At 38.0% G+C, this 144,179-nt stretch overlaps 4 protein-coding genes across 7 annotated transcripts in view; 3 read left to right on the forward strand and 1 right to left on the reverse strand.

The window, feature by feature from the left end:
* The first annotated feature begins 431 nt into the window (after positions 1–431).
* On the forward strand, positions 432–5,238 carry ptgr1.2 (prostaglandin reductase 1, tandem duplicate 2). The gene is made up of 8 exons (XM_053499894.1): positions 432–614; positions 707–752; positions 2,158–2,217; positions 2,371–2,553; positions 2,656–2,929; positions 3,346–3,451; positions 3,960–4,078; positions 5,038–5,238. Exons 1-8 carry the CDS (start codon positions 509–511, stop codon positions 5,146–5,148), a joined length of 1,005 nt encoding a protein of 334 aa, XP_053355869.1. The 5' UTR covers positions 432–508; the 3' UTR covers positions 5,149–5,238.
* A 2,291-nt stretch (positions 5,239–7,529) lies between these two features.
* txn (thioredoxin) lies at positions 7,530–11,172 on the forward strand. Its single transcript, XM_053499931.1, has 5 exons — positions 7,530–7,669; positions 8,209–8,313; positions 8,652–8,717; positions 10,695–10,760; positions 10,907–11,172. The coding sequence occupies exons 1-5, from the start codon at positions 7,646–7,648 to the stop codon at positions 10,967–10,969; spliced, it is 324 nt and encodes a 107-aa protein (XP_053355906.1). The 5' UTR covers positions 7,530–7,645; the 3' UTR covers positions 10,970–11,172.
* A 3,999-nt stretch (positions 11,173–15,171) lies between these two features.
* Positions 15,172–109,098, reverse strand: svep1 (sushi, von Willebrand factor type A, EGF and pentraxin domain containing 1). 4 transcript variants are annotated; one of them, XM_053499722.1, is made up of 47 exons: positions 108,126–109,095; positions 88,954–89,209; positions 87,507–87,683; positions 69,297–69,455; positions 68,837–69,016; positions 62,452–62,631; positions 58,009–58,203; positions 57,068–57,186; positions 55,110–55,239; positions 54,794–54,901; positions 52,721–52,852; positions 52,028–52,219; positions 51,764–51,885; positions 51,553–51,658; positions 50,647–50,838; positions 50,306–50,539; positions 49,350–49,511; positions 48,984–49,145; positions 48,640–48,801; positions 47,954–48,042; positions 47,575–47,671; positions 45,132–45,245; positions 44,708–44,821; positions 44,127–44,328; positions 43,827–43,984; positions 43,183–43,384; positions 42,825–43,000; positions 42,204–42,328; positions 40,766–40,889; positions 40,230–40,400; positions 39,521–39,694; positions 37,069–37,188; positions 36,304–36,388; positions 35,970–36,161; positions 35,690–35,857; positions 34,896–35,568; positions 32,033–34,752; positions 31,689–31,917; positions 31,409–31,564; positions 29,459–29,522; positions 28,654–28,827; positions 28,384–28,560; positions 26,239–26,427; positions 22,379–22,474; positions 20,696–20,791; positions 16,560–16,653; positions 15,172–15,478 (listed from the first exon to the last, which is right to left on the reverse strand). In XM_053499722.1, exons 1-47 carry the CDS (start codon positions 108,600–108,602, stop codon positions 15,451–15,453), a joined length of 10,452 nt encoding a protein of 3,483 aa, XP_053355697.1. In that variant the 5' UTR covers positions 108,603–109,095; the 3' UTR covers positions 15,172–15,450. The 4 variants fall into 4 exon arrangements, with proteins under 4 accessions (XP_053355697.1, XP_053355705.1, XP_053355720.1 ...); XM_053499730.1 differs by lacking the exon at positions 87,507–87,683; XM_053499745.1 differs by lacking the exons at positions 87,507–87,683; positions 108,126–109,095 and having other exon boundaries at positions 62,460–62,631; positions 88,954–89,062.
* Positions 109,099–136,514: 27,416 nt separating this feature from the next.
* slc7a8a (solute carrier family 7 member 8a) overlaps positions 136,515–144,179 on the forward strand; it is an 18,148-nt gene continuing 10,483 nt past the window's right edge. Inside the window, exon 1 of the mRNA XM_053499788.1 lies at positions 136,515–137,291. Within this exon, the coding sequence (XP_053355763.1) occupies positions 137,147–137,291 (145 nt within the window). The 5' untranslated portion in view covers positions 136,515–137,146. The remainder of the gene's footprint in view (positions 137,292–144,179) is intronic.

The following is a 144,179-nucleotide window of genomic DNA, read 5'->3' on the forward strand; positions in this document are numbered from 1 at the left end:
ATTTTAGAGGTTGCAGCCCAAGATCAATTCAGGACAGATGAACTCTTTACTCATAATCTGCTGAATACCTGTGATTAATGCTTTAAATATTTTCACCACTGTGGAAAAGACATATCTGTCAAACAGATAAACGAGCTGAAGTCACAGCTCCCTTGCAGAAGTACAATGCCATTTAATCATGCACTGGTTTGTGTTTTGCAGCCATGTAGCCAAACCCTGATCCGATCTTTTTCAATAAATAAATGATGTAAGTTAAGCCAGCTTTGCACGAGCATGAGCTGCTTTTCTTCACTAAGCCACTGTTTACATACTGCATACCTTATGTTTTTATGCCTTACTCCACTATTGGTGTAAAAATCCGCTCTTGATGGGTGGAGTGTTCGGATATAAAGTAGGGTGTTGCAGTGTTTGTATAGTAAGTAACCCAGTTAGTGGGTTGGTATTCAGATAAAAAGGAGCAATTGTACAGAAGACGCTTCAGCAGGAAAGTTCTCACTGCAGTGGAAACATGGTTAAAGCTAAGGTCTGGACACTTCGTAAGCATTTTGTCGGCTTTCCAAAGGAAAGTGACTTTGAGCTTAAAGAGGAGACACTGCCTGAGCTTCAAGCTGGAGGTAACTTTTAATTTCACATAAAACACCTATGAAAAACATGCATGGTATTTTTTACACATGCATGGTGCTAATTTGTGTTTGAACTGTTTCAGAGGTCCTACTGGAGGCTGTCTTTCTTAGCCTTGATCCATATATGAGGTACATTAGTTGCAGTTCATGTATATATTTTTTCATTGTCTTGTAGCAGTTGTTTAAGGATAATTATATATCATGAGGCGCCATGGTGGCTTAGTGGTTAATACTGTCGCCATGCACATTCAGGGTCTGGGTTTGATCCCTGGCTCGGGGTTTGTGCACATAGAGTTTGCATTTTCTCCCTGTGCTTGGTGGGTTTCCTCAGATGCTCCGGTTTCTCCGCACAGTCCAAAGACATGCAGATTAGGCTAACTGGCATTCCCAAATTGCCCGTAGAGCGGTTACACTACAATGGTTAATAAATACATAGTTTGACCAGAGGACCGTAAATGGATGAATGAAATGATATCATAAAGGGTGCGTGCTATTATAAAAAAAGCATTATGGGAAATTAATTATTAATCCTGGCAAGAATGAAGGCAGCACTTCACACTGGAGTTTAATACATTTCAAATTAATACATTAAGCAAACAGTTGCGGTTACATTGCGTGATTTAGTGTGACTATAGGCGTGACTGACATGTAAAAACACTACAAATATCTTATCATAATGATGGATTAAATTGCTAACTGTTAAAACATTATAAAACATGATAAAGCAGTAACTGCAGGTGTAAGCAATAGCAGGGGCAAACATGATGAAAAGTGGAAGAGCAAAAACTACATTCAATAGCCAAGATAAATGTAAAATCTATTCCAATGTCTTTCTCTTCCAGAGGTATGCTACAGTACTTATTAATACTGCAATAGTGAACATTTCCTTAAATCTGACATTTAATCTTTTTTTTCGATACACTGCAAATTGGATGCTTTATACAATATGAAGGCTTTTCTGTTATTCATCTGTACTAGTTTGGACCTGTAGAGCGTGTTGTTTTAGCATGTCTCTTTCTCTGAAAAAAAATCCGAAACAGCTTGTTTTCAAAACAGGCCAGGCGGTGGGAGTGGGCAAGATGGGAAGATGGGCGGAGATTGCAGTTGAACCAATGTCACGCCCTTATACACACTTAATGCTAAAATGTCAAGGTTTGCTAAGGAAATTTCTCTCTAATATCGTGCAGGGTCAACATTTGTTTTCTATTTTAGGGGAAAGAAAATCTGACTTGTGTGACTAAAAGTATGTGTCCTGTGCCAAAATTCTTGTCCAAATCATACTCGAGTGAACGTTACAAATGGTCACACTGAAATGCACTCAAGTGTTTATTTAAAGAAATGAACACCACTGATTGACCGGCTTGTTTTATGCATTATTATATTATTATTATTCGGGCAAGGCTGCTAAGTGTGTAAAGCTTTAAAGTGGAAAATATTGCATGTGATACGTCAGAGATTGATGTAACTACAGTATTTGCATTATGTCTCACTGTTTTGTATGCAATGTGTGTGTATTGTTTTTCTGTTACTGCAGAGGTGTGAGTTCAGTCTTAATGAAAGAAGGTGATGTAATGGTTGGAGCTCAGGTTGCAAAGTAAGACAAACACAAATGGATATTTCTGTTATGTCATACAAACAAGTGCTTAAAGGCATTTTATGTTATGTATCTTGTAATCTTGACGTCTTCTTTATATTAGGATATTTTAGAAACTGTTACATCTCCAAAACAGTGTTCTTTGCTTGCCAGGGTACTTCAAAGCAAAAATCCTTCATATCCTGTGGGCTGTTATGTGGTTGCTCCATGTGGATGGAGGACGCACAACGTGACTAATGGAAAAGCAATTTTTAGCCTTGACATGTACCGAGTTCTTTCTGACTGGCCCAAAGATGTTCCTCTTTCTTTGGCTGTTGGTTCACTAGGGATGCCTGGGTAATGGTTTTTATTATACTGTATATACTGCAACCATCTCTGAAGAAAACTTTAGATACACATTGTAATAACTGCTTTATACGTTAATTCTATATGGTTCAGTTTGACTGCCCTGTACGGTCTGGAGGAGATTCTGCAAGTGAAGCCAGGTGAAATTGTGCTGGTGAGTGCAGCAGCTGGTGCTGTGGGCACCATGGTGGGCCAGATTTGTAAGATTAAAGGCTGTAAAGTGGTGGGTTCTGCTGGGAGTGAGGAAAAAGTGGCCTACCTAAAGGACCTGGGCTTTGACTACGTTTTTAACTACAAGACCATAACATCCCTGGATGAGGCACTGAAGCAAGCTTCACCTGAAGGCTACGACTGCTACTTTGAGAATGTAAGTTTTAAACATGGAGATGATTAAGATAGTGGGATGATTATGATTTACAATTCATTTAAACATTAGTTACTATAATTCTAGTAAAACATACATGCAAAGAGGAAATAAAGTAATTGATTAAACAAAGTCTAGCAACAAGTAAAAACAATCATTAAATGATTATCTACTAACACAAGGTTAAAGTGCTTTCTTGCCATTCTGATTTGATTCACCAGAAAGGCAGGTCTTCTTTTGTGCAGAACTGAGTTGTAATTTTCTACCCCCTAGCCATCTGTCTGAATCAAAATTGTAACCACATGGTAAACTATCCAAAATATTCACTGGATAAACACTCAGGATAATTACAACAGTATGTCCCCTGTATTCCTGGTGCTTAAATGTGTTTTGGTTGGATTTTATGCGGTTCTGTCCAGGTTGGAGGTGATTTCTTCACTGCGGCTCTTAATCAGATGAGGCCTCGAGGACGCATTGCTGTGTGTGGTGCAATATCGCTGTACAACGCCACCACACCTCAGATGTGTAAGTGCTGAGGAACACTTTCTATGCCAACTAATATTACTTATGTGGATATGTGTGGCAAAAATGAGTGATTTGCAAGTTTCCACTTTGGCGGCACTGTAGTGTTAGTACTGTGGCCTCACACCTCCAGGGTCCGGGTTTGATTCCTGCCTCGGGTCTGTGTACATGGAGTTTGCATGTTCTTTCCGTGCTTGGTGGGTTTCCTCTGTGTTCTCTGGTTGCCTCCCATAGTCCAAAGGCATGCATATTAGGTTCCCCATTGCAATTGGAATTGCCCATAGTGTGTAAGTGTGTCTATGTGTGTGTCCTACGATGGATTGGCACCCTGTCCAGGGGGTACCCTGCCTTGTGCCCTAAGTCTTATATGGTCTATAACCACTAGGTGGTGCTATGATTTTATGATGTAAAGTTACCCAAAGATTTCATTAAACTGATATCTGAATCTGGCTATACTGAAATATTTTGATTAACACTGATGCTTTCTGTGTTCTCTTTAACTGCACTGCAGGTCCTTTTCCCCATATGACCATGCTGTCCAAGAGCATTAGGATAGAAGGATTCCAAGTCACTCAGTGGCCAGAGAAAGATGAGGCATCTGTCAGAAGACTGCTTACATGGCTGAAGGAGGCAAGTTAATATTAGGCCAAATTGATTGCAGTGCATTTGTTTAAGTGCTTTGAGGTTATGACTTCCCGGCAGGCTTGATTCCCGTCTCTGTGAGCATGGAGTTTGCATGTTCTCCCCGGGCTTGGTGGGTTTCCTTCAGGTACTCCGATTTCCTCCCACAGTCCTACAATCTACAAGACATGTAGGTTAGGATAATTGGCGTTCCCGAATTGCCCGTACTGTGTGACTGAGTGTGTGAGTGTGTGTATGTGTGTGCCCTGCAATGGATTGGCACCCTGCCCTAAGCCTCCTGGGATAGGCTCCAGGTCCCCGCGACCCTGAATACAGGATAAAGCGGTATAGAAGATGAGTGAGTGAGTCAGTGAGTGAGTAAGTGAGGTTAGGGCTGTAGTCAGAACAGATTTAACTGTGCTAGAGCAGATGTACTGGTAGTATCCACCCTGACTAATTACCATAAGAGCTGCAAGGTAATTACCACAAAAATAGACATTACTGGAAAAATTTCATCACAACTCTGATGATCAAGACCCGCAGACCTCTGCTCTACAGTACAGTAAGTTGTAATGATTTAAGGTGTAGACAAATGCTCACAGAAAACAAAACTCCTCTGAAAGTGATTTAATTAGAGGTTGATTACGTTTAGCGAGTGACCAAAAACAGTTGTTACTTTGTAAGGAATAAAACACTAACCAGGTGGTGTGACATGCAGCAATAGTGTGTGCACAGGCCTTCCCTTTTCCTGTTTGCTGAAGTTAATATGACAACAAAAGCAGATTGTCCTGTTACCAAGAAAGCACAAACGTCTTTGTCCTGCAGATTAAAGTTGTGGGATAGGCTTAAAGTTACAGCTTTGTCTCTGATTGTTACACTAGAAACAGCTTCCAAAAATGATCAACAGAAAGGTATATCATATTATTATTATAATAGAGTCTTTTTTTCTTTGCATGTCTGTTTTACAGGGGAAACTTAAGACCAAGGAAAATGTCACAGTAGGCTTTGAGAAGATGCCTGCTGCATTCATTCAGATGCTTAAAGGGACAGAACTGGGAAAGGCTGTTGTTAAAGTGTAATGAGTTTACTGTTTGTAATGTCACATATAGGAAATTCAGTGCATTTTCGCTGTTAACAGTTTTGAAAACGAATAAATATAAGTTTGAATATTTTTTTCCTAATGTCTTTTTTATTCAAATGTTTTCATATATAATAGCAATATGTATGTAGAGTATACTGTATGCATACAATTATTTTACTATGTTGCAGTTTATGTGGAGTTTTACATGTTGGCATGTTCTCCATCTTTCCATGTGAGTTTCCTCCCATCTCCTAAAAACATATCAATAGGATAGATACTAATAAGAAGAGTGTTCGAATTAAGTTTTAAGACGAACAAAAAAAAAGAAAAAATATTGTTGCCTGTTGTGTCCGCCACACCTCAGTACACTTACTGGCCAGGTCCGAACTGTCAGAAGACACACACACACACACACACACACACACACACACACACACACACACACACACACACACAGAGAGCATATTTAAACATTTAGCCAGGTGCTGTTTCACATGTGAGCCAAACATCAAAAGAACCAGTCTTTACCATGTCAGTCATAGACAAACCTGCAGATTGAACCTTATATGTTACCACATCAGGAAGCACAATGATGTAGATGTTTTATGGGCATAGCAACCCTAATATTATACTGTAATTCCTTACACATGTTAATGAAATTGGCCCTTATTTGAGTGTATGAGTGTGTGCAGATGTGTGTGCATTGTGTCCAGTGATAGCCTTTATTCTCATCCCAGACAATTCCCTTATCCCAGATAATTCCTGCCTCGGATCTGTTGTTCCAATGACCAATCCACCTTGGCAAGGATAAACTGCTGCCTTATTATGCATGAATGTATGAACAAAATATTTTTATGTCCATAATATAGTATCTTGGTAAAGTATTTGTATATGTCATCATCATTTAATAAAAAAAATGTGCCTTTTCTTTTTGGTTTGTTTTCAACAAAAAGAAAATATATATGTTATATATGCAGGATATTAGGCATGTATAGAAAATTATATGTAGAAAAATGACTTTAATTTGGCCATCTTTTCCTATATTTGAGACCTGTTCATGACAAAAATGGACCCATGAAATGAATGGCAAAGGAAATATCCAATCAGGGAAGCCTGTGCGGTGACGTCACTGGTCAATCCCCATCCTGGAATTTTACAGAACTGTCAAGTCATGGTGACTCGTAACAGTGGAGCGTTTCCATTTCTCTTTGTACAGAGATTGTCATGTTTAATGATATATTTTTAATCATACTGGTGTCACTAGTACATGTTAAACTATATATATATATATATATATATATATATATATATCAGTGGCGGCTGGTGAAAATTTTTCCTGGTGGGGCTGATGTGACAAAATATTTCTTTGCTTAGTCCAATATAAGAATTAAAATCAACAGTCAGACGATGATTACAATTAACAGTAATGATTTAATCTCCTCCTCAAAATCACCAGTTTCACAGATAAAGTAAATGAACAAATTTCCATTGTATAATACTTAAGAGATTCTTAAGAGAGTATCAAATACAATAATCAACATCAAAGGGTATGATCAGCTGGATCACCTTTCAAGCAAAGTTGCATCTCAAAGTGGTTCACACAAAGAAAAACAGTTTTAAAAATGCAATTTAACACAACAGTCTAAAACGGGTATATTAATAAGGATCTCACCGATCTCACCTCTCTCTGATTGGCCGCGCCTCAAAAGAAAAAAAAAACTTAAATCTCGCGGTATTTTCTGCGGCTTGGGGCAGAATTTCCAGCGCCCCAAGACCATAAAATTCTGAAAAACTGATTGGCTGCATATTTATTAATTTACCCTAGCAACAGCTACATGACTGGCTATTTGGCTGCACTCAGGGGCGCTTTTTCTCAGCGCCCCATGACAGAAACGATACAAGTCTGTCTGTGGAAATTCACTGTTGAATGAATGTCACTAGGTGGGAAATGTTGTATATGTTATTCATATCGCACGTAGGCACATACTGGTGGGTAAACCGAATTTAAAAACTTAATTTGTAAAAAATATATTTTACATTTTTAGCCCCTCTTATCAGGGAGGGCGGTGCCCCAGCGCCCCCTATGGGCCGGCCGCCACTGATATATATATATATATATATACACAGTACCCTTTAACGTCCCGTATACAGTGCATCACCACTTTCTCATATTCTTTCCTCAGTGGAACATGGGGAACATCACGACTTTTTACATCCGTTATTCAGGTCTGTGTTACACCTCTTGCGGAAAATCACGACTGTATGAGCTCAGAGGGGGGATTCCTTTTTCTGTTCCCGTAAAACCAAAACCAGGCTGGATCAAAGGGGCGGGATTTATGGCGCCATTGCCTCCCAGCTCCTGATTGGTTTGCTTGGGTCGGGGGGCGGGGTTAGAGGCACGTTTATAACTGGTATGACAGGGCAGTAGGACACAGCTCGTGTGCCTGTGGGTGTTTGTGTGTGTGTGTGCTTAGGGAACAGGAGGAAAGTTCACCATGGTTGTAGTTATCGAGAATCTGGTAAGTTTTTATTTTATTTATTTTTACATATTTGCATGTTTAGAGTGTTAGATGTTTATTACTGAAAAATTCTGGTTTATATATAGTTTATAGTTTGGTTTTAAAGCATTATTGCATATGAAGCTGGACATAACCTTATTGTTTAGTGGCCAGGAAACCTGTTGAAATACTACAGTGCAGTAATACTTTCAAACACAGCCTTAGGGCCTTTTGTACTGTACAGAACCCATATAGATTATCCTTGTAGGTGGTACTGTAAACACTTTACTACTCATTAATAGAGCAAACAATCCAATGTGTATTATACTTGACTTATTATTATTAAATAAATTACACCACGGGGGGGGGCAAGCCTGGTAATGTTAACTGCATTGCATTATACACTGCTCCAAAGTGAAGACTTTAATTGTGAAGACTGATTTGTGGGGAAACACTTAGCCAAGGCTTCATGTTTAGCAGATTGATTTTCTCGGTTAAAGCTTTTGTACTTGCTTTATAAATCCTTCACACTCATCTTTTCTGTCATTTCTCCGCCTTAGGATCACTTCCAGGCAACCCTGAAAAGTGCAGGGAATAAATTGGTGGTTGTGGACTTTACTGCCACATGGTGCGGTCCCTGCAAAATGATTGGCCCCATTTTTAAAGTGAGTACTTCTGTAGAGACACCTGCATCTGTCAGAGCATAATGTGGATTGCTCATTGACTTTCTGACTTAGGAGAGTCTCTGTGTTTGTGTTTTGTTGTTGTGGCAACCGGAAAAGAGCTGAGTGGTTTATAGGAAAGAGAGCGAGAGCGAGAGAGAGCTATATATAATATATCTTCATTTTCAAGCAATTTTAAAATATACCGTTCTATAATCTATTTCTAATCTTCTAGATTGGTCTAATGTTCAAAGCACAATACCTTTGTGACCTCAGGTCATAAGGCACAGTAACACCTTCTGTGATATTTCCTTTCAACTATTTCCTCTTTCTTTCCTAAGGCTTTGTCCGAACAGCCAGAAAATAAGGATGTGATTTTTCTGAAGGTGGATGTGGACGATGCAGCGGTAAGTCTCATGTTTGTGTCCCGTTTCTGTCTTGTGCTAACTATTTCAAAAGAATCTTTCTGTTGACTGATTTTTATTGTCTTCAGTACTTTAACCAAATCACTCAGCCTGTGCGTGTGTGTATGTGTGTGTGTGTAAACTTGTTTCCCCCTTTTGTGCGTTGTTGTATCAGAAACATGTACATACAGATACATTTCTTAATATAAAAGTTTTGCTTGTGTTGTTAAACTGTTGTGTAAAAGCGCAAAAGAAAAAGAAAAGTTTTCCCTTCTTTCTCAAACATTGCTTGTTCTAACTGTCTTAAAGTAAGGGAGAATATTACATAGCTGGGCATGCTGGTAGAGGAAATAAATAAATATTATGGGAAGTCCAGTAACATAAACTATACAGCTGACACAGCTTTATTGTTAGAGCTGTTATTATTTAAATAAATATATAAAATACCAACATGTTCAACAACAATGTGGTAAAAAGTAGTTTTAAAAAGCATGGTTGTATTTCCTCAGCCCTGGTTTAGGCAGTACAGAGAATAAAAGTTATGTTATGAGCATGTTGATGCGATGTGTCTTTTAAAGCCACAAGGTTTATTTAAAGTTAGGCTTAAGGGGTTAGATCCTAGCAATTATTCTTAATGTCTTTGTCAGTCTTGGCTTTAGCTTATTACTGTTAAAACACACACATATTCACATATAACAGGGTCACCTACTTGAGCTTCTTTAGTGTTGTGTAAAACAAAGAACTGTACAAAACCTCTGTGACGTCACCTATAGGTTTTACAAAGATCAGTTTTCTAGCTTAAATGTGGAAGCTCTGGTCATCACCGTCCTGGTAGAGGTTAACACCACCTAAACCACTGGTTAAACCATAAGTGGGCAAATGGGTGGAATAAAAGGGAACTATGCTAACTAACGTTAATTTATATGGCTATGTATTTGATTTAACGGCATTGTTCATACCCTACACGTCATCCCATTTCAACTTTTACATTTCTTGTGTTAAGTTAATCTACAATGATTACAAGTTAGCAGGTTAGCTAAAATGATGCATAGCAGACTGCTAGCTGTTTGACACCTTCAATGCAGTTCTCATTCACTGGCCACACCCCTAAGGCATAACTTCCCATCAATAGGAAATCTAGCTAATCAGATAAAACCTTTTTTCGTTTTCTTTTTTTTGTACCAGTGTATAAACATGATTATTTCTATTGTAAAATTGGACTTTTTTACATGGAGCTTTGTGGAGATTCTCACCACCATCCCCCAGAATTTAAGGAACTGCATGTTTTGGCACTTCTGGGTTGGTCTCATTTTTCAAGTCTGGAGGTTGGCCTTGGTGTTGTTATGTACATTATGGCTTCCGCGGTGGAGATATCACTCACATGATCTCCACTGTCTAATCTACTGGCACTCCAATACATTTGCATGGAGTTAAGCAAATTGTTTGCACTTTTGTATAGCAGAATAGTAGTACATTTCTCTTGCCTCCTCCCAGCCATGTTAGTATTTGTATGCAGTGTGTGCTGATAGTGAATTATTTGATACTGTGATAATGCACAGGAAATTGCCTACTGGTCAGTTGTTTCTTTTTATGGAGCTCTTTAGTATGACTCATAGTAACCCATTTTTCAGCAATAGGTGTGTCTGGAATCCAAAGCGTGCATGTCCTATTATTGATGTGTCTACACATTCAGGCTCTACTTCTAGGTCTGTTTCCACATTTGGTAAAAGCAAGCACGATTAAGAGGTTATGTAAACAGGTCAAATTACATTGTCTGTGCCACACGAAAGGAATTGAGGCTTGTTTGCATACATTTTCTGGGTGTTGAAATGCACATAGAGAGAGAGAGAGCCGTGCTGCCCAGCCTTGCAGAATGCCCAAATTAAATTAAATGATAATATTACAGACCACTCTCTGTTTGCCCAATGGTTAATGAGCATATTTCGCTTGTTTAATCAAACTTTAATTTGTCTCCACCAGGATGTATCTGCTCATTGTGAAATCCAGTGCATGCCGACATTCCACTTCTACAAAAATGAGAAAAAGGTGAATCATTAGCCCTTAGTGTGATGTTATCTCATAACTATTTTCTATGATAATTAGACTGTTTTATTATTTTTTTAAAGCGCAAGATTATTTTTATAAAAGAAAAAAGTAATGAATTACTTAATGTCATGTCATCCTGTTTACAGATTGATCATTTTTCTGGGGCCAACAAAGAGCAACTGGAACAGAAGATCCAACAACATCGATGAATGCACACACATGCACACAGCATATAGATACTAGGTTTAACTCTTTAATGTAGAAAGCTCTACTGCAACCTTATAATTAAACATAACTTTGACAGAATTCTGGACTTTTTTTTTTACTTGTTGGCCATATGGCCATATGTTGTTAAATATTTTTAAATATGATGAATTCAATAAATTTAAAGAAATGACTTAAACAACCCTAATCAGTGAAATGAAGAATGTTCCTTTGCCATATTGCTCACAATCTTAACACACACGTGCTTCCCATATACAGTAATAGTTATGTTTTCTGCTTTAATAAAAATGTGAAAAGAATAGTTTATACAGTATACATATACACTAAACAATCAGATTAAAGTTTTTACACATCGTACAGGCTCATGTACTGTATAAAGCAGCAGCACTATGGTAAACTGCCCTATAAGAAAACTGAACTAAAGACATCTCCAACCACTGTTGTGTGCTGATACTCCAGCTTTGGCTGTGCTAAGCGTCATATTAAAAATTAAAATACGGCTTTTCACATCCTTAAACAGAAACAGAGAACAGAAGAAGAAAACTTTAAAGATCTCAGGATTTGCTAGTACAAATGAGATATGATTTACAACACTAACCCCCTGAATTAGATTAATTTTATTAAAAATTTCCGGGAAATGTATATGGTGACATACAGTACAGTGCAAATGTAACTATAACTGGACTATCTTGAGCTACTATCAGTTTTGTTTCTTATGTTGGTCAGTTGTTACAGCATTTGTCAGATGCCTGGTTGATAAATGGCCCTGATGTAAACACATTTTTTTGTTCAGAACAGATGTGTAGTATTAGTTCATAGTTGTTGTGTGTTAATGTATAAATGTATATATAGACCCACCTGGAGCAATCAGGCTCACCCCAGCCTTGAATGCAGCGGCACATTTTCGTTTACATTTTGCTTATACAGAGCAACTTGCACATTTTATCTAATTTTTTTTTTTTTTTTTACATCTGAGCAAGTGAGAGTTGAGGGCCTTGCTCAAGGGCCCAACAGTGGCAATTTGAAGTGGGCAGGATTTATGTTGCCAATGCGGCTCTGTTCCAGTTCCTGATTGGTTTGTTAGAGTCAGGGGGTGGGGTTAGATGCATGCTTATAACTGGTATGACAGATGAGTATTATCTTATATGCTTATGTGGGTGACTGTTTGTGCATAGGAAACAGAACGAAAGTTCACCATGGCTGTTGTTATCAAGATTTTTGTAAGTTTTATATATATTTGCATGTTTTTTTTCAGACACTTTCAAGCTGTTCTGACATCAGTAGAAAGCATGTTGGAAGTACAGTATTGTTTTTTTATGTCCCAGTCGTTGGTTTTTCGCCTGCCATGTTAAAGGCTCGAGTTTGATTCCCAGCCAGTGCCCAAACCCCCACCACTGGATGCAATGCCGATCCCAAGCTCAGATAATATGGGAGGGTTGCATCAGGAAGGGCATCCGGCATTAAACCTGTACCAAGCTTGTATGTGCGGACTGGATGGTCTGCTGTGGCGACTCCCTGCCAGGAGCAGCCGAAATACCAACAACATAAAAAAATTCCCGCTATATGTTGGAAACAATATTATGAATAGATTTAATCATTTCATCAATATAAACTTAAAGGCTTTTTACAGGCTTTGTATTATCAGTTTGAGATTTATTGAGATCTGAAGCTAAACAGCTTTTTGTCTGCCCCAGAATATTATAGAGCCGGTTTGCACTAAAACTGTTGTTGTTGTTTTTTCAGAAAGGCTTAATCAAGACTATAATTCCAATTTGAATAGTTTCTTGCTTGCTCGTTTACTTCTAACTTTCATTACCAATAGTCATAACCAAATTATTTAATAGGCAGAGATAACACTACACCCTTTTTATTATAGTAGTTTGAAACACAGCCTCAAGACCATTATGTCCTCGTACAGTATAGCAATCATACAGTTGAGCCCTGTAGGTGGTACTATAATGTAATTGCTTTACTATTCATTAATAGAACAAGCATTCAAATGTGTTTTATACTTAAATATATACAATATTTCACCTTAGGTCCTAAGGCACAGTCACACCTCTTCCCACTTTCCTTCCTCAGGCTCTGTTTGAACAGCCAGAAAATAAGGATGTTGTTTTCTCTATAGAAGGATGTGGACGATGCAGCATGAAGTCTAAGTGTTTGTGTACAGCTACTGTCTTGTGCTTACTGCTCAAAGATCTTTCTGCTGATGGTTTTTATTGGTTGTAGTCCATAAGCTACAGTTAGTCCAAAATGCAGCCGCCAGCGTTCTCACTAGATCAAGAAAATAGATCCAAGGTCAAAGGGTACTCCTCTATGTGAAATGGCTTGTTACTAATGGAGAAGGTGAGAATGGGAGGGAGGGTCGTTAGAGAGTAGAGAGATGATAGCTGTTAGGAAGACAATAAAGAGAGATTAGAGAGAGTTGTTTACTGTAGATGTAATGACCAGAATAAGAGAAATACTTAAGTGTGACTTTCTTGGTGGACAGGTAGAGAGGTCTCTTTTCCTTGGGATAAATTAAAGGGCAGCAGGAAAAATAGGAGACAGGTTTTGTTAAAGACCTCCACCTCTGGTAAGAGAAAGATTTTTCACCTGTACATAGATGGGTTCTTTTACTCCTCTCTCGAACCATTTATCCTCTTTGTCCAAATTTCATATACAGTGGAACCTTGGAATATGAGCATAATTCGTTTCGGAAGCGGTCTCGTATTCCAAAACACTCGTAAACCAAACCAAATTTTCCCATAAGAAATAATGGAAACTCAAATTATTCATCACACAGCCCCCCCCCCCCCCAAAAAAAATATATAAAAATAATTAACACAAAATATAAAGTAAAAATAAAACAAATTAAGCTTTACTTTACCTTTTTTTTTTTTAAAAAAAAAGCAAAAATAAATCCAGACAGATAAGTATTTCCATTTGTGTGTGTGTGTGTGTGTGTGTGTGTGTGTGTGTGTGTGCGTGAATCTAAAGTCAGATCCCCTCTCCCTCTTTTAGTCTTACACAGTAACCCTTCCTCCACTCTTTCCACACACACGCGCAAACACAACGGAAACACTGTTTTTCGGAAAAATAAACAAGAAATCTCTCTACGACACTCGATTAAGCGACACACTAATCACTGCTGTAAAGTAATAATAAAACAAATTAACCTGCACTTTATCTTTGAAAAGAATTGCGACAGAGCAGTGTTTCTGTGTAGAGCAGAGAACCTCATGAAAGTGTGTCTGTGTGTCTGTGAAGGCGAAGGTAGGAGGGGTCTGTGTGTTTGTGTGTGTGTGTGTGTGTGTGTGTGTGTGAATGTGAGTGGCACGGTGTCAAATGACATGTGCGCACACAGACTACTAGTGTTGAGGGTGCTCATTGTAATGTTTCATGTTTTCACTGATGCAGACTGATGCACACTATTTAATGATGTGTCTATGCAATATCAGTCTACACAACTTCTGGATCTGTTTCTGCATTTGGGAAAAGCAAGTGCAGTTAGGAGAGGTTATACAAACAGGTTAAATGAAACACACAATGTCTGTGCTACATATAAGGAATTGTGTCTTGTTTGCCTACATTTTCTGGGTGTTGAAATGACACATTACAGAGAGAGCCGTGCTGCCAGACCTTGCGGAATGACCAAATAAGATGAACTACTCTCTGTTTGCCCAATGCTTAATGATCATATACTGTACTGCACCACTTGTTTAATCAAACTTTAATTTGTCTCCACCAGGATGTAGCTGCTGCATGTGAGATCCTGCACATGCCGACATTCCACTTCTACAAAAATGAAGAAAAAAAAAAAAGGTGAATCCCTAGCCCTTAGTGTGATGTGATCTATTAACTAATTTCTAGGATCACATCATGTTTTATTCAGTAGCACAAGATTATTTTGTAAAACATTGTTGATAATTTGCTCAGTGTCATGTCATGTCCTGTTTACAGGTTTGTGAGTTTTCTTTGGACAACAACCAGCACCTGGAAGAACTGATCATTGTGCTTAGATGAACACACACAAACAATATATATTAAGTTTTAACCTCCTGTTTTACTGCTTGCCCTAAAGGCTTATGTCGTTAAATATTTTTGAATATGATGAATTCAATAAACTCAAAGAAATGACATAAACAACCTAACCGGTGTAATGGAGTATGTTCCTTATAACACACACATGCTTCCGTTATAGTTGTGTTTTCTGCTTTAATAAAAATGTGAAAAGAATAGTTTATACACATATACACTGAACAATCACATTAAAGTTTTTACACATCGTACAGGTTCATGTATATAGCAGCAGCACTATGCTTAATACTGTTTCCATTTTCTATATGAAAAAATACAGCTTTAATTTACAAAACACTTGGAGTTTGGGAGGGAGAAATGGCTGTTTACAGATCAGAACTGAAGACATCTCCATCCACTGTTGTGTGCTGATGCTCCAGCTTTGGCTGTGCTGAGTGGCATATTAAAAATTAAAATACGGCTTCCTTTTCCTATAACACAAACAAACAGAGAACAGGAGAAGGAGATTATAAAGATCTCAGGACTTGCTAGTACAAATGAAATATACTTTACAACCCTAAATTAGATTAATTTCATTGGAATTTCCTGGGAAATGTATACATGCATGGTGACATACAGTACAGTGCGAAAGTCTTAAGCCCCCTTTCTTCATGTTTTGCTTCCAAAGCAGCAGACCTTGTATTTTTCATGTAGTCTTGAGGAATAGTTCTCCAGACGTCTTAAAGGACTTTAATTGTTCAGTCCGGTCCCTGTACCAGTTACAGAGCAATGCTTTTGTATGTTAAGCCACATTCAAACATAAAAAACTTCTAACGTAAAGCATAAACCAGTGAGAAACAGGTGCAGATGATACCATGGTCAGTCCGGTGGTTAGGATAGTGGTGATAACGGGGTTGCTGCTGAGGTTGTTAAATAAACAACCAAGTTCTAAATTTGTACCTTTAGGCACTTTGTAGCCTGTCACAGTAAAAAAAAAAAAATTGCTCCCATTTCTTTAATTCGATCTAGAACATTAAATTTCAGTTAATATGAAGAAATGAGGGGTGGCTCAAGACATTTGCACAGCACTGTACATGTTAAGATCATTTGTCTTGTTTGGTTGCATATTTGAAACTGACAGATAAGTGTTGGAAGCTACTGTCCTAACTGGTCCAGTTACATGTTCTTGATTGTCCTGATAAGCAGCTAATTTGAATGAACGTCTACACCTGTTAACTATTAAGGTTTACCCATTTAATGATCTTGACTATGTTCAAAGCGATTGTTTAGTTAGGGCATGGTGCTACATCTTATGTCATATCATGCCATGTTAACTTTTTTCTAAATAATATGTTAAACTGGGTAAAAATCCACTTTCTTTCTCTGTGAGCTACCTTTGACTACAAATTGTCTGAACAGCAAGTGATTGCCTACAGGATTTGCTAATGAAGGTGTGATGGTTCATGTTTAAAGGACGGAATTTTTAAAATTCATTTATACAAAACAGATTTGAAGTATTAGTTCGTAGTTGTTGTGTGTTAATGTACAGTATGAATATATGTATAGACTCACCTGGAGCAATCGGGGCCACCCCAGCCTTGAATGCAGCGGCACCTGTTGGGCCTGATACACCTGCCTCCATTCTGACAAGGCAATGAACACACGGCTGGGGGCACATTAAACACATGTACATTCTGATATTAAACACCAACACATCTATACTTCAATACTTAAATATTTGGTTCACATTTGATATGATTTATTGTAAACTTTTTGTGGACGTCCATAACTGTGGTCAGTGTTTGTTTAATTAGGAATATAATTCAGTTTAACTTTTAAGCGTTGAAGGGAAATCACAGAAGTCGTCAATATACAGTATTGTCATCCACCTTCAACATCAGGGCTTACAAATATGATCACCATGGACTACAATCCCCACCATTGCACTACACCCTCACATGAGCTTTAAACATGCACACCTGCTTGTAATCACTTACAGCCTTTATTAACAGACTTACATCACAAAGCCTTTTATTACACACCAGTTACTTCAGACCGCGAAATCTGATCGGACGAGAGCCATTCCATGAGTGGTGTTGTAACAATTGTTAATTATACTAACTCTTGGGTCGCAGCACAGGTGAGAGTACAGGAGGTCAGTACATTCCACAGTACTGAAAAGAGGGGAGAGCAGCTGACTGCCAAAACCCACATTTGATACCAGTCACAGAAGCACTTTCAGCAAATTAATGTTATATAATCTTGAACAATAATTTATCTCCATAGTAATTGCTATTGCCAAAGTCATTACGAATTGCCTCTGAACCGCCTGTGTTGTTCGTTCACGGGTAAAGTAAACTACTGTATAAGGCTAACTAGCTTCTAACACAAGGCTGAATGTCAAGTCCTTCTCTAAGTTCTGATCAAGGGCACTACATTGTGTGTGGAACAAAGAACTGTACACCCTGGCATACTAGCTGTCCATTTAATGCTATTTGGTACTCAACCTGGAAGTTATCTGACATTCTAAAGCAAAATAAGAACTGTAAAGTAAATCTCACATGTTTCTTAGGACTGTCCAGCACCTCCACAGTTTAATCTCCTCACCTTTTGGCTAAAAACAATGTACAACTACTTTCTCCCCTGTTAATTACACGAACTGTCTGTCTCTAACTGCCAGTCACCAGCTCTGCCAGTCATGGAAAGATATGTGTTTGCAGAGCAGCATGAGGGGGTAATAGTCTTGTCACTTAGGTTGCATTACATCATAGCTGTGCTGACACTAATCTTGACACATAGTCGCTAGAGTTACATCATACAGAGAACTTGCACAAGCATTTAACCTCATGAGACACAGTTGGTAGTAAGTGCTTATTGCTGGTCTTGTGCTTGTTGTTGCATTGTACAGTGTTAAATGATGAAAAATCATGTGCTCTGTAATATTGCACAACTGCTGCAGATTACTGTATATAACTTGCATCACTAATGATTTATTGTATATAGAGAGGTCACTGTTACTGTAAAATAGATTTCTTAAAGCATGCATGACCTCCTCCGCAAAATTCAATTTAAACATTTAAAAACAAGAATCCAAACTATATATAGTACTACACCAAGCTGTGCCTAGATTTGTGGATCATCTAAGGCTACGTTTACACTGTCAGGTAAATGTGAACCAATTCCGATTTTTTGCTCATATGTGACACATATCCGATATGTTCTATGTCCGTGAAAACAGAAAAAAAAAACACGCATGCATTTCGATATTTCGAGATCGGTTTCAGGCCTCCTTCATATGTGAAAATAAACCAGATATGTGCTAATGTGATTGTCGTGTAAACAGACAGATTGGATTTCCTGAGGCATTGTGTTCTGTACGTCATTAAAACTGCGACTTCTTTGCGGTTTAATGACTTAATGTTATTCTCCGGTGGAAGCGCGTGTGGAATTATAACATCGCAGGTGACATGGAAAAGGAAAAGCAACCCCCCCCACCCGGTTTTTAATGCTTATTTGGGCTAAATAACATTAAGAAATCAGTATTTGGTGAATGAAGCATATGCGCAGGCTGCAATTATGCAGTTTTTTCCATTCTCCTCCATTTTAAAACCATGGTGACGTTTCACGAACTTTGCATATATTGTCATAGCTTACTTCACCTTCGTCTATCTTGGCTAGTGTGTTGTGCAAGAACCTCCCTTTAAGTATGCGCGATGTTTCAGATGGCATGGCAAGTGTAAACACGTGAATCAGATATGAGTCAAAGAATGTGTAAACAAACGGTCAGAAGAATCAGATATAGACAACAAATCAGAATTAGGCAACGAGACCTGCAGTGTAAACGTAGCCTAAGACGTATCTGTGAAAACCTAACACCATTCCAATTTATTATGTTGGTTTCAGAAACTTTGTGGACATTTGTCCTTACAGACTGCCAAAAATAATAATAAAAAAAACTTGATCATGACATCAGATTTTTTCAGAATACTGAATGTCTTCCATTTGTGAACAAGTTGTCATATGGTGCAATGAACCACCAGGTTTTCAGAACTGCTTTTTCTAGCATATTTTAGCCACAATTTCTTCCTAAAGCATGCTGAAACTAAGTTTGTTCACAGGAACAGCTCTTTTTTTAAAACCTTATGGCTTCCTTAACAGGGCTCTGAATCACCACTGTATGAAAAAATACCTATAATGTGTCATTTCCTAAACTCAAACACTTGACTCGAGGAAGTCCCTTATCAAGATCTTACTGCACTTTTGTAAAACTATAAATGAATGATGGTGAATGAGTATTTGGTATTGGCAGAAGTTTTATCACTACAGTTAGTAGATTGTGCTATTTATATGATTTGAGATAAAGATCAAGCAACATTTTCTTAGTATTGTATATAATATTTGTTATTTTACCGTGGGATCCATACGCACCCCCATTTACTGCAAAGTCTATACATATTAAACATACAGATAAACATGGAGAGGAGGGCCTTTTTTTTTTACATCGATACAATTAAACCAAAGTGATATGACAAGAAAAAAATTAGATCATGATGCACAAAATGCATAACAAGATTTAGATTATTTGACTGACCAGCAAGAGAAAAACTAATTTTTTCAGTTAGATTCTTATTATACCTGTGTCATTCAAGTCAAACTGGGACTTTTGATTGTGCAGAACACAGGTATGAGAGTAAAAACTCTGGTAAAAACTGTTTATTTCTCTATATAATCCCTGCAACACTAATCCACTTTTCCCAGCGTTTCACTAGTGCCTGAATACCATGAAGGTAGTAAGATTTCTCATTATGCCAGAGCCATGATAGGACTGCATGCTTCAGGTCTGAAACGCTGGCCGCCCAGGAACTTCTTTACTAGCCCAAACATGTGGGAATGACTAGGCACGAGGTCAGGACTGTACGGGGGGATGTGGCAATAACTCGCAGTTGAGTTCCTGTAATGTGCAACTGGTGTTGGTGAATGATTGTGTGTACAGTTCCCACAGACAGATGCATCTCTTCCACAAATTGGCTACAATTTATCTATCGATTTTTAAGGATCAGGCGTTTTACTTACTGAATGTTCATGGGAACGACTACAGTGGCCTTTAGGAGTGTCATTCACAGATTGTCTCTGCTTTGAGACAATGACCATGTTAAAAGTGCTATATAAATAAAATTGAATTGAATTTAATGAATGTCATTCTTTACTATTCTAATGTTTTACCACTGCTAAAGGTCTCATAACAATACTGTGCTTGAAGCCTTTTCTAAATGGACTCAATCAACATGACCATGTTGGATGTCAACAAGAAGACCAATTTGTACACTGCTTGTTGTCGTAGTAACTACCACATGGTGACCTTATGCCCAGGAGATTGTGTTATTTCTTGCTTTCATCACTCCAGGAGATCACTTTGGTTTATTATGCTTTAATTTACTCTCTACTCTCATCTACCATGTACTCATGAGACTAATCAAGTTGGTCTAGCATGTACCAATGACCAAGAAACCTCAGAGGCTCATATTTTAGATTTTAAGAACTTCATTTTGTATTTTAGCATACATGTAAAAATAAAAGACAACATAAGCTTTTTTTTTATTCAGGCAAATACAAACACACATACACCTAACCACAGCTGTGTCCTTCTTCACACGCATAAGTATGCAAACATACACAACCCACAAAACACACAAAACAATCAAACTTACCAGAATGGCATCGCGTGCCAGTCCACCCTCTTGGACACTCACACTTGTATGGAGCAACACAACGTCCGCCATTTAGACATGGCAGGATGCAGATTGCTGCAACATATGTGAACACACAAATCAGCTGTAATATATGTAGCCTTTTTCTCAATCCACCATGTATGTTTTTAAACTCGTATATACATTCATCTTTCCTCTGCTTGATGCTTTCATTGTCTTCAGCGACCCTTCAGCTTAACATTTTCATTTTCGGGTCAACCCAACTTCTTTCCTAAAATACACACTTTCAATCTCTCTCTCTCTCTCTCTCTCTCTCTGTCTAGCATAAGATGCACCTGCAGTAAGAGATTTGGGGAAATACAAACCTTGCTTTTCTTTCTTTATATTTTCTGCTATTTCGACTACATTTATATTAATTCAGATTAACAACTAAAAAATAATAATCTAAGGCATGTCCATAATGAGACAAATAAGACTAGGCATTCATTTTAGACAGAAAATGGCACTCTGTATAGGGACTAACAGTATGAGTGTGTTTATGGTAGACATAGTTTTCTCTTTTTGTCATTTCCAACTGACATTTTTTCTGTATCTATTTTCTGCGCTTCTCAAGTTTTACAGTATATTTCCTATAGACATATTATTAACTCCATATTACTATATCTGCTCAGCAGGTAAGCTATAAGACTTTAAGTCTATTGAGGTCACCTGCTAAGAATTGCTATATGAGCACAATGATGGCTTCCAAGTAGCTTATTTTTTGTATTGCCTCAATGTGAATCTTCTTTTTTAGTTTAAAGCAAAGCTGAAATCAAGTACCAAAGCAAGCTGAAACAGAGGAAGTACTGCAGTGTGGTTATGTTTTGCAAGATGTGTACTGTCTATACTGACAGTTCAAATCATGTTAAACTAGACATGTGGTTATATGTGAATAAAAGTCTTTAATAGGCAAATTATTTTGTGTGTACTGGTTGCAGATTTTAAGGTTATTTTAAAAATAAGGTAAATGAAGAAACATACAATTTTTAATAAAATATTGTTTAAAAACAAAACATTCACCCTACTACATAGACTTGATTGTTTTACAGTACAGTACCAGTCAAATGTTCAGACACACCTCTTTTAATTCAATGTTTTTGTTTTTTTGTACAACCTAAAACACTATTTTTAGTTATATTTTTTATTTTAAGTTGTGAAGGTCAGCTGTTCTGGAATACTTCTAACAGTATTGTGTCAAATGTATTTACAAAACCCATCGAGCATCATGTTGAAACTGTCTCTCATGAAGACCTTTCCAGGAAAGCAAGACTAAAACTGACGTCTGCTGCAGAGGAGAAGTTCATTTAGAGTCACCAGCCTCAGAAATCACAGATTAACAAACAGCACCTCAGATTAGAGCCGTTATGAAGCTTTACAGAGCAGAAGTAGCAGATACACTCTCAATATAACAACTGTTCAAAGGAGGTTATTGCATATTTTGGACGACTTCAGTATTGTTTTATGGTGTAGAAAGAAATAAAAACTAAGAACAACCATGAAGTTAGAAGGTGTGTCCGAACTTTTGACTGGTAGTGTACACACTGAGATAAATGAAACATATTGGCCTGCTAATGCAAAAAGAGCAAATACAATTTTGATGACCAACTTGTTGTGTGCCTGTTATGCTTTGCATGTAAAACTTACGTTCCTCACACAAAAGACCCGTCCATCCCTCTGGACAGGAGCATACATTAGATCTTTGACACACACCTCCATTCTGACACTGTAGCAAACACACAGCTAAAGAAAAAAAACACACACACACATACATATAAACATGTGAAATAAATCAAACTCTAAATGCAGTCCTAATGTTACACCGGTACTGTAGTTCACTCAACAGAGATCCCCCAAAATCATAGCTTGAAGAAGGTGTCTGAAACAAGACAGCAGCCAAAGTATACAGTAGTTTACTCGTGGCTCTGGAGCATTGTGTAAAATGTCACTTTTTAGTATTATATTTAGAATTGGTTATTTGCAAAATGCAAAGTCACACAGAAGAAATTCACAAACAATAAAAGTCATCTGCTAACATAAGTGTTCAGAAAAGAGTTAAACAATCAGTTGTGCAAACATGCACCTTTAATGAGTAAAATACCAGATAAGTATTGTACAGGGTTTAGTAGCATCATGTTGAAGAGTATGTGCAGTGACAAATACATGCATTAATAACCCTTTAGCCAAACCATTGTATTGTTACAGCTCGAGACATTGAAAAAAATCTCCTAAATTCTAGATGCGTATACACTTAAAAACCTCAGAGGTGCTTATGTAAGGAACGCCCCTACAGTATAAGAGCATGGAGTGGAGTCCATGTGCCATTCTCCAAGCATATACTCCATGACATCATCAGTCAGTGAAGCAGTGTCAGTTGGTTACAGGTGGCCTGAAGAGGAATTTATGGACAACATCTTATTAATAACCTCACTTACCTCAGTGCCATAGCTTATTATAAAGGATTTTGTGAGTTAAATTGTATTGTGCTAAGGCAGAGTAAACACTACATCACAGGACTGTGGTTTTCTGTGACAAAAACTTGATACCCTACTCTACCGCTTTATTAGAATTGTTAGAATAATGTTGTCCTTCTAAGTGGTGTTTTTCTGTCTCTGGGCACATGCATCTTATAATCTCTTACCTGTTAGAAGAAAAAAGTATCAACAATTTGTGATCCTTTCCATTATTATTATTATTATTATTATTATTATTATTATTATATAGTTATTTTATTTAAGCACGATGAATGCAAAATGCACGTTTTAATCATTTTTAGACATTCAGATGTGTCTTTATTGTTTGCGTACACTTTTTTCCATTTCATTTTTTGCCTGTGTTTAACATGCCAGTAAGATATCTCCCCAACTATGACATCATATAAGAAGATACTCTTTTTTTTTTTTTACCTCTGCATTCTCTACTGGCAGAGTATGGCACAGCAATAGACGATTTACGGTACATAGAAACCAAGAATGTTATAAGGATTTTAATCAGTGTTAGGTAAGTCACCTCGCTCATTTTCTCCTGTAATTTTCAAGGCAGTTATTTATTTATATTTAGCGTGGCCAGACCAGCTACTAGCTGCCAAAACACCATGTGAGCTAAACTTAATATAAAAGTACAAAGCTAGTCTGTACTGTATCTGTACTGGCCTATTGGTTTGCCTGTGTTTGTCAGCATTGTCTTATTATATATTTTATCTTAGCTCTTAGATCAAATGTAATGAATGGATTAATATACATTTTTTAAATTAAGACTTACCTCATCCCCCACCCACACCCATTCACCTATCCAGCTATTATTATTATTATTATTAAAGTAAAATTATGTTAACTGGGTACCAGCAGTCACATTCAGCAGTTTTGTTTTTATTCACATTACTTGTTTACTTTTTTTCAGTATGCATTGTTTTTACTATAAATATCTGCCTATATTCTCAGCCAGTTTCTATTCTATTCTATTTTAAAAACTGTTGTAACAAAATTTTGCAGGTTAAAAAGGCATGCAAAAATATTATCATGACAGTCCATATTCACACCACCATGCATACATTTGCACATGCTATACAAATCTAATCCCTTATTGCATCATACATCGCAGCAACCGTGGAAAAAAAAGCATACAAGCTTTTTACTGAGCAAAAGAATGGAAGGTGTAAATCCACAGGTCATGCAAAAGAAGAAGAAGAGTTACACCAAAACCAGTAACCTTTTCTAACATTTCTTTAAAAAAACAACAACAACAACAAAAAAAAAAACAACAGAAAAGGTAAATGTTCATGTATTCATACTATTACCAAAAAATAAAAATAAAAATAAAAAATGACACTCCTGGTTATAATCCTAGATGTGCTGCTGCATGGCAAAATTCCAGTATTTTACCACACAGTGTTAAGAAGAGAAAATTATTAATATAGTATAAAACATAAATATACCCTAGATTGGATTTACATTTTCATGTTCATTTTCAAAAACATAGCTTCAGTAAGTTGATAAAATAAAAAAGTATGGATGTGGATGTTATGCAGGACTATATCCAGTAAGGCCTCTTGGTTGCTTCTCTGACTAATGTCCTCTTTACCCAGGCACTGACAAATAGTGGAGGGCCTCTTCTAGGCAGAATCATGGTTGCGCCATACTCTTTCCATTGTTTTTTAAATGGATTTAATGATGTTCCTTGAGATGCTCATCTGCATGAACAGGATTAGGTTTAGTTTATCTGTAGGCTACATGCTGTGTTGTAATGCTGCGACACAAATGTCAATACAATTGCTGCTACAAGCCTGTAATCAGTCGAGATCGTTTAAGAAAGAGCAAAGGATAATATTGAAAAAAAAAACAAAGGTGAGATAGCACATGTTGAATCAGAGAGACGGAAACATAGACTTTCAGTTATAAGCCAACCTCAGTTTTAGAAACCACAAAAACAACTGTGCAGCACTTCACAAAGGTGCATCTAACTCTACATGTAATGCTACACGACCAAATAATTGACAATTACGTTTACAGTGAATGTTCTGTACTTTTAGTGTGCTTTAGATTTACTGTTCTGTGTCTTCATTGTCCTGTAGTCCTCTCACACTAAAAGTATTTGCATATTTACATTTGCATTTTGTGAAGTCTTGCATACTGTTTGGTGTTGCACAACTATTTTGGAGAAATGACATTTTGTTCCAATGTGTAAAAGCTAAATAGAGAAATGGCAGAAAACCCTTTTTGACTTTACTTGAAATGGACACATGATGTCCTCTGCTGTAAATCATGCCATGTGTGTGTGTGTGAGCGTGTGTGTGAGTGTGTGTGTGTGTGTGTGTGTGTGTGTGTGTGTGTGTGTGTGTGTGAGTGTGTGTGTGTGTGTGTGTGTGTGTGTGTGTGTGTGTGAGTGTGTGTGTGTGTGTGTGTGTGTGTGTGTGTGTGAGTGTGTGTGTGTGTGTGTGTGTGTGAGTGTGTGTGTGTGTGTGTGTGTGTGTTTGTAAGTGTGCGTGAGTGTGTGAGTGTGTGAGTGTGTGTGTGTGTGTGTGTGTGTGTGTGTGTGTGTGTTTTCATGCAAAACACACGCAAGTTTGAGGTTGGTGTGGTTGGGTAAGTGAGTTCAGACAGGCTTTATGAATCAATGGGAAACTTGAACATTTCTGTAGAACTACATTCATGTGTGAAAAAATCATTTGTGGTTATATGACTGGTGAATTGAATTTAAATAAAACTATGTTAACTTTTGATCATGCCAAATTAGACATGCTTTTTTACTGGACATGTTAGAATGAATTACAATATTTATACCAAGATATGCTTGAAAAAATATATATCGACTTAAGAGACTTCTGAGTCTTCTACTGCTGAGACTGATTCAGCTTAACAAGATTGACAAGAATGACAGGATTAGAGACAAGTAGAAGAGAGTTGTTTTTGGATAAGCTTTTCATCCTTGTTCCTATCGTTTGGTTAAAGAGGACAAAGTAACAGTTAGGAGGTGTAGAGTAGCAACAGTGCTGAGAGATGATTACTTACTCTCACAGACTGCTCTGATGGGAGTCCAGGTCTGGTCACTCCTGCAAGTTATGATTGCAGTGCTGCGGCCGTGACGCCCTTTGACCTGCTGACCTTTAGGACAGTTAACTGGCACTATCTGACCCACCCGGAATGAAGTGATATTGGCATTGTTCCCTGTCAATCCAGGAGGTGGGGGGCATGACTGGGCTGGAGAGAAAGGAAAGAAATGAATTGATGTGTGTTGAGCTTCACTTAATAACAATAGTTTCATAATGTATTCTCATGTCAATATGGTGGGGAACTTTCAGGGAAAATAGTAAACAGTAAGAGATCTCACAATGGTAAGAAGGAATTGGATGAGAACATATATTATTCTATGCATGTCTAATATTGTGTTAAAATTTACAGTAAAGCATTAAGCCATGATAAGATGCAGTACCCGTGTAGACAACTGCTGTAGAGGAAGACATCTGCACAACCAGCCACAGTCCACAGAGGACTTTGTCACACCTTTCACACATGCAGCTTCCTTCCTTTTTTCTATCTTTCTTATGTCAGTCGTGTAGTGTTTTGTATAATATGCTTTCTTTTCTGGCCTACTTTCCTGTAAGATTATTAATTAATTAATTAATTATCTTAATTAATTAATTAACTAATTAATTATTATTATGACTTTTCTTGCTGGAAGATCTACTTCTACATCTACTTGTTCACAGTCCCTTCTCTCACGCTTGTCAGAATAGAGTCCATGTTGACAACATTAATGAGAGGCTGAAGGAGACCTACCTTTATCTAGTTTAATGTCAGCAAGTAAAAGTAAGGTTAGGTTTCATGTCATATCTAAACAGTGCATTTCTCACATAGTCTCTCTTGCTAACCGAGCTTAGCAGTGCTCCTTTGCTTGCCAGTCAGCTTCCAGACTGGTGTTCTGTGACAATAGGGGCAAAGTGAAATGCAATTTATTTAATCTGATAAATACAAATAGGCCACAATGTTATAAAATCACATCGCAAGTAAAAATGGGCTTATTTGCATATTCAAACCTGAATGTAAATTATGTGGCAACTTCTGCAGTAATGCTCTGACACTGTTGCTTATAAAAGGTTGTCATGGTACTGTTTGGAGGAAGACTGACGAATAGAAAGGAGGTGATTTCCTGCCCAATGTATGTACTGTTAATCATAATTACCAGATATTTTTAAATATATAATCTTTCCAGTAAGCACAGTTGCACATAATAAAATACTAGACATCGGGTCTATTTCAGATATGCTGAAAAGTTGTTTTTATGATACTTTCTGGGACAATTCCAGGTACTGAAATCAGACACAAAGTGGTGTCAGGGACATCCCGAGTTTATTATTAACAATTTCGTTAATAGTAAGCTTTGACTGATAAGCAGAAGATTATTTTATTTTTGTTTCCATAAAACCATCAATACTGTAATTACCATGGTCACAGATTTGTATACATAAAAGATACTAAACAGTTTTTTGCCCAATTCCAACCTAAAGCATGAATACCCAGTACACCACAGCATGAGGACCAGAAGGTCCCATTTTTTCTTTTGTTTGTGTTAAGCTGCTTGGCGTCAATTACAATTGTTAAAGCGCTATACAAATAAAACTGAATTGAATTGAAGGCAAACAGCCCAAGGCCATCAACCCAGGTTCTAAACTCTCCAGGTCTTAATATGATCAGTCACCCAAGGGATGTGCCGGACAAACAACCTGGCCCCACCCCACCCCTCTTGTGTCTCTTGTGCCAGACACCACAACACACCCTGAATGGTTTTGTGGAGCCAGAGCCACCCAGGTGGCACAAGGTAACCCAAAGTCCTAGTGGGATAATGTTAATGTTTTTACTGTCATGAAAGATTGACATTTTAAAATCTGTTTACCCTCCAAAATGGAAAAGTTCAGAATTGATTTGGCTTACATTCATTTCATTGCAGAACAAAGCAACTGTATCAAACCTTGATAAGCAAGCTATGTGTACTTATTATCATCAATTTTGCAGCAGCTCTAAAAAGCCTGTAAATTGGATTAACTATAATCATATTCAGTATAATGATGAATTGATAATCTCCATCTGAACAATGCCATTTAGATCACATTAAGAGTATTGGATATGCAGGTGAGTGAGTGTGTCTGGCAGGCTTACGTGTACATATAGGAAAAGGTGAGCTCCAGGAACCGTTTCCCATGCAGACAACAAGGGACTCTCCCTGCAGAGTGTAGCCCTTGTTGCAGATAAACTCAAGAGCCTTCCAGTTTACCAGGCTCTGCTCCTGAATCTTGCCATTTAATAATCCTTTAGGCCTTTCACAACCTTTGAGAGCTGAGATAACGGTATTAAGTAAAAAATAATTTTCCTTCATTTGCTAAACACCAAGCACCTGTAAATTGAAACAGATTCCCCTCTACTGCTTACCCTGACATGTTGGTGCTGGTGAGCTCCAAGTTCCATCAGCCTGACACGTTAGGTTCTGTGGTCCAATCAGGGTTGTCCCAGGATTACAGATATAAGTCACATTACTCTGGTATGAGGCACCAGTTGGCACAGAAACAGCATTCTCCACAATGGGGGGAGGACCACATGAGGTCACTAAAAAAGTTTATAAAACAAACAAACAAACAAATCCCCCCACAAAAAAAAAAAAAACAACTGTGACTTTTTGTAGGTGATGTATTGCATCATACTGTACAAGAACCAGTAACTGTATTGATGGAATGACAAGTTGGCACCATTTTTTTTCTTACTGGGTGGGTCAAAAAACTGTTTTGTTTAAAACAAGAGTTGCCATTTTTTTTGAGCCAGAGATTTTGGAGACAAAGCATGCACAGTAGACACATACAGCAGTCAGAAAGTGAATCTAATTTTCAGCAAAAATATTATGCTGATAGACACTACTTTCATGTGTCAGAAGTGTGCATCAATAATCATTAATTAACATATAAATAATAAACAAAATTTAAAACTATAGCAGTATATTTATATATTGCATAAAGTATATTGATTTTACTATTGTTCAGGAAAAGATTATAAAAATTTAAGTGACTGATAAACTATAATTTGCTAGCTGGCTAACATTGTTCATCATTTTAATCAGACATACAGTAAAATGCACCATCTACAAAACACGTTTTTCCTTCACTTCTAAATCCTTGTTATGAGTTCACCTGTATACAGTGTATGCCTGACACAATAACAAGTCAAACAAATGAAAAAGGCTCACCAGCACATTCTGGTGGACTTCCACTCCAAGTTCGGTCTCCCTGACAGATCTGAACATTATGACCCTAAGATAAAATGATTGATGAAGAGCACAATAAAGACTTTTTTTTTTTTTAAATAAAGCAGAACTCACATATATAAAGCTTATTTAGATTTCCCAAGTGTAACACACAATCCTGCATTTTATTTTACAAAATGTTTTAAATAAGTCTATTCTGCAGTACAATAATTTCCACTGTCAGGCCTGAAAATATACATGCATCTCCTTTTAAAATAAGTTCCCATATGTCAATAAACCCACCCCCACACACAAGTCTGATATTGATCCTGCTAAACATTATTCCAGTCATAAATAATTAATCTAATGTTCTTCAGCCATGTAGGAATAAAGTTGAACTGTGAGAACATTTATAAATAAGAGTTCAGCCTACAGTATGCTGTGCTTCATGCTTGACCATTGCCTTCACTTTTGCACTCTAAATAATAAGTCTAATCACACAAAAAGGGATTATTTAAAGGCTACAGGGAATGGTAAGGTTTTAATTAAAAGCGATAAGTCCATGGTCTTTGTGGCGTAACCATAACATCATATAACAGTATCCATTAATAAGTGGGACGAGAACTAAAATAGAAATATCAATAGGTTTGCTGTTTTCATATAATCCTGTTAGCAAATATATTCTATGGTGAGTCTATTTATTCAAATGGAGTTATATATACACATGGCAAGAAATATGATTATTTATCTGGCTATTGTGCAGCACTGGCAGTTATTGTCCAGATGTACAGTAGAAAGTAATGGTCAATGCTGAAAACCACCACGATGTAGTACTTCTAGGCTTCACCGTGTAATTTAATTTAGTAACATTTTAGAAACAGTAGGATCTGGCATCACCGTGTGGATATGCAGAAAATTACAGCTGAATGTGCATTCATACCATTCTCATACACTTCATATGAAATTATGCAGCTCCATATTAACTTTATACACGCTACTTAGACAGAATGAAAACATTTTTTCAGGTTTTGTATCTTTTATCCTAGGGGTCGCCACCTCTGATCATCTGATTTTATCTGGAAGATCTGCTAGAAGTTTAGATGACCTTTTTGTTGCAACGTTGCTATTTTCTAACTAGCCTTGGGACCAGCACTGCATGCAATGGCTGGGGTGTATGGGGTGTAGAGTTAAGGGTCTTGCCCAAGGTCCCAACAGTGGTGACACGACAGTGGTGTGGTTCGAACCACCTGACCCTGCGATCATCAGCAAAGAGACTCGACACCCTGAACCACCACTGACCAGAAATAATAAAACATAGCATAATTTTATTTGTTTTGTTTGTTTGTGAATGGTTGATAAGACTTCCATGTTTTGCTCTAATTAAATATTTACAGTCTACTGTTTGTTTAATTCCCCTTCCAAATAAAAGAATAAATTGTTATGTATTGCCATTATTTGTGGGTGATTACAGGCTGCCAAGATCTGTGAAGTAATTTCCCATATTCACAGATTAATAGGCTACAGAATGTTTTTGGTGTTACTGCAAAATCTTGCCAACTGAACAAGGTATAAACCTGCATTCATGCTGCAATGATGACTGGCTAAAATCTGACTAAATTTTCTACAAGCCATTCTCTTGGTACTACATGCTCAGTTGGTCCTAGCATTGAAAAGACCAACATGCACCTGTTCTCTTACAGGTTTTAATAATCCTTGGATAGGTTGGTGATATCCTAGCTATAACTGAGCTGCATCATGTGAGTTGGCTGTCATACTTAAACTGTCAAGACAGTACAAACCAGCATAAATATTATGGTTTATTGATATAATTATCTAATAGAAAGTAAACCAAACCACTTTATTTTATCTTACTGTAGACTGACCCAAATTTATTTATTATGCAGAGACAGACACATTAAAACACATTATCATTATATAAAATATATATCTTACCTGTAGTTCAAATCCTGGTAAACATGTGTACACAATCATGTCCCCATAATTGTAGCTATCTCCTTTAATAATACCATGGAGAATGGGGAGAGGCTTTTCACAGATGACAGGCACACAAGAGTTCGAGGAAAATGATGGAGACCATCTGCCAAAAAGCTAGATTAAAAAATAATAAATTAGCATCTTTTATCTTGCACTGAGTCTACAGTGATAGTATTTTATTCATTATAGAGTCAAGCATAACGAAAAATTAGAGTTCATTGCAAATATCAATGCATACCTCACATTCTGATAATGCTGCTCCCTCGAGATAAAATCCTGGCATACAGGATATTGTAACAACGCCACCTACAGGTGTGAGCAGGCCACCTGTGACCACCACATGAGTTAGGTTAATGGGAAGGCTGCATGGTATTGGCTGACACCTCACACTATGTTTGGACCAAGTGCCATCACTCTGACAAATGACTGTGTCTGTTTGTGTAACCAGCTTGTACCCCTCTTTACACCTTAAACAAATAGAATAATTAGATCATCAGATCTTATAACATATACTGTATACCATTAATCATGAGATTATTGTTATGTTTTACTGATGCAATGTTTCATTTTCATAAGAAGTACCTGTACTGCGCCTTGTTGCCATAGGTAAAAACAGATTCCACAATCTCTGCATTTGGAACAGGAGGGGGTTTTCCACAAGACACTGGCTCACAGTGTAGATTAGGCACCTCCCATCTACCAAACTTTCCACAAGAAAGATATGGGTTGCCACTTAAACGATATCCTTGTTTGCATCCATAGGTGACATTATCAGGTACATCTGTACCACCTAGGACAACAGCATTGTTTATTGCAGGAGGAGCTGTAGTACATCTGCCCCTACTACAAATTGGTACCCCTGGACTCCATAATCCACCAATGTCACAAACAGACTCAGTGGGTCCAAGAATGAAATAGCCCTCAGTACACCGAAACCACACACTGGCCCCACAGGTATGATCCCGGCCAAGTACTGCACCAAATTTCAGTACTGGTGGGTTACATACACAGGGCCGACATTCTGGCACTCTTCCAAGCCAAGTACCATCTGCTGCACAACGCAGAATTGGACTGCCCACTGTCTCATAACCAGGGAAACAAATATATTCTACTACATCCTCAAAATTAAAACTTGAGCCATTTAGAAAGCCATGACTAATGTCCTCGGGTGGGTCACATGTGACTATGTCACACCGTGGTGGAGGGTAGTCCCATAGTCCCTCACCTCCACAAACCAGTGTTGGATTTCCTGCCAATGTATAACCCACATCACACTCATATTTCACTTTTCCATTATAACCATAATTTGTTCCTATAACACGGCCATTCTGAATGATAGGGGGTCGACCACAGTTAGCCGGGAAGCACTTAGGGGCTTTTTCACTCCAAGTACCATTAGCAAGGCAAACACTAGTGTGTGTGCCATGCAGGATAAACCCTCTCTTGCAGCTGAAGAGCACGCGCTTCCCAAATGTATAATCATCTCCTTTAATTAACACATCACTCGAGACCACAGGACGTCCGCAAGACAGAGCCTTACACCATGGTGCTTTGCCATCCCATTTACCATCCATTTGGCAAGTTCTAGTTTCTAAGCCTTGTAGGAAAAATCCGGCATGACACTCATATTTTATCTCTCCTTTAAAGTGAAAATAAGTTCCTCTCACTTCACCATTAGCAATACCACCTGGGTCACCACAGTTGACAGGAACACACTGGGGTGCTTCATTACTCCACTGATGTCCAGGATTACACTGTTGTACTGTTGGGCCGTCAAGCTCATACCCTTCATAACAGCTATACTCCACTAATCTTCCCAGTACAGTGTCTGTTACTGTTGCTGATCCATGTTCAGGAGCAGGAGGGGTATCACACTTAGCAGGTACACACTTAGGAGCTGTCCCATTCCATGTTCCATCCTCTTGACACACCAAAGAAACTCTACCATTCATTTCATAGCCTGCATGACAGCGATACTCTACTATGGTTCCATGCAAGAAGCTAGTGTCTGCTGGTGAAGGGGTGTCTGCTAGTTTGTCACCAGTCAACTCAGCAGATGGATCTTGAATTTTAAAATAATCACCAAAGTCAATGTGTGGAGGAAGACCACAGTCTGCTGGCATGCAAGACGGTACTGAACTTGACCAACCATGTTCCTCACAGGTTAGGTGACTCTGCCCCACAAGCAAGAAGCCTGGGAAGCAACTATAGAAGATAGTTACACCAAACTTATGATCCCGGCCTTCAACAAATCCATTGTCAATTGGTTTGGGAGGCGTGCAGTAGATTGGTTGACAAGATGGAACCTCTTTGTCCCAGTTACCATTTTCCACACAGGTAAGAGTCTCTGGACCTTGTAGACTATATCCTCGCTCACAGGTATACGTAACAGACCTACTAAACAAAGACTGTGAAAACTTGGCAAAGCCATTTGGGATCTCTTTGGGTGGAGCACATTCAATAGGATGACAATCAGGTACTCCTCCAATCCAGAGGCCATTCTGACCACATATCACAGTTGAGTTGCCCATTAGGTCATATCCAGGCTTGCAGCTGTACAGAGCAGTGCTAAGATACATAAGTCCTTGCACATCAACTATACCATTCAATATTTCCTTAGGATTTGGACACTCCACAGGAATGCATTCTGGATATGGGGTGCTCCACTGTCCATCTGCCTGACACCTAACAGAAGCTTCTTTTCGAAGGGTAAAACCAGCCATGCACGTGTAGTTAACTACACTGCCAAAATAGGTGGATTCTGATGATGGATCACCAAAAGAAACCTCTGGTGGTGGACCACAAGACACCTGTTTGCAGACTGGAAATGAACCATTCCATTCTTGTGATGCAGTACATTGAAGAATTTTAGCTCCATGAAGAACATAACCATTCTCACAGGAAAGCTCCACAGTTCCTGAGTTGTAATCCAAGCTTCGTAATACTAGATGGTTATCTTCTAAAGCTGGCTCCACACACTGAACTGGAGAGCAGTGTGGAATTTTGGTCTTGTCCCACTTTCCATATTTTAAACAGGTCCATATTGCATCTCCACTGAGTTCATAACCCTCATCACAGGCATATTCCACTTTACTTCCTACTTCAAAGTTGGAACCACGATAGTGCCCATGCAAGATTTCAGGAGGTTGTGGGCAGGTTAAAAGTTTACAAATTGGGGGATCAAAGGTGGACCATTGTTTGTTGGCCATGCAAATACGGTCAGCCTTCCCTATGAGGCGATAACCAGGATTGCAAGTATATGTAACTTTACTATTGTACACATAGTTGACTTTTCTTGAGTCCTGGAAATGATAAACAAAATAGACCAATCAGCAACCATTCATTGATTTTCAATAATTCAGACATTAAACATAAAGTATACTCTATTATTAATATTTATTTGAATTATAAAACTCTATGCAAGAAAATGCATTTTATCTATCACCTGGATGAAGCCATTAATCAGATAAGGAGGACTAGAACATGTAATAGGTTGGCAAGTTGGTAAAACTCCACCCCACTCTCCGTTAGCCATACAAGTCCTTCTTTTCTCTCCTCGGATGTAGTAGCCTTTATCACAGCTATAAGCAATCACAGCTCCAAAACTGTAGTTGGTGCCACTGACATAACCCCTTTCAATATTCTTTGGCCTGGTGCATCTAACGGGCATACAGCCAATATCCATAGGTGAAGGTGACCACTCTCCTCCCATTAGGCATTTCAGAGTTGCTGTGGTATTGAGCATAAAGCCTTCCTCACATTTGTAGCTGACCTCTGTGTTGCTAGCATATTTGTTCTTATACATTGAGTCTAGAATGGCATGAGGTAGATCAGGTGGGCGTTGGCAGAAGGTGGCAATGCATTTGGGCATACTGTGGCCCTCGGGTGGTGCCCAAATGCCCTCTGCATTACAAAACAACTTGGTGTTGTTTTCAGCAGTGTAGCCATCATCACAGAAATAAATAGCAGTGTCACCAAACAGTTTGTGTCCAGTGTCAGGATGTGCATGGTCAACAGATGGTGGTGGTCCACATGAGCGAGGCACACACTGGGAAAATTCACGGCTCCATTCACCACTTGGTAGGCATTCCTGAGTTTCAGTACCAAGTAGTGTGTATCTGTATGTGATTAAAAATAGTCGTTTCTTAGTTGGTAAGATAATATATAGGATAATGTATGAATACATGCTATTTTTTATTTTTTTAGACTGTGTGCAAGAAACTAATGTGGTAGACTTACCCTTTTTTGCAGATGTAGTGCACCTTACTGCCCAGAGTGAAGTTGTCTCCTTTGACAATAGCATCCTTTAAAGGAGGTGGTTCACGACAATTTACTTTGGCACAGACAGGAGCAGGGGATGTCCATTTTCCAGAAGCTTCACATTGCAGCTCAGAGTGGCCCTGCAATCTTTACAGCAGGTAGTTATTAAAACAATATTGACAAAGTGTATACAGACGTATTATTTATTCATAAGTATTGCTTTTCTACATCTCACTTCGATTATTTTACAGTATTTTACCTGTATCCTTCAATGCAGGTGTATGTCAAAGTTGACAAGTAAACTTTTCCATTAAGACTGAAATTTGCATTTTCCACAGCAGGAGGCTCGCTGCAAGTTACAGGTTGACAGCTTGGTGAAACGCTATTCCACTGCAGGTCAGATTGACACTGTATCTCTTTTGGACCTTGGAGGGTATAACCTTTCTCACAGCTGTTTTAGGAGAATATTTTTATTTATTTTTTATTTTTTATTCTATATGAAAGACAGTATTTCATTATAATAAACATTGTTTCCTAAGAATAACTAAGATGCTTTTTATAATCAACCCTTCTTCTAGCACTAAAAGTGATACCTGAAAGTCACCTTGCTTCTGTATGTGAAGTTTGTTCCCTCCAAAAGTCCATGATTTGGGATTGTAGGTGGACTACATGACAGGGCTATAATAATAATAATAATAATAATAATAATAATAATAATAATAATAAACATCATCAACATCATCATCATCATCATCACCATCATCATCATCAACAACTTTTTGTTAATTCATTCTTTTTAGACTCCTAATTTAGATCAAGTCCTAGTGTAATATTAACTGTATATTGCTGCATAATAATTGTGTGTCCTAAACGAGCCCAGAAGTTTATGTATGATAACATAGCCCTTTTAAGGAATGCAGTGTTTTAACTTAAGGAATAACAACACTATAAGGAATTGTTTAAGTGTAGAAGTACTAATTGCAAACATTGTAGTGACTTTTTTAGGTGTTGGTAATGCTGGGAATTGAGCATAACCCTAGAACTAAAGACCATAATAAAAGGCATTAGAAGTACTCCATTTTTTTCATTGTAGTTCTTATTTCCCTCAATAAATCAAATACATTTGTGGTCAAATTGTGCCTCAGACATATGTTACATATCATGGGGTTCTATCTGTTTTATTCCAGATTCAGGTCTGCATTACTGATGCAAATTATACAGTGTCAATTTTCTGATGTGAGTATCCCAGTAGCCATGTTGGATAAATGTGATAACCTTTTTTTCCTTATTTGCTGAGTGTATCATGTTTTGACTGGTCAGCTACATCTACAGCTTACAAACTAAACAAAAAGGCTTACCTGTGCAACTCCACCCATCCCCGGTGAAGGGGTAAATGCAGTTACAGATGTATGAGCCCTCTGTGTTTTGGCAGCTGGCATTCTCATCGCAATCAGAACCCAAGGCACACTCATCCATATCTACAATATACAGATTGCACTCAACCGGAATAATGGTTTTACCGTCGCATGTTCCGCAGCGACGATATTAGGGGTGTGCGTTTTCTGGCTATAGTCTTTAGACTTAGTTTATTCTCTTAAGGATTAATGAGCCACAGCTCACATGATAGCAGATAAATACAAGTAAAACATTAAATTCATTTACAATCACAGTACTAAAATTGTGCACATTTTAAATAAAAATTTTATGTAGGTGTTTCTTATTTGCATGGAATTTAAGCAAAGTAAATGGTAACATACTGTAGTGAGCCTTTAGATGTTATTAAGTGTAACACTCGCGTAGGCAGAAAACAGACTCTGAGTGTGCATGAGAAAAAAATGGGTGTGCCACAGTTATTGCCAGATTAATGAGCAAAAACTATATAAGAAAACTATATAAGCTACATAGCATTTATAAGACTCTACATTTATTTAAGCGCACTCACAATGATGACAAAATGTTTGTTTTTAAAATAAAATAAAATAATTAAAGCAAATAGGATGTGCTATGCCGTATTGGTTTCTGCGAACGTGAGCATGTCAAAAAATTAACCAGAACTCCGTGTATATTTGCCTCACAGACGTGAAAAATATATACTTATAGAAAGTGAAATATCTGCTTTTACATAAACAAATTTCAGATGATGTAATTTGTATGAAATATAAATTATAGGCGCATCCACTGCTGCAGAGACGACAAGATGACGTAATTACCTTCATCACAGCCAAAAACAAAGAAATCACTGATTTATCAATTAATTATTAAAATGGTCAGAGTTAGTCTTCTTGCTGTTTTTTCCCAAACCATTCATAATCAATAGTCTACTTCTGTCGGTGCGCTCTGGAAAACTTTATGCGTGCAGTTGAGCGGTGATTAGACTACTGTTTCTCGTTGTTTGAGGGGAGGGACGTGCTGATAACTTTATGGTCTGCTTTTCGGAAATTGCCCCATTTTCTGATCTGAGTGTGTTGAGTGTGTGTGTGGTGTCACCTGATCCAGATGTGAATAAGTCTTACGAATTCTTTAAAGGTTGTGGATTATTCAGCGAAACAGAGGCTCTATTGAAAAAAGTTAGGTGCATCAGTCACTTTACCCCAAATAAAAGGTCTTTCTGAGTATTATAATTTAGTTGTAACGAAAGTATACAGACCATGCACACCAAATACTTAATCTAAACCGGGCACGGAGATTATTAAAACTGAGCGTGAGGATAAATAAACCGAGATGCGTGTTTCTTAGCTCCACTCCTGCGAAAAACGACATATTCAGAGAAAGGCTCGTCCGCGAGAGGTTGTGCGTGAACCACTGAGCTTTTACAGATTCTAAAATTGCCATTGTAATAGTTTTTAATCCCTGGAATGGAAGATAAAGAGAATTTCCTTATCATAACATGCCTTGTATTGTTTTGAATCATTCTATACACAACCCATGATTTTCATTCTATTTTATAAATGAAATACTTTTCTTTGGTATTATTTATAGAAGATTTTTAATTTTATATTTTATAGAAGTTCACACCAGGGGAAGGATGCATTATTTGCATTTGAATGTGTCTGACATTGTAAAGCACACACACACAGTAACACTAAACAACAACAACAACAACAACAACAACCTAGAATTAATAGCGAATTAGGAGGCCCTGGTTATACTGCATAAATATCATTTAATACAACAATATTGCTGAAAAACATTTAAACAAATGAAAAACAATTTATTATTCTAATGTTCTATTCTGAAAGTCTATTTTCCAGTTATTTCTATATTTAAATTTTGATGTCTTTAAAAATAATAACAATAAACATATAGAAACAGGCTATATAACAGTTTATTCTTTGTACAAATTTAAATAGCCAGCTAGTGGACTTGATTGTCTGTCTAAACAATGTTTTTTATTTAACTGATTATTGTAATGTAAATGCCAATAGCTCTGGTTCTGATTTTTCATGTTTGTTGTATAAAGTACTCAGATGTGGAAATTACCATCGTTATAGTATTTCTTCGAGACAACATATTGTTATGACTTTTTTATGACTTAAGCTCTAATTACATTTAAAAACTGCTGCAACTGAAAATGTTACCTGGCAGTCATTTCAAGAATGACTTTGAAATGTGATTATTTTGGCTGCTGTTGTGTTGCCGCGGCAGAGAGCGCAGCAGTAATAAGCATTCTGGTTGACTATACAAATATACAAATGGAGACATGCACATACATAGGTGTTGCAAAAATATTATCATTATGTAAGTGTAAGATGCATGTAAAGTGTTAAAACACATTTCTAGTTTTAGACTGGCTTGGTCTTTCTGTCTTACCCAGACATGCAGGCAGGTTTCCAGCCCATTTGCCATTGTTGCCACACTGCATTTTGCTTTCCCCAAGCAGGTAGAAACCAGGTTTGCACTGGTAGAATACTGAACTCCCAGCATCAAAATCTTCCCCACGATACTGACCATGCATCAGAGCAGGAGGCGTGCCGCACTTCACTCCTACACAGAAATGTGTGTGATATGGGTAAATACAAAGAAACAATTAATCTATTTTATTGAATATAATTACAATTGAGCAAACATCCAGTGTTTGTGTGTAGCTACTAATTCTTTATTTTAATCATATTGACAGAATATCTCATACACTCATGGTCTATACTGTTTTATCCTGTATACCAGGTTGCGGGGGGAGCCTAGCGGGGTTCCGATCCATCAAAGGGCACACACTTTTGGGAGTTTGGGAATGCCAATAGGCCTAACCAGCCTGTCTTTAAACTGTAGGAGGAAACCCACCAAGCACAGGGAGGACATTCAAACTCCATGCATATGACCCCAAGGCGGGAATCAAACCCGGTGACAGTGCCAACCACTAAGCCACCATGCTGCCTGAGAGAGTTTCTACAGAGAATAATAATAAATCGCAATTGACAATTTCTTTTTCTTTTTTCCTGAAACGTACTTTGTACTACTGTAAAATTCAGTATCTTGATGTATCTGCCTTTTCTCAATGACTGACTTTTGTGCTGACACTCACTTTCACACAGAGGCTGTGCATGGCTCCATGCCCCTTTGTTCAGACACTTCTGCACTGGTTCCCCCACCAGGTAAAATCCAGGATTGCAGGAGAATTTCACCTGAGAGCCTGGCTTCACTGCTGAACTGGAGGAGCGCAAGTTGGGTACAGTTTCTGGCAGTAGGGGGCAATCTAACACAGGAAGAAAAATAGTCAGTAGTCTTAATTACTACGTAATTACCAAAAAATTACTTAATACATTTCTTGATGTTACAGTTCCATAAAAAAGTCATTAGATATGCCATGTATCCAAATAAAGAATTTCTGGTTTAATGAATGTGCAAATTGGAACAGTCCCACAACTGGTAAGACTGTTTTTCTTATGGCCTGTAGATAAATAGATATCTATAAGTGGATATCTATAAATAGGCATAGATAAACCTGAAGATGATTAATTAGTGACAAAATCCACGTCTGTTACAAGAGAAATATTTGCTAAATTAATTTAAATTCACAGTAAAATCATGATGAACGGTGTTATATGCGCATTTGCTTACCATCACAGAACATGCTCTTAGGACTGGTTTTGACTCGACCTGTGATACCCAGTAGGAAGTCAGACCAGGCAAACACATTCCCTCTCTGTAGGTCACTTGGACAAGCGCTGGCCAGGGACCTGATCTGAGAAAGAGTAAGTGGAAACCAGACATGATAACTTTAATGCTTGAAGCACATTCAAAACACACATCCCAGTCCCATGACGGGGATGCAAATTTCTGTGAGGTCCACATTGCAGAAACGTGAGCCATTTGTTTTTTGTTACACCATTTTTAATCTCTGTTATATTATAGGCCTACGTACTTCCATTTTTCCAGACACCACTCTGACTCTAGTTAGACATGTTTATTTTATTGAGGGTAAATATTTGGGTTTACCGTTATCTCTTGCTCAGTGTGAGTGCTCAGTGTAATGTCATCTCAAATTTTTATAAATAAATACAGTAAATGCAATATACCTGAAGCCAACACAGGCTATCGGTTAATCTTACTGCAACTGGCAAGCTAACTTGGCGAGCAGTCTGCCAACCACCCATGTTCATGAACACAAATTTTTAACAGACATTCAAGCGTTGAGTATTACAGCTATGCCAGGGGTTGGCTTGTACATTTTCATTTAGGCATTTGGCAGACGCTCTTATCCAGAGCGACTTACATTTTTATCTCATTATACATCTGAGCAGTTGAGGGTTAAGGGCCTTGCTCAAGGGCCCAACAGTGGTAACTTGGTGGTTGTGGTGTTTGAACCTGGGATCTTCCGAACCGTAGTCCAATGCCTTAACCACTGAGCTACCCCTGGCTTGTAATTTGCAGTAAACTTATAGCATTCTCTTTAGCTGCTCTGAAATCAGTCGGGGTAAAAAAAATCATCACAGCTGACATAATCAAGAAATTAAATGTTTTGGTACATTGGCATAATTGAAGCTAAAAAAAAAACAAAAACAAAAAAAAACCATTTCAAACTACTGACATCCTGACCTTAGTGTCCTCATAGCTAATGGCAGCTTTAGAATGGTTTTCCTTATTCTGAATATATTCCAAAACATCCAAATACATCATCTACCCGTATGAGCTACAGTATTAAAAAAAAGAGAAATGGAGAGAAAAGGATGGTGCTCAGCCACATCTGATTTAGAGGCACTTCAGAAGAGAAGTAGAGCACTGATCTCATTCATTAATCACATGAGATCATACATTCCTATTTTAGAATCTCATCTAGAAACAAAGAGTGGAGAACAAAAACCCTTGTGAATTACTTGAAGCAATCAGGGATGCCACTAGATACTTTTATGACTTATTCGTGTTTAATTGAAGCCTTTATTTAAAGCTCCGCTGAGGCTAAAGCCATATGTGTGTTGAAGACCTTATTATTACATATTGAAGATAAAAGTCAGATAAATATCAAATATAACAAAAGGCTTATTTAGCACAACTGTACCTGCTGTGGTGAGAGGACATAATCCCAGATATTCAGCTGGCTAAGAGAACCAACGAAGGACTCAACTGGGTTGAAACCCTCCCCTCTCTGATCCTGATCCTGCCCCAGGACCAGAGCACCACCCCCTATACAGATTACAGAATAAAAAAATAAATTAGTCTTGATGTAGAGTAAAAATGATAGTAAAAGAGGTTTAAGGGTATGAATAAGACACATTTTATATCAGGCACAGAGAAAAAAATGTTTCGATTATTTCGCGTGGAAATTCATGTTTCACCAAACTGATCCAATCGATTCAAATACACTAACTTATATCTGTTTGCTTTTTCAGTTGTAAAATGTTCCTATTCCTCTACTGTATAATTCTACAGGTGGTGCAATCAAAACTATTCACATGGTTAAGCATCCTGTGCGGTAAGAGCAAGTTATTTGCTAATTTTATTTAGAATTGCAACAAAATCTGAAAGAACATAATATCATGGTAAATTTATACAATCATGGTACTTACAGTACAAATAGATTCAGACCCTAGGTATCATGATAATATAAAAATAGGAGTAGTGATTCCCCATCCCTATTTTATAGTGTCACGTTTTAAAGGTCTGGGCGATATTGCTGTACCTGGTATGGTACTACCCACAGACAGCCCCTTCCCACCATCAGAAGGGCTTCCATCGATATAAATCCTCCAGTCACCGTCTATACTCCTCCATGTCACACCAATGTGGTGCCACCAGCCATCGTTCACTGCTGGACAGTCTGTGATTCTTTCTTTCCCATTCACGTACAGCACCCAGCTAAAACACCAGGAGAAAGATTGAAGTTTACTCATTAGTTTATTATTTCTATCATGACCGTATAAGCCTGCAATTCAAATGCAGTGCTGTCCAATAATCTTAAATGTATGTTTGTGATAATTATATAATTGATATGCAAAAGCAAGGTTTGATCAGTGAAATAAAGTAAAATGTCTCCTAACCCATTGTAATCTATAAGGAGAAAGGAATTGTCACTGCCCCCCTCTACAGCATATGAAACCGGTGTTCCGTAGTTGACCGTGTCTGATGATCTCATCCAGAAGGTGCAGGTGATCTGCGTGAGCGCTGGCATCAACCCATCCATCATCACATAACTGTGAATACCAGACACCTCAAACTCCAGGTTGAAGGAGGAAGACATTTCTGGAAATTAAAAAGAAAAGAGAAATATATTGTAGGAGAGCAAATATCAGGATAAGTGTGGACGATTTTAATCATTACGGGATCAATCCTTGCATACACTTTTTTTTTTTTTTACATTAAACATGATATGAAATATTACAGCCTGAAAGTGAAATGAAGTTAATTGGCGTAATCAGCAGGCCTGTCCCTGCCCTTGTGACTGAATAGTCATTAATCCAAATAGCAACATTCCAGTATATTGTATAGAGTAAAGCTCTTATATAAGAACACTCCCAATCTTTGAAAATCTTCCACTACTGGTGCAATCATTTTGTCAGAAGCACAAAACAGCCACTTTCACTTCCTGTCTATTGCATGTACCATTTTAGGCTTTTAGATTTATTTTCTTACTCACTCTTCTTACTGTCTTTCTGTATCTGTTTCTCAGCCATGGTGTTTATACCTGTCTCACACCTGGTTCCGTTGAACCCAGGAGGGCATCTGCAGCTGTAGCTCCCCACTTCATCCTTACAAGTGGCACCGTTCAAACATGGGTTCGATTTACACTCGTCCACGTCAACCTGGCACCGTTTCCCACTGAACCCGGCGACACAATCACATCTGAGAAAAAACATGAGAGGTCACTCTGTGTGGTTATAAAGTCTGGTCCAGAGGTATTTGTACATGAACCAATGTTTCAAATTACAAAAACTAAACAATCATATGATTAATACCAATAATAATTGGTATATTAATAATTCACCTGAAGTCATTGACAGCATCCACACATGTTCCTCCATTCAGACAGGGGGCGGTGTAGCAATCGTCAGTGTTCACTTCACAACTCTTTCCAGTGAAACCCTGACTGCATGAGCAGGAATATCCAGCCTCTAGGTCTTTACACACTCCTCCATTCTGGCAGGGCATTGACTCGCACTCATTTATCTCATGTTCACAGAGAGTTCCTACAAGTACAGTAATTGGCTGGTCATGATTCTCCGAAATACGTCATAGACTAGGAAAAAGTTGCTCAAGTGATATCTGTCTTAAACTGTTAAAGGGAATGATAAAAATATCATAAAATGTATAACACACTGGTATTACAGCCGAATCGTGACAGTTTTATGAATTCCTCTAGACAAAGACAAAAAACAAAAACCCAAGCATTCTTCTGAGAGCTGAGCCAAAATAAGTTACACACCAAAAAAAAAAAAAAACTCTTCTGTTTTGCACACTGAGAAAGCTTTGTATTTATATAACACATTCCACTGAAGATCGGATATATTAATCTTTTAGGACTTCCTGTTGTCTTAAAATACCATGTGTTGAATTCAAGCTGTTCACCTGTGAATCCATCTGTGCAGCTGCAGCTGAACCGATTCACCCCGTCCGCACACACTCCCTCGTTCAGACATGGAGAAGAGCTGCACTCATCTATGTCAACTTCACACAGTGATCCTTCACACACACACACACACACACACACACACACACACACACACACGAACAAAATCACTCTTAAAGGCCAGGCCAGCCATGTGCTTAATCATGTCCAGGTCTCAGGAAAGAGGTCAGCGACTGAATGGAAAAGAACTGTAAGACAAAGCATGTGTCCTACAGAGCCAAAAATCCACACAAGTCACTTTTCCTTTGAGACTTCTCAGACAGCTGTGCCAGCTCGGAGTTGTTAAGCAAATGAAATTGGCCAAGTAGCAACACCCTGTGGGTATTTGTTCATGTAAATCTGTGTTGGCAATGAGATCCTTACCCACAAAGCCAGACATGCACTGGCACTGGAAGCCTCCCATTCTGTCTCTGCACTGACCGCCGTTCTGACACGGTGCAGAGTCGCACTCGTTGATGTCACTCTCACATTTTGCTCCTGAGTAAATAAAAAAGATTTCCTAAATATATACGCATGCATTAAAAAACAAAAAAAACAAACAACAACAACAACAAATGCAAACTAGTTTATATTTGGTTAATGTGTCTTGTAGTGATCCCAAACTCTACAGTACATGTTATAAGCAGTATAGTCAATGTCTCAGATTGACTATGCAATAGTGACTTGTACCACATTTGGAAATATGAGCCCAAAAGTTTAACACTTAATCAACTGCTTGCAAACTGGCACGATTTAAAAAACAGTGTAACTGGACTATAGTTCAGAGTGTGAAATGAATACAGTTGTGCATTAATCTGCATATACAGTAGGATTTCTGGAAAAAAAGTAAGTAAATCAAAGTACAATATCTTTAAATTCCAAATATGTTTACTTAAAAATATTAATATTACATGGTCTTGATCACGGGTTGTCAACTGGAAGACCGGATGGACAGTATGAGAATGTGGAAAATACTCACTAATGGAATTAATCGACTTTCCAAACACTTTTTATAGTTCATTAACTTCAGTTTTTAATTGCAGCTTATGTAGCGGATCTTCTGTCAGATTCTTCTGAAAAATTCTGATCGTTCTGTATCTGAGTGTAGTCTTGACAAATAGAGCTCCAGAATTCCTGAAGGTTTATTTGTCTCTTATTTTCATCCCTGTCCCTGTACCTGAGCAGGTTTAGAGGAATGTTTTGTGTTTGCTTGTTAAAGCCACACAGAGACACAGCGAAGGTGGAAAGTAACCAGTTACATTAACTCGCATTACTGTAACTGAGTAGCTTTTTGTTTACTTCTACTTTTAAAGTAGTTTTAAAAATCTGCTATTTTACTTTGACTTAAGTATGTTTTGTCTACAGTATTGTATTTCGCTACATTTTAAATCATATTCAATCAAAAAATAAAAAATTATGAAAAATTATAAAAATAATGCATTGGGGAAGGAAAACCACTGCACTGATAGATTAATGGACGGGGAGAACAAACGCGCTAAATTCACCAGAATGAAATGGCATCAAACTCTCATGAAGCAAACTCCTGACCATTGTTACGAGGCGCAAGTTGTTGGTCTCTGTATGTGCTTGCCCCCGTGTGTATTTTGTGTGCAGGTTGTGTGCCGCCTCCACGCGGTGGCTTCTGCCCTTAGAGTGACGTCATCGACCAGTGCAACCATACATAAACCGGAGAGAGAGGCGGGAAAGAGAGGAGGCGTGTATAGGTGAGGTGTTGGTTGTGTTGGAGAGAAGTTATTTTTGGATTGTGATTTTGGCGTTTGAATATTAGATTGTGTATTCCATACAGTTTAAAATAGAACCCTGGATCGTTTTTTTTTTTTTGCTGTACGGACTCGGACATCACGCCATATTTAAGCAGCTACTTTGATTTTTAAGCACAAGAAAGGCAACAGCTTTATTATGCAAAGGTGTTCCTTCAATTAAAAACAACTAGTTTAAGGTTTATATCCGCGTGTCTTTTTTGAAGTACACTAGAATCCCCCATCCCACCCCCGCTGTTAAAAAATACAAATTGGTACCTTTTGAGTAAATTTTTACTTTTCCTTGAGTAGATTTTTGTAATGGTAACTTTACTTGTACTTCAGTAAAATTTCACTGTACATTTACTTGAGTACAAAAGTTTACTCTTTCCACCTCTGGACATAGGGATAATTCAAGTGTAAAAGCATCCGATTTTGGACATGAACCAGTGAGAAATAGGTGCAGATGATGACGGATGATCTGTGGGTCACCAAAGGGTTGGAACAGACAAGAGGAAATGAGGATGTATAAAAAACCATTTTTTTTATTGTATCTTTAGGCAGTTTTTTAGCCTGTTGCAGTAAAGCATTTGTCCCCTTTTCTTAAATTTATTCTACATCATTTAATAAAACACAATGTGAAGCATTGAGGGGTTGCTCGAGACTTTTGAATAGTACTGTTCATTGTTTATCTGAGAAAAGAAAAGTGTTTTATGACTTTCACAGATTTCTAAAATGAAATTTCCTCTATACGGTCTGGTCAGCAAACAAATGACATGGTTTTAATAAATAACAACAAAAAAAAAATTCTTAAAGAATGCAGTGGCATGTGGTGCAGCACTATGAAAACCCCCCCAAAAAAACAATGCAATAAAAAAAGGTTTTTTTTAAATTTCAATCATAAGCTAATTAATAACGTATTGGTTATTAGTTAATAGTTATCACATTAAGTATTGGCTATTAACCATTTGCTCTTGGAAAATGCAAAAAGCATAAGGACATTATCAACAGGAAACTATTTTTATTACATAACAAAATTAATATTTGTATTATAAGACGGATCTGACCTGTGAACCCTGAGAGACATGTGCAGACATAACCCACTCCCACCTCCTCACAAGTACCCTGGTTCTGGCATGGGTTAAGGAAGCACTCATGGAACATCTAAAACAGAGTGGAGCAGGTATTTATGTTGAATTGGTTTTACATTTAGAACCGAAGTAGCAGGAAGTTTAATCAGAAATCAGCTAGAACTAATTTATTTAAACATTTATTAATGGAAAATGAAACAATTAAACAACAAAGCAAAATGATACTTTATTGATTACTTTAATCCTAATGTTAATTATATCATAACACCCCAAGCGTATTATTCCTTATATAAAATCCAAGGACTGTGATGCTTTCTGAAATATAAAATAGCTGTCAGTCAGACAGCACACTTGCCTGACTGCTGGCCTGATAATCTCTTTTCAAAGGTTTTTCTGGAGCAGTAGTTACACTTTCCTCTTTGGGCAAGAAACTGGAGCCGAATGCTTTTATGCAGAGGTATAGAGACAAAGAAGAAAGAAATAGGAATGAAACAGATGAAAGAAAAACAAAACCAGACACAGCCAGCAACTGAGAGACATGTCTGCCATCAGAACTGGAATAGATTATCCTGAGGCATTCATCAACCTCATCATCTTTTCCAGTCTGCTGCTAATTACCCTTGTGTGTTAGAAAAATCTTCCTCATCTAAGAGTCTATCAGTGTTATCAGTCAAGCAGATGTCCTTCCAGTCAAAAACGTTAACATTCAATTTAGAAACAATTTTTCATGTAGGATTTTAATGCAGTGTTTAAAGCCACTTCTATATCTATAAAAAAAAACATTTAATATTAAAGGATCTGGTTTGGAATATAGTCATGTGATATCTTCAGCTGCAAACAAAAGAGGCCAGTTTTGAGTGGAAGGGAACCACTGTCAATGTTTTTAATAAAAAAAAAAGAGAGAGAGAAATAAATCTTTGACTTACTGGAAAAAAAAGAAAAAAAAGGCATTACTTTAAACCACTATAGAAACCCATAAACACATAACTATGACATAATTAATATTTTTGATTATGGGGATAAATAATAAAGCTGACATACTGGAGCACTCTTGGATGCTCTTGGCTCCTGTGATGGTGGTGGTGCCATAGAAAGGGCAGGAGAGGCAGTAGGATCGTCCCTCTTCAGGCTGGTAGTAGTCACGAGGACAGGGGTAACATGGAACCAGTCCAGTACGAGAGAAATGCCCTGAAGAGCAAGGAACTAGTGCAAGAAGCAGAAAACAAAAGTGGTTCAGAAGAGATAAGGTAAAAAAATAAAAACAGATGTAGAAGGTGAGGTGAAGTGTTAAATGATGAGGTGAGATTAGGGAACAGGAAATCTATTACTGTAGATAGTGTAGGAATAGTGTGGGATTATGACTGTGTTGCATAGATGAGGCTCACCTCCACATTCACTCTGCTCCACAGCTCCCCGGTTGACGGTGGAGGTTTTCACAGGGCAGGGCACACACGTGCGTGAGCCAAAACCAGGCTGGTACTGACCCAGTGGGCATGACTCGCACGTCTCCAGCCCACTAAGTGATGAGCTGCCAGGCTTACACTGTGCTGGAGACACATACACACACACACAAAGCAACCCCATGCACAGATAAAAACTATCAATAGAGAGCATTTAATACATTTAACTCAAAGTCTAAAAGGAATAAAAATATTTTCAAATAGATGGAGGTCTTTGTGTAAAAATGGAATTAAGATTCAATTAGATTGCATGGTTTAGTGGCATAATCCTGGCTTTGATTAAGTGTCTACCTTTGCACTCAGACCGGCTGCGGGAGTGAAGGTAAGGGGTGGAGAATCCGTCCGGACACAATTTACACGATGTCTGGCCTTCCTCATCCTGATACGATCCTTTTCTGCAGCTCTCACACTCAGCATCGTCCGCTGAGAAATACGTCCCCACTGGACACTGCACTACAGGACACACAGGACAGAGGCTTCAGTATAATCATTTAGATCATTTGAATGAACAAAATAAAAAAAGGGAAATATTCTAAATGAGAAATAAAGCACAATGAATTATGTGTGGACGGAATATACACTTTATTAAAGATATAACTTTAGCTAAAGAACAACATTTTGTACTTTTAACCATTTTAGGTACATTTCATTTTTAATAATAGCTTAATCAACCCCAGTCCTCGAACCTTTCTTTTAATTAATAAGACAAAAAAAGCAGCTTGTCTGATTACAGTTTTAGTTGCTCTTATATAAATATAACCGACACCTTCTGACCAAATCGGATTCACAAATTCAACAATGCTATGAACAGAAATAACACTATAAGACAAACCCTTTACCTCACATTATTGCCCTTGCGACCACAGAATTATTATAAATCTCCATGTCCTATACATATTATTAAATTAAGCATTTATAAAAACGGACCACTGAGGTGCAGGAGTAATTACCATGTGTCATATGGAGTTGGGGTAAATGGTCTGATCTGAAGAATTTATTATTTTGTACATATTAACTTTTGAAAATCAAAGTCGGTTTCACGACACTGGGTTAGGGCCATTGGTTCAACATCATCAACCCAACATCATCTAGTCAACTTTATTCTGACATAATTCCATCAAAGAATTTCTCATTTAAAAACAACCTATTACCAATACTGTCCTCATGTCTGTAAAGGTTCCAAATTAACATCACCACAATGTTTTTACAACAAACGTTCCCAGCTGGAAGGCAGCTCAGTAACTCACCGCACATGCGTCCCTTCAGCACAGATCCTGGGGGGCAGTACAGAGTGGCCTTCTTACTGTCCAGAGATTTAGGGTCGGCAACAATCATCTCAGATGAGACACGAAATGAGCTCAGGGGCTGTTTGCTCAGTGTCTTCTTCAGCCGATTGGTCAATAGCTCCAATGTCCGCAAGAGTCGCTTTTGATTGGTTACTTCCACTGAGTCATTCCTCAACAGAGGCAGTGGGATGCTTGCTGGGAGAAAGGAGACAAGTTGAGAGAAGTCTTTGCATGAGATTTTGTAGGGATAAGGAAGTGTTTTCTTTCTTATAGATCTGTATGAGAAGATCACTATATTTTACCTGTGATGTTAAAGTATATCTGGATCTTTTGGTCACGTGTGGGCCCTGTGATCTCACGATGACGTTTACCCCTGAAGTGGGAACTGCCTTGGAACACTCCATCCTGCTGCAGGGGGGTGCGCTGATGATCTGGAGAAAATCCACTATCAAAATAGGCATAGTCCTGACCATTACTGTTCCATCCTCCTGGACCTAACGAAAGACAGACAGACAGAGAGAGATTAAGAAGATCAATTAAGGTATCAAGTTCTCATTATATTTAACCACTCTTTCAGTTTACTGCCACTTATTCTGTTTAGGGCCATGGGAGGCCAGGAAGATATTTCAAGTGACTTGGGGCACTAGGCAGGGTACACCCTTGATGGGGTGCCAATCAGTCATAGGCCACAAGGACACACACACACACACACAAACATACAAACACACATTCATTCACATTCTTCAGGCAATTAGCCTACTCTGCAAGTACCTACAGCAAGAGCAAACCACTAAGCACCTGTGCTGCCTTTTGGCATTAACTAGGAATTACATTTGCTCCAGGCTCTCTCTGATTTACCACTAACCGCATTTTGCAAAACAATGTGCAAGTATCCTTAACTTATTTTACAGACATTTCATTTGATTGATCTCTATTTTTTATGACTTCCACCACTTACAGTATATAAAGTAAAAAAAAAAAAAATCATAGACTTAAGCTCATGGACTCCTGGTGTCCCTGGTCCCAATTTAAAGGTATTAGACTTGTTGTCCAGTATCAAAGCACAATTTACATTAGGGTTCTGACAACACAAACCTTTATTTTAATTTAATTAAAATTCTTCTTTAAACTGAATATTTTAAAATACTGAATGTGTCAACAGTATTTATGGTTACACACATGAGTCTGTGCAGGCAGTAGATTCTTACCAATGGCAAATCCATTCGGATAATCATAGTTATACTCCAGACACTGTCCCTGCGTCATCACTTCCAGTTTACAGTTGACCTCGTCTCCGCCACAGATTTTAGGAACCTGTAGGATTTGTAGAAAAAAGCAACAGATAATAAGGATCAACAGCAAAGCATGCTTTTGTTGTTTATACTATTAATGTGTATGTGTAATTGTGTGAAATCTCACTATATCTCCTAGAATGTTCGTAAAGTCTCCGGTGAAAGACTTCAGCAAGTCTAGATCGTCACAGCGTGATGCTTTGAACAACATTTCGAAGGGCTTGAAGCCTTTATTGGCTATTCGGTTTTCTAAAAAAAACAGAAAACTTCATTATACACTAGTATACTGGTATGAGGAATAAACAATGAAGTTTCACAGATCAAATTAATTCCTAGTGAGATTTGCAAGAAACAGAAATTTGGTTTGAGTTATCAGAGGGAGGATGCTCACGGGAGCAGTCTGGTCTGTCTGGAGTTCGTGATGGTTCCCATCGGCCATTATTGGGGCAGAAATAACTGTGCACGGCATTTTGGGTAAGACTGTAACCCTCATTGCAGACCAGGGTGCAATTCACTCCATTGTCGTTCTTGGAGCAGGAGAAATTTGCATTGACTGGCTCATACGGCTGCTCACATGTGGATCCTGTGGATAGATACGTCAGGCACATTAGGATCCTATACAGAGTTGAGTAGTTTTACAGAAATTGCTATTAGTGTGCTGAGGGTTACACTATCAAGAAAAAAAGCTGTTGATAACTGGAACACCGAAAAACTAAACGTGTGGGTCTGGAAAAGTCATTGGATGTCCCTGCGGCTAAATTATAGCCAAACAGATTTTTGTTTATAACGTCCTTTAACACCTACAAGAAAAGCTGAAATATATTCATAAATATTATGTATCACCAAAAATGTTGAAATGCTTGAATATCACTTTAAGTTGAAAGTTTAAGTGTACTGCATATGGCATTGATATTGAAATTGAAAGTGTTAGCATGGTGCAGTGTGGATGAGCGGATGCATATTTACTGCCCACTTCTTAAGAATAACTTGCTGATTGACATTACAGGTGTACATGCACAGACTGTAGTTCTTCCTTATATCCGTAGTGTGATTTAATAATTATTGAAATGTGAGTTTCACTGACCTTGCACTGTGATGATGAGCTCACATGTGCGGTTGTTGCCGGAGGGGTCTGTGGCAGTGTAATACACAGCAGTCTCTCCATCAGGAAATGTATCACCAGATGAGTGGCTACTGGAGATGGTCAGGGGAGCACCTGGGAGAGTGTACACACTACATATGAGTTGTATTGAAACACTAACATTATGTATATGGCTCTGAATAAATACAGCCCTTTCAAGTTTTCACCTTTTGTTATGTTTCACACTTATTTTAAAATTGATTCAAATCCTTATTTTCCCTCATCATTCTACACACAATGCTCCATAATGACAAGATTGTCTGTTTTTTACTCTTGGACCATTTCATTGCATCAATAATTCTACATTTCACAATATTTGTCTTTGTTAAACTTAAAAAATAGAGACATTTAGAGTGACATAGTAAAAAAAAAAATATACAAATATTGACTGTAACATAGTTTTTAAGAAGTAGAACCATAAGTTAATCATTAGTGCCAGCTTTGGTGTGCCAAGTGTTTGGTAAGTAAGTAAGAGTAAGGGTTACAGAGCTGCTCCAAATTCAATGTGAGTCAACTGGCGTTCCCAAATTGCCCGTAGTGTATGAATAAGAGTGTGAGTGTGTGAGTGTGTGTGCCTTGTGTTGGATTGGCACCCTGTCCAGGGTGTACCTAGCCTCATGCTCTCCTGGGATTGGCTCCAGTCTCCCCAAGGCCCTGAATACAGGATAAAGCGGTATAGACGATGAGTACCTGAGTGAGTCCAAAATGTATTAGTCTGCCACCAAATACTTCTACACTTGTTTATCTATACTATACTACTGTATTATTTTTTTTTAAAAAAAGAAGAAAATTTCTCATAAAGAATCAAATGGTATTTTAGTATCCTTTGATTACAGACACAATTCTGCAATGAGCTGAAAGTGTAAAATAACTCCTAGTGATATTCATCCCAGACAAAACGAAAAGCACACACCTGTAAATTGGTTTAAACACTGGTTGTGTCTAAAGCCTTAAACAGGATCACAATGACCTGTGAATGCATTCAGTGTGCTGCCTAGAGATCAACAAGCTCCAGTGCTGGAGCAGAATTACTGCTAGACCTGTGGGCGGTAATAAAATCCCTAATATTGGGCAGCTACAAGGTTATTTCAGTAATTTCAGTGCGATGCAGACAAAACACAAACACACGTTCATGCATGCACGTGCATGACTCACATATTCACACACACACACACACACACACACACACACACACACACACACACACACACACACACACACACAGTGTTTTCCACTGTGCACAGAGAAGCTCCAGAGCTATTCCAAACCATCTGACAAACGTCTGGGAGCAGCGTCTGCTGGATGGAGCCACTCACTACCACTCTTTGCTAAATATAGCAAAGCATCAGGGTGTGGACTTGGAAAACCACAGTGTGCTATCGTCAGTCTAACGTTGATGTGACGTCCACAGAGTGCCTCAGTGTAGCCACAGTGAGCCAGTTGCATGTGTGTGTGTGCGTGTGTGTGTGTGTGTGTGTGTGTGTGAGCGTGTATTTGTGCGCTGGCAAAATTAAGGGTTATTACCATGTTTCATTTATTTTGAAGGCTTTACTTTAATGCTGTGAAAGCCTGCTTACATAAAGTGAAAAACGTAAAGTGATCCTGCTTCGCTAGTTTCCACTCTTTTATCCAACAAAGCAATAGAGCCCGCCTTATCAGTGACTTAAAATCTCTTCCAATAAATACTCTACGTAGAAAGACATTTCCTGAATGGAGTTTCTAAAATACCTGTGAATCAGCTGAATCTGTAAATGCAGTAAAAACCCTGTAGTGATCGGTCTAGCACATGCTCACAAGGGATTTGGGGAACTGTCTGATTAAAACACATGGCACGTGGAAACCTGCTTTCCATAGATTTGGTTCTCACGACACTGCAGACGGAATCCTGGCCTTTTCCATCGTGGGTTACATTTTTTCCTGGACAATTTGTGTAGATATCTTGCCCTTATTCATTAACTCCATCTTGGTTCCTTCATTTCCATTGGTCTCACTCACTCTCTTTCCGTGGGTGTGTACCTGAATTGTCTGAAAACTGTGGCTCGTCCCAGTAAACCGGCGTCTCCGTGTCTGTGGCCTGGATGGTGGGTGGAGACCGGCACCTGTCAATCAACGGAGGCTCCATATCTAAGGAAATAGAAACATTGTTAGGATTCCAAGGTGATTACAGTGAAGTCCTCTAAAAACTGAGCTCCATATAAAGGCAAGCACTAGGTTCCTTGCACTTGTGCCGCAAAAAAAAGAAACAATACTTAATTTATTTTTGTTATAGAACATTGACTTCTGGAAACGTACTGTACAGTACATTATGAATGATTCGGAAAGCAGGACACACCGATAACCGTTACAGTGAAGGAGCAGTTGGCCTTGTTCCCAGCCGGATCAGTAGCTGTGTACGTGATGACTTCTGTGCCAATTGGGAAAGGCTGGGCGGGGCTAAGAATGGGTGTGACCTGGACAACAACCTGAAAAATAAACCAGAATACATATTTATTATATATCATCCCGGAACACTTTCTAAAATCTAATTGTTTCCAAAAGTATTTTTTTATGGCATTTAAGCTGTAAGTAGTCCAAATTACAGGTTTATATTAATGTTATAGCTCTAAGATTTTATTATTTCTACTTGTCTAGGATACATGTTGTCAAATTGATACAAATTTTTCTGTTTAATTTATAAAAATTTTAAATTAATTTAAATCATTTTAGACATCCAAAATATGAACAATAAAACATCAGAAAAATGTGTTTTCTTATTTTTGTTCTTTTTCCATTTCTGTATTAAGAAGGACTTAAAGAAGATGTGGTCCCATTAATGTGAGCTCATATTAGTGAACCCCTCCCCTGGGTTGTTGCTCAGCTCTGCTCGTTTTTGGTGGGGATTGGCTCAGCAGTAGCTCTGCACATAGCTCTGAAATGCTGTGTTTAAAGGTGGATTAAAATAAAGAGAGAATGCGGTATAGGAAACGGGTTTTCTGAGGGGTATTTCAGCTGGAGCATTTAGAGACCCACTTTATGTGAGCTCTGAGACCTGTGTGAATGTGTTAAAGAACCAGTAAAAATGGGACTTTAAGGGAATAAAAGTAACAAATTGACTCTTTATACTATAAATGCTACAATAAAAAATGATAAACTTAGCTCAAAAATGGTTCACAACAATAAATGTTGTTTAAAAGAATAATAAAATGTAATTAATGAAAAATTACTGTGTTAAAAGAAAAATAGTCAAACTCTACTAGACATGCTTTTATTGGAAAATAATCTGGGGTGGTAACTGTTACCACTCAAAATGATTTAGGTGTCTTTGCTTTAGGGGTCAACTTTGGGAATCAGCTCTTAAGATATTGTGAAATATGTTGGAGATCAGGTTGCTGCCATTTCCAGCCAACATTTTAGCAGACCATCATCCTGATGGTGAAACTAGGGTTAACGTGTCATTGTTTGAACTCTCAAACTCTTGAGCAGCAACCCCAGAACATCATTAGTTCTGTTGAAGTTCTCTACATTTGAGTGGTCTGTTAACAGTTTAAGTTGAAGCTTTATAGCCAGTTGGGTTCTGTCATTCCACTTGAGTAATGTGATATTCTTTTGCTAATGGATAGTGACATACTTAAGAAAACTTTAAGACATTTTGTTGTTGGTAATGTAAACATGCCACTGAATGACACTATAACTGGGTATGTGGGATGCTGAGGTTAAGGATTTGTGATAGCGTGTCCCAAACAAAAACCCTGCATGAGAGAGAAAAGCCAGAAAGCTTAACAGTCATCATCTGTTATGGCTAGTCATTTGGGATTCTTCAGTTTGTCTCTGTAAAGGACAAAAAAAAAGGATTTTTTTGTAGCAATATAAATAACCATTACAGTATGGTTCAAACTGACATGACTGGATTTACTGAACCCAAAAGCGGACAGTTTTACGTCATGTCTTGAGCTCAATTAGAGAGCACACGGAAGAGCAGCAGGAGCAGACTGTACAGATTACTGATTATTTTAGCGAGGGAACCTGAGTCAGTGCCATGGACCAGGTCTCATGTAGGTCTCCAAAAATACCATTGTTAACTTTGTTGAGTTTCCATGATAATTCAGACTGTAAAAAAAAAAAAAAGCCCCGAAGAAGCTTTCAGCACTGGTAAATGGATCCATTCAGACTTTTCCATCCATAACCGATTAGTAACGCTTGCTGTTTCAATCTTGTAGAGGTCTTCAATGTAGGAGTGCGTTTTATACTAACATGGGATAAAAGCTGGTTCTACTGTGTCATCTATGCTCTTAGTCAAGGCATAAAACTTACCTCATCTCCAGAATTATCCTTTAGTATCGGTGCACTCAGAGTGACATTAGAGCTGCCCTGATGCTTGTTGGTCTGTGTGACGATGTTCTCAGGACACTGAATCCATGGAGGCTCTGCATCTATAAGAATGATGAACATTGAAAAAGTTTACAGTGACTTAAAATTATGCATTATACAGTTAAAACCAAATATATAAACCTATCTGAGTGAAAAATATATGAAGTTCAACAAAATTATGTTATTCATAAATGAATACTGATGTTCTAACAGCTGCTTTTCCACTTAAATTAGATGTGAGTTCAGAGAAAATGGATTTTTCTGTACTAAGACAAGAACAAAAAATGTGCCTTAAGTCTGTGATAAACAAGCATATGCAACAAGGCTGAACAAATAAACACATATTTTGACCTAGAGCAATACACTTCATAATGACGGCATCCATTTGAGTGTCAGCCATAATCACACATGGAGACTGCACATACAGTGAATACTTGCGCTAACACACAGGGATGTAGACAAGGCACACTCATGCATGCATTCACTGTGGTGCGCATAACCTTTTGCTTCCCCTTGTCCAACTGAATAACTGTGCAGATGGAGAAAGCATCTTAGTGATAGAAAGCAGAAGCCATCAATTCTATTCAGATTCTGCGTAGGCTCAGTCAAGCAGAGTCAAAGCCTAGGCTCTGCACTATGTTGGAATCCTTTAGCTTTTGCACGCATGATGTTTAAGGAATTTCCACTAAGACTGCTGGGTATCACACGGAAAGTTCAGCTGGGTGTCATAACAGTAAAAACAGACCACCTGCTGAACTAGACATCCTAACTGCACACCTTTGATTCCACAGTTTACTGCCTCAAAGACAACTACTGACAACTACCAATGTGTCTAAATGTGTCTCTCTCATATACACACACATACACACACAAAGTTCTGGTACCTGCACAGGTGACTTTATGTATATCGTTACTCCAGTCTCCAGTTGACAGGCAGCGCACCTCTGGATTGCCAAGGAGATGGTAACCACGGTGACAAGAAAATCTGCAAATAGCTCCACTCCGCATTGCCCTTTTTCCACAGGCAGGAGGTGACAGACGGACCTGCTCCAGGGTTACAATGGCGGAACAGCGCACTTCTAAAAGGGGACAAGATAAAGAGGGAGGAATTGAGAGTTGAAGTGAGGTATAATCAGAGCGCCCAATCAAGCATCAAATAAACTCATTTCTGATAAAGTTGTCCTTCTTTTTTTGGCCACTTCTTTTAGAGGTCAGGACAGTGGAAATTCCTTTTCAGATATTTGAGTTGGTGAAAGTATTTACATTGGAAGGCCTTCCTTATACAACACTCTTATTTATTCCAAGTTTGGCACCAGTAGTATGACTGCATTAACACATGACTCCCAGTAACTGTGTTTTCCAAGAGGTGGCCAGGAACTGACCCTGGGCCTCCCATGTGGCAGAGGTTGTACCGCTGAATCACCACTTGCTACAGAGGCAGCAGAATTAAAGGACCAAAAAAGAATATTTAAAAAAAAAAAAAAAAAAAAGCTAATCATAGCAATCCCTTAAAATTGGTTATTCTAATAAGAAAAACCTTTAGAAGGATGGGTAAATAACTAAATACTGGTGGATACAAATTACTGAAAATGTGATAATGTTATTTTAATTAATAAAGTGTTTAAACCTTCTATACATGAAAGTGTGAGATAAATGTTACAATACTGTTTCTGCAGAGGATTTTTTAAACATTATAAAATATGTTTATTTAGGACATGCTAATGTTCCTAAAAAGTTGGAGACTTAAATAGTTTCCATAATATTAGTTCAAGAAAGAGAGAAAGTTTTCCCCACAGAAACATAGAGTTTCTACTTTCTTGGAAACAGTGGTTGAACAGCCACACACAAACACAAAGCCAACAAGAAGCCTTCACCCTGAACAACATCTCACTTTGGAGCCGGCTATAGAGGCTTGGCTATGGTTTTAGCAGACATAGTGCAAGACTGATTGCAATACAACCGACAAAAACACAAGCACAAGTGAGCAGAGAAATGCTCTGGAGCTCCTCATGCCCCTTGGTTACATGAAACGTGTGCCTATTTACAAGAGCAAATAGCAGCGACCACAAAGTTGACCGCTAGTGTGACATGAATGTCTACTGGAGAACCTGTCTGATGGAGAGAAATGGAGAGAGATTGAGAAATGGAAAAGTGATGAACAGCAGCTAGTGAGGTTTGGCTGGCTGGCTCAGCAGATGTCTGGAGCTTAAACGGAGCGCAGTGAGTCATGGGAGGCAGAGCCCAGAGAAGCCAGAGTGTCAGAGACGAGCCCTGGCCATAGAAGCTCTGTAGGCTTTGTTTTGTGGTTGAGGCTAATCTACAGCACATGCTAAAGTGCAAAGTTGAGGTGAGATTTCTGAGTGCGAGAGAGAAACAGAGACAGCATCAACTAGGATAGGTGCCTCGTTCGCTAACAGTGTTTTTCCACTTTCAATAACAACAACTAGCCCAAAATAAATCCATTGGCGTTTGGGGTTTCAGTTTGATTCCCACACAGTTGAAAGACAAAAACTACAGCAAAAACTGCATAACATGTCAGCATCAAGGACAACAGCCATGATGTAAATTTCTGATTGTTGAATAAACTGTATATCAGTTGTATTATAGTAAAAATAATCCACATGTTCTCAATGTAAAGTGGAGACAAAACTAAAGTTCAATCTTTTTATAAAATGTTAATGATTTTTTTTTTAAATAATGACAATCAGAATAATAAGAATAAAAGGTGTTATTTTATGCTGTGAAATTGCTATACAACAATCAATCTTTAGTATCCTTAGATGTTGTATCCTTAGTTGTTGTATTGTAATTGTTGTATTGTAATTGTTGTAGTATCCTTAATTGTTGATCTGGATCGCATTGGGCATAGTGTCAAAAACGTCAGTCCTTGTTTGATAGCTTGCTGAACATCATGTATAGACATTTTCCACAGAAGTTCACAATTCACTAAAGAACACCCTATGTTTTAATAATTTTTAATTTTTTTGCAAAGGTCGACAGCCTGGCTTCAGAGAGAGAAAGTTCTGTCACACATTTGTTCCATCCATTAAATAAAGCAGTTGATAATAAATTGCAAGCCTCCTCAACCAGAAGGACTTAAACTAATTTGTTTACTTTAAATTTGCACTGGGAGAACTACAATACATGAGATATTTTGTTGTCCTTATATTTTTGGCCATCCCTGTAGACGTTGGTGTGCCACAAGGCCTAGTCCTAGTTCCCTTAGTAAAATAATATACTACTGTTATCCAGCTGTCACCTTAATCTTTCTCCCTTTATAATCATCAGAGGCTCAGTTGGCTACTAGTGTCTCAGAATGTCTCTCATCATGGACAGCAGCTAATCAGCAACTAAATTCTAACATCAATGATGTAAACATTAAAACACTTTTTGTAAGTCGCTCTGGATAAGAGCGTCTGCCAAATGCCTAAATGTAAATGTAAATCTGTAATAACCCTTGCTAGACAGGGTAATTCGCTGAACATGCCTGAAGACTCCTTTATTTAAATTCTCATTATTCTTTCTGAATGAGCACTATCGGTTGTATCCACAATAACAACCTCACACCCGGGGGATTTAGCACATAATCTCATCCTCAAATCAAACAAACCTGTTTGTTAGTCCCAATCTCTTTCACAGTGCTAATGATCCTAACCAATATGGATTCAAAGCAGTGCATTCCACAGAGACCTTCTGTCTATCACTAAGAAGCTCCATAATGCTAAGATCAGCTTAACTGTCATCTGCATTTGACACAGTAAGGATTATGTTGTCTGTTCTATATAAATGCAGATCAATCCCTGCTTTCTATTTCACACAAATGAGGATGGGTTCCCTGTTGAGTCTGGTTCCTCTCAAGGTTTCTTCTTATTACCATCTCAGTGAGTTTTTCCTTGCCACTGTCGCCCTCGGCTTGCTCACCAGGGACAAACTGACCATTTTGATTCATGCACACTTACATTCCATACAGACTTAGATAATTCTTTTGATTGTGTAAAGCTGCTTTGCGACAATGACAGTTGTTAAAAGCGCTATACAAATAAATAATTGAATTGAATATTCTTACAATCCTTGAAATCTGTGGCATGGGATGGCAATGGTTTGCTTCCTACCTAAAACATTAGTCGTACTGTATGAGGTGACATGGAGGGGATCCACATCTGCTCCATGCAGACTCTCTACTGGTGTTCCAAAAGGCCCCATTACTTGGTCCTCTTCTGTTTCCCCTCTAAACCCTGTATCTTGGTGAGGTCGTATCCTTGCACGGTGTTTCATAGCATTGTTATGCAGATGACACATAACTGATTCTCTCCTTTCCTCCCTCTCAGGGAAACACTTAAGTTTCCACTCAGATCTCAGCATGTCTGGCAGACATCTCATCCTGGATGGCAGCTCATCAACTAAAACTTTATCTCAGTAAAACCAAACTACTGTTTATCTCAGGTGATTCATCCCCATGTAAGGTATTCTGATCTCACTGGAAAACAATCGGATCACTACTTTACTGCCCGAAACCATGGGCTAGCTCTGGACAATCAACTTCCCCACACATTGTTAACCTTACTTGCTCATGTCAATTTCTTCTTTATAACATCAGAAGAATTTATCTATTTCTTTCCACACAGGATACTCAGGTGCTTGTTCAGTCCCTTGTTATTTCAAGACCGTACTACTGCAACTCACTTCTGGCAGATCTACTTCTGTGCACGATTTGTCTCTGGCAGCTGGTCCTTTACTAAATTCTCCTACACCACCTGTTTCTCCATCCCTCCACTGGCTTTCTGTAGCTGTCGGATCAGATTCAAAATACTAATGCTTGTCTACTGATGCTGAACAACTACACTGCTGCAGTTGCCGTTCACTGAATTATGCAGGTTTTTATGAAGGATGGTCACCCAGGTGCTTTTTCACCTCTTCAAGCCTTCTTTCAAGTGCCAGTTGCCTAAGACTTTTGCACACAAAGGCACTTTTCTGTACTGGTATTGATGTGGTTGAACTAATTTCTTAACATATACTTTTACTTAACGTTATAAAATGAACACAAATAACACACTTATAATAACATAATACATCATGATACAATAAATAAAATACAATAAAATACAATACAATACAATAAAAACATCATGATATCTTTAGACTCTGTACTGTAGAAATTTGTACTCCTGTAAGGTATAGTTTTCTAAGCAAATTATGAGCTATTTCTCTGCTTTGAAATCTCTGATTTGGCAGAGATTGTCTGCCAAATACCATAAATGTAAATGTCAAACTACTGACACACCCACCCACACTCTCATCCAACATACACACACGCCCCATTAGCTTACCCACACACCGAGGTGGAGGGCTGCTCCACTGTGAGTTTGGCAGACAGGTAAGTTTGGCATTGCCCTCCAGTCTGTAGCCTTTTTGACAGTGCACTGTACATTTGAGCTGTGAGGATGGGTCGCCTCCACTGCAGTTAAGCTGTCCATGTTGTGGAGCAGACAGAGCTGGACAGGAACGAGCTGTGGAGAGCACATACATCACTTACTTGTAATGGTTTAGTGTAATGACATTGAACAGTTTGAAGCTCCTTAGTACTCAGTCCAAGTTTAGTTCCTATTCACTTTTTTCCCCCGCGGCTGTCTTGCTGTATTTCTAATTAGTGGTGAATACTTCATTTATATTGCTGTCAGCTCATTTAAAAGCTTTGCTCTTTTGTTGCATTTGCTTGTCATTTTGTATAAAAGTGTGAGTCAAATACTGTATATAAACAAATATATACTTTTACATGGAGCATAACAGAGAGCAATATAAAAATAAATATAAGGAGCAGAAGATGTGAGCAGCCAGAACAGAAGAAAGTTCAAACTAAGACAGAAAGTGAGTAAGTGAGAGCAAAAAAATGAGTGAGAGTCCATGGCTGTGGCTTAAAATTCGGTCATTTGTTTATACTGTAGAGAATAGTGTTGTACCAGGGGCAGGAACTTAGCAGGAAAAGGGTCAAAATGGGAAAATGTGCATCAATTAAGTTCATTATACTTCCTAGGTACATCCCAGTCAAGTTTTCAATGCTTCTACCATGTTGCCACTAATTTTCTTATCATGCACATGATCACATGCTCGCCATGTTCAGTGATCCGGACTAGTTTATTACTATGTTTGATTAGATCGTGCCATGATCTGAACATGTGCTTATCATGCACTTACTACATTGTCTGGCAGTTTGGTATAAATACAGCACCACATGTGGTACTTTTTATCACAATCCAATTGTATGAGAAAATTGATCCAGTATTTATACAAAATTCTCAGGAAATGATCTGAATGCACTAATAACTTGCTTCATGCGTGCCGTAAACATGATAAGCCCCTACAGTGAACTTAACGTGGTCTTCTACAATGTGGCATGGACCTACCATAGTTATAGCACAAAGACATCCCAATGCCAACTACTTTAGAACACCATCCATCTTTCTTGTCTGTGACATGCTTTGTTGTCTGAGAACAAGTTCTTACTGCAGTCACCCAATTTCAAAATGACATATAGTGGAAAAAAGGCTCAGTTTGATTGAGGTCAGGTTAAGGCCCAGGCTTTGTGCAGTTTATTTGAGTTTGTCCATGTCAACCTTGGCAAATCATGTCTTCATGGTTCTAGCACAGGAGCACTAAATGCAACCACGGGGGGGGTGCAATCCAGTGTCTTCTTGTGCCAGTCCCAAGTCTGGATAAATGCAGAGGGTTGTGTCAGGAAGGGCATCCGACGTAAAACATTTGCCAAATCAATGATGCGAATCAAGAATATAATTCCCATACCGGATCGGTCGTGGCCCGGGTTAACAACGACCGCCACTGGTGCTGTTGACCTACAGGGTTCTGGTGGAAATTGGGCTACTGTTGGTCGAAGAAGGAGAGGAGGAAGGCGTGTTCGTAAGCAGAGAGAGAAGAGGAAAGGCAAGAGTTTAGGAGTGATAGTAGGGACTTTGAATGTTGGGACCATGACAGGGAAGGGAAGAGAGTTAGTTGATATGATGCAGAGAAGAAAGGTGGATATACTGTGTGTACAGGAGACCAGGTGGAAAGGTAGCAAGGCTAGAAGCTTAGGATCAGGGTTCAAATTGTTTTACCATGGTGTGGATAGGAAAAGAAATGGAGTAGGAGTTATTCTGAAAGAGGAGTTTGTAAGGAATGTTCTAGAGGTGAAGAGAGTATCAGATAGGGTGATGAGTCTGAAGCTGGAAATTGAAGGGATAATGTTCAATGTTGTTAGTGGTTATGCCCCACAGGTAGGATGTGAGTTAAAGGAGAAGGAGAAATTCTGGAGTGAGTTAGATGAAGTGATGCAGAGCATCCCCAGAGGTGAAAGAGTGGTGATTGGTGCAGACTTCAATGGACATGTTGGGGAAGGGAACAGAGGTGATAAAAGTGTGAAGGGGGGGGGTTGGCCTTCAGGACAGGAATGTAGAAGGACAGATGGTGGTGGACTTTGCAAAAAGGATGAAAATGGCAGTGGTAAATACTTTCTTCCAGAAGAGGCAGGAACATAGGGTGACATATAAGACTGGAGGCAGAAGCACTCAGGTCGACTACATCTTGTGTCGACGTTGTAACCTGAAAGAGATCAGTGACTGCAAAGTGTTGGTAGGGGAGAGTGTAGCCAGACAACACAGAATGGTCGTGTGTAAAATAACCCTGGTGGTGAGGAAGGCGAAGAGGACAAAGGCAGAGCAGAGGACAAAGTGGTGGAAGCTGAGAAAGGAAGAATGTTGTGAAGTCTTTAGGGAGGAGTTGAGACAGGCTATGGGTGGTCAGGAGTTTTCAGTTGACTGGACAACTACAGCCAATGTGATCAGGGAGACAGGTTGGAGGGTACTTGGTGTATCATCAGGTAAGGGGAAAGTGGACAAGGAGACTTGGTGGTGGAATGAGGAAGTCCAGGAGTGTATACAGGGAAAGAGGCTAGCTAAGAAAAAGTGGGACACTGAGAGGACTGAAGAGAGTAGACAGGAGTATAGGGAGATGCAGAGTAAGGTGAAGGTAGAGGTGGCAAAGGCCAAACAAAGAGCATATGAGGACTTGTATGCTAGGCTAGACAGTAAGGAGGGAGAGGGGGATCTGTACAGGTTGGCAAGGCAGAGAGATAGAGATGGGAAGGATGTGCAGCAGGTTAGAGTGATTAAAGATAGAGATGGAAATGTACTGACAGATGCCAGGAGGGTGATGGGAAGATGGAAGGAGTACTTTAAGGAGTTGATGAATGAGGAAAACGAAAGAGAACAAAGAGTAGAAGAGGTGACTGTTGTGGAACAGGAAGTAGCAAATATTGGTAGAAGTGAGGTGAGAAGGGCGTTGAAGAGGATGAAGAGTGGAAAGGCTGTTGGTCCTGATGACATACCTGTGGAGGTATGGAAGTGCTTAGGAGAGGTGGCAGTAGAGTTTTTGACAAGTTTGTTTAACAAGATCTTGGAGAGTGAGAGGATTCCAGAGGAATGGAGGAGAAGTGTATTGGTGCCAATTTTTAAGAACAAGGGAGATGTGCAAAGCTGTGGCAATTATAGAGGTATAAAGCTAATGAGCCAGACAATGAAGCTGTGGGAAAGAGTAGTGGAAGCTAGGTTAAGGGCAGAGGTGAGCATTTGTGAGCAGCAATATGGTTTTATGCCTAGAAAGAGTACATCAGATGCAGTATTTGCTTTGAGGATGCTGGCGGAGAAGTACAGAGAAGGTAACAGGGAGTTGCATTGTGTCTTTTTAGATTTAGAGAAAGCGTATGACAGGGTGCCAAGAGAGGAGCTGTGGTATTGTATGAGGAAGTCTGGAGTGGCAGAAAAGTATGTTAGAGTGGTGCAGGACATGTATGAGAGCTGTAAGACAGTGGTAAGATGTGCTGTAGGTGTGACAGAAGAGTTTAAGGTGGAGGTGGGTCTGCATCAAGGATCGGCTCTAAGCCCCTTTTTGTTTGCTCTGGTGATGGACAGGATGACAGATGAGGTAAGACAGGAGTCCCCATGGACTATGATGTTTGCAGATGACATTGTGCTCTGTAGCGAGAGCAAGGAACAGGTGGAGGAAAATTTGGAGAGGTGGAGGTATGCTCTGGAAAGCAGAGGAATGAAGGTTAGCCGCAGCAAGACGGAATACATGTGTGTAAATGAGAGGGACCCAGGAGGATCGGTGAGGCTACAGGGAGCAGAGGTAAAGAAGGTGCAGGATTTTAAGTACTTGGGGTCAACGGTCCAGAGCAACGGAGAGTGTGGAAAGGAGGTGAAGAGGCGGGTACAGGCAGGTTGGAATGGGTGGAGAAAAGTGTCAGGTGTGTTGTGCGATAAAAGAGTATCAGCGAGAATGAAAGGAAAGGTGTACAGGACAGTGGTGAGACCAGCAATGCTCTACGGCTTAGAGACAGTGGCGCTGAAGAAAAGACAGGAGGCAGAGTTGGAGGTAGCAGAGCTAAAGATGTTGAGGTTCTCTTTGGGAGTGACAAGGATGGATAGGATTAAGAATGAGTTTATCAGAGGGACAACCCACGTTAGATGTTTTGGAGATAAAGTCAGAGAGGCCAGATTGAGGTGGTTTGGGCATGTTTAGAGGAGAGATTGTGAATATATCGGCAGAAGGATGCTGAGGTTGGAACTGCCAGGCAGGAGGTCTAGAGGAAGACCAAAGAGGAGATTTATGGATGCAGTGAGAGAGGACATGAAGTTAGTTGGTGTGAGAGAAGAGGATGCAGAGGATAGGGTTAGATGGAGGCAGATGATTCGCTGTGGCGACCCCTAAAGGGAACAGCCGAAAGACAAAGAAGAAGAAGCACAGGAGCATTGTTCTCCTGAACAGTGAGACATAGTGGATGGAAAGAGACATGGCAGACACAAAAGCGTTTTTATAGAAAGTTTTGTGTGCCTGATGGTAAATAATTTACCAAAGTGTGAAAAAGTCCAAAATATTGTTTATCACACAGACAATCTCACTGGTCAAATATTAGATTATTTATTATGAATGCGCTGGCTTATCTTCTGCTTTAGTTTCTACCACCTTACAGCTTCAACATTCCCTTTCAATCCTGAGCTCACAACAATCCTGTGTGTGGAGTTTTTACATGTTTTTTCTGCTTCTGTATGGGTTCCTTCCCAGTTCTCTGGTTCACTCGAACTACTTAAAAACATGTGTCTGTGTCTGTACTGCCTCTTCGGTGTGCCTTTGACTGTATGAATGTTTTTATGGTGAACTTTAAAGAACTGGCATCTCATCCAGCATGTATTCCTGCCCTTAAGCTTAGTGTTCTCAGGATAGTCCCCAGATCCTCCATGACCGTGACCAGAAAAAAGTGGTTACTGAAAATGAATAAATGAATCAATAGTCTGCTTTCATTCCATTTTCCTGTTTCCTTCCGAAAATTTTACTTTATCTATTACTCACAAGGACTTTATGGTACTGAGAAGATGGTGTTAATTAAAAGCATTTTAGTGCTGTTGTGTGTGTGTGTGTGTGTAACTTTTCAAAAGAAAACAATAAGCAGACTATGGAGGTTCAATGGACAAACACACACACACACACACACACACACACACACACACACACACACACACACACACACACACAGAAGTCATGGACTTCCTTTATTCAATAAAACATATGGGAGCTACAGGGCCTTACAGCTTCTAGTTGAACAAGAATAAAACATTAAAGCAATATGTTGTTGAACTTAAAATACTAATAGAATAACAATTAGAAAAATATGCAAAACTGCATCTCACTGATTAACGAGCAGTTCAGATTTTTTTATGTAAAACATATGGGAGCTACAGGGCTTTACAGCTCCTAGTTGTACAAGAAAAAAACATTAAAGCAATATGTTGTTGGACTTAAAATAATTATAATAGACTAATAATTAGAAAAATATGGAAATATGCTCGCTGATTAACAAGCAGTTAGTCCACAAAAAAAAAACATTATTTGTTAAACTTAATAATACATTTAAAATTTTGACTTAAACTATTTTGTTATTTTGTTCATGTCCATGTGCATATCCAAAGTCAGACATAGCCTGTATAATCCAGGAGCTGGGCGGAGCTTCAGCCTAAATTTCGCTCTCAGGACATTATTAGTTTGCAGGTTACTTTTGCTTTATCTGCATGCTCTTACCTATCATACAGTTACCAACTTGGGAAGGAAATGTTCAGCCCATACTCCATCAACAGTTAACCTGCATTATGAGGCAGTTCTCACAGAAAAGTGAAACAACCACCAAACCCGACAACCACCAAGTTGCCACTGCTGGGCCCTTGGGCAAGGCCCTTAGCCCTCAACTGCTCAGATGTGTAATGAGATAAAAAAATGTAAGTGGCTCTGGATAAGAGCGTCTGCCAAATGCCTAAATGTAAGATCTACAAAATAGCCTTCACTCTTTATGAACATAAATGAGCCTTCTGCACTGATGGCACTGTCACTGGTACACTTGTTGTCCTTCCTGACACCACTGCCTTTTCAGAGATGCTCTGATCCAGTCCTCTAGCCTTCAAAATTTGACACTTTGAGAACTGCCACCTAATATATCACACACCTTAATTAATGAGATTTAATGAGACTGCTATTTACATCACTTGTGAGAGATTTAAATTTTATGGTTGATTTTTGTAGCTTGAGAATATATCTGATTATATTTGGAACCTATCCATTCAGTAAATTTACAGTACTATTAAAAGAGGTGTGTATTTGGGTCTTCAGCCTCACCTGCACAGATAGGTGGATCTCCAGACCAGGTGCCATCTGCTTGACACAATCTGATACTGCTCCCTTGCAGCTCAAAGCCTGGTAGACAACGCACACCACATGCTGAATTATACTGGTTATTACACATGTTCTGGATGAAAAAGCCATTCTCGGGAGGAGGAAGAATCGCGCACATGACCACTAGAGAGAGAAAAAGACGAATCAAGACATGAATAGTCATTTAACACAAACAATCATTAATCGTGAAAATATTGATGACGTGAGCTTCATAAATTAAGTGCAGTTCATAATAGCTTGATGCATGTATTGGAAGTGGGTGCAGGAAATACAACTTAATACATTTAAAATATATTTTTCTTAATAAAGTATTATCATTTACAGTCATTAATATATATGTTAAATCATCATCATCATCATCATCATCATCATCATCATCATTGTCACAGGCTGTGTACAGTACCTTGGCAAGTGTCATTGTGCAGTGTATAGCCTTCATTACACACACAGTCAGACACAGAAGTACTGCCAGGCCTGGAGGTGTGCTGAGGATCTGGACATGACAAACATGTACCCACACCCCCTGGTACTGCCTCGGGCTTGTATGTCCCTGGTGGGCATGCTACACAGAGGAAAAAAAAAGATAGAGAGAGAAAATATAGGGTCATGGGTCATTTTTTTTTTATTAAGCATACGGAAGTAGTCAGTAAACAGTATCAGACTTTTGTGAGTTATGTCATAAATGCAAGTTCTGACATCACTGACAAATGTAGAAACATGACCAGTTTAAAATGTATGTGCAGAATCAGAAGCTGGCAAATAATTCATGTGGAAGTTATATAATTAATTTAAAAGTGAAGTGTTTAATCATGTAGGGTTATTAATGCACCAATACATTAGCAATAGACTACACTTATTTATGTATATACATGCCGGGTTTTCTTTCTTTCATTGCATTAGTCTTTTTATACAGTATAATAATTAACATTGTAATAAGTGCATTATGTTTAACACCAAAGGGAAAAATCTGAGTCAGTGTATTTTTTTTAAAAATAATTCCTGAATTTTTTTCTCAGATGATGGTCTACACTGAAATCAATTATTCATACAACAAAATATTATATGAAGGGCAGAATAATAAAAAAGGTAAATAATGATATAACTTATGTTTATATGAATATAAACTAATTACATTTAATTGTGTAAATTACAAACTTTATTTATGTATGTGAGGCCAAGCCAAATAAATGTAAAAAAATGTATACATAAATATTAAAATATTTTTTTTTTACTTACTTTGCCAACTAAATATAGTTTTATGTAACAGCATGCGGTGACAGAATTTGTAAGTGCTGCAATAGATTTGCTTTAATAAGTGAAATTCTGGTAACCACAGCTAAATTGTGACTGAATGGCTTCAGATCCGTGCATTGACTGGATCTTTGTTTATTTACATGGATAAATGACCAAGAATTCAGTTTTGTCTTTGTAAAACTGTTCACATCTGCTAAACAAAACACAATCAAATCAACGGCATGTTTTGAAAGTACAAATGGAAAAGATTAAACTTTGTGTTATAGTCAAAGTGCAGAAAGCTTTGGTTCACACAATGAGTGTGGAGAAAAAAAAAGGAAATCACCACATGAGCTCTGTGATAAAATTCTAAATTTCAGTTTTACATTTCCACGTCAACTCTTCTTTTTAATTCTTTTTCTACACCAAATGGCAGCAATCCAAACACCACTAATATAGTACTAACTAGTATAGATTTTATCAGTTTAGAAAGTATTATCACGCTAATATAAAGGTGACTAATCATCTTTTCTGAATTTATTTGTATCACACACTTTTAATGTTTCTGTCTTTTTCTTTTGTTCTAGAATCCTGTAGAGGAAACGGGGGAAACATGGGAAACAGGGTTGCGTTTCAATGGCGGGACAGTTTTAAATGCTTTAAAGGCTAGTGGTAAGCAGTGGATACACCATGAGGACCAGAGAGCGCTTACACCGGAAGGGAGACACAAAAAAAAAGAGAGAAAGACAAATGTCCAAAGGGAAATGGAAAGAGACAAAGAGAGACACCATGAAAAGGACACTAATACAGCAATCGTGTGTTCTACATGAGAAAGACTGAGACATATGGGAGAAAAGTGTGAGAGTGACAGAAATACAGACAGATATACTGCCAAAGCAAGGGACAGATAATGAAAAAAGTGTGTGTATGCAAGCGAAAAAAAAGAGACATATGGAAGCAGGGTGGGACGGGAACATAGATATGAAAGAATAAACCACAGGAAGGAGGATGATAAATTACCATATTAAAAAAAAAGCAACAGAAAAGTACTCGGGAAGAAAATGAAACAAGAATAAATGTCTCCTTGTAATAACTTAACGGATGTGCCTGTGAGAAGAGTGTGCGAGTAAGCAAAGGTTTAGGATGCATAGATTTACTCCATACATCCACACCAATTACAGTGGCAAATTCCAGAAAGCCCATCAAGCAAAAACAGTATTATTTGCATTAATAATGCTTGGGGTAAATATATGAGAGCTCTGACTCTGTAAATCTACAGTGCGCAGTGGCAGAAAAACATCAGAAAAAGCCTTTAAAAAAATCGCTAATGCAATATTTCTTTCTCCTTCAGCATTTAGGCTCGCTTAAGTGGAGGCAGGAACTCCTGGCCAGATTTATTTGCAGTAATGACACAGGAACCAGGTCCCAGATGAGTCTTTAAGAATAGCACTAGTGCTAATTACGATCTGAATCACTGCACAGCAGTTGTGTCTCACATAACCTTGTGGTAATGTGCTTCAATCCCTGTTTTCCTCCCGGAAACCCATAACTGGTAAAGAAACAGAGAGCACAGTGCTGACCAGTGGCAGCACATTCCCAATTTACAGCCCTCATAAGGAACAAAGAGAAAAGAGGGAAAAAAAGTGAGATAACAGGCCCCAAGTATGTCAAACACCTGAGAGACCGTGCAGTTCCTTGGCAATAAAAAAAAAAAAAACGATCTTAATTTGAGTATATGCTTCCTACATATTGTCAGGCTTCATTGGCATGAAAATCTTCTATTCGACACATTTTCAATGATCTACATGCATACCACAGCAGAATGATGTGCTCCTCTTGCTGGTTCTTGTTTTCCCATTTAGTCAGGAATAATTTTCACCGCCTCTGCTCACAGACAGACGTACAGGCCAGACAGGGCTAATCACAAGAGACCCTGGACTTCTGCAAATGCAGCCGGAACCCACGGTGAGAGGAGTTAAAAGTGAAGGAAGCAAGCAAATTGGATCCAGAAACACAGCTTCACACATTAACCCTGCTGCTGACACCTGCATAATCACAGGCCTGTTTCTTATCCTTATGCCATGTTATTCTGTTGCTCACACAGTGTCAGTGTTACGTGCCATTCAACCAAAAGGGAATGAATCAGTATGAAATCACATTTCCTGTTCTATGTGCTCTGTAGTGCTTTAAAAATAAACTATTTAACTCGTGGCAGCTTTCAAAGTATATGTTCTTGTAAACAGATGAATTACTGCAATTGTACAACAGAACAGAAACTATCCAACTTTATCTGTGTAAAAGTGTTTTCAATAAATTACAAAATCAAAATCAAAGCAGCCTTCAAAAATCCCTTTGAAAAATATGTCCTCAAAAAACATATTCATGTATTAGAGCTAGGGCCACTGATCGCTAGTTTAAAAGAGTAGCTATCTGATTCTAGTTGGACTGACATTTGTACAGTAATTGACTAGGATTACACAATCTTTGAAACAACAGACCAAAAGTGGATAAAGATGAATGTGGGATGCAATTACAAAATATATAAACAGTACTGTGCAAAAGTCTTGAGCACCCCTCATTTCTTATTTGTAGTCATTGTTCTTTCAACTGTTCCCATCAAGCGCTAAGGTTTTATTCCTGATGTTGTTCCTGATGTAACCCTCCCATTTTATTTGAGCTTGGGACCAACTCCAATGGCTGAGCTTTGGGCATTGGCTGGGAATCGAACCAAGACCTCCTGCATGCCATGCGAGAAAGTCACCACTGAGCCACCATTGCCCCTCCCTCCCTCATTTCTTTATATTGAATTTAATAATGTAGATTAAATTTAAAAAATGGAAACAAAATGCTTTAAGGTACAGTGTCAAAAATGCATTGTTTATTTAACAATCTTGGCAGCAACCTCATTTCCCCTCTCATCTGGTCCAACCACTCATCATTTAGCATTACCAGTATACTAATCACTGGCATCATCGGCTCCTGTTTCTCACTGATTCATGCCTTAAGTTAGATGTTTTCTATGCTCGAATGATTCATAGGTCACTTTGTGGCTTCAGAAACAAAAACATTTCTCTAAAACGGGTCAGGTACAGAGACTGGACTGAAAATGAGAGCCAAAAAATTGCCAAAAAATGAGAGCCAAAAAGTTCTTCAGGAAGCCTGGAGAACTATTCCTCAAAACCACAAAAATACAAGAATGTCTGGCTCTTTGAAAGAAAAATCTGTAAAAAGTAATGGGTGGCTGAACGTTCTATTTTTATGAAAAAAAAAAAAATGCTGACTCATACTTTAAAAAGTTTCTGCCCATGAAATCAATATAATTATATCGCCTATGAGTGGAAGTGAATGATGAATTATTCGATAATTAGTTTCAAATATGTTGTTTATCGCATGCAGTGTTTATTTTCTTTGTTTGTTTGTCAGTTTGATGATTTGCTTTTCTGCAGATGTCCCCTCCAGCTTAGTTTGCATTTCTCAGTTTAGCAGCTTACATTTACAAAAAAGCAGCTGGGTCGATTCAGAGTCAAATAATCTTTTCACTACCATCACTCTAGCGTGTGCTTAGAACTGGACCGAGATCAACTTCATCTGACTGTCCAACTTGTGCACACCACAACACAGTTCTATTTAAACAGAATAAACACTGCATATGTAAAATAACCCCAATACATTATTTACAGATCCACTGGACCAGTATTAATCTGCTTAATGTGACTGGAATGATCAGCTGCCTGTGTGTCAGTCAATCATCTGATATTCCACACTTTTAAAGGTCCAAATAAATGAAGCATAATGATTTTGCAATGTAGTGGTTCTCAGCCATGGTGCCAAGGAAACCCTGGCATGCACATTTAAATGTTTTCTCAGCTCCCAGAACATCGGAGTTAAATAATGATCCTTTTCTGAATTGAGGCGGATGAGCAGGGAAAACACTAGAATGTGCAGGTAGGAGTGGGGGGGTATGTGAGAGTGGGGGCGGGGTGGATCCTCCAGGATGAATGTTGAGGACCACTGTTGGCTTCCAGTGCCATCATAAATGTAAAAAGTTTTCCATCATGTTGTTTAGCTGGCCAACCTTTTGCAATAGCTCATTTTCTCAAATGCCATGCTGACATGTTGTTGAAAAGTACTTGTACATGTGGACGTATGAAAAACCATCTGGAGCACGAAGAACAATATGTGACTTAAACTACACTGAGAGCATCAGACTGTGCATGAAGGCTAAATAGAGAGTTTAACCACAGCACTTGGCCACTCAGAAATTCTCGACACTCCTCCACATCCTCTCATTTATGCTGGAAGAAGAAATAAACATCACGCTATGTCACACTTTCTGCAAAGAACGTTAGCATATGTACACTTAATGCAGCTTTGCACGATGCATGCTGGTAATAAACGTAACCAGAACAAAAACAGTGACCACATAAACTTATCCACTAATTGAACCACTAAAACAACAACAATAACAACAACAATATCAGAAAGACTTTGGTGTCAAAAGACTACAACACTGGTTGAGACTAATTTCTTGGATGGAAACTACATGGCAAGTGACACATTAGTCCATCAAATAAAAATGATAATTGTTCTTTCCATTGCAGAGTCGGTGGAGAAGTCAGTGCAATAAAGCCATGGCGCTGCTGTGTCTCTCCACATTCATGCATCTGTAGTTAAAGTGCCTTATTACACCTTCTTTGGGCCTTTGTATGAACTAAATTGTCTGAACTAGCCCATAAAGTAGATGCATTCACACACTGAGCCAGATAAAACACAAGATTTAAGTAAGGGTATAAAAGCGAGGATAGAAAAAAAGAAAGACCCGTTTACCACAATGACAAAAGCCAGCATGTCTTGCTATGTAACAGTCAGGACTACAGTGAATGCGTCTGGAGTGCGTTTAACACATGACCGAGGCACACTTCGACACCTGTCAATGTAAATGAATGAACAGTAACAACCTGCAAATGTAAAGCTGGAACCAGAGGATCTGATTCAGGATAAGGACAGACCAGCTATACAGGGGAAGGAATCATTATATAACAGCTATAAAACGATATTTCCTCCATTTAGACACTTTCAAAAACATTTAATGATAAAATATAACACATACACAACACCAACTGAGGCACAGAAAGTCTTACCAAAGCTGTTGTAGGGGTTTACTCACTCACCGGATTTCAACTTGTTTTCAGGGTCGTGGGGGGCCTGGAGCCTATCCCAGGAGACTTGTACCTGCACAAGGTGGGGTTCACCCTGGACAGGGTCCCAATCCATTGCAGGGCACACACACACACACACTACGGGCAATTTGGGAACACCAATTAGCCTAATTAGCATATCTTTGGACTGTGGAGAGGAAATCGGAGTACCTGGAGGAAACCTACCAAGCACAGGAAGACCATGCAAACTCCATGCACACAGAGACAGAAATCAAGCCTGGCCGGGAATCAAACCCGGACCCTGGAGGTGCAATGCGATAGTGGTAAACACTACATGACCAACACAATAATTTTTGTTTTATTAACACAACAGTATTGGTAACACATAATATACAAAACCTTTGTTACAAATTGTGATGCAATCCCCCCAAAATTAATAACAGCACAGTTTTAGAGTTTCATAAAGTTATTATTAAATATGTCTTTATATGCATCCTATATATGGTGAGAGAGAGAGAGAGAGAGAGAGAGAGAGTAAAGGCAACAGGTTTAAAGGTTCAGGATATGTGATCCCTATTTGTTGTGGATAATAAGAGTCTATGAGACACAGAGTTGAGTGAGACTGGGAGGTGAGGGGTTAGAGGCTCTAAAAACAGGGAAGGCAGACTCTCGCTCCATCACCATTCACTGACACATTGAAGCAGTTGACAGGAATAAAAATATACAATGCAGGAAGGAAGAGAAAGAGAGACATGACAATGTTTTTCCAAAATATGCAATTCAACATATTCATCACTTAAAGCAGTGCTGAATTTAAATACTTAGTTCATACTTACATTAGTTGGATAATTACTGTAGTGATAAATTGTTTTAGTTACCAGGGTTAGGGTTAGGTTAGTTGATGTCAAAACTGTAAACCTATTGGCCAGAATCATGCAATGAAAACAACTAGGGAGAATGCTGAAAATACTAGAATTGCATTATTAAAACCTGGATGACCAGTGCTAAACCATCCGTTTTGTGGAATATATTTAGATGGAGATTACTTAAACACTTGATAAAGTTGCACTGAATATATCAACAATAGAAATGCTTAGAAAAGTGGAAAAGAAGAAAAGCTATATTAGTAAAAGTAAAATAATTCCCACACAGTTTGACAGGAACTCACAGGACCACTTGTAAGTGAAGCTAATTTTTTTAAAAAAAGTTTCAGTGTGATAGGGAGCAGAAAGCCTGGACTTTGAAGAAATGGAAATGGACTGATGAGTCCAGTTTGACCCTATTACGGAACAAAGGACACGTCAGGGTAAGAAGGGAAACGCATGAAGTGCTGCACCCATCATGCATTGTGATCATTGTACAAGCCTTTAACCCCTTTCTGATGTACTGGAGACTAATAAATGCGCCCTTTCGGTTAATGCTTGCTTATGGTGGTATATTGTAGAGGCATACAGTACAACTCTCTCATTTTATGAAACCTTGATTTAGTGTATCACACATCCCCATATTTTATTACCCATGGAAAGACTCATTGCAGTTTATGATTTGGTTGGTTGGACATTACTGACCACTCACAGACAGCAGATATATTTCCAACTATAAGCCATATTAGGCAACCATTGTACCCTTTTCTGTCTCAGCTCTCAGCTCAGTTTCAACTCTCCTCCAGGTGTTTTATTATGCTCATAGTTTTTAAAATTCTGGGACAAATCACATTTTATTACAATTTTGTACAACAATGTTCAGGAAAAACCTAAAATTAGATCAGTCATACTCTACCACTTATCTTGTAGACAGTTACAAGAGGTCTTGAGCCTCATCCAGGGTACTTAGGGTGCTGACAGGGGAGAACATACAAACCCATGTACAGAGACTCAAGGCAGGAATCAAACCCTCAACCCTGTAGGGTCAAGGCCACAGTACTAACCATTACACCATCATGCTACCCCTCCACACTGCAGCACATCTTTTGTATAAAGGAATGAAGATGTTAGACAGACAGAGACATTAAGTTAAAGAGAAAGACAGACAAATGGAATGCAGGGACAAAAAAAAGTGCAAAAATGGGAGAGAACCTTTATGAGTATCCTATAAAATAGCAAAGCAAAGGCTATAAACTTAAAAGGCACACTTAGTATAATAAAGCCTATGAGGGTTTAAGTGAAAGTGCAGTAAAGGAACAAAAGCATATATAAAAGTTTATGTATGTGTAGAAAAGAAAAAAAAGGCAAGTTGTGCTGCTATTCTGCTCTCGTGCCCTCGTCCACCATGACCCTTGTGTCATCTTTGGTGAAAGAATTAGAGCATGTTTAACAAGAGTCTGTGGAAAAGCGGCCTTACATGGCACACATACTGTAAATCACCGCTTTATGAGTCTGACACTGAGTCATGAAGCTTCTGTAGGGTTGGTAAAGAAATAGGGAGGTGAATAATGAGTTTGTGAAGTTGATGGAAAAGATGGGCAGTCATTTGAGAAACCTTGACATGGTTCAAACTGTGATGTCTAAATGACAGCATCAGAGCATCTCCAAAATGATAGGTCTTGTGGGGTGCTCCCAGTATACAATAGTTGGTACAGTGCATCCAGAAAGTATTCCGGTTCTTGGTCACCTTCCTGACTAAGGCCCTTCTCCCCCAATCGCTCAGTTTAGATGGCCGGCCAGCTCTAGGAAGTCCTGGTGGTTTAGAAATTCTTTTTTCTGTAACCTTCCCCAGATTTGTGCCTCGAGACAATCCTGTCTCGGAGGTCTACAGACAATTCCTTTGACTTCTTGCTTGGTTTGTGCTCTGACATAAACTGTCAACTGTGGGACCTTATATAGACAGGTGTGTGCCTTTCCAAATCATGTCCAATCAACTAAATTTACCACAGGTGGACTCCAATTAAGCTGCAGAAACATCTCAAGGATGATCAGGGGAAACAGGATGCGCCTGAGCTCAATTTTGAGGTGTTGTGTGTAGAATTTTGAAAAAAAAAATATTTAACCTATTTTAGAATAAGGCTGTGACATAACAAAATGTGGAAAAAGTGATGCGCTGTGAATACTTTCCGGGTACACTGTATCTACCAAAAGTGTTTGGTCTGATCCCACAGAAGAGCTACTATTACACATATATTTAAAGACGTCGATGCTAGCTATGATAAAAATGAGTCATAACACACAATGCATTAGAATTTGTTGCATTTGAAGCTGGATAGCTGCAGATCAGTCCGAGTGCCCATGCTAACACCTGTTCAATGGCAAAAGTGCCTAAAATGGGCATGTGAACATTAAAACTGGCCCATGGAAGAAGTTTGCCTGGTCTTATGCATCAGATTTTCTTTTACATAATCTGAACGGGCAGGTCTGTGTGTCATTTACCTAGGGAAGGATGGCACCATGATGCACTATAGGAAGAAGGGAAGCTGGCAGAGACAGTGTGATGCTTTGGGCAGTGCTCTGCTCGGAAACCTTGGGTCCCACCATTTATGTAAATGTAACTTTGACATTTACCACCTACCTAAACATTGTTGGGGACCAAGTACAGCCATGACTATGTTATTCCCAAATGACAGTGACCACTTTCAGCAAGATAATGCTCCTGTTTTAGTGGCATGAGGGGAACCAAACCAATATTAGACAGGTGAAATATGTTACGACTGCACACTGGTTACAGTACCTTACAGTATTTTAAAATCTTTACATTAGGATAATATTTAACAGGGAACAAGTCACACATATACCAAATTCAAAGGAAAATCACAGAACAGCTAACTGGGCATTTAGCAAGGAATGCAAGGTATGTCTAAACAGACACTCACATTGGTCAGTTAGTTATACTGTCATAGTTAGTTCCACCAGAATCCCTGCTTGCAAATATACATTTACCACATACATTTTGTGACTTTGACAATACCTAACTACTACCTCTTTTCTCTCCTTTTCTCTTCTCTTCTCTTCTCTTCTCCCTGTCTCTCTGTCGAGCTACATTCTGCTCCTGAGCTGCCGGTGATCCAGACCCCTCATGCCCTCTGGACCTGTCTGACTCATCCTTGTGCGTGTCCTGGGAAGCGTGTGGTGACTGCAGAAGGTTTCACTTTACCATGAAGACAGTCCTGGCCTCGGATAATACAGACAGTTGCTCTTTGAGGACTTGTGACTGCTGTCGCGCAATAGTTCAGAACTTAAATTTCCAGTCCTGAGCCTCCAATAACAAACTGGACCCTATATTACCTTAAACACAGTATCCGTTATATTAAACTTTCAGCTGCCTAACACACAGTATGACTGCAAAACAATTCCAGCAATCTGTTATCACCAATGAAGATGGGTTCCCTGTTGAATCTGGTTCCTCCCAATGTTTCTTCCTATTGCTATCTCAGGAAGGTTTTTCTTGCCACCGTCACCTCGGTATGCTCATCAGGGACAATCTGATCATTTTGATTTATGCATATTTCCTCACATGTTTCATACACATTTCTATAATTTTCTTTTAAAGCTGTTTTATGACAGTGACCATTATTAGAAATGCTATACAGTACAAATACAATAAAATTGAATTGAATGCAATATATTCTGTGGCAGTGGTTGACAGAGAGAAAAATTAAAGAATATGTGAAAGAGCTTTTGAAGTACTGTTTTCACTTGTTTTCATTTGTTTCATCCACCTGCTGATCTCCACTCATATGTGCCAGATTATAGCAGCTTGTATAGTGATACAAGCATATACACACTGAGCCACTGTGTCAATTATAGTCCCCCACTCACACACACGCAGCTATTTATTACCCAAAGTCACTTTACAAGATTACACAGTTTTAAACTCTTGCTCCTTTATTCTGTAGCCATTAATTAACACACTTTACAACTCTGTGGCAAGCTGTGGAATTCACAGTGCATATGTCTGAGAGAAAACTAAGTAAAACAGTCATGCAGAGGAGGCCTTGCCTGTGATCTAATCTGGGCTTGGCTTCCAAGGACAACAATTATTACAATATAGTGCTAAAATAGATCCGAACCTCGAAATCAACATTAAACAACAACGTGTGCCAAACATCCTCAGGGGGCCCCATTACTGAACTCCATCTGGCTCTACTCCTGTGCAAACAACAGCGAAAGTACTGTTAAATCTTCAGTTTGATCCGCTCCGATTAAAGTATGAATTGAAGCCTTGACTCTGGCCCTGTGCAGGTCTCTGGAGAACTCGAGGCATCTGGTGTGCATGAGCCAAACAGCAATAAAAAAATTTAACGTGATGTCCGGTCGGGAAACCTCACGTACGAGGGCAACTATACATGACTCATAGCAGAGGAAAAGGAAAAAGGTTTTAGTGTAAAAAACTAGTGCTTAATGGACATTTCTCTCAGTAGCCTGAAGGCATGAATTATCCACAAGAAAAACACATTTGGTGCTGTTTGTGCAGCTGATTGCCTTTGGTGTTTATCACAGACTGCATGCATGAGCAACAAGGCCACAACACTGCGTACAGAGTCCCTTGGATAATTAATCCTTATAGTACACTATGGATTTAACATTTTGCCTAAAGGTTTCTTAATCTTTAAAGTACAATATGGATTAAACATTTTAACCTAAAGGTTTCCATGTGTAAATAAACAATTACAACTTTCTTTAATATTCTGCAAGATAAGAATTTTTCTCATGATAAAAGCTGTGTTTAACTTTCCATATAAACATATAAAATCCAGGATGTCTACAATGGGATTCAATGCAGCCTAAAAGTCATTTAATTTTGGAGACAGCAAAGGTTTATGCAAATTGCTATGACCATGGCAAGTATTAAATATGTGAATATCTGTCATATTCAGTGGTAAAAGACCGTTATATGATTATTGATTTCAGTCTCTCATTTGAAGCTCGTGTAGATAATACTACTAAAATATCCTTTTTTTCATAAGAAGTATTCCTAGGGTAAGAAATATAAAAGAAATATAATATCACATGAAATTATATAATGATCACAAAGATGATCATAATGACTTAAAAAAAGTTATTTCTTTAATCTAGTCTAAATATAGTTTTAAAGCATTAGATCTGGAGGGCTCACAGGAACTAACTGTTTTAGTAATCTGGCATGCTGTCTCTTTTTACTCCTTTCACACAGCATTGTTGCTTTTTTTCTTATTTTTGTTGATGGTGGAGTGGCTAGTCACTTTATGTGCCTGGGCACCTTCATGTCTGTTTTGGCACTGCATTTTTCTTGCTGTACTTGTTAACTATATTAACCTTATGCGACAGTCAACATACTTAATCTCTCTTGCTCTCTCTCTCTCTCTTGCCCTCTGTCAAGTTACACATGCCACTTCTGAGATACCAGTGTTCCTGACCTTTTAAAAGTTATCCTGACCTCTACGAAAACGTTTACATGTGAAATATGCTACTAAGGATCGTTTAACTATAGGATAAATGAGACTGTTTAAAACACTGCCATTTAGGAACCATGAAGATGGCTTTGGACCATGTTTAAAAAAGAAAAAAAAAAGTTTTGCTGTGATGACTTTAATTGCATTGATAGTTTTGGGACGGAAAAGTGCCATGAACAATTTTATACCCATTTATTTATTCAATTCAATTCAATTCAATTTTATTTATATAGCTCTTTTAACAATGGTCATTGTCTCAAAGCAGCTTCACAAAGATGAAAGAAATTCATTAAAATAAATAAATAAATTAATAAAAAAAAAAATATATATATATATAATAAAATAATAATAATAAATTGTGTATGTGTGAGAAAAATGCGTCTAGATAATAACGAGATGAATGAATGAAATTTCTCATTTATTTATCAGTGGATAGTTGGTAAACTCAATAAAGTGGATTTCAAATGTGAATTTGACTATATAGCAGTTATAGAGGGGTTTCATTTATGGTTGTACTAGCCTGTATCATCCAAACGAGGATGGATTCCCTTTTAAGTCTGGTTCTTCTCAAGGTTTTTTCCTTGTTTAATCTCAGGGAGTCTTTTCCATGCCATTTTCTTGCTGCTTGGCCTGGATCATCATTTTCTCAAAGATTAATATAACTGAAGCCAATCCTGTCATAATATAGCATAGAAAAACAGATTATGTGGGTAAAAGATCATGTTTATTATTTAATCATTTATCCATTATTCATATCAGACTGTGGATGTTTCGAATACATGGAGATTATTTAGTTTAAATCACAGAATAAACAGAATGAGCTTGTTTCATGTTGTTTAAACAATTGCTAACACTTTTCATCCATGAAATGAAATCTTATGTGAGTTATCATGTAAAAAACAGGTTTTGAGAGCAGGATGCCTTTCAGACAAGCTGATTACTTTTAGACATTGTTAAGTATGCGGTGATTGGGGGATAAAGCTCTCAAATACTATTCCAGATTGGACTCCAGATCCGGAGGCCCAAACTGGATCCTCTCAGGCACTTATATCCATGCCAAAAACACTGCACACGTCTTCACTGTAATATATATGACTATGAAAGACTATGACTATGAGCATAATCTATGGCCTGAGCATCTTGAAGTGTTTCACTAAATAAAAAAGAAAGAAAAAGATATATTAGATTAAGGAAAGTTAGAGGAGGAGGGGAAAATGCTTTGGGTTTCCCTAAAATTCGAGTATGGAAAGACATTCACTGTGTTCTTTTATTTGACACAGGAGAGATGAGGAGAAACTCCTAAATGCGGGAAAGATGATATAAGCGGGTATTACGTATTATGTAATGCCTTAGAGATGGGATCAACACTGGTGGTAACCCTGCTGCTGTATCAATTACTGGCAATATTCAACAAGTGTAAGACACAAAAGCTTTAGCATATCAGCTGTTCAAAACACTCATGAGAGCTCAGTGTTTACTAGGTTGCAAGATTTACACTAAGAATTGCTGTATTTAGAAGTAAGTGTGCCTGAGGTGCCAATAGCTTGTTGAGATTAATAAGAGCTCAGAACTAACAAATACCATAACTATCTTTACCAAGAATTTGCTCATTTTAGAACAATTTTGTGATGTGCATTTTCACAATGCTCTAAAAACTGTATTTAACAAATGACTTATCAAATGAGTTTTGCAGATATTAAATTAGCTTTACAGAGTTCCCTGATACGTCAAGAGGAAGAAACCCTGAGAGGAACCAGACGCAAAATCAAACCCATTGTCCACTGCATGACAACAGACTGATTAACCATTGTGTGATTATAAATCGTTACAGTACGCAGGATTTTATTGGTAAGAACAAATTATAGGGTATCCATGCAGGAACATCCTACAGAAGGTCAACAGCAGCACTAATTGGGCTGTTTCTGTTTGTAAAGTTAAGGTTTAAACAATCCGTGATGGTCCAAGAGCATGATCTCTTGGTTTGTTGAGATGTACTTACTGTAATCTCATGCCATGTAAAACGTTTCTCTAGTCTTTGAGTTACTGACAAAGCTTCTGAATTGCTACGAGGTTTGCTGGGTACCTAAAGAGTTTCTGTGGAATAACGCTTTTTGTGTTGTATGTCCTGTAGAGGGAAAGTAATTTCATTTCTCCTTTACAGGAGTAAGAAACAGTGGGGAGAGCAGGAAGGTTGGTGGTGTTGCAAAAGACCCAACTTGCTTGCAACATTTCTGTCTCTGCTAAACATTCCCCAAATTCCTCCTATATTCCCCTCTCTGTCCTTCCTCTGCTCTGGCTGGATTTATGGGTGCCTGGGATCATTTGGTTGAGAGTAAATATTTACAGGCTATCCTTTGAGGAAATGAAGCAGCAGCCCCTCCCTGACCTCTGACCACGACACAGTAACCTGTCGATCGTACGACATATGCCACGTGTCACAGTGAGAGGTGATGAACTACTCGGCAGTAGATAAAGTAGGAATGTTGTTCAGATTAAACACTTCCCTTCCGGTAAATTAATGAATGACTGAGATAACAGTGCTTAATTCCTTTTCTTCACCCCTTTTATAAACAGGACTTTCATAATCTCTTATGATAAAAACAGACAGAAAAAGAAGAATAGAATTAGAGGAAGAATAGGAATAGGAGGAATACACTTGTTTTCCTATGTTGTATCACAGCTGGCAGTTATTAATGCAGCAGGGTGTCAGGGACATTGTGACTCTCAGGACATAAAGCAGGAGTAAATATGGACATGGGCACTGAAAACTAATGGAATACCCTTACAGTGGAAGTAACCTTTCAAAAATAGGGAGGATTGCTGGACAGATCATAAATTCATAAGGTATTTGAGCTCTAATGTGCTGTCATGAAAAGTTGCCCAAAAACTGGCTGAAAGATAGTAGCTGACATAATGCAATGATTTATAGCCAGTTACATTAGCTAGATAAGTGCATTAACACAGGCTAAGGGATTTAAAAATATATATGAAGTCCCAAGATGACATCTGTCTAGCTATATAGCTTATCCTGTCTGCATAGAACGCCTGCAGCAGTATGTTTTTAATATGTTTGACTCTCAATGTGCAATTTGGGTTAGAGCTTCCTTTTGTTTATTGTGCCTTTGTGTTGGTTTTGGTGTCCCTGTCATTTCATTGGTCTCTCTTATACTTAATTAATTTGTGTTTCTATTTATGATATATCCTGCTGTGTATGTGTTTCTTTGCAATTCTTACTCATTATATTTGTATTTACTGTATGCATATGTGTGTAGTAAAAACACATGGCAGCTTGGCTGATGTCTGTAGTTTAGCAGGAAGTACATTTCAGAATGACGAGCTTGTGTGATAGTTACAACATGGGTCACAGCATAACAGCATATAATTACAGCAAAACCTGATAGGAATTGTAGCTTATTTTCCCTTAGTTGTATATCCATCAAGAATAAAAGAATAATAAAAAAAAAAGCCCAGACATACAACCTGAGAGCTTGGGTTACTGACTCCGTCGGATCTACTTCCCGTGTTACACGGTGTTACCAAATTGCTGCCAAGCTATTAAATTCTGTAAGAGGAAAAAAGACACACCTGGGAAGCTACCTCCATTACTTAAGCAGATTTCATGTCCGCAGTCTGTGTGGCATACAACAATCTGAAGACCTTTCCTTGTTTGGAAAATTACCTTCAATAAAACCAGTGGTTGTGGCTCAAGTCTGTTTTTTATCATTACTATTATTTTTCACTCTCCAGGGTGAAACACACACTGTGTAGCACTAATAAGAATGGCCGGCACACAACACAGGAAGGTATAAAACGCAGATCAAGCTCTCAGTCAGGACAGTTATTTTCCTTGGATCGGGTTTACAGCCTACCGAGGGCTTGATCTAGATCTATGACTAGTGTTTTTTTATGATGTTGTGAAAATCCTTACCCAGAACCAGCTAAGCTATTTACATTTTTACTTGTGAAGTAGAGTGTAAAACACTAGACCATGTACAACTGCTAAATAAGCAAACTAGATATATAACCTGCTTAAAGCTGTCAGAGACTACACAACACTACGATCTCCATAGCACTTTTCCAGTGTCCACCATATTAAAAGCACACACACCGTTTTTTTTTTTTTTTTTTGCATTACATCACCATTAAATCATTCTATTATAAATTAAACACATAGACGGCCTTGTTACAGGGTGTGTCATCGCCTGGACGCCATTTAATCGCACTTTAATACCCTGATGGTTATGGTAACTTTGTTTAATTCCAAAACCAGCGCATGGGTGGTAAGAGCACTAGCTAACCACTCACCACTAGCTTGAAAATAATATAGCTTAATATGTGGTTATCACCTAAATATCTTGTATGTTTTCTCTAGCGGCAGCCAACATTCTCCAAAACCACCAGAAGCTCAAACACTGGATCTTGTTTCTCATATATTGGGGGAACTTACAGTGGAATAGTGAGTCAGTACGTAGTTTTAACAGAGAAACACAGAGAAGTCTCTTAGGTGGGCTAACATAATAATAATAATAATAATAATAATAATAATTAATCATTATAATAATAATAATAATAATAATAATAATAATAATTAATCATTATAATAATAATAATAATGAATTGGACTGCCTTTTCCGTTCTTTATTCTCTTGCTAATTGAAGTCTTTTGTTTCTAGTTAGCTTCACTGATAAGTTGTTTCCTTAAGGCTACACTGCTACACAGTGCCTTCTTATAGTTTGATGCTCAGTTTTTTTGCAAAAAAAAAAAAAAAATCCTGTGTTCTGGCATTCATTCATTCAATACCAAAAATTGTTCCCTAATGCCACTGGCCTTTTTCAGCAGAATAATGCACCCTGCAAAATCTTTTAGGAATAGTTTAGGGAACATAACAAAAGGTTCTAAGTGTTGACTTGGCCTCCAAATGGTCCAGATCTTCATCTGATTCAGCACCTGTGGGATGTGCTGGATTAACAAGTCTGACCGAGGAATGCTCCACCTTCTTAATGACTTATAATGACTTAAAGGATCTGCTGCTTACACCTTGGAGCCAGATACCACAGCACACCTTCTGTTGTTGGATAGTTGGAGTTGAAAACAGTATTTACAAGGTAAATTTAATTTGTTACTGTAGTTAAATAATGTTTAAATACCTTTTTTTTTCTTTTACCCTATTCAGGTTTAACCTAAAATGAGTCTAGAGATACTTCAAATAAGACAAAAGCTACTCAAGTAGAAGTAGAAGTCCTCCATTTACATTTCTGTTAGAGTAAAAATACAAAAGTACTCAGGTTCCAATGTGTCACTTTAAACAATACAGACCACTGTAGTTATTTAACACACCTCTATGCAGTAGTAAATGCAGTGAAGTAGAAAGTACAAATATTTGGTTTTGATGTAGTGGAGTAAAAGTAAAATATATCATCAAATTGTGTCTGATAAGATCAAAAAAGAACTTGTTGGGCATAATTTTGCAAGACAGCTCAAAGAACACACATGATAAAGAATGGTGGTAGCAGCATTGGAGCAAGGGCATCTTCTTTTTAGCGTGAACCTTATTCAAGTTAGAGGGCAATATTGATAGCCCCTAATACCACAGAAATGCTTCTTTTAGACAGCTGAAAATGAGGAAGAATTAACCTTCCCTAACAACAATAACAACCCAAAGCACAAATACAACACAGCAAAGGAATGACTTTTGAGAAAGACTTTGCCAATGCTATTCCACTTTCAATTCTACATCATTTTAACACACTTCCCCATATACTTATTTATGTATCACTTCTCATGTCCCACTCTTAAAGTTAGACATCACACACAACTGTGTGCGTATTTAATGTATTTGGTGGTGTGCTGTGGACGCACCTGTACATTCGAGTTGCAGTCCCTTGCCATAGTGTCCTTTTTCACACACACAGTCATACTGGCCAGTGTGTGTGCCACATTTACAGCTGGCCATCATGTCACAGCAGTTCCTCCCATCCACACATAGAGACGAGCAATAGGACATGTCATCCTGGATGTAACCACCTGAAGGCAAGTCTGTGTGTGTGTGTGTGTGTGTGTGTGTGTGTGTGTGTGTGTGTGTGCGCATGTGAGAGAGAGAGAGAGAGAGAGAGAGAGAGAGAGAGAGAGAGAGAGAGAGAGAAATGGTTAACAAATGAAAGGACAGTGTGAACATGAGAACACTTAATTTTGTACTGGCAGAAGACAAGAACATTTTGGCGTTGAGGACTCTCAGAATTGTGTGTGTGTGTGTGTGTGTGTATGTATGTGTGTGTGTGTGTGTGCGCGTGTGTGTCTGTGTGTATGTGGGTGTGTGCGCGTGTGTGTGTGTCTGTGTGTGTGAAGTCCAAACTGCTGGCAGAAGCATCTTTGTCTCTTTATATGCAGAGCAAACAAAAGTGGATTGGACTCCAGATGTTAGCACACATGCTTGAGCCAAGCTGCTGGCAGCAGCTGTACAGTGCTGAAGACAGAAGATCACATCGGGAGAATAACTTGCCATGCCACAGGCCAGCCTCTTATCTTCCCTCCTGAAAATCACTTATTCACACAAATCCTTTCTTTCTCTTTATGATCTCTCCTGCAAGGTAGGCTGTAGTTGGATGATGGATTTAATGCGTTAGTAGATAGAACATGTTTACTTGGTTATTGGGCCTTGTAGACTAAACTGGGAGGGTTCTCCACATGGAGAAACACGCACATTATGATTTATTCCAGCAGGTTTTGGATTATATTGGGGTTACTATTAGTAACAAGAACTTGGAGTTTTTTTGAGGAGGAACATAAACCATCAACAGTAAAGCAGACATTGATGACATCATTTTATAGGAATGTAATTTTGTTCCATGCACCTTATCCAAGTAAGGTTTTAGGTAAATATTGTGGAATGGCACACTTACAGCTACATTCCTTTATGCAAAAAAAAAAAAAAAAAAAAAAAAAAAAAAAAAAAATATATATATATATATATATATATATATATATATATATATATATATGTGTATATATATATGACATATATATGACACATTTTTGGACATTTTTGGGACATTAAGAAATAGAAGACACATAAACGTCCATGTTATCACACAATTTACAGGTGGCAAGTTTTGAAGTCATTGTACAGAAGCCATTTTTTTTTTGAAGCCATTATACAGAAACAAAATATTCAAAAAATCCAGAATGCATTGCATTTACTTTGCAAATATATTATTATTATTATTATTATTTTAACAAAACTATACAATCAATCAACATTTTTATCAATATATTATTTACTTAATTATATATAAATTTTATGTCTCACCTTCATGAAGAGCACGACGTGCAAGAGCTTCGAACTCTGCAAAGTCGTGCACAAAGTAGCAGTGTTGATCCTTGGGATGTGATGCCATGTCGTGAAGCTCGCGGATATTTCCCTGCCAGATGCCCAGGGTGAAGATCTCTACACCACTCCGGCGAAGCACTGCTGCTACTGGCCGAGGATCCCCGCCATTCGAGTAGCCATCTGTGATGAGGAAGATGACTTTTGTGGCATTCTCACGTGAGTTCCGCAGAATTTGCTGCAGAAATGTACATAGGTTGATACCAATTAATGATCCGAACACAGAACAAGCAAACATACAAACTCACTCAATCACTTCCTCAGTCACACATTCATTCACTCATTCATTCAACCACTCATTCTCTATACCTCTTACCTTGTACAGCAGTGCTCCCCAACCCTGGTCCTGGAGGACCCCCTGCTCTGCACGGTTTAGTATTTATCTCAGCATATCCCATCATACCTGATTTAATGAATTAGCTTATTTACAAGGGAAACAGTAAAATGTGCAGGTTAAGGGATCCTCCAGGACCAGCATTGGGAAACTGGTGTACAGGGTTGCCCGAGGCACATAGCATGTCCCAGGGGACTCTAGGGGCATTAAAGGGACATTTAGTGACGTACACCTAGTACAGGGTGCCAATCCATCACAGAGTAAACAAACATAAACTCCAAACCACATTGCCCATTTTAATTACCAACATTAAGACATTGATCTCAGTATAGGCTGCTGTTTTACTTGTTTCCTGTGTAGTTTTCTCTGTAATTGTAGGCTAAAGAGTTCAGATGTTTCCACTTTGTCAAGTCAAGCCACTGCATGTCTGGACACAAGTCATCATTCTGTCGCCTCATGAAGTTCAATATCTCAAATCAACTATCACACAAACAAAAACTTGCAAAGAGCTTATACATTTTGCAAGATGCAATGATCATTAGACACACACACACACACAAGCACACACATGTCTTAGTAACACCTTGTATTGCTTTTGTTTAAGATTGATTGATTAAATATAGCTGAGAAGTCAAAGGAAAGAAATAAAAAGCCAGAGGTTATCTCTTGATAAAAAACAAAATAAATCCTCTAATATACAAAAGGTAGAAGATTAGGTGTGTGGAAAGGGGCAAGACACAAGAAACGTAAAACTGGAAAGGAGAAGGTAATAAGAGAGTGGCTGAGACAACACTAAAACTGCGAAACAGCAGGAGACGGAGAAAAGGAGATGGAGACAGTCAATATGGTCATCACTTTATAACTGAATTAACTTCAAGGACAGTAAACCCAATAAGCTCTCTCTCTCTCTCCCTCTCTCTTACACACACACACAAACACACCCCAACACACACCCACACACACGCACACAGAGAGACGTACATTTTCACCGCAGTGATGTAAGAGCAGCTGTACCGCATGGGAGTGGTGGGATTTTTGCACTAAAAGAAAGCACGATTGTGGGCATTTACGAGACAGTAGCTCAAAGACCGTATCCAATGTATATGGTTCTATTGCCGAGGTTTACTGTTTGGAAGGGAGTCAGTAGCTGGCAATGTAGATGCGTGGGAATACAGACAGCCAAGGTGATGATACACAGATTGTGGCTGAGGGTCATCATTAAAAATGCATTAAAACACATGCTTATAGAAAAAAAAAACAAGTGACTCAATGGGTGAAGTGTTACATAGTCATGCGTATCATTATCGGAAGCTTTCAGCATTTATTTGAAGCGTTCATTCCAATTCTCTTTGCATATTTATATACATAATTGTGATTAAGTCCAATTTTGGGCAAAATACGATTCTAAATACAGTTTTAACACAGAGTGATGCAAAAGGGGTGGAGGTGAGATGCTGGAAGAGTCGTCGGATAGAGGAGGGGCCAGATTGAAAGGGTGGTCAGCACAAACAGTGTAATCATTTGCATGTGCTTCTGCCAAACTTTCATTTATGGAATTTCTCTTTCGAGAAAGTAATCATGTTGAAAAGATGGTAAAGAACACAAAAGAACACAGCATTTGCCAAATGATTTATACCCCAATCCCACCCAGTAGCTGGGTTTCCCCATCTCATGATAATTGATCTAGTGGTTTGGACAAGCGCATCATGTCTTTCAGACACACAACGCCAATAACTGCTGCTTTTGAAATATAATAGTGGAGCTACACACGCTGAGAGGAGATCACTGACTGCTCTCTTCGGTCGACATGAGTAACATGATATGCTGGCCGCTGTGGGTTTTTTTCTTTTTTTTCATGGATTTTTATATATACCGTGTGTTCTCATGTAAATACGCAAATTTTCCATTTTTTTATTAATAAACCTAACTAAAAAACTAACACTAATTAGGATTTAACACACACACACACACACACACACACACACAAACACACACACACACAAACAAACACACACACACACACACACACACACACACACATCAAACACACACACACACACACACACACACACACAAACTCAAACACACACACACACACACACACACACACTCAAACACACACACACGCACACACACACACACGCTCAAACACACACACACACGCTCATACACACGCACACACACACACACACTTTGTAATTATGGGGTGACACAGCTGTTCTGTAAACCATTGCTCCTCCACTGCTCCTTTCCTTTGCCCACATAGTGGTCAAAGAAAAACACACAACACACACAAACTTTTTTTTCCTTTTTTTCCCCCAAAATGTATTTGTGACTGTGGTTTCCAAATAATGATCCTCATACTGTGAACATTTTTATGTAGTGCACCTGTTCCAACATACAGTAAGTCCTATAACCGTTATATACGCACTATAACTAGTCCTCATAGAGTGTTTTATATAGTGCTATGATCACAGTGATGTTTTTCCTTCTCTCTGGCAGTTGGAACTCAGATGAAGACCATGGTCCACTTTATTATGCTGGAGTTGCTTAAACATGACTGGTAGATATTTAACAAGAGGGTTAGTAAACTGGGTTGGTCTTAGCATCAGGCCAAGCTGCTTTTTGGCTATTTTTTCTGCTACTGGCTATGCATATGTTTTGTTTTTCTCAGCTTTGCTAACATTTTATAAAATGTGCCATGTCATGCTTTGCTTTTATCAGTCAACAATCCCCGGTTCTGATAAATGAAGCCAACACACAGCCAAAATGTGCAGTTCCATATATGTCCCCCAGGTGCTAGCTCCAAAAGCCAATTAATCCCCTTCACTGTAAAACGCACAACTTTAACAGAAATAAACATGTTTCCAGCCTTTTTTTGGTCTCCATATTTACAGATTCCCTATTCATGGGAATACGCTGTCTATCATGCATCACTTTAGTTAACCAGCTAACTGCAATCATTGTAGCTTGCTTGTGCGTGGTACCTAAGAGCTACCAATGCATGGGTAGGGCCTTTGGAAACATCCATGGTTCAATTACTTCCGCCCATTTGCCCACTTATGGATGAACTGGGGTTAAGTGGAGTCAACTCCTCTCAAGATAGCAATGACCAGAGCTCCCACATTTGAGCTTCAAAACTTCAGAAAACCTGCGGATGATTTCATAGAGGGTTTGTCTTGGTCTATTTATACTATCTATGTTAGAGGGATGCCTAGTCCTGTCATTGTTTTTATCCCTATTAAGTTTACCTGTTCTATGTTATGTCCCTGATGAGCTTGCTTATTTATACCCTTTTGTGGTATAGTTTTTACAGTGCAAACTAAACTTCAAATTGTAAAAATTTAAATATATGCAATAGGGCGGCACAATGGCTTAGTGGTTAGCACTGTAGCGTTGCACCTCTAGGGCCAGGATTGATTCCCATTACTGTGTACATGGAGTTTGTATGTTTTCCCTGTGCTTAGTGGCTTCCTCTGGGTACACCTGTTTCCTCCCACAGTCCAGAATAGGTTAAATGGCATTCCCAAATTGCCCATAATGTACAGTATAAGTGTGCATTTGTGTATGAGCGTGTGTCCGGCGATAGATTGGAACCTCATCCAGGGTTCAAGCCCTTGGTGACCTTGTATATAGGATAAAGTGGTATAGAGTGGTAATCAAGGCGAAAGAAATAAATTAGTCAGTTACTAAGACAAAACTGTATATACTTGTTCTAATTTTTCTTAATTTTGATCTCCAACATACAGTAGGCAGCATATATAACTCCAGTCATGCGGCTTTCTTTTATGGGACAGTTGTTGCAGTTAATTTATTAAAAATTAAGTCATGCTCTTCTGTGCCAGATACAGTATAGACTTTGCATCTGATATATTGTTAATGCAGTGCCATGTTCTTTCAGTAATGCATGGGCCTTTTAGCATATAGTATAATGTAGCTAAACACCTCAGTCAGTCAAGCCCGAAATTATTCATACCCCTGGCATATTCAACATTCAGCCAGCAGACACTTGGGTCATGTTTCAGCATGATGTACTTGCAATTAAGTTGGTTTTAAATAATGTGGGGATCATAGAATATAACCAGATAAACCTGGAAGGGTTTCAGGAAATGTTCTCTCTCAGATCAGTGTAAATTGTTAAGTGTCTTTTCTCAATCCTCTAAGATTTCATCTGTACAAGAATTACCAGGTGGAGAAGAGTAGAAAACGTTTGAAAGGGAAGAGAAAAAAAAGTATTTTATCTTTCCTGAGAAAGTTTTTGCAGATTTTTTTTTTTATATATGAGACTTTGTTCCATGTGCAGTCTGGGATAGCTCATCTTTAAAATATCCAAAACAGATAAAGAAAGAGAACTGGATGCATCCAAATAAAACAACTCCATGCTTGTTCAGAATTTGAAGCAGTACCTTTTTTTTTATTTTTCCTTGAATTGATATCAGTTCTTGCCTCAAGTGCCATAAACTAACAACATCAACATGATCACGCAGGTCAAAAACATCCTCAGCTGGATAAAATGAATCTCTTCCAATCTTGTGCTCTTAAGCAACATTAGATCTTAAAGTAATCTTAAAATGTTCATGGGACCATTTTGAAAATAACATGCCGTGCAAATGTGGAACAAATGTGCTCCCAGCGTAAACCTTTAAACTAAAACAAAGACTAATTTAATGAAGAAATCATTTTAAACATCACTGCTGTTGAATTCGTGACTCTGATTCATTTCGATTAATTTTCTTTGATTAATTTCCAGTAGTGCTGGTTGTCAAACTGATTACGGGTTCAGTGTATTCATGCATATAAAAGATTGGACACGCCCTCTTATTTTTGTTGGGAGCTTTATTTTATACATGCTAGACCAATACTAGAGATCTTAGAACTATGAAATAAATCTGTTTCATTATTACACTGAAAACAAAGGTAGTGTTATTTAAGTTTAAGATACAAAGCACCATGATGAAACTGGCTCCTCTGAAGACCTTCCCAGGAAAGCAAGACCAAAGCTTACCTCTGCTAAAGTTCCTTTAGAGTCGCCAGGATCAGAAATCATTGATTAACAAACAGACCCTTAGTTTAGAGCCGTTATGGAGCTTTACAGAGTATAAGTAGCAGATACATCTCAATATCAATTGTTGAAAGAAGATTACTGAAGATTTTGGATGCCTTCAGTATCGTTTTATAATGTCGAAAAAAAAAAAAAACTTTTGACTGGTAGTATCTCACTTATAACAAAAACTGCAAATGACAGACTCTAAACTACAGCACTATCTGGCCGCTTCTCTTAACTGAACGTGGTGAACTTAATCCCCCCAAACTGTCAAAAACTCTCTTTAACTCTGTCATTGTTATGGACACGGATTCTAATATTACCTTACAAATGACTGTTCCTCTTACTCCACTACTGAGTAACACTACTGTGTTGTCCAAGAAATTGACAAGGTGGGGCATGGGGCAAATTCTTTGCAGGGCATGGTTAACTGATTGCTGCCAAACAGCACTTATCTAGTGACTTATAATTTTTTTTCAAACACACACACATACACAGAGAGAGAGAGAGAGAGAGAGAGAGAGAGAGGATATAAAATGCACTGGTAGTGCAATCTGATATGGAATCTGCAGTCAGTTATATATGCACTATATTTAAAACAAGAAAGATTCCTTAAACAGTTGGCTAACTTGTCTGTAATCGAAGAGAAACACATGATAGGACAGAGTGCATTTGAAACCGAGAGGACCTCAGCAGTGCCTCATCAAATGTTGGTGAGAAAAAAGATAATGCTGGGATTAAAAGAACAAAGCCCACATGACAGTTTTTCAGAAAGTAACATAAATAAATGAAGGTCAAATTAAATGGAGAAGAACCAGGGATCTGCTCTTGTGCTCATGATAAACTGCTCTTGAATTAGATTTCCTTCGCATTTTTAACTAGTTAAGTCGTGATTATATCGTTCATAAGAGTTCTGAGAATACATTCTTTTTTTATTTTGTGACCCTGTCAGTCATAGAATGAATTCATGTGTAATTTTAATCAATTATGCACCAAATAAACCATTTTGAAAATATGTGAAATTCTGGATCAATATATGTTGGGGATGAATCAATAATCTTTGTTTTATGACTCAGATGGCATTTTTGTCGATCTAAACTACTAAACACTAAAATTTTCTACAGAAAAGCACTATAGCACTATAGAGATGTATTTTTAATATGTATATGTTTAATATGTAAAATGAACAAAAAAGATAAAATTAACCACAAATTAATTATGTGCATTATGAAATCAAGCCAGGGCAAATAGCAAACCAACAGTATACATTTCGCTCTTATTTTGATGCAGGCAAAGTATGAATATATTGTTTATTGATTATATACTGTATATTTACTGTATATATAGTTTACAATATGCCCATACTGTATGTGGTTTTTGAGCATTTGACTGTGTTAAGTGAAGTTAGTGAGGTCCAGCACTGATATTGAGTGAGGCAGTTCTAACCACTAACTTCATCTCACAATTCCCCTAGAACGTATGCTTCTTTAGTGTCATCTGAGATTTCTTTAGCCTTAAAATGACCACAATTTTCAGCTCAAGTGGCAGCTAGAGGATACCACTCCTCTGCCTTAAGACATTTGCCCTGAGGTTAAATTGAGCCTCCCACCAGTGGCTTAACTCTAATCTCTCGAGCACTGTGCAGATTTAAGGGGCCTCCAAATACCAGCATGGCTTGTGCCTCCTCATCTGGACCTGAGTACAGTAAGAACGCCTGGCAGACATGTAACACTATGGCACTGACCTTGGCAAAGAGGATTCCCAAGTCAAGTGAAGGACAGACAGATAATAGAAAAGCGGTAACTTGATTGGACCATAATTGTAAGATTTTTAAAAATTAAAGGCCTGAAAGTTTACTGGGTGCAAACCCCATAACGCTTATAATCTACATATAAAACTGTAATTAATATATTTTTTAGGTACTTAACAAGGCGAAACTCAACAGGACAAAGTGAAACTATTGATCAGTTACTGTATAGTTCTCTCTTTTCCAGTGTTGTAACAAGATACACATGTAGTTACCCATCTGGTGTACACAAATATAATCATTTACAGCAAACCAAAATAAAATAAATAAATAAATAAATAAACATATGTTGGCACAGTTGTATATTAAACATCTCTTGCATCTGTGGGTTTTTTTTTTTTTTTTGGCAAACTGCATTCCAGATCCTGACTTTTTTTGTTTATAAACTGGCATGGAGTCTGACATTGAGTTTAATAATGTCTGGAAATGGAATTCCATCATTTTTGTTGAGAAATTAATTCAATCATTGATCTTCAGTAATCACATGGGCATGCGGAGAATGGCAGTGATTTTAGACTCTATTTCAGGAATACCCTCCTGAGACCCAGCAATTCATTTTTGTTCTCTGTGGGGGACATTTCAAACACCATGCATGCAGTGTGTTTGTGCCCTAATGTACTGGAAAGAGTACATACTGGGCTTTTGATGTCACACAAGTGGGGGAGTGGCCAACAGATCACATGTTCCGTCTTTCTAAATTGGCGGAGATTGCAGCAAACACATTCTATGGCAGTAAGTAAGTGATCAAATTTTTTTTTAAAGATATTGTTCTTCATTTTTATTTTATAAGATTTTAACTACATTATTTTACAATTCTATAAGGGCATAATAATTTTAAGCCTTTCAAAATACACATTTTACTTCATGTCCTTTGTAGGGGACAGTGGGACTTGCCCTTAAATACACTAAGCTTAATGTGTTGGGCAGGAAAGATAATGGTGCCCATTACTGCCAATGCGATAACCAGGGACAAATTTTTTAAACTTCATCTGTCCATCAAATGACCTTGCCATCCTGGATGACCAGAAAAAATAGGATGCTCTTTAGAAGGTCAGGTCTATTTTAAACAGAGACCAACAGTCAACAAGGCTGCCTCAATTAATCAAGATCCCTCAAAGCTGGCAAAGATGAGCAAATGATTCCTTTTACAGGCCAGTGTCCTGTGTGCCAATGTGAGCCTGGGAGACCAGTGGTTTGGTGCTCAATTTTGAAGTCTACAGGGGTCAAAACACATTTCAATACAAGCAGGTGGGAATTGGAAGAAATGCTGATGTTTGCATGGCAGAGTCACTACCAGGAATATTCCACCTATACCTACACCGGCATTTTACCTCTATCAGTGTGCTGGATCGCTTAAAGGAAACGTTCTCCTGGCAACATCTGCCCAAGATGGTCAACAAAAGACAAGCGCCATGTTACTGCATCAATATCTGTTGTTGTAACAGAGTTTAATAAAAACATGGGCGGATTGAACCAATGGACTGTCCGCCCCGTCCTATGTTGCTTTGATCTGGCTGCCACAAACAGTTGGATCCAGTACAGATCAGACCAACCAGGCCTCTGGGAAACTGGCAAAAGACCAGACTTTTTGTATACATATGTATCTTATTAGGGCCCAAGCATTATGACATTAGCACTACTCTATGTCGTCATAGTGTGTGAAGAGCCCTATGGTTTTTCTAGGAATATTTTTTTCACCATTTTGGGCTTATTGGGGATATCAACATGCTCAAAAACTGATGGAAATTGGCAGAAATTGAAATCTGCTGCCATTAGGATGGCAGAATGTCTAATTTTGCTGCATATCTCATACACACTTGCATGAATGGCAGCTCATTAAGTTAAAAAAATTTCACATTCAATGTCATGGGCTCAACTCAACAGGAAGTCAGTTATTTTGTGCCTGCCAAAACACACCCAAAGGAATTCAATAAACTCTTCCTACGGAATTACAGTATGCAATCTACACCAAACCGGGCCTATGTGATCTAAAGACATTGAGGATGCAAAATTGTTAGGGATTTTTTGATCTCTCAAACTGGTCAATGACAATGGCTTAAACATACACCGAAAAGTGGTTAAGAACCTTCTGGGGAACATCATAGCCCAGGTGGTGATAGCGCAGGGTGCTTGGGCCTGCTCATTGTTGCTTCCAACTATATTACTTATTTTATTATATAATAATTATATAACTATATTATATATTACTAAATAAAACTAAAATTCATTGTACTTCCATCGGCAAAGCAAGACCCAGTGTACATTACAAGGGACATGACTAATACAACTAATAAATAAATGACAATTTTGAAAATAAAATCTGTGAGACATGTTTCTGACATCTCACAGACTTACTGTATGTTATATTTAAAAAAATTAAATATGAAAACTTTTTTCTTTCGGGTCTCAGGAGGATACTGAAGACAATGCATCTACGCTCCAATCACAGTTTATTTTCATTCTACAGTATGCACAGTACAGTATATATTATAAGACCTAAAATCAGAGTCAAAAGTTTGAACACACCTTCTCATTAGGTGGTCTTCTCTGATTTTTATTAGTAAAACAATGCTGAATAAATCCAAAATATGCAATAATCTCCTTTTTAAAAAATAAAAAATCCCCATAAACAAAATAACAGTGGCCTCATCGGTGAATGGACATGATGCAATAATAAACTTGGCATCAGAATTGAGCTTACTGGAATAATGATATGCACTCCACTCTGTAAGACCTGTGACATTTAAGCAGGCCAGCAATGTGAACACTTCTATTCCATATGAACGTTCACCTTCTTATCATTTATCAACTCACACAGAAACACACAAAGGTGTCAGTAGCACCTTCTGTATCTCATTCAATGTGTTAACTTACACTAAACATTAAATGGGAGCTGGAATGTACGCTATTTAAAGAAAGAGCCCTCTCAGCCATGCTATTTAGCTTCCTAAACACTCGTGAACATATACTCATAATTAAACTCCACAAGGCAGGCTATCATAAAAACATATGGGTGGGGCCGGGGGTGTTACCAACCTACAATGGTCTATGTTAACAAAAACAGCACATAAAACTGCACAAATGTGTTTTATTCCTGTTATAATCACAGAATTTTTTCTAGGATCAATTGTTTTGGCCACATAAAAAAAAAATAATAATAAATAAACAAATAAATAAACTTTCATGCTGAAAACTTATTCATCGCTGATTATGTGGGTTTATTAGTAAAGAAAACTTTAAATTAATTTATTATTAGTCATATATTAGATGGCACATCCACCCAAGTCCAACTGTTACCATAAATATAATGATGCATTAGTATGAGCACAGTTGTACAGTATAATGTGATTTATAGTATAATCTTGTTAATTCAACAGCAATGTGGTATAAAATATAGAATAGTTTATATTTGTAGACCTTGTGTAGGGATGGTTATGCTTCATTGCTTCTAAAATGTTAACAGTCACTGGAACTTTTACTGTCTCGAACGAACAGCCAAAAGGAAAAATATCACACAATGTTAAACACAATGTGAGGCAATGCCAGGTTGTGGATAGAGTTACTCTGTAGGTTCCTGTATTGCAGTCTGGGGCTTTCATGCTTGGCTCCACGCTAAACTTCATACATTTGCATCAGCAAGATTGCTTTCCATCTTTTAATCCTGAGCTCATTTGAAACAGGTCATTTTCAGAGAGGAAAAAATTCTGCAAGCGTTTAAAAATGCTTCTTTGGAAATAAAGTAGCTAAAAAAGGTTTGTGTGTGATAACTAAGGCACATTGATCATGAGGTTAAAGAATGAAATTCTAAACTTGTAAAAGTGTAAACAACAGCTTTGTTTATTTCCTACAAAAGCCAACGACACCACAAATGTACCCAGTGCCAAAAGCAATCACCGCTGTTCAAAATAAACTGGAACAACTACAATTAGTTACTCTGAGTTGTGTCCATAGCAGGACAGACTATGGTGGCCCAGTGGGTAGTGCAGCCACCTCAGAGATCCAACGTCCAAGTATTGATGCTATATAGTGTTCTACATACTGTATGTTCCTATAGGCTCTGGATTCAGCTGGCCTCTTGGTGATGTTTATCATATTATTAATGCTTGCTGAATACTATTGAAGCAAAGCAAATAGATGTGAAAAACATTGCACCTTAAAAGCAGTTGTTCTTATATCAACCCTATATATCTCTGTCACTGTGGAGGATAATCTGCTATACAGTTTGTCACTTTGTGGGATTAAAGTTTCTTTATAAAATCCATTATACATCAGTTAGTTTTGACCAAGTAACCTGATGATAAGAGGCATCCATAAGTGGTGATAATAAAGCATAACATCACCGGGATGTTCAACTACATGTCACTCTGAGACACAGGTGTTCTAACAATCATAAATTACACTACCTGTTGGTGACTAACATGGGTGACTGTAGCTTAGCATGTCTGTAGTACTGGTAAGAAAGGGAAAGTAGCTGCCTGCCAGAACCCACATTCAATACCAGTCATGCTATCAGCAGGAAAACAACTTTTTGGTTGCTAACTCTCAGTCGTGGAAGAATGTGTGTTATAATCTGATAACAACAAATGAATCCCTTTGAGGTTGTGTTGAAAATCAGCACGGCTGTGTTGCCTTCTGCACTTCATGCCTACAACCGCATCACACCCAGGCTGACATTCAGTAAACAACAAAACCTCAAGTGTGATATTGCTTAATTATAATATACTAAACACCAGAACACCAGATTTTAATTTATTTTCTCCCACAGAGATAAGACGCAGCACTCCTGCAAAAACCATTAGGCACCATGAGTTTTAGCCTTCACAGACATAAAATACCTAAGCCTGATTTACTGTTATGTTGAAAAATGTGAAATAAAAGGAAATTTGTTCTATTTCCAGTCACTATTCCTTGGTCAATTATTCTTTCTCTGTTCATTGTCCTCTAACCCTTTGCTTCTTTCCGTGTTCCCAGTTTCTTTTTTCTCTACTCTTCATAAAAAAAACAATTGTAAATCCTTAACTCAATAATACTGATATTTTTCCAGACACATCGTTTGTACCGTTTAGTCAGCTTTTAAAACCAGCCCTTTAAGCTCAACTCTCAACGATTTTTTTTTTCACTCTATACACTTTTCACTCAGTGCTTGCTCGGTTGTCACATGTCTCACATGTCTCATGGGTTTTGTAGAAATCGGTAGCTGAACTGTTAAGACAGAGAGAGAGAGAGAGAAAGAGAGAGAGAGAGAGAGAGAAAGAAAGAAAGAAAGAAAGATTGTGAATGGGACAAATTTTACAGCATTGTGTTTGAAATCAGATACATGATTTTTGATTGATGTCCGGTAGGGCCTTCTGAACTCATTTAGGCTGAAAAGTCAAAATACTTGTGCAAATAAGTGTATAAGGATTGTAGTTATAAGGGAAAGTTTGACAGCATTTGGGGGAGTGTTAAAAGAAACCCAATTCCTTATACAGAAAGGCATGGTAATGTGGTTTCTTCACATTTGTTTCTCACATGACAGGAAACAGCTACTATAAGACCAATTGATCTGACATATTCTTCTGAAATCTTGAATGAGTAGCCAATCAATTTTAAGATATTTTATGTATTAATTATTGTACATCATAGATAAATCCAATGTTTAGTGATACTGTATATTAGCTGCCTAAACAAATATACATTAATTGATTAAACATGCCACAATATAATTTGTCTCCATATTTCTAAAAACTGTTTTATTCTGTTAGTTTAAACTGATCAGAATCTGTTTCCTCTTCTTTGTATGAGCAAATTATTTGCATTTGGACACCAAACAATCTGGGATTGTGTTTTTACAACTTTCAAAGCTAACAGATATGGGGGAGTTTCATTCATTCATTCATTCATTCATTTTGGATACTGTAGATTTGTGCCTAGGCTGCACTAATCATGTGGTCAAGGTTTAATAATCAACAGTTCTCATTACAGTAAGATACTTAATAAAGGGCTGAAGCCGAACCTCTGAATTAAACTTAGAAGATTGCAATCCAAGGGTGTTGTGATCTTGCAATAACAATGCACGTCCTCACACACTCGCCACACTGTCTACACATTTGTTTTTATACCTCCCTATAGTCCTGATCTTGCTGCTGCATGACATCTGTTCGGTTCACTGAATGCAGCCCTATAAAGACGAAGATTCACTTCTGATGAAAATCTCTTAAAGTATAAAAAATACTTCTGCACCTTCCTAACTAAAACTGAAGTATTATGAACATCTAACATATAATCAGAGATGTAACCACCCAGAAACTTAAAGCTGGATACATGGTCTACTTCAGCCTGACTGATGTAGATCAAAAAGTGACTGATGATTTTATATTTACAATAATGAGCACCAGAATGAGCACTTGGGTCTTTTTAGTGTTAAGTGTTATTGGCAGAAATCCAAAATATTATGCATTTGGCAATGAACTGGCTAGAGTAAAGGCCTCAGCACAGAACCATTCACTCACTTACTCACTCATCGTCTATACCGCTTTATCCCGTATTCAGGGTCGTGAAGCGGAGTCTATCCCAGAACACTTAGGGCACAAGGCGGGATAGACCATGGACAGGGTGCCAATCCATCACAGGACACACACACACACACACATACACTCACACACTCATTCATACATTACGAGCAATTTGGAAATGCCAAGTAGCCTAATCTGCAGGTCTTTGGACTGTGGGAGGAAATCAGAGTACCCAGAGGAAACCCACCAAGCACGGGAGAACATGCAAACTCCATGCACAGCACAGAACCAGTGTCTATGATAATGATAAAGAACATGTATAGTTATTACCCAAGCTAGCAGACCGAGGTCTTAATATGGTCTGTAGTCTTAAATTCACCTTCATACGGAAATTCTGATGTCCATAAAGTGTAACTTTATGCATATAATGTTGTTGTGTAGATGGGAATAGGCCAAATGGAGAGCACTGTAAATGATATACTTCTGTCAACCTGATTGAGCAGTACCCAACGTGGTGGGGTATCAGTGTATACCAGACCCGCATTGAGGTGACAGAACACCAGTTCATCAAAACATTTTAAGTACAACAGAGGGGAAGTCATTCAATCATGCTGTAGTAGAGGGTTAGACACCAGTATGTTGTCTTTAGGCATGTGGGGGGCTGTAGCATGGGCAAGTGACAGGTTGAATATTCCAGTGAAGACCTGAGCCAGCTGGACACATGCCCTGTTGGATACATTCCCTGAACACACGCCCGCATATTCTATCAGGGCCAATGGCCTTACATGCGTCCACTCTGCTCTGTGCTGAATGCATATCTGTTGCTTAAAGTGAGAGGGGATGGTAAGCATGTAAGCATGGTCAACAATAGTCAACTGCTGCCTTGTCAAAGAGGGTGTAGATGCGATTGAGCTCATTAGAGAGAAAAGGTCTGCTGGTTAGGAGAGTCTGTTCTGCCCTCCCACATGAGTTTGAGGTCAGAGTCGTTGTGGAAGTTTTTCACAATACAATCGTTGTCAAAAATGTTTACTTTCCTAATTCCTCTGATTTCTAATGCCCTGGCTCCGTTACAGGCCTCTGAACACCCACCCTCAGAACAGCATCTCTTGCATTCAGTGGTAGTAGCACTGCTGATTAGTATAAACTATAATATACAACACTATATAAACATACAAACAAAAGAGACTTCATTTTTAAAACACCAGTGTTAGTGTTTAGCCTAAGCAGTTCTTTAAACCTAAACATAAGAATGACGCAAACACATAATGTGCCATGATAGCATGGGCATATGGCTAAATGATGGCACGGGTCACAGGGGCTCTTTGCCGTGTGCCTAAATGATGATATAGCTCACAGCTTACACGGTTCTCTTACACACAATGCTCTTACTGAAGTTCATTTGTTATGGAAAAAAGTACACCCATTTCTGTTCACCATAGACATGTCAGACGACTCATTCATCCTCTCTACACAATCGACTCTTGTCTGCTGGGGGTGGACAAAGTCCCCTGAATCTTATCTCTCTGTCTCCTGGCAAATCTCAGGTGCTTTAAAGAAATTCCTTACTGTTTTATCTGGCTGTGGGGGAGGGAGGCCCATTTCTCATTTTGATCTCACTCATCAATCCTTATTAGCAGCACAAACACGTGTGCGGGAAGCAGCAAGGTTTAGCCATAGAAACACAATCTTCCCTTATCATCCCAGCAGGGATGCAGGGAATACCAGAGCTGTTTGCTGTTTCTAATTTGTCTTCCTTTCCTAATTCTCTGACCTTTTGTCATTCCTTTTCATCTCACTTCTTTTTATTTGTTCTATAATAAACACTTTTGGCTCTGTTTGCCTTGATGATGCATTTTTTTTCCCTTTTTATCTTTTAAACAACTCTACTAAACCCACAGCTTTTTCCATTCATTTGCACCTACACTTGTAGATCAGAGCAAAAGATTGGCCACACATTTATACTGTGTGTGTGTGTGTGTGTGTGTGTGTGTGTGTGTGTGTGTGTGTGTGTGTGTGTGAATATCAGTAGAGTACTGTATAAAACATCTTTGATCTAGCAGTACACATCATGTACTCATTTGTGCTTTTATTATTCTTTTTCAATAGAATAAAGACACGCTCAAGGATCAGGACTGACCTGTCTAAAAACGTAGACAATCTTACAATACCTGCAGCAACCAGGCAAGCTAACTGAATTTGGTTCATTGATAATTGCTTTTAAAAAAAGTCTGGTTTTGTGCGTTTGCCTTGTTAAATTTGCAATTTGCGCCATTTCTACTAAAACAACAAATACATATGCATATATAAATACATTTTGAGAAGATGTGATACATTTGCAGATCCGATTCCAACAAAAGAAGATCCATGACCATGTTTCTATGAAAAGTATATATAAAGTTTTTACAAAAGGGAACATACTGTATTTACACCTTTGAAGTCAACAGCATATAATTTTTCAACACATCCCACAGCATTTACTTATCTAATATAAAATGATGTGCATGTGACAAAGTTCAGTTTTGGTTTAACTGATATTTACAGAAGAGAGAAGCAAAAACATCAATTTTAGTCTTCTACTACTTTTTTTGCAAGGGACATAATTCATGCACTTATTCTTTGCAACACTCCCACTTAACCCCTTGCACATGCAAATCAGTGTTCATTAATTTGTATCTCAGTAAATCAGGGCCTCTGTGTAGAAATAGACTTACTGGCAGACTGTGTAGATCGCATATCTACTATGTGAAATTAGAACTAGCTGATTTGTTTACATCCAGCCACAATCTTTCTCCCACAGTCCTGGGTTCAAAACCATGTTAGAAGGGTCAGTGACACTCAAAACACCTCTCTGGAATTTCTGCTGGGAAAGGGGGTTTTCAAGAGAAAGACAGTATTATTATGCAAGAATTCTTTTTAACCCTCCTCCACAAAACTTGTACTGCGTACATGGAATAAAAATATTGACCAGGCTGTCCATTGCACATGATCTGAAAAGACCCAGCTGTTCTGTGTGTGCATGTACTGTACGTGAGACCTCAAACGGGTTTCCTTGCCATGAATATTACTAAATATTATCTTCACTTTTGATAAAATAACTGTTTACATAAAAAATACATACATGATTTGTGAGAAATTCTTTATATTATTGCTAAAATCTAAATCCATTTAAACCTCATAATATACATCCTTATTTGCCTTGTTAATCAGAAAAGTGGCCAGGTGCAAAATCTGGAGAAAATAGGAAAGAATTCAGACACACACACACACAGAGACCAGGGTGGGGGTGGGGTTGGGGGTTTTGGGATTGTAAGGGGTTCATTAAGTTGGTTTGGCTCTGGTTTTCTCACAAGGAAAGACGAGAGACGAAGTGTTGACAAATCACACATAGAGCAAATCTATGAGACGGATAGGAAATAAACTGATTTTTTTTAAAGCATATTTTACATTTATACTATTAAACAAATATTAAGTTCTGACTGTGTGGAAGTTTTTAATCCCTGGGACTTTTCATCATAATCCAATCCACTGACTGTAACCTTTATCCCACCATCACAAAAAACTGTAAAGCACTGCTTATCTCTGCTAAGTGCTTATACTAACCGCAGGATATCAGATTTGCAAAAAAAAAAAAAAAAAAAAAAATACAAATGTAATACTTAATACCCTCTTCAACAGAGAAAAATTTTTCTAGGGTTATTCATAACAGCTTATCATACTTTCTTCATTTAGGGACCATTTTAACTTTAAACATTCACCATTTCATCAGTCTTCCTGGCATAGGCTCAGGATGCAATATGGGTGAGTGGTAGTGGGGATGATTTAAACCCAATAAAGAAACTACTCAAGTAGGCAAGTGATGACAGAAGCTTAGTTATAAATACTGTATATTTATGTTGGTGAAGACAGGTTGCAAAATACATGGAGGGAGAGAGAGAGAGAGAGAGAGAGAAATTTGTTTTCCAACCTCTTGCTCAACCCATACATGTTAAATCATGTATACTTGTCAGAGAAAAAGAAAAAAGGTATTTTATTAAAAATATGAAACTGCTTATATTAGTTCTGTCTCTTGTCTGAATCCAAGAATGAACTTTAAATGAATCACAGGTTTAGGACTAAACCTTACAATGAATATGAAAGGCTTCATAGCCGGGATAAGGGGCTGAAATGAGGAAGTCAGAGAAAGCTTTTGTCATGGAGATGATGGCGGCAATACAGTGCATTTATGAAGGAATATCATTCAAAGATGAAATGTTTCTTTAAAGAAAGATCATTAAGTGTCTTACTCAGAACTGTATTAATTAGAGTTTGTCCAGATCATGTGAATGCCCTTTCTACAGAGAATCTGTGAATACACTAATAATATAATTTCCATCTAACAAATACTGTGGTATGGAATGCAATAGGCTTGCAATAGGTCTTGTCAGTTTTTTCAGCTTAAGGCTTATGCTTGCTTTATCTGGCCCGTAATTCAGCTCCACCCACCATTTTTGTAAGTATAATTCCATTAGCAGGCAATAGACAGGGCTTTAGATATTACAAACGACTCCTTTAATCAATACGACACTTAATGATTTGTGGAATGACTTTTAATCATTTATGCATTTTTACCATTAAAATAGTATTTTGTTGCATCAAACCTTTATTGTTGTATAGCTTTATCTCACTGTCACCCCAACACAAATTAACACAGTGGAACAAAATTTAATATAGTGTAATATGACAGTGTAGCTTGAGGTGGATCAGAGCATGCAGAGAGTCAGCATCTCTTGTAGTCTTGATTCACTCTGGACTCCTGCAGCCTCTCCAGTTAGGTGTGTACACGCTGCGATCACTATTCATAAACCCAGTGACGGGTAAGGGAGTGGAGTGAAGAATGAGAGTAGGAGTAGGACCACATGTGCATTACACAACTTTGCACTTTCACCCTATACATTGCAGGAATAAATCACTTTCACACCCTATATCCTCTTTATCTCTGTTTCACGGCTTAGACGATAGCTCATTTGTCTTATGTGTAAAATGTTGAGGCCATTCAGGGACAGTGACCTGCTTCATTATAGCACATGGATGTGACCATGAAGAAAAAAAAGATACAATATTATAAAGCTGGTTTGTTCATTATTACATCTGTAAACTGAGTTACCTGTTATACTGTAAATCATTCCAACCCACACTGCCGCATTTCTGTATTTGTCCTTATGCACAGAATCTTTTTTTTCCTGAGCTCATCTCTCATCCTTGCTTTATATTCCCATATTTACCCAACTTCCTTTTGAACCCTTTGACCATGCATAACTTCCAGAAAGGAAAAACAATGTTGAAAAGCTTAGCTCACAGGTTTATGCTGTATCTCTTTTTTATCTCTCACATGCACATAAACCTATACGCACACTTTGAACAAGTCCACACACTTACCGCTGCTCGCTGAAAGGCTCCCCTGGTATATGTGCCTCCTCCTCTATACGTGATGGCAGGAATTTCCTTATTGAAAAGTGAGCACTTGTGCTGGTGAGCTTTGGGTGCTGAGATGTAGTCTACCCGGGTCAGCACATGGTTCTTTGAGCTGAAGGAAATCAGGGCGACACGTGTGGCTTCAGGTGCCACTGGGAAATCCGAGAGCATCTTCCGTACAAAGTGCAGCTCACTCCTGAAGTTGGTCGCTCCCACACTGGAGGACTCGTCCACAAGGAAGACGAGTTCAAGGCGGCCGCCACGCTCACGCAGCAGGCGCAGGTTGTGCCTGAAGGTCTGGCCGAGACGTTCTACTTTGCTCTCTGCGCTCTCTGAGATGTTGTGGCGGGTCTGTGATGGAATGCTGGATCCACTTGTTCGCAGCGGGCACCAGATCACCAGCAAGAACCCCACAGTGACGGAAAACTGCAGAGCAGCCATGGCATCCAGGCTGCAAGGAGATGAAAATGCCAGTGCTGACTTTCAGGAAAGGATAATTAGTTGTATCAGTCTGCACCACACCTCCTCTCTCTGTGGCCCCTTGTTTTTTTTTTTCCCTCACAATGATTTAGTTGAGTGGTCAGTGTGCAGCAGGGCAAATCCTCTCCTTTCACCGCTCCAGTCTCAGGCATCTGGGGAGTTTCTGCATCTCAGCAAGCCTCCAAGTACTTCCCTCCCTCTTAGAATCATTCCAAATGAGAGAGAACGAGAAAGAGTGGGGTGAAAAAAAGTTCCACGAGAGACGGCGAGTCAGAGACTGTGTGCGTGTCTGTCCTGGGGTGAAGGAGCGAAGGAATGAGGAGAATAGAGTGAGAGTACGAGTGTGTGCAGAGGGAGAAAGCAACCTCAGCAAGAGAGGAAAAAAAAGGGGCAGTCACAATAAATGTCTTTCTTTTTTTTCTCTTTCTCCTTTTTTGTCTTCTTCTGCTTGCTTGCTTTCTTCTTCTGGTTGTTCAGCAGAGTTAAGTGTGGATTTTGTGTCACTGGATTGCACTAGTTTGCCTGTCAGTCTGTCAGCATTCCCAAAGAAAACATCAGCACCCAGCCTGCTGATCAACTCCATATGTCTGGCACTCGCCACCTTTCCCTCACACACAGACACACGCACACGCACACACACACACACGCGCACACACACGCACACACACACAGACACACACGCACACACACACAGTGCTTCCCAGATACCAAAAGAGCCATCGTTAATGAGAAACACTGAGAGAAAGAGAGACAAGAGAGGGAGACAGACAGACACAGGGGAGAGATGGAGACAGACAGACACAGGGGAGAGAGGGAGACAGACAGACACAGGGGAGAGAGGGAGACAGACAGACACAGGGGATAGAGGGAGACAGACAGACACAGGGGAGAGATGGAGACAGACAGACACAGGGGAGAGATGGAGACAGACAGACACAGGGGAGAGATGGAGACAGACAGACACAGGGGAGAGAGGGAGACAGACAGACACAGGGGAGAGAGGGAGACAGACAGACACAGGGGATAGAGGGAGACAGACAGACACAGGGGAGAGATGGAGACAGACAGACACAGGGGAGAGATGGAGACAGACAGACACAGGGGAGAGAGGGAGACAGACAGACACAGGGGAGAGATGGAGGCAGACAGACTAAGAAGGTGCCAGACAAGTATGAAGCTGGTACAAAAACACCCAAGGGAATAAAAATGGATTAGTTAAACCTTTAAACAGACAAATTGCACTTAAAAGTCCAAATCCCCAAATTAAGTGCCAGGTCTGGCTTAAATCCACTAAACCAAAATGACTGGTTAAGTGCTCAGAAGGCAAAACACTCCATTTTTAAAACCACACTGAGAATTTGCTTTTAAAATGACTTGAATTTGGAGGGCACGGTTCCGTTAAATCTTGGCTCCGAACGAGAACTCCACAGCACAGATAACACAGGGGAATTACCTCTTTACAAAACGTACATTTTTCTGTGCCTACATTGTTCTGTGGAAGTGCTTTGAAAGATCCCCATTCCATGTAGACGCTATCACTTCCTCTTTTTTTTCCCCCTGGGTGCATTATGGGAAAAAAAATAGCAAAAAGACAACAAAGACAACAGACCCCTAAGACCCCCCCCCCCCCCACAACAAAACCCCACATCTCACCCCCACACACACACGCACATTTTTTCCATTTGTGATTTTATCTCAAACCAACACAAAGTCTTGTAAATGTCACAGGGTGTTAGAGGTGCACACGTGGTTTAGCTGTACTGTACATATTCCTGTCTGAAAACTGCAAAGAAAAATGTTTGGACATGGAGAATAGAAAATCCCTCACATAAATTGACAGGAAGAAAACTGAGCATGTATTATTAACGTCGGCTACTGACTTTCAGCTGAAAGTTCAGCTCAGGCAGCGTGCATATTGTTAAATCCTTCCTGGATAAAATGAGGAAACAGAGTAGAGGAGCCCAGATAGACGGAGGTGAATGATGGAGAGATACAGGAGGCCATGACTGGGTCGGATTAAATAGGGTTTCTACAAAAATCGGATGAAGATAATGGATAATTGGAATTAAAAATGCATGTATTTAAATTATACATATAATTAAAATAATATACCTTTTTTTCTAATAATGTATCTTGAATAAATAAAATTTTGCCTGTATTTTTTTTCTTTATTTTAAATATGCTAGGGGTTATGTTTGTCTTGAACGATTTTGAGATTAAACAATATTAGAGCACTCAATAAAATGGGATGACTTTGGAATGACCATTTTGAAAATTTATTTTCTTCAGACACACAAGTTCGTCTATAATAATATTTTTTTTTTAATCTTAAAAAAACATAATACATGAATCTGTTTTAAAGCTTTGAACCTACACTAGCACTGGTTTTGTTGCATTTGGGAGCCATAATGCATTTCCTAGTAATATATTTGAAAAAAGACACTTGAGAGCTGCATGATGGCTTTCCGCACTATATAGATGAGATAAGCACAGTGCGTGTGGGAAGCTGTTACAGTATGTTGTTACATCTGATTCTATACACTATGCACTGTTCACACACTCAGGCACTAAGTTTCAAACACACACACACACACACACACACACACACACACACACAAGAAAAAAAAATTCTCCAATAAGAATTTTTGAATTATTTTGTACTACTAATTTTTTTTGTTATTGTTTTTTAAGCAAAAAGTACCCATAGAAAATATTGACTTTGCTTAGTTTGTTATTGTTTTTAATGTAAAAAATGTGCCAGAACACACAGTGCAGCTTGCTGTGAAACCACAGACCTGTCAGAGTGCCCATGCTGACCCCTGTCTGCCCTTCAAAGCACCTACAATGTGCACGTGAGCATCACAACTGGACTATAAAGAAATGGAAGTAGGTGGCCTGGTCTGACAAATCATAATTTTCTTTTACATCATGTGGGTGGCCGGGTGTGTGTGCACTGATTACCTGGGGAACAGATGGCACTAGGATACACTGTGGGAAGAAGGCAATGTGATGCTTTGGGTAATGTTCTGCTGGGAAACCTTAAGCACCACATTAATGTGGATGTTACTTTGACACGTACCACCTACCTAAACATTGTTGCTGACCATGTGTGTTTAGAATGTAATTACTCACAAAATGTTACACAAACTCTCTGTAACCTGTAGAACAGCGCACCCTAATGGCCAAATATATCCACTTATATATAATAATAGTTTTTACATAATTTAGGGGGGAAAAACTAATATAATTACGCAACTCTTAGTGTTTAAATGGTGATCATTCAACTGCATTTTTTGTGCTGAAAGATACCAGGACGTAACAAGGTGTCTATATTGTCATGAAGCCATCCCTTTCGAGCAAAATAAAAACACAAAACATTCAGAATTTTAGGTCACCAAGCAACATTAACAACAAGGTGTGTAAAATCTCTCAGGGATTTGTCATTGAATAGTTGATTAAACATAATTTATCTGAAGCTTCAGTCATGTGTATAAGTTAGTGACCCCTCTTTTAATTATTTATTTGGAGGTATGCTCTGGAAAGCAGAGGAATGAAGGTTAGCCGCAGCAAGACGGAATTCATGTGTGTGAATGAGAGGAACCCAAGAGGAATGATGAGGCTACAGGGAGCAGAGGTAAAGAGGGTGCAGGATTTTAAGTACTTAGGGTCAACGGTCCAGAGCAACGGAGAGTGTGGAAAGGAGGTGAAGAGGCGGGTACAGGCAGGTTGGAATGGGTGGAGAAAAGTGTCAGGTGTGTTGTGCGATAAAAGAGTATCAGCGAGCATGAAAGGAAAGTGTTAATGAGTAGTTAATTGACTACTCTAATACTATACTGTACCCTAATTAGTAGGGTGCTTGTACTGTAGACACATTAACAAAAATAAATTGAAGTAAGTCTTTTTCTCACATTATTTTGGTCTTTAGAATATTGCTTCAGTTCATTGAGATTATTGTGCATTCATGTATGCACAGCTCTGTTAAGATCCCACCATAGCCATTTTTTTCCTGCTGTTCTGATGTAGATTTACTGGTGTGCTTTGGATCATTGTCCTTACATGACCCAATTTCAACCAGATGGCTTTTGCTTTTAGAATACTCTGGTGAGGAATTCATTTTCGACTTAGTGACTGTAAAATACCCAGGTCCTATGGCTGTAAAAATCAAGTCCATATCAGTGGGTATGATGGTTTTTGCCAAACATGCCATGGGGCCAAGCAACTTAAATTGGTCTAGTCTGTCCATAAGCCATTGTTCGAGAAGCCTTATTGTTTGTTTAGATGCAGTGTTGCAAACCTCAGTCTGAATGCTTTCCATTTGTGAAAGCATTATACATCTTTCTCACTGTATAATGTTGAACTCCAAATTGTTTGTAAATGGTTTTATAGCCCTTTCCAGACTAATGTGGAGCAAAAAGTTCCATCTTTTCAAGTGTTAACATACATCTGAATGCTACAGACCAGCAAACTTTATAGGGGTCTGCACACCTGCAGATAATCAATTAATCAAGTGAGGATGATTAGCAGCAGCTGCCTTCAACTTGATCGTTTAAACCCCATGGAATCAGTAAAGGTGTACTTACTGTAATATAGTTTTTTTGTTGTTTGTTTTGTTTTTTTGGGCGGAGAGTAGTTGAAAAAAACACTATATGTTCTTCTCTACAATCAGTGGATTTTTATTATGAAGAAAAATCATAGAATTAACACAGAGGGCTTTAACTTTTTCACATTACTGTATGGTATTTGATTTTTTATTTCAGTTGCATTACAGAAAAAAATACAAAATTAAAAAAACAAAAAAAAAAACAAATAAAAGATAAAAAAAAATAGCTGTTTAATCCATCATCCAAGTTTTATTTATAGAGAACAATTTAGTTAAAGATTTTGAGGGATTTTCTTTTTTACATTAGTAGAAAAGGCAACAAAAATCAATTATTTTAGAGATATATTAGGGGAAAAAAATATTTTCCCACAAATTAAACAACATATATTTAAAATTTTAAAAAGCACAAATGTCCCCAATTTTTTTTGTTATATCAGTCTGAATTTTGTGTCATTTTGCAAATCTCCAGCTTCTACAAGTAAATCAGCATGTCATTGTATTTGTGCTAACTTAAGTATGCAGTGTATAAAATTGTCTAAGAGAATCTGGAAAATTATACATCCAAAATATTGACCATGTTTAAAATGTTAAATATATTCTAATTTTTTTTTTTTCTAGATTGCAAAGGTGCAGAACATTTGTGTTAACTGTTTCTGACCAGTGGATGGCAGTGAGATGAATCAAATGCAAAAATTGCATTTAAGGTTTGTTATTCCTGTTGCAACATTTACAGTAGACTAATTCTGTATGGTAATAGTCATGTCTTCAACTGGCTGGCCACAGTACAATAGTTATACACTCCTAATTGTCCTAATACTTTATCAGTGGTTTTCAAAGAGGGGTCCTGTAATGCATAGAAAGAAGATCTGTGATTCCTATTTTTGTTTACACTCTTAAAAGAAATGGTTCTATTTAGAACCAGAAATGGTTCTATCACCCGCTTCATATATGGAACTCCAAAATGGTTCTATATAGAACCATTTAAAAGGGTTCCATAAAAAGAACCCCAAATGGTTCTTTGAATCCAAGTTAGATGGTTCTAAATAGAACCATTTAAGGGTTCTTTATTATTAAACGAGTTATTATTAAATAAGAAAATATAAACAATCCAGAAAATTCAAAAAGTTTACATTTATTCAATTGATTCTACAAAATACAGGAAATTAATTTAATTTAAGGAAATTTAAGTTTCATGCTAATGTACAGCTCATTAATATTTGTTTTCTCTTGTTTTTGACAGAAGTCATTCTCATGGGTCTTGACTCAAAAAGCTTTGTGAATGTGTTGTATAATCTTAACTTTCCCCCTGACTTAATGCACGATTTTCAGGAGGGTGTGGTGCCTCTTGTGATTACCAGAGTTATCCAGGCATTCAGTCATAAAACATGAATTATAGAACCATTTTAATAAAAAAAAGGTTCTTTGCTATGCAAGGGTTCTACATAGAACCATTTTTTTTGGTAAAAGGTTCTATTGGCCAAGTACTGAACCCCAGGGTTCTATATAGAACCTCGAGGAACCCTTTTTTTTAAGAGTGTATATTATGTTTTATTATATTATGTTTTATAATTTCATTACAGCAGTGAAATGCCAGCTTACTTAAGTTATTATATTAATCTTTCAGTTCATATGTTCAGTCTGTTTGACTGACTGCTTCATTTCAGTGGGTTCAATCCAAACACCCAATAATGCTAAAATAAATCTGCCTATAAAGAATATTACTTAAATGCACTGTGTTCTGGCAGTGGGAAGTTCAGCAATAGAAAGCCTAATATTTGAATAGGATTTTGTTCATAAAATAAATCTTTACTCAGGGTTCTGGGGAATTTATTTCACACTTAAAGGCACCCTGGCTACGAAATGTTTGAAAAGTGATGATTTATATGAGGGCTGTCATCATCACCGAGTCTTCTCTTTAGCTGACTTGCTGCCTTTTTGGTTTCTTTGGCTCAAAGAGAGATATGTTAATGAATCTGAAAGGGCCAGGATGTCCATCATTGTTTTTTAGAAGAGTATATTTTATTCTTTGTATTATCTATAGCTCTTTAAAACATTTTTTAAACTAAAGCACATTCCTGGCAGTATTCAGCACATCTAATTTTACAGAAAGATACCACAAATCAAGGCAATTAAAATATCACCAGAGGAACTTAACAGAACTTTGCATTTTAACTGCTACTACTGGTAAGTTAGAAATCATCCTGTTAACTACTTGATTATACCTGCTCAATAATTATTTGCTTATTGATAGTCCTGTCATTGGTTGTAAGGTTCATTCATGCAGAGATCCAGTCATTATGTCCAGAACACAACTGTTTAAATATACAAAGATTTGATGAAAGCATTACTTTCTCATAGGCATTGAATTAGATCATTGCATTTAAAGAATGCAAACATTTTTCTCTTCCCTTTTTGCAAATTTGTAGAAGTATATAATAATAGCTTGATTAAATCAACCACCAGTGATTAATCAAATCATCAGATTCCCATAATCCAATTATCGAATCCCTCCTAAAATGGTCTACAGTATCTTAGCTTGAAGGAGTCAGTATTTATTTATTTATTTATTTATTTATTTAAATAATAGGGTTTTTTTTTTTCAAATTAAGTGGTATGTATTCAATTTGGTGATAAGTTCTTTCATGTCTTGCAATTTATTCTGGCAAAATATAACATTGTTATTTATTCAACTCACAGTTATTAATATTGCTATGCATATATTATACATATACTAAACAATCAACCTTATTTTTATAAAAGATAAATGAAAAAGAAATTAAAGAAATACCATCAGTCCTTAATCATCAATGCTTTTGTCCGGTCTTTCTCTTATTTGCCTTCCAGCTCCTTGAGCGAAAGCTGCTGAAGAGGTTGTTGTTGGAACACAAGTTAACACAATCAGCACTTTTTCATCTGACACTAAACTCAGGAAACCAAAGGCCTACGTTGATTTAAACTGGATCATGACCTCCTTTTAAATTAATTCAGCTCATTGAAGGGGGCAGCCTCGCTAGTGCAGTCCAACTCAGAGGCCAAGGGGGTGACCTGGTGTACTTAAGCAGAAGACTAAGTGGTCTATCCATTGCTGATCAAGCAACAGGGTGAGAAGAGCGTCCTCCTGTGTTTACCCCATCATAGTCTCCGACTGCATGATCCTGTTGAAAATCCTCCTCTCATTCACCATGCCCTGCTGAGGACACGATGCTGCCCTGATGCTGACAGCACTAGAGTATTTGAATGAAACCAACCAAGCATTAGGAGATAGTCATAGTCATAGGGACATCATTTTTTTTGTTTGTTTGTTTTTCTTATTTTGTCAATGGCTGTATGCAGTTTAACATTTAGCTATTTTTATTTAGCATTAAATCATGTTAATATAATTTGGTGATATTCCCATGCTACATGATGTAGTTAGCGCTATAATGTATATTATATATAATGTTTCAATAAGCCTGATTTCTGAAGTAGGACAGGCTGTTATCAAACAGGCCAAACAAACTGCCCTTGTTCAAATCATACAAAATATATTGCAGTTTACGTTTCATTTTTAATTTGTCCCGTATTAATTATCCTGCATGTATTTTAATAATCCTTATCTGAATGGTTGAATGCTCATGATAACATCATTTGCCATGACTTGTTTACTCAGCAAAGCTCGCAGAGAAAGTTTATGAGTTGATAAAAGATCCACAGTTCACTAATTAACGCATTTATACAACCAGTTGTAGTTTATGCTTAAGTAAATTGCTTTATACAACCTTTAAATGGTCATAAAAGTGGAATTTCAGTAGAAGTATAAAGAGGTGACATTACAGCATGATCTATGCCAAGGTCATCTTTGCTCTTTTACTACACCTGGTTTCATAAAGAAGTTATTATACGCATAACTGGTCTTTTTCTGATGCGGCTTGATTTGCCTCTGTTCTCTGAATGGCACAATGATAATGCCTGAAATATCAGTACAACCAATCAACTAATCTTGTCACAGATTGACCCAAGGAGAGATAATGTCTTAATAGACCTCCATACACATAGCTGAAGAATGTAATAACCAGGTTATTGGGTTTCTTTAAAGCAAAATAAAGCAATCATCTTGTTAAACATTACATTATTAATGAACACAGATTTGAGCCATAATGACTAATTTTTATAAGAGGATCATAAAATGCCATTATAAATTTTTTTCCAGGTAGATTATTTTTTATTATTTTTACCCACAATAAGTATAAGGAACCTTTAGTGAGATGAAAAAGTCTGTATTCACTTTGCATCTCTTTTTAAGTACAGTAAACTTAAAAGACATTTGCTCAACAATCTCTGCTTAAACCTTTTCAACCATGCAACATGCCCTTATAAATGTGATTATCATTTCACTGGCTCCCTCTGCTGGAGGTATCAAACTATTTCAACTCGTCTGAACACTAAGAACCTTACATTTAAGTGACACTACTTACTTTGTGATCAATTTGTCACAGCACATAAAATAAGCTGTGAGTAGTTGTCATAATGGTTTATGAACAGCTTGATTTTAGGATATATTTGTATGCTGTAGAGGATCTGCGGCAGAATGGATTGCGAATTGAACTTCTAGGCTCAGCGGTTGAGCTATTCAAAGGTCCCAACAGAGTCGCTTGCTTGTATATGCATGGTTCAAGCTCCATCAGAGAGCTTGTTCTGTCCTTGAGCAAGGCTCTTAACCCTGTCTACTCCAGGGGTGCAGTATCATGGCTGACCTTGTGCTCTGACTCCAGCAACCAAGCTGAGATATGCCAAGAAAGGATTTTATACTGAAGTAAATTATACATGAAAAATGTAGGCTGAACTTTAGCTTAACATTTTCCTTTACTGGAACTACAGGCTCCAAACGTGTCCAAACCTGATACTGTCCATGTGCACAAAGTGAGCTCCATAAATAATGTGCCAAGTAGAGGTGGACAGTAACTAAGTACATTTATTTTGTTCTTGTACTTATGTACATATTTATTAGAGGATACTTTTTACTTTTACTTTATTACACCCTAGAATACCTGTAGTTTTGCACAACCTGCTGACTATTATGCATAAGTGCATGACTTAACTTAGACTTGCTTAATAATGTAACAGGTAGGATGAACGAAAATGCTGAATGCATCCAGACCCCCTCTTTCAAAATAAATGCCTAATCTTATTAAAGCTTTTGTGACTGAATGAGCACAAATTCCCACTGCCATGCTTCAAAATCTAAACTACATCTGATATGAGATGTTCAAAAAAAGCACATATAGTTATGATGGTCATTCTAAAACTTATCATCATATGTGGTAAGTTTTACATCTATTTTAACCATATATAAAAAAATTAAACATACCCTGCATACAAATTGTATTTGTGTATGGTGTATACTGGTCTTGTGCGCTGTTCCGAAGATATGCCCAAAATCGAACAAGACCCCGCAGGATATATTGAGTACTACAGGTAGAAATGCATAAAAAGGTTATGAGATCTCTCGTATGACATGCCCTGGTCTAAAAGTCCCAGAACTGTCAGAGAGAAAAAAGAAAAAAAAAAACACTAGGCACAAATACCCAAGATAAGTTCTATGGAAACATTAAAGTAAATGTTTTCACAGAAAATCATTGAAATAAACAGAAGCTTAAATATGGAGCCTTTGCATGTTTTTGTTTCCCAATATTAATAAGATTTGCATTAATATTCTCTCTTTGTAACTGATGTAACCCAGCTTGTATTGTTGTAATATGTCGCTTGTTATAACAACTCATTACAGCATATGACATTTTCAATGATAATTTAAGTAACTTAAAGCCTAATTTAAAGCATTTAAACTGGAGAAATATTAGCTTGGTTCATTATAAGCTTTCTTCTAGCAGAATTTGCACTAATGCAGTTCTACCATTATTTGAGCATTTTACATGTCAGAAGTTTACTTGTAAGTGTCTTTTAATTTGAGGGAAGTTAGTGTGTTTGCATAATATGTAAGAGTAGATTCTGTTGATATTGTTGGACTGTTAGAGATATTTTAGAGCAGTGTGACTTGTACATGAATATTTCATTAGCTCTGCGGCTGACTGAAGGTCCCCGCCCACACACTGATGCTGTTATATGATGCATCAGCCAACTGATAAATACTCTCACACAGTGTTCCTGTGCTCCAAATTTGTTACTGAAAGTGTGTAAGTCAAAGATTTCAGTGTGATTTAATGTATGCACAGACGCATTTTAGCACACACACACACACACACACACACACGCACACGCACACACACACAAACACACACACACACACACACACACACACACACACACACACACACGCACACGCACACACACACACACACAAAATACACTTGTTCAATGAAATGATTATATAAAAACCCTGTGTGTTACAACTCATTAGAGTAGCAAAATAGAAAACCTCACTACAGATCCATAAATACACTGTGAAATAATCCACATAAATGTTATATCAATAATCTTCACACACAGAAACACAAGCCATATATAGATCAAATAAGGTCAGACACTGACAGAATTATCACACACTCAGACGGACAGATATGAGAGTCATGGGTGGAGGGGGTGTAGCGTGCCTGTGGAAAGGGAAGAAGCAGAGCGAACTGGATTAAGCCAGTCAAGGGAAGAGACCGCAGTGAAAGGTGAAAAGTGAGATAGATAGTGTGTACACCATGTTCAAAAGCAGAAGTGGGTGAACTACAACATGACCTACTGAGTGTAACAGCTAGATTAGGAGATTCATGCTGACTACAGCTGCAGATAAATACTACACTTTAATATACGCACACAAAATGACACTTAGATACAGTATGCTGTACACACACATGCGGGAAGATGGAACTCAGAAACCAGGTCACTTGCAACGAAATAATCCTTCTAATGCAACCTCCAAAGAGCTGAATATAATAGTATCAAAATCTAATCTATATTAGTAAAAAAAGGTAACTCAAGGTGTACTGGATTAAAACCCATGTTCATACAAAATGTGCAAAGTTTTAACAAGGTGACAAGGACAATAACAAAAAAAATAAACCATGGACGCTAAAAGAGCCGAAACCATAATGTCATTATCAGACGATAATATTCCATGACCATATTCGAGGTGACTTTTTAACAGAACATTTATTTAACAGATAATTATGATTATGCAAATATCACACAGGTAAATCAGTTATATATTGATAAGATGTTTTAGCAAAATTGTACCTGTTAAGGGAGAAATAAAATTGAAAACTTGTCGTTCTAAACAACAAGCTATATCACAATTCTATATGACATCAATACAATAAACAGAAACAGAAAACATGCAATAAGACAACAAATTAGGAAAAAAATAATTTTAAAACCTGTTAAACAGCTAGAATTTTATTTTATTTTAACTATGGTTGCTATATGTGTCAATTCATATAGTCATACTTTATTTTATCCCATATAGAAGTGAAATGAACTTATAGATATATACATACAGTATATACAGTAGATATATAGATATATACTTATACATACAGCTTAAACAACCTTAGTATGATATCTAAACTCTTTTGTTGACCTATACAATTGCTGACTGTAACATTACGTGTGAGGGGGAATTACTCAAGCACGAATATGTTTTTTTTTTTGGTCTGCACATTAGTTTAAATATGTAGTGTTTAGGCAGTGAGGAGTGAGAGATTATTTTACCCATCTTCTTCTTAGATGTGCTTGTTAACTACAAAAAATGCTTTTATCTTAGAAAACTGCTTTTAGGCATTTTGCTGTTTTCATCTTATTGTATTAACATACAGTGCTGATGGAAAGTTTTCTGACCCTTACAAGGTTTCCACATTTTTTTAATGTAACAGACACATCTTAAATTGTATTAAATCCTTTTTTTCAAATTATTTTCCTCATTATTTTACAAACAATACTTTAGAGTGTTTTGTTCATTTATTTAAAAAAAAACATCCTGTCTATATAAGGTGTCACCGTAAAATGGTGTATGTCAGAGTAAAAACTAAGCTATGAGGTCGAGGAAAATATCTACTGTATAGATTTGCAAGACAGGACTGTGTCAAGGCCTTACAGAAGTACAGCCATCACGGCAGCACTCCACCAGTCTCTATGGTAGCATGACTAGACAGACGTCATTCCTCACTAAAAGGCACATGATAGTTGTCTGAGACTTTGCCAAAAAGCCCCTGAAGGATTCTTAGACCATGGGAAGCAAAATCCTGGGATATTAGTCAGTATAGAGTGAAAGATTGATGCAGAAAATTAAATGAACGCAGGCTAGGGTGATGATTTATACTTCAACATGTCAACAACCTGAAGCATACTTCCAAGACACAGTAGTAACGATATGCCAGTAGCAGCGAGATTTTAGTTGTATTACCTACTAACATTAGTAATGATCAATAAGTAAATATCAAGTATGGCAAATAAAAATATAAATTACAATTTAACACATTATTTTATGTCAGTGTATTAAAGCCTTCAGCTATTAGAAAATGCTTTTACCTTGATCCTGAACTGTTCTCAAAAAAGAATTAGTTAAATTTTAGTGCTGCAGTTGGTGCTACAGCTTTGGGAGGACGTTTTGTAGCTGTTTGTAACATAAATAATTACAGAAATTAATTTGGTTTATTTTCACATTGAATATACATACTGATAAAAAGTTGGCATGCCATCTTTGATTAAATAGATTAATAGATTTAAAATGTTTGCAAATTTAAATGGGGAATTCTCTGTGCATGCTAAGATAAAATTTGGTGCTTTGCAAGGTTCTGCTTTAGGCCTACTCCTTTTTCCCTATATGCTACACATGGCAAAACTATTTAGAAAAATGATATTAGTGTCCACAGTTGAGGTACAGTAATAACACTCCCCTTCATATTTCAGCAAAACCACTTGAGGGACACCAACTTAATAACGCTTAGACACTGGATACCTATTAACTTATTTTTACTCATTTTTGAAAGGAGAGATGTGTTTTACTAGGGCCACATGCAGCCAGAATTAAGTTTTTAGAATTCACAGCAACTCCAGATAATCTTCCTGTTTTTATCAGATGCAACAGTAAAGGACCTTGGTGTGCTTTTTTAACTACGTACTCCAGAAAAACGAATTCATGCCTTTGCCTCTAGGTTGAATCAGTTGGATTACTGTCTAAAAGTTCCACTAGGTGCATAAACAACCTCCAGGAAATCCAGTATTAAACAGCCAAAATCCTTACTAGAACCTATATATATGACCACATTGCCACTTTCTTATTGGTCCACAATCAAATTGTGCTGATTTTAAAATACCAATATTGCCCTTTATGGATCTAAATGGCTTTGCACTACTGTCCCTGGAGGGATTTGGAGTCTTTTATTATCTGCCAGTCCTATATTAATCAATAAGGGGGGAGGTTATTTGTTGGTGCCTTGTTTAATGAATAACACTTAGATTTGTTCACTTAGGTTTGTTGGGGGGCAGATGGCTGACCACTTTATGTCCCAGGGAGCTATCATGTCTTACCTTCCGGCAGTCCCAGATAGTTATACTATCAAAGCTAACCTTGCCACAGTCTCTACTTGCATATTGTATGTAAATAAAAAAAAACTTAAGATTAACATGTTCTTAACAAAATCTTTTTAGAAACATTTAAATGTGTCCATTGTTTAAAAGAAGTGTTATGTAAATAAATGTAATAAAAAAAATAATAATTTTATTAAAAACCTCTATGTCAGATCACACCAACACAATAAAAAACACAGTTGCAATGTGGCCTGTATATTGTATAATCTGCAATATGTTGCTACTTTCCATATAAATGAGCCTCAACACAGCCCACAGAAAATCCCATTCACACTCTGGAGTCAATCAAAACCATTAAGCGATATCAGCCTAATGAAATCAGTAATTTACAAACCAGCCAGTCTTATATGGTAGATAGGCCAGATAGAAGCCATTCCTCATTAAAAGGCACATGACAGCTTGCTGAAAGTTTGCCAAAAAGTCTCTGAAGGATTCAAATAAAAAAAATATATTTGTCACATACACAGTCATACACTGTACGATATGCAGTGAAATGCTTATATGACCGCCCATGACCTTAAAAAAATGTAAAAAAAAAAAAAAAAAAATAATAATAATAATAATAATAATAAAAAAATAAAAATGAAATAAGATAAAAAAGATAAAATAAGAGTAGGTTTAGCTATAGAAACATAAGACAATAGACAAATATATTACATTTTCAAAAATATATAAGAAATATAAAAACTTATTTTTCTACAAATGTAGACAAAAATAGCAATAAATTTAAATAGAAATAAAAATAGAAATGGAAATAAATGGATTCTCATACCATGAGAAGTAAAATCCTCTGGTCTGATAACACAAAGATTTAACAATTTGGTATCAAGAAAATCAGGCACTGTGCATCACCTTTTTAAAACCATCCCTACAGTCAAACACAGTGGTGGCAGCATCAAGCTGTGGGAATGTTTTTTCCACAATCCAAATATTAGCCAAAAAAAAAAAGCAAATCATTAATTTACAATAAACTGTCATGTTGACCACACCGCTGACACTGCCAGTGTAATCTTCTGCTGTTATGTATTATGTATGAATTCACATTTGAAGCCCGGGGCTGGAACCGTGGAGTGTGCACAGATCACCTAGGTTGATTTCTGTGTCTGATTGAGTTACATGAGGAGGATTAACTTGACTCTCAACCCCAATATTTGTGTGTGCTAGTCAGACTTTAAAAAGTTTGACTTTCAGCTGCACTAGCACATTTACATTTATTTCAAAAGTCTGGTTTTACTCAGACTAATAAAATTAGTCAGACTTACACAATGTCATGTAAATGTACTCGCTGACCTGCTGTGATCAATCTGAGAAACAGCGAAACATCCTTCTGTAGTCACAATAAAGGAAAGCAGCACAGCTGGACTGCACTGTGATGACTAGGACACAATGTGAAGAGCTATACTTAGATTAAAACAATAACTCTAAGACACAATGATTTGAACTAAGAGCATACAAATTTAGCCAAGAAAAGAAGCTAGGTAAACACAGACATAGACGGAGGTGTGGACAAACTAAGCCAAGGGCTTTAACACAAAAAAATATTGTCTGTGTAAATGGCCATCAAAGGTGTAGTCATAAAAATGCTTCCAAATACAGTAAAACCTTGGATTGCTAATAAACACAGTTTGCGAGTGTTCCGCAAGACAAGCCAAGATTTTTAATACATTTTGACTTAAAAAACTAACAAGTCTTGGTTTACGAGTATCATGTATCACGCATGCGCTTCTTGTTTTGAGCTTGCTTTGCGCTCATGGTTTTTCTCTCTCTCTTGCACTGCGGAACTGTGGGTAATTGTTTTACCTGCTGAGTAAAACAGCGCGTCTCTCACTGGTATAAGCAACATCCGTGCACGTGTGTATTGTTTACTGTAACACTGTGACCACGTGTGTGCATGTAAAACATATTTTATTTTGTGTTTGTAAGCACATGTGTATAGCATGCATGTACTGTTTCTTATAACACGTGTGTGCGCATGTGTAAAGCAAAAAAAAGATCCATTTTTTCCCTCTCTGTCGTTATGTGTAATTTGACACCATGCCCTTTCATACACACACTCTCGCTTTTACCCATCCGCCCTTGCTTTTACCCATCCGCCCTCCAACATCCCCTTCTCATCTCCTCTTGATTTCAGAGACACGCACACACACACTCTCTCTCTGCTCTTCACAGAAACACTGCTCTGTCGCGATTCTTTCCGAAGGTAAAGTGCAGGTTCATTTGTTTGTTTGTTTTACTTTACAGCAGTGATTCCATTAGTATGCACTCATGCGAGTGTGATTAGCGTTGTTCCTTGCTAGAGAGGAGAAAGATATACTGTGTAAGATGAGAAGGGGGAGGCTAATTCCTCCTCTTAATCCACACACATACACAAAAACACACACATACACACACAGCGCATGTGCGCATGAACGGAAACACTTCTGTCGGGATTTATTTTTTACTTTTTTTAAAGGTAAAGTGCAGGTTAATTTGTTTTAATTTTACTTTACATTTTGTATTAATTATTTTTATATATTTATTTTTTTGGGCTGTGGAACAAATAATTAGAGTTTCCATTATTTCTTATGGGAAGATTTGCTTTGATTTAGTGTTTTGGAATACAACACTGCTTCCCGAATGAATTATGCTACACTCTAAAAAACGCTGGGTTTTTTTTCTACCCAAGCGCTGGGTTGCCTCTGTTGGGTCATTTTTCTGGGTTATTTACAGAGAGTTGGGTAGTTTTTGTGTAACCCAGCTGCTGGGTTGAAGTTTGGTGGCTCCTCCCCCAAAGTTCACCGGTGGATTCAGCGGCTGTCAGTCAGAGCTTCGTGTCTCTCTTGAGCTCCCACACCGCTGATGACGGTTCATTTAAGGGAAAATGACGTTAAATACAAGGTCTGTATTCATATGTTCACTCACCTAAGTCACATATGACTAAAATATTATTACTATATGTAAGATTTATTACTGTTACCGTGTTAAGGTTAAACTTAAACTTTCAGGCTGGTCTGAGGTAAGATAATTTAGCTGACAATAGCTGCTATAGTTAGCCACAGAACCCCACCTGTGTGTGAAAGAAACGGATAAGATGTCTGAGCTTCTTAGCTTTCTCTGTAGAATGTTTGCAGGGTGACGGAACTGTAACTGTAGTATTAGCATGACGCTAGCATTTAGTTAACATTAGAACTTTATTAATCTTACTGTTTGAGACAATAAAATGCTGGGGTGTTACAAAACACTGACCCTCTCACAAATATACACACCTGCTAACCCTCCCGTTTTTCACTAGCTAGTAATTTACTCCGCGGTCAAAAGTCGCCCGCGTTTTTCCCGAGTTATAACAATATTTGACACCTTTCCCCCTTTGGCAAGTAGTATGCAAATATGACTGCTGCATGTAAGCTAACCAGGTAGCCCTTTTTAACCAAAGTTGCTTGTGACTCAGGCTAAATAAACTATTAGTCAGCTGTACAGATAACTACTACAGTAGATGGAAGTATTAATATTTGGGTGATTGTAATGTGCCAGTATGACCCCAGCCTTAACAATGCATCTCCTCGGTAATTAGCTTAAAATCAACGCAGCCCACAAGACCAACTAGTCTGACTAAAATAAATATAAATATTACATAAATATAACATATATATATATATATATATATATATATATATATATATATATATATATATGAGCTTTATCCCAAAAGCCATGCTTATTTTATTTTTGGTAGTAGCTGTCTCCATGTTTTTGTTTCAGGTTACCTATACCCTAGCTTTGTCATTTTTTTATTTAGTATAAATCGTATTACACATTAAATTGATAGTCTTATTCAGTTTAATCTTTGTTATTCAACAAATTTTTAACTTTCTTTTATTTCTTTCTAAGGTTGGCACCAACATGGTGGAATACCTCCAGCAGGCTGAAGTGTCAAGGCCGTACCCCTACTGTACATCATGACGTTGGGAGATAATGACCAGCGCTGCTCTCAGGCATTCGTCATTCTGGTGGGACAGGCTCTGGAGCAATGCACACTACGGTTGATGTGTGCTTCAAGGCATTTTATATTTTTGACATTACCTATCCAAAGCAGTGTGCTCCTGTATAGGACTTTTTGTAATGTTGCTATAAAATAGCGAGGCCTACTTGAAAAGTCATAGTCAGTGTTTGTATGTTAAAATGAGACCAGGGCTGGATAGTTTTGTTCTGCAGAAAAGATATCTAATGTCACAAAGAGATCCTGCTCTGTAGAAGCTGCCTCAGCCTATTTGTGTTATTACTCCATTCTGTCCTTGTGAGTAATAGTATAGTAATGATGTCACTGTTGATTATCTGTTCTTGTGCTTTTGAAAAATAAACGTTTTTTCTATGAACATTTAATAGGATGTTGTTTATTGCATATATGTATGGTTTGCAAAACTTTTAAGTTTTTTTTTTGTAATAAACCAGTATATCAAAGTAATTTAACTGTTTAATAGACGTGGGTAGTTTTTTTTTTTTTTTTACAGATTCACTGTAAAACATGAAAATAATAATAACCTATTTGTGAGATAGAATTAACTCAACATTCCAGTTAAAATGAACCAACATCTGGGTAGAACATTTAACCAATTTATGTGGTAGAATTAACCCAGCATTATAGTTAAATACGACCCAGCATTTGGGTTGAATATTTAACCCATTTTGCTGGGTTTAAAAAATAACCCTTTTTGCTGGGTTAAATTAACCCAGCATTTAGTTAGTCCAATAGTTACCCAGCAGCTGGGTTAAAAACAACCCAGATTGGGTTGTTTTTAATCCAGCATTTTTTAGGGTGTGGTAATCCAAGGTTCCACTGTAAACACACTTAACCATGTTAATCAGAGATAATCTTTCACTAACATACTAGGGAATGCTGTGATTGATGGCATAGCAACTCTTTGGTCTACCTTAGGCGTGCAAAGACACACAACACAAAAAAATGGCAGATGTGTAGACTTAAATTTATTCAACCTATACACATACAGACAAACAGAAAGCCACACTAACAAGGAGCAGCTAAAGACGAACAGTAGTATGGCAGATGGATGTGGTTGCAACAGAACATTTTGCTGACTTAGCATAAAATGTATGAGAAACATCCTGCTTGCAGATACACACAAACATAGAAACCAGAAACTACATGTACCATCAACATCTCCTTTGGCCAGGCGTATGTTGCAGGATTAAGCCAAATACAAAGTCACCAGGGAGAGAAGTCTTCCAGGAAACACTGTTCATAGAGCACGTGTCTCTCTGGATGGTAAACATACTTCTCAAATTACACACTCTCCAAAACACCCACGCCCCCTTTTAACCTCCTTCTCTGCTCCCCTTTATCTTTGGCTTTCGTCTCTCTTTACTCATCTTACAATTTTCTCTCAATAAATTTACACATCCTCTTTCCCATGCTGGGGTCATAAACAATGATTATTTCTCTTGCACAATTACAAGCACCTTTTTATTTGTCACTTCAAGTTTCTTATTGTTTGTCATTTCCTCATTCCTTTATTTCTCTACGCCCAGCTTTCTCTGTTTAGCATTTCTGGGTACGTTGTGCAACTCACTAAGAAATCAGTCCCTTCGTTGTGCTCTAAATGAGGTACACACATAAGATCCTGTCACATCATCTTGTACATGCATGCACGATGTGACAGGCTCTTATTTGGGTATCCCATTTAGAGAGCCCGTCACATCATCTTGTACATGGTTTACTTTATATGCCAGAACTTGGGATATACAGTTTTACACTATAGCCTTTTCTCTCTCTCTCTCTCTCTCTCTCACTCACTCACTCTCTTTGTCTCATACAAATACACATGTGTAACAAGTGGTGGACTGATTATCAACCACTAAAACAGGATTCATGTTTCCCTTTTAATTCTCTTAGGTCTATTTAGACAAGTCATAGACAGTTCAACTTAATGTGTCCTCTGTAAAGGTACAACCCCACTGATTCAAGATTCAAGATTCAAAGAACTTTATTAATTCCAGGAAATTGCTGATTCTTGGTTACAGTTGCTCTCGGTTGTTATCGAGTAGAAAGGAAAGTAATAAATAACTACCAATTTTTTTTAAGTTGAATAAAATAAAAAGAGTCCTAAAACCGTGCCATATTGCACACTGAACTTTTGAACACCTTAAAAGAATATGCAATTCTGACATTATTGCACATTAAATATGACCCAAGAGCATTTGGAAATATTGCACAGTAATCCATGATATGTATGTAATATTGTATTACATATTTTATTGAGATGTAATATTGCAATTATCATTTTATTAATACAGGTAAGGATTATTGTCCTATTTTGTTACTGTCAGTAAATATCCACATAGTAATGTATAAGTTACAGAGAAGAGTTGTATAATTTTATGGCGGTTGAGAGAAAAGATCTCCTGTGGAACACTTGATGGTAATTAGTCTCTGGCTGAAATTGCTCATCTGGTCAGCAAAAACACTGTATAGCGGGTGAGAAGGATTGTTCAAAATAGATTGTACTTTGGACAGAATCCTCCTCGTCACTACTACATCCACAGAGTCAAGCTCCATGCCTAGCACAGATCCAGCCTTTTTAATTGCTTTGTCCAGTCTGTTCCTATCCGACACCTTAATGTTACCACCCCAACAGACCACAGCGTAAAAAATGATACTCGCCACAACAATTTCATAAAACATCCGTAGAATGGTGTTACAGACGTTAAAAGACCTGAGCCTTTGAAGAAAGTAGAACTGGCTCTGTCCTTTCTTGAAGAGTACCGTTATGTTAAGTGACCAGTCGAGTTATCAAGATGAACTCCAGATATTTGTATTCTGAGACCATGGCCACTATTTTCCCCTTGAAAGCTAGCTTGAGAAGCCTTCGTACACGCTGGTCACTGCAGTTGTTGTTTAATAATTTATACTGGCTGAACTTTTTTTTTGTCTAAAAAAAGCACAAATAAGTGTTTGATTCAAGAGAAATGGCAGTAAAAACGCTTGTATAGAACAGTCATTCACTGGGACACATAAAGCCAGATAATTTGCATTTAATAGACTCCCAACCTGTAGCAGATTTAACTTTAAAAATAGATAAACCTATGTCCACTTAACTAACAGTTTTTCTATTGCTGCCCCCTTTTTTACATCTAATTCTCACAAGGTATGTTTCAATTTCTAACTGTCCCATAAACTATGGAATCTTTACAGTAAACGCCCTAAGACTTTATTGGTTTCATTCAAATCTTTTATCATTTTACTTTGCCCAGTATTCTTGTTGTTTCTGCTTCTTTTAACTTTGATTATTAATGCTACTTTATGTTACATAATTTATTCTACAACCTAGGTGTAATAAAGACATTTATCAAATAGGTCACTAAATCAATAAATGTGCAAGCCATTCCAGATTTCATTCATCAGAAAGATTGCTGATATTCTTTCAAATGCTGTCTAAAATTCAGTGAGCTTGAAGGTGATGTTATTGGCCGCTATTTTCCAGCCAATGGGCAGCAAATGGGGTTAAAAGCTTTAGTTATTTATTAACCCCATATCTCTTCTGCAAATCTCTGTACCTTTCACTGCACCTTTTATTACCAAGAAAGCACAGCATAAACCTGGAGGAGAGAGAGAGAGAGAGAGAGAGAGAGAGAGAGAGAGAGAGAGAGAGAGAGAATATCAATCTGAGTCACTCACTTATCTATACCTCCAAAAGTTGCTGATCAGCAACAATGTGTTGGAGTTTAAACCCAAGGCAGGGCAGCACGTCGTTTTCCAACACTCATGACTCTGCTGCTTCTCAATCTGTCCTACAAAACTCCTCCAAATTGTTGCTTTCTTGCTTATCAGCCTTCCTCATGTTCAGCTTGTGCAAATGTCTCACTTTTATAATGTGGATGTAGCAATTTTAAAACTGGCACTTGAATGACACATAATTGTTCAGCGCTTTCTTTGCTTCAACATTCTTAATCCATGCACTCAATGAGATAAACACACATTTTTTTCAAACAACTTTTCTTTTCCATATTCTTTATTCACTTCGTCCTTATACAGCATTTCTAAACATTTTCTGAGTGAAGTACATATATTATATCCCTTCTTTATGACTTAGGTGAAAGATAACCCTTTACAGCAAAGCGGTCATCAGGTCTTGTAGCTTCTTTATACCAATGTCCTTAGACCTGTCCATGCGCATTCATGGTGATTATCTGGTGTCAAGCTAGACATATGTATGAAAAGCAGCGGCGATATAGAAGTAGCATCATTTCTAAACATCATTTATAAGCCTAAATTAAATATTTACATATGATGCTACAAAGAATCCGTCTATTTAAGCTATGAGCTGTGTGCTATGGCTAACTGCTGCTGCTGCTGCTGAGCTGGCACTTATCTTGTTTATCTTTGTTAATGATCTTATGGAAGCAGGTCATCATGTGTGTTTGGTTAATAGCAGAAAAATACACTGATTGGCCAGAACATCAACACCACTGGCAGGTTAAGTGACCAACATTGATCATCAATTATACACCAGTAAACTAGTGACAGGGTTATAGGCACCCATGCCAGCTGGGAACTACATGTACCTGTCTGGTCTGATCCCACAGAAATGTCAGCACATTAAAAAATAAAAGTCAGTGCTGGCCACAAGAGAAAAGCACCAGAACAGTCAATGCACCACGGCCCACCATGCATGGGGCCCAGCAGGCAAAAGCCCAAGTCTGCTGACCCAGCACCCATGTTTTCCAGATCCCATTCCAATCAAGCACCCCACCCTGCAACCTAAAAGATCTGTTCCCAGCTGCTAGTCACCATAGCACACCTCAGACGCCCTGTTTGCAGGGATGGCCCCTGAATGGCACAGTGGTAACATGCTCGTCCTATCATCTGGGGATCACTGGTTCGATCTCCAAGTGATGCTGTAACCTCAGCTGAGGGCCTAGAGAGAGCAAATTGCCCAAGCTCTCACAGCAGGTGGGATGAGAGAAATGAGAGAAGGTGACTGGGAGGAATTGGATATGACTAAATTGGGAAGGAAAACAATACAAATAAATAAAAAAAATTGGGAATGTAAATTTGCAATGTTACAAACACTTGGCTAGTTTTGGTTTTAGTTTTTATGAAAGCTAGAATTACTTTCATAAAGATAATGATAATGTTAAACCATTGTTGACTACATAATAACATCAACTGAATGTTGCAAATGCAACATATACTTCAGAACAATGTTTATTCATAATTTTGAAGTGTAATATATCCTTTAATCCTTGTAATATATCAACAAAATCTAAAAGTACTTACATATGGAAATGCCTTGTGGGTGAGGGAGGTCAGAAACAAAATGGCAAGACCAAGCTGACAAGCTACATTTACTTTAAAAAATGCTCTTTAAAACCAAGGTGAGCAGAAAAGCATCTCAGAACACACAATCCATTGAAACCTGTTTCAAATGGGCTACGAATGCAGAGAACCACACTGGGTTTAATTTCCGTCAGCCACGAACAGGAATCAGCAGCTACAGTTGGCACAGAATCACTGAGCAGCTGAAGAGCCTGGCAACCTTCTTCCAGTGTCCCAGTGTCCATGCTCAGCGTGCTCAGGATTTGCTTTAGATCTGCTGAAGAAAAATGAATGAATAATAGGATAGAATGCATCTAATCTGACTAGATACATACAGTGCCAGTCAGAGGTTTTAATTTAATTAGGTAAATCATTTAAATAGGTAATTAATACGTACACTTCATTTTTATTTATGTTTTTAGGTACAACTGAATTAAAACATGAAGGGTACATAATGTTCTGGACAGTGGGACAGTGGGTTTAGCTTTTCCCCAGAACAACAGACTCCACCCAAGTAAAAAAAAAAAAAGTATGATAAGTATATTAAATCCTAGCATGCCAAAGCAAGTCTATTACTTAAATAGACTTGCAGCCAGACTAATGACTAGTATACTTGAATTTTGGAACAAATAGTTTTGTACTAAGCTTATTTAAGTTGTAATTAAATTGTACACAATTTTAAGTGTATTAAGTATACTTTTCTGTGATAAAGTGGAACACCTTTAAGTATACTTAGTACATTTGAAGTACGTATATGGCTGTGTGTGTACTAACATACATACCTGACAGTAATTAATGAAAATTAAGTATATATTTTATGTATTATAAGTACATTACAGCTATTTTTACTGTGTTACAAATACATGATTAATATTCCTGTTGCAGCAGTAGCATGCTGGTATACTTCTGGCAAATTACAGTCATGGGCTGTCTGTATCTCACCTGCTTGTTTGCTTTCTATCAAACAGCTCTAATCTGAGATGCTGTTGAATGAACTAAGTCTTGGTTTTCCTTTCCTGGCATAGTCTTCATGAGAGCCAGTTTCATCCTGATGCTTGATGGGTTTTTGGGCCCTTGAGGAAGGCCCTCAGATGTATAATGAGATAAAGTCACTCTGGAGAAGGGCAACTGCCAAATGGCTAAATGAACTGTAATGCTGCTTTATTGCATCTCTATTCAATAGTATGCTCAAGTAAATGATCCAGCTTGTATCTACTTGTCTACTTGTATCCATATGTAGATATGCAAGCATGCAAAGAATAAGAATGGGAATATTGATTGTCCTTGATTTCTTGAAACATTTCTTGAGGAAATCTAATGTTCTTATCATATCAGTCAATGTCCTCTCCCTCCCACTTTGTCACTGTCTCTATCTTTGTACAAAATGACCTTTGATCAACACAGCTGCACTAAGTATCATATACATGCGGTTTTTACTTCTTATTATGCCTGTGTTGCATGACCCCTGCCCTCACTATGGATTTTAACATAATGTATATTTTGGGTTACTTTAGTAACCAAAAAGCAACAAAAGGTTGTCAACGGTGAGCACTAATGAGATACACAATTAATAATATATAAATAACACACAAAAAATTTTCATTTACTCCAAATTTCCATTAAGCTACTCAAAGATGTTAGCCATATCAAGTTTCTTTAGTTTTGCATGGGAGGTGTTAGGTTCATGTAGTTAGCACACGCCTATTTTAGCCATGTGCAAACTGAATGATGACTCACCCACCTTAAAAGATGTTGGTCATACATTTGGCTGATTAATCTCATTCACCCATAAAGAGATTCATCAACCAACCAGAAATTGATGTTAGTCTTTTGACTGCTTTAATCACATTAAGTAACACCTCATTCTGATTGTATAGCTTTTGTAATCTTTCATTCGTGATGTTCATGATGATGATTTTTAAATGTCCTTATGAGTCATTTACAGCATTTAGCAGAAAATCCTATTTACAGCAATGTACAGAAATATACAAAAACATACATTCTGTGACCAAAAGTATCCCATTCCAAATCCAAGGGAATTAAGGTGGGATTATGCTCCTTTTGCTGCATTAGGAGCATCATGTTTATGAAAAGACTTTACATTAGATTTTGGAATGTAGCTATTAGGACCTCTGCTCATTCAGCCACAAAAGTGCATAAGTGTGTGCAGTGATGCTGATGCTCAGCCATCAAAGCATTTCATCCCAATGGTGTTCAGTGAGGTTAAGGTCAGGCTTTTGCACAAAACACTTCTTTCACACCACTCTTAACACCATGTTTTCATGGAGCTCACTTCGTAAACAAGGGCATTGTCATGTTAGAACAGGTTTGGGTCTGTTTGTTGCACTGAAAAGAAATCCAAATGCTGCAGCATGCTGCAATATCTGCTCCACAGGGACATTGAAGTGAGTTTCTTGCATAAGCAATTTATTGAACCTGGCTACCAAGCTTGCAGCCATGCCAATACAAAACAAAACAAAAACTCAGGACCGAAAGAAGCCACTCCTTTACTTCTAACCTAAAACGTCTGGTTGTCTCCCATTCCAAGCAAGTCTCCAAAGATACTGGAATTCTAATCATCCCCTGAGGGTCTCACCCTCCACTGACTGTGCCAAAAACCATCAGTGCCCACTGAGTAAAGCATACGAGCATAATCAAATACAAAGACAATACAAACAAACTATGTCTTAGTAGTACCAAATGGCTAAAATTCTGGCACTACTGTGATTTAGTTAAGCAAATAATGCATTTTTATATTTGTTTACATTTATTGTAAAAGACAGCGGTGTGTCATAGCATGAGTGCCTGATTTAAAAGTAATGTGAATATAGTGTTTGCTAATATATGAAGAATATTGTAGGGAAGCTTTAGGCCTAAACCTATTTTATTTCCATAAAAAAAATTTGTCCTTGGCTAAAACGCGGTACTGGTGCTGCATTTATTTTTATTTTTATGTTGTAAAATTAAATTCAGAATATAAAGTGTGTGCCAACGAAGTTTATGCAACATGGAGGTAACCAGTCATGCTTCCCTAAAAAATTAAAGTTGCTAACTTCAGCCCCAAACATGGCCATTCTTTTGTTTTATACTGTCTCGCTTCAAATAATAATGATATAAAATGCTAATTATTTATATTTCTTTTTAAGGTATGGATACTATAATTGGTGTAAGCTTCTAGAAGCATAAGACCTGTAAAAACTCTTGCTTAAATTCTCAAAAATCTCAAAAGAGTTGATTTTTCTTAAAAGTTTAAAAAGCAAAAAAACTGTATGTCATATACATGTTGTAATAGCTTAACAATTGAAAATTTTAAAATAGTACACTTTTTCAGGTTTTTGTCTTTTTTATGTGAAATCTAAATTGGCTAAGTTTATCTGAATGACAATTATGATTATTAAAAGCTTTGAATCCAAAAAAGTTACGAGCACTAAATAAAAGGTCATTAAATGGTATTTAGCAAATGTGTTTGTTTTTATCTGATAAATATATAAATGTGTATGCATATTAATAAAAAAATGAAGCATGGATCGGGAGATAAGAATGCATTCTATATAAAATCCTTCACTTTTTTACGTGGGTGAGACACTTTTTAGCACCAATACCCTGTTTTGCCCGCCCTAGTACTAGCGCAAAACCAAACAAGCAAACCAAAAATTGTCTTAACTGATTTACTGCAGCCTGGAGCATGGTGATGTAGTGTTTACCACTGTCGCCTTGCATCTCTAGGGTCCGGGTTCGACTCCCGGCCAGGCTCGATTCCCATCTCTGTGTGCATGGAGGTTGCATGTTCTCCCCAAGCTTGGTGGGTTTCCTCCGGGTACTCTGGTTTCCTCCCTCAGTCCAAAGATATGCAGGTTAAGCTAATTGGTGCCCTACGATGGATTGGCACGCTGCCCAGGGTGTACCCCGCCTCGTGCCCTAAGCCTCCTAAGCTGACCCTGAATACAGGATAAAGCGGTATAGTCGATGAGTGAGTGAATGAGTAAGTGATTTACTGCACACAGGCAACCTATCAGCAAAATACCCGATTTCACAAATGCCATGAATGTTAGGCTTTTTTTTTCAGGTGAAAAAGCTCATATAGATAGATGTACAGTACGGTGAAAGAATACACATGTGGCCTATTTGAGCTGCACTAAGGGCATGCAAACATCATTTCACAACATCTCTGCAGTTCGTTACAGAATACAAGAATACAGGGGATCTTAATGAGGACATTGTGTGCATCAAGTAAAGCATCATTGGGGCACTAGACAGAGGAACTGGATTTGTGTGTGTGTGTGTGTGTGTGGTATTATGATTAAAGAGGAGGGGCCACTGTAGGCTGTCGTCAGTTTCAGGTTGGCTAAGCGGTTATAACGTCACAGCTTTAAGGGTTTTAAAGGCTCACACACTTGCATACACCACCACCACCACCATCATCATCTTCATCATCATCATCCTCGTCCTCCTCGTCATCGTGTTGTACTGCATGGTGAGAGAGTGAGAGAGTTCCCTCTGCCAGGCGGGAGGATGCGCTTCGGATTCCGCACCTGAGAACAAGGAAGCGCCGGAGTGCAGGACGAGAGAGGAGTCTCAGTGTCTCAGTGCGGGTTTAATGCGGCGGTGGGACTCACTGTGTTTTATCTGATACGCTGTTTGATTTTAGTGGAGTCTCAGGGTAAACTGGGGGTGAAATATAGAGAGATCTCTCTCTGCTCTGAGACGCTCCGCTGAACTGATGCTTTCATTCCTATTGGGATATGTTGTTAGAGTTTATTTTTAAACTGACTCGGTTTTAATACTACTATTACTACTAATAATATTATTAACTGTGTGAGCTGGACTGACATGTTCACATTGTCACACTGCTGTTGAGGGACAGACGCAGGGGATGCTGAGGATCTCTTTATCAAACCCTGTCCTATTTATTTAAGCACTAGAGATAAAAACCCCGCTGTCCGTCCCTCCCCGAGACAAAACTGTCCTCAGTCTCATCGAGACGACACCTCGCACTCACGAGTGTCCTGGACAGAGCGAGTGGACATGACGACTGACGGCCCGAGACACCGAGCGAGCGCGGCTTCAGGCGGCGGCGATGAAGCGCCACAAGCCGGGCAGAAAGAAGGAGAAACCTCCGTCGCCCTGAAGAAGGAGATCGGGCTCGTGAGCGCATGCGGGATTATTGTGGGTGAGTTATCACACATCTCTTTCCCTTTATTATGCTTTAAGTGTATGATGTATGATGTAGATCAGTATACAAGCACATAGCCTTTTTTTTTTTTTTTTTTGGTGGAATGTGTCCATGCTGGATCAGGTGCTGCAGGTCCAATCACTGCTCCAATCACTGCTCCACTAGATTGTGTTGATCAGGGTTACTCAGTGCTCTCATTATTGGTTCTTGGGCACTCCTGAGATCTCATTCAGAAACTATTTCTGTCTATTTATTCAACAGACAGGTGAGAGTCCAAATACCAGTGGTAGTGGTATCTTAGTACTAAAGTCTAAGGTCCATTTTAAGACCGGGAGGGTGAAAGGTCTTTATCTGATAGCTTCTTCGTTACAACGCCTTACCTGCACATCACTGTGAAACCCTGCAGCGCGGAATCAAAGAAGAAAAACAGCCAGGTTGCTGCACACTGCTTGACATTGAGATACTCTAAACACGGAAGCAACACACGTGTCAACAAACCACATATCCTTTTCTTTCCCCTTTTTTTTTTGCATGCAGCATAACGTCTCATGTTCATATTTTTTGCTCTCATGTTCTTCGCATCGGGAGTCACGAGCCAGGTGAGAGTTCAGAGGAGGAGCTGTGACCTTGAACAGGAGCATGTCCATAATGTTTCTATGGTAACTGGATAGTCTGGGCCTGCTCACCGACTCTCTCTAGAGAGAGAGAGAGAGGAACGCGTCACTAGTCACACAAGCATGTTAGTGGAAGCAGATAATGCAATGGTACCTAATAATGCATACGTTTAGAAATTGTGTAGGGGAAATCAGCTTCTAGTGAGTGCAGGAAGAGATAACAGGAAGTAACATGACTTGAATTCTGAATGAACCAAAAACATCCTCAGAGTCCATAGGTTGCCTTTCAGTTACAGATTTAGCCATAGTATTGGCTTAATTTATTGACCCGGTAAATAACAGTGCTTATCTAATTAACAGTGGGTTGGAGGTAAAATTCACCATAATAAGATGTAATCTTTAATGGCAATGGCATCCAACTGGCCTAACGGTTTCCTACATTACTCACATTACTATTCAGCTACACATGAATAGTGGTTTCAGTGCGAGCTAACCTTTTATTTCTTTGTAAAGAAAACAATTCTGCACCCAAGTTGGCCGGTTATGTATTATGTTCTAGCTATTTGTTTTCTCCTTTTAAATACTAGTCTTAGTGCATTAGCAATGTTCCTGTAGTGTGATTAGCTAAGCACAAAAATTCTTGGGATCAGCTTAAAAATTACCTTCAGGAACACTGAACACACCACAAAATACATTAGGAAAAAAAACTTAGTGAAGGTATTCTTTCCTTTTAGGATCCATTTGAATTGTCACTTATTCTAATGCTAATCATAATCATGTGAATATTATTAAAAGCTGACTGTCATTTTGGATCTATGGCAAGCATTTGTTCTATGCATGGTTCACTGATTTTTTCAAAAAGTATCAGAAAAAAGTGCTCTAATCCGTTTAATCCATACAATAATTATATATTAGACAATCAGCTTTCCTCCAGCTGGGTTAAATATTATAGCTCTTAGGAAAAGACACAGCATACATAAAAAAAAACAAGCTAAAGGGTGTTTTGAGTTCAAGGTTGAGATCTCAGTGTTCTTGCTCTTTTAAATGCTGTAAAAGCGAAGGTGTGAGGTGGTTAATCATCATGATGCAATCAGGCTGACTGAAGCCTTGGTAGTCTTTAATCTTACACATTGTTCACATCAGTTATACTTGAAGCTGATTAGGCTGGAACAGGTTTGGGGTGCTTATGGATTTAACGCTGGCCTAATTGGAATGCATCCAAGCACCAAGTATCTATGTCCAGTATCTGCCTGCTGGGTATTGAGAGCGGGGTTATGGAGGTTAGCTCCTGGCTGGTGCCAGAATAAAAGTTTAATCATGACAATATTAAAAGTGTGATAGTATTGATAGCAAGTTACAAACCTTTAAAACGGTTAAAAATTGTTTGATGTCATCGTTTGTCTTGAAATTCGAAATAAGAAAGGGAAGTCACGCAGTCATGATGTCTTTTGTAATTCTGTACAGTGGTGTGGTTTGGAAGCGGAAGTAAAAGCTGCTTGTTTAAGAACCTGAAAAAGGATGTCTGTTTTCAGTTTGCTGAAGACCTGCTCTTTTTTAAATCATCCATTGTAGTAGACAAGCTTGGAATCTATTGTTAGCGCATAATGCTAACATGATTAAAATAGTTGTTAACAGGATATTTAATGTTTGTGTATGAAATTCTTTCAAAAGAATGTTCAAAGAGTTGTATATATGAATCACAGCAGGCTTTGGACTATCGGAAATATTTTATTTTGGAGACACCCTGCTTTTCCAAATATTTCTAAATCAATAAACAACGAAAACCAGTTTAGTAGAAAAAGAAGTATACAGTGTCATTCAGTATACAGTATTGTTAAGAGTATTATTAAAAACGCAATTGCAGGGTAGTAAATATGAACATTTGTGTTTATAGTCTATGTGTTATATGTGTCTATGTGAGTATAAGCAATTTTTCTATTTTTCCCCTTTTTTTCTTTTTCTTTTATGTCTTTTAGATTTATTCTTCATGTCATTACATTCTGATTACTGGAATTATTATTATTAAATTATGTTTAACCATCCTCCACCATATATAGTTAACTCTACAGGTAGTTTTTTTCAAGCTTTGGAAAGTTTTAATTTAAGACAACAACAACAAAAAGATTCTTGCTGCTGAACTGCTGCCATGCACTATTTTTTACCTCAGGGTCATAGCAAATGTTTAAAGCTGTATTGAATAACTGGGTGGTGCAAGTACAAGCTTTAGTTTCAGGTCCATGTCTTTACTTAGTAAGTTGCTTCTTGTCATGTTTACCTCACTAGCTGTGCCCTTAAAGTGCAGTAATAAACAAGTTCAAGGTTGATATTGGCTGAATGGTGAGAATTCAAATGTCTGATGCTGAAGCTATAGTATATATCACTCCTTTAAGACATGCAGTACTGGAACATGTCGGCTTCATGTCTAAATGAGCGCCGTGGTCACTTTTCAGCTCTAGTAAGATTTATGGACCACTTTCAACGTGGCGCAAGTCTGAAGTGCATGCCATCACATTAACAGACAGGCAGACACAAGATTATGTCATACTGATGTACAACTGACAATTAGACTGTTTCAGACTGACACATGTGGACAGAGATTTAATAATGAATAAATATTCATGACACAGTGCTAGCTAAACTGTGCTAAAGAAGACATTAGTAGGTCTGACTATGATTCATGCTTGTAAATATCTAACCAAGTATACTCTAGATAAAATCAGATTTTTGCAACCAATTATAATGCAGAAGGCGGAATTTGTCATGTATTTAGTGTGGCTTTTTCCATCGTAGTCGTGGGTTTAAAGCCATAAGGGACATTTTAATGTGAACATGTTCTATATCTGAATTGCAGAAAGCCATCACTTTAACAGATATGCTAATCCAGCACTACGTCTGACAACATAGCCCATTTCTGACAACAATGTAAGACGATTAGCACAGCTTCATCTAACAAAAGCTCGGGTGTGGGCATCCTGAGATCTTAATATTCATTTATTGTTTCTGCAGAGGCAGAGCAATGATGTGGATGCTGTGGACAATGTGGAGGCCTTAGTTAACTTCCTGTGTCCCATGAATCAATGTGACCTCTGTCTTGTACTAGTGCTGGACCACACAGATAAACACACTCTGATGATGACACTAAAATAATCCTCTCATTGTGCACTGTTGCTAAATGGGTGTGCTTCATGGCTGGTGATTAAACAGACTGACGGATAAACCACCCCAGTGCTGGAGATTACTCTCAGCCCTGCTTGTTCTCTTAGTGGTTCCCGCTAGCAGGACACAGAAACATAGCCAGATCAATAGTGCACCAGAGGAGAATCAATACAGGGGGTTGGAGGAGATAAGTGGCAGCTTGCTTATTTGGGCGACTCATAAAAAGCAATACATTATGAGATTTAGGAAATTAAAATATAAAAAATTGAGATGTTTTTTTGTTTGTTAGTTCTTACAATGCTGATATAAGCTGATAACACATGGACAAACAAAGAAAAATGTTTGATCATTGACAAATGGTGAGGTTTTCTATGAGATGATGATTTAATCTTTATTAGAGTAGTCTCTAGGGTCAGTGCTTTTAATAGTAATTTACTTTTCTAACATGTTTAACATTTTTTGCTTTCTAGGTTCTTTATTACAAGACAAGCCGCAATTTTGTTTCATTAACTTTCAAAGCGAGAGAAAGCGACTGACTGTTTATAGATGATAGGGCATAAGTGTTAAGAGGAAGTAACATGTTTTGTGGGTGCTTAACAATATTAAACATTAACTGTAAGTGGCTGAATGGCGGGAATTAAAATGTGTGATGCTAAAACTAGTATCTTTCGACCCTTTAGGACATGCAGCATTGGAAGATGTCGGCTTTATGTCTGAATGAGCAGATAAAATCATTGTAGTACAAGAGGATTAAAACAATCTATTCAGGTTAAATAAATCACTCCACTGTGCTCGTTAACTGTCAACTCCTAGATCCTAATGAGATTCCAGATAAAAGCAGCTATTTGCACTTAACAGGAATTAAGCTTATAGTCCAAAGGTAGAAATGTGTGAAATATATGACACGTGGGTTGTGTGGTTGTAATACCTAGTAAGAGTGATCAAGGTCTAGGACCCAATAAAATAATATGACCCGATTAAAACCAGTTTAAACTAAAAGGATCAAATCCAGCTTTTAAAAAGAACTGCAACATAAATCTAGGTTTAATTTATGAATCTGCCTTTATTTTACTATTGTTTGACAGTAGCTGTTGATGCATAGACAATATTTCTTTTACTCCAATTAGATCGTGGTGATTAGAGATTCCAACATAGATTCTGACCCAAAATGATTCAACAAGCATTGCAATACAACTTTTTGACATGCACAAGGTGGGAATACCCACCAGGAAGTGTTGGAAATTTAACAGAAGAAGAAGAAGTAGACGTTTTTTAAGTAATTGCATTTCTGCTCTTCTTCCTAATTATGAAGCAAAGTCAGGAGCACATAGTGCTGCTCCTGCACTTTATAAACAGTAGGAGAGTGCAAGAGGAAATGTACAGCTCATCAAGAGCGTGACTGGGGCAGACATCAAACATACTTACTCTAGCAATACAGAAATGATTGGATGAACTGTATTAGCCATATTTTGTATAGCTAACATTTTCATATTGACCAGATCAGAACAAGGATCATGTCAGAATGTCCTAACTGTGGTGTTTACATGGTGGAGTTCGTTTTATTCTGATTGCACTACTATTCTGTGTTTTAGTGAAATTTACAGTCCATGTAAACACAGACTCATGTCACATGACCATCTCTTCTTTAGCAAATGCACACACAGAAAGAGGAAGTGAGGGGAAGTAGCATGTACACAGGAAGCCCCTGTTCTTGGCTGTTCCACTGGAGTCAGCACTGCACGAAGGATCCTTTCGTGTTGGAACTGCACGTGAGCTGCGTAACACTCTCCAAAAGTGCTGCTGAGCAAAACTGGTTTCGACCGGTCCATGGGTCAGGTGTGCTTGAGTCAATTAATACCAGACTGCTGTGTTTCTGAAGTTGCAATTCGAGGTAGTTGGATCTAGATTACTGAAGTTACTGCCCAGGTCTTGCACAAGCAAGGGGGCATGCCAGGCCAGAGTTATGTAACCTGTAGTCGGCTGGTGTTAGGCATGCTCAACTTTTAAGTAGGTAATTACAAGAGAGTAATTAAATAAAGCCAGTGATCTGATATGCTTCGCTTAAAATTGCCTTTCTGTGCCATTGTGCATGTGGATCAGTCAGTCGTATATACTGTATATTGATACACTACCCGCCCCCACCCCACCCCAATAATGATTACTAATAACCACGAAATAACTTTTCTCCTATTTGTCCTCATCAGGCATAAATAATGTGACTCAGTTTATGTGTGAACTTTGGCCTACTTATCCATTTAAGCCTTGAGCTTGAGGACTGTTTTGGAGTTTTTATCCAGCTGGCTCTTGTTTGTCATATCTGACCATATGAAACACTTTATTTTTCCATGTTATGGTTTATCTCATAATACTTGAAAGTAGGAGCCCGGTTAGAGATGCTGACCATCAAAAGGGATGTAAAGATGTCCTATAATAAGGTCACATCATTCTTATCGGGGGGTCACATGGAATTTTCATGTGGACTACATGGTTATTTTCTTTTCCCTGTGTTCCTGAAGAGTCGTCCCAGTAAGCATGAACAATCTTCTGAGAATGAAGCATTGTTTGGTTTAAAACACACGTGTGCAGGCACGCATGTAATAACACATTCATGCGATGTTGGAGTCAATCAGAATACTCTGAATCAGGTGTGTCTTATATAAAACACCCACACATACATACACACGCTGCACCCGTTAACCCCAGTCCGTCTCCTGTCTTTGATACTGACTCAGCAAATTACTCTCTCTGTCCGCTGGCCTTGTGGTTTTTTTTTTCTCCCTCTATCCTGACATCCTCATTTTCCTCTGATTCACACAGCTGGGTCGATGAATTTTTCTGCTTTGCTGGTTTCTTTATAGCATCCCATTTGTCTCTGCCATGCCTACTGACATTAATCACTCCTCCCTATGTGCTGGGTTTTTGCTTTTATTTCCTAACACCTTCATTTCCAGATCCACGGTCTAGCTACTATCTATCTATCTATCTATCTATCTATCTATCTATCTATCTATTTATACATCCATCCTTATTTTAGCCTCTTCTGCCTTGTTTGTCTCTTCAGGACTTGTTTGGTTAGAATTGCTGAGGATGCATTGTCATTTTATGACCTTTGGCC

This window comes from Clarias gariepinus, chromosome 1 (genome assembly GCF_024256425.1).
Source record: "Clarias gariepinus isolate MV-2021 ecotype Netherlands chromosome 1, CGAR_prim_01v2, whole genome shotgun sequence".
NCBI lineage: Eukaryota > Metazoa > Chordata > Actinopteri > Siluriformes > Clariidae > Clarias > Clarias gariepinus.

Bases quoted from the DNA above. Each gene is read 5' to 3' on its own strand.
- txn (XM_053499931.1), top strand. From the start codon at position 7,646: ATGGTTGTAGTTATCGAGAATCTG. The intron at 7,670-8,208 runs GTAAGTTTTTAT...TCTCCGCCTTAG, and splicing joins TTGTAGTTATCGAGAATCTG to GATCACTTCCAGGCAACCCT. The intron at 10,761-10,906 runs GTGAATCATTAG...TCCTGTTTACAG, and splicing joins TCTACAAAAATGAGAAAAAG to ATTGATCATTTTTCTGGGGC.
- svep1 (XM_053499722.1), bottom strand. From the start codon at position 108,602: ATGGCTGCTCTGCAGTTTTCCGTCACTGTGGGGTTCTTGCTGGTGATC. The intron at 48,802-48,983 runs GTGAGCCTCATC...TTCTTGCACTAG, and splicing joins GGAGCAGAGTGAATGTGGAG to TTCCTTGCTCTTCAGGGCAT. The intron at 20,792-22,378 runs GTAAGTTTTACA...CATATGTTGCAG, and splicing joins GGGTCTTTTGTGTGAGGAAC to CAATCTGCATCCTGCCATGT.
- ptgr1.2 (XM_053499894.1), top strand. From the start codon at position 509: ATGGTTAAAGCTAAGGTCTGGACACTTCGTAAGCATTTTGTCGGCTTT. The intron at 2,218-2,370 runs GTAAGACAAACA...TTTGCTTGCCAG, and splicing joins GTTGGAGCTCAGGTTGCAAA to GGTACTTCAAAGCAAAAATC. The intron at 2,930-3,345 runs GTAAGTTTTAAA...GGTTCTGTCCAG, and splicing joins ACGACTGCTACTTTGAGAAT to GTTGGAGGTGATTTCTTCAC.